Here is a 144179-nt window from a genome sequence, read left to right on the forward strand (position 1 = left end):
AACAAGCTGAGATTAGGAGCACACTCTTAAAGGGAGTGCTCCTAATCTCAGCTTGTTACCTGTATAAAAGACACCTGTCCACAGAAGCAATCAATCAATCAGATTCCAAACTCTCCACCATGGCCAAGACCAAAGAGCTCTCCAAAGGATGTCAGGGACACGATTGTAGACGTACACAAGGCTGGAATGGGCTACAAGACCATTGCCAAGCAGCTTGGTGAGAAGGCGACAACAGTTGGTGCGATTATTCGCAAATGGAAGAAACACAAAAGAACTGTCAATCTCCCTCGGCCTGGGGCTCCATGCAAGATCTCACCTCGTGGAGTTGCAATGATCATGAGAACGGTGAGGAATCAGCCCAGAACTACACGGGAGGATCTTGTCAATGATCTCAAGGCAGCTGGGACCATAGTCACCAAGAAAACAATTGGTAACACACTACGCCGTGAAGGACTGAAATCCTGCAGCGCCCGCAAGGTCCCCCTGCTCAAGAAAGCACATATACATGCCCGTCTGAAGTCTGCCAATGAACATCTGAATGATTCAGAGGACAACTGGGTGAAAGTGTTGTGGTCAGATGAGACCAAAATGGAGCTCTTTGGCATCAACTCAACTCGCCGTGTTTGGAGGAGGAGGAATGCTGCCTTTGACCCCAAGGACACCATCCCCACCGTCAAACATGGAGGTGGAAATATTATGCTTTGGGGGTGTTTTTCTGCTAAGGGGACAGGACAACTTCACCGCATCAAAGGGACGATGGACGGGGCCATGTACCGTCAAATCTTTGGTGAGAACCTCCTTCCCTCAGCCAGGGCATTGAAAATGGGTCGTGGATGGGTATTCCAGCATGACAATGACCCAAAACACACGGCCAAGGCAACAAAGGAGTGGCTCAAGAAGAAGCACATTAAGGTCCTGGAGTGGCCTAGCCAGTCTCCAGACCTTAATCCCATAGAAAATCTGTGGAGGGAGCTGAAGGTTCGAGTTGCCAAACGTCAGCCTCGAAACCTTAATGACTTGGAGAAGATCTGCAAAGAGGAGTGGGACAAAATCCCTCCTGAGATGTGTGCAAACCTGGTGGCCAACTACAAGAAACGTCTCACCTCTGTGATTGCCAACAAGGGTTTTGCCACCAAGTACTAAGTCATGTTTTGCAGAGGGGTCAAATACTTATTTCCCTCATTAAAATGCAAATCAATTGATAACATTTTTGACATGCGTTTTTCTGGATTGTTTTGTTGTTATTTTGTCTCTCACTGTTCAAATAAACCTACCATTAAAATTATAGACTGATGATTTCTTTGTCAGTGGGCAAACGTACAAAATCAGCAGGGGATCAAATACTTTTTCCCTCACTGTATAAACAACATACCTAGGGGCAGGGGGTCGAAGGAGATCCACTGGCAGCCAATAACGATTATGACGACGATGATGACGGTGATGACGATGACGACGACGATGATGATGACGATGATGATGACAATCATGACGACGATGACGACGATGATGATGACAATAACAACGATGATGACAATAACAACAATGAAGGCAATGATGACGACCATAACGACGATGATGACGATGCCGCTTGTTGTCCCGGTGCAGATCGTGCGCCAGCAGTCTGTCCCACCACCCGGCGCTGCCTCACCACATCAGCATCAAGGCCGAGCCGCAGTCCCCACCACCACCGCCGCCACCGCCACCACCGCCACCACCGCGGACCCTCTCCACTCCGGCCACGCAGAGCTCCTGCCGCTCCTCCCCGGTGGCGCCACCCCAGATGACGCCGGCTCACGCCGCCAGCCTGACCAGCCCCGGGCTGGGACTGGCGGTGTTTGGAGCGGCGCGCTCACCTCACGGTGGCGGCGGTGATTCGTGTGAAGAAGATCGGCAATACCAGCAGCACCACCAGCATCAACAGCACCAGCAGCAGCAGCACCAGCAGCACCAGCAGCATCAGCAGCAGCAGCACCAGCAGCAGCATGTCCACCACCAACAGCAGCAGCAGCAGCAGGACCTCCGGCACCCTCCGTTTGACGACTGTGATGCTACTGCGGCGAAACGGGTTCATCTGGACGCGTGGAACGTCTGATGGGATGACCGATGGCGTGGGGTGGGGGGATGGGTCGTGTTGTGGGCGACCCCACCGGGAAGCCTCCATGTAGACAGGACACTGTCTCTGACCACCACCCCCCGTTTTTCTCAAAAATCCACGGGGTGGAATTTTTTTCATTCTCATTTTCATTTTCGAGAGTTTGCAGATTTAGAGGCGGCTCAGAGGTCACGTGAGCACTGAGCTGGCGCCCGATTAGAGCGTGGGTTTGAAGTCCAGGATGTGGCCGCCCTGCGATTAAACCAAGTGTGGTCTCAGCCTGGTCCACCAGTGACTCGGGAAGGGACCCATAGACTGAATTAGAGACCCATAGACTCACATAGAGACGCACAGAATCACATAGAAACCAATAGACTCACATAGAAACCAATAGACTCACATAGAGACCCATAGACTCACATAGAGACCCATAGACTCACATAGAGACCCATAGACTACATGGAAACCCATACACTTACATAGAGACTCACAGAATCACATAGAGACCCATAGACTCACATAGAGACCCATAGACTCACGTAGAGACCAATATAATAACATAACATAGAGATAAATAGATTAACATAGAGACCCATAGACTCACATAAAGAACCATAGACTCACATAGAGACCGATGGACTCACACAGAGCCCAAGAGACTCACATAGAGACCCATAGACTCAGATATAGACCAATATGCTCACATAGAGATCCATAGATTCATATAGATACCAAATACATGTATATCCACATAGACTCACATAGATACCCGTAGACTCACATAGAGATGCATAGACTCACATAGAGACAGGTAGACTCACATAGAGACCCATGGACACACAAAGAAACCAATATACTCACATAGACGTGTAGACTTACAGAGACCCGTAGACTCAAATAGAGACCCCTAGACACACATAGAGACCAATAGACTCACACAGAGACCCATAGACTCACATAGAGACCCGTAGACTCACATAGAGAGCCATAGACTCACATAAATACCTTATAAACTCACATAGATGCATAGACTCAATAGAGACTTGTAAACTCACATAGATACCCCTAGACTCACATGGAGATGCATAGACTCACATAGAGACCAGTAGACTCGAATAGAGACCCATAGACACACAAAGAAACAAATACAGTATGCTCACATAGACGTGTAGACTTACAGAGACCCATATACTCAAATAGAGACCCATAGACTCACGTGGAGACCCGTAGACTCACACAGAGACCAATAGACTCACACAGAGACCCGTAGACTCACGCAGAGACTCGTAGATTCACACAGAGACCAATAGACTCACACAGAGACCCATAGACTCATGTGGAGACCCGTAGACTCACGCGGAGACCCGTAGACTCACGTGGAGTGTGGAGACCCATATACTGTACTCACGCAGACTGATTTGCAATTAAATCGGCTTCTCAAGTGGAGCGAGTTGATGTTTTCAGTCCGTTCCCTAATGACTGCACGCAAAACATAAAAACCCGATCACATTCAAATGTGTTTTTCAATTCCGCTTTCACTGCGGCACGATGGATGAGGGGTAAGAGAAAGGTCACTCGAAGGGACCTCGGGAGGCAGTAGCCCCCCCGACCCCAGTGGTGACATCTCCCGCCACAGGGTCACCTGCGTCTTTCAATCTCTGAGAGGTCCCGACGGTCACTCCGAGGGTACGCGCATTGTGTGTGTATGTGTGTCTGTGTATCTGTGTGTCTGTGTGTGTCTGTGTGTGTGTATGTGTATGTGTGTCTGTGTGTCTGTGTGTGTGTCTGTTATTGCAGTTCTCTGCCAGCGCATGGTGGTTCTATTCCAGGGTGGCATCGATTCTCTGAGAACATGCGTACAGTCTTGTTCTTCAATAGCGCGTTAGTACAGGGACTGCTTTACTTACGAACATTCGACTTACGAACTTTCAGCTGTTCGGACCGAGAGTCAACCACCGTGCAATAGATGGTGGTGGTGGTGGCATCTACATCGGCAGAACATGAAGAGGCAGTGGCATCTACATCTGCAGGAGATTATACAACTTTTAAAGCCATTCCCCATGTTTAGTGTACATGCCGTACACCACGTTTGAAATCGACAGGAGTACATTTGGACTTACGAACAAGTCGACTTACAAACAGACCTGTGGAACCTAACTCGTTCGTAAGTAGAGGAGTCCCTGTAGTTGTGTTCCCGAAGAACACTGCGTTATGGAAAAATCGCGTTATCATGAATAATGCACAGTCCGCGATAACACGTGAGATGCATACGCAGTCCAAACAAAGACTGAGGAACGTGGGGTAGCATCTAGAAGCATCCAGCAGCATCCCAGTGCCTCGTGTAATGCCACGCCGAGGCAGCCGTACAAACCGCTTATTCCTACTCGCACTGCGACGTAGTTCCGTTCACTCAATCACGTTATATCCAATACGCATCCTGCGCTACAGCAAAATATACTGTTACCTAACACATTCATCATCGCGTTATATCCAAATCGCGCTATTAAAACTATACGGCGTTATAGAACAGACTGTATGTTGAACTTCTTTTGCACCGTACATAGCCGACCGTGCTAATCGGATGTGCACTTTTGAGTCTACGGGCAGTGTTGAGTCTACGGGCAGTGTTGAGTCTATGACAATTGTTGAGTCAATGGGCAGTCTTCTTTGGTTCTTTCGGTAAAGTCACGTAGAATGAGAATAAAATAATAATTTGATCAAATAAAATAACACAATAATATTCTCACGACGTTTCGGCCACAACACAAGCGGCCTTCAATAAAGCGGCCTTCAATAAAGGCCGCTTGTGTTGTGGCCGAAACGTCGTGAGAATATTATTGTGTCGTTTTATTTTATCAATTTATTATTTTATTCTCATTCTACGTGACTTTACCGAAAGAACCAAAGAAGATTAATCCTTGCAGTCACGAAAGCTTTAAATCGAAATTCAATGGGCAGTGTTGAGTCTATTGGTAGTGTTGAGTCTATGGGCAGTGTTGAGTCTATGGGCAGTGTTTAGTCTATGGGCAGTGTTGAGTCTATGGCTAGTGTTGAGTCTACGGGTAGTGTTGAGTCTATGGGCAGTGTTAAGTCTATGAGCAGTGTTGAGTCTATGGGCAGAGCTGAGTCTATGGGTACTGTTAGTCTATGTGCAGTTTTGATTTAAAGCTTTCGTGATTGCAGGGATTCATATTCTTGATTCTTTCGGTAAAGTCATGTAGAAGGGAAACAATAAAATAATAATATTCTTTCCCTTCTACGTGACTTTACCGAAAGAACCAAGAATATCAATGTGCAGTGTTGAGAGTCCATGAGTTGTGTTTGTGTTGAGTCTATGGGTCGTGTTAGGTCTATGGTGCAATATTTCACCTACGTATGTTGAACTTATTTCGCATGTATGTAGCCAACGGTGCTCATTGGAGGTGTGTGTGTGGGGGGGGGGGGGGATAGAACAACAAACTAAACGCAAAAATCAGTTCTAAAGAAGTGAGTATCGGAAGGAAGAGCGTTCCAGACGGCCGCAGAAGTGCCTCTGAAAGCGCCGGGCGATGCGGTGATCCGTCTTCCTCCGACGGTTCGCCAAAAGCTCTCGCCAATGAGACTCCACACCTCGGTTCTTGACTTCTCACCGGGTCACGCGAAACCAACTTGCCACTCGAGATTGAGCGGCTACTTTGCTTCAGACAATCACTGAAAGAAACTAAGGCCATTCCAGTGTGTGCGTGTACGGTGTGTTGAACTTCTTTCGCACCCCCACCCACCACCGTATGTAGCCAAACCGTGCTAATCGGAGGTGCTGGGGAATTGGACATTTCAGTTTTCACTCTTTGAGAGTAACTCCTGCAGTCACGAACGCTCCAAATCAAGTTTAATTTCAGTTTTCAGTTTCATGTATTAGGTATAGCCCTGTGAGCCATGCGGCTCTTGACTCGGGTGCAACCTCAACAAACAACAACATTAAAAAGGAACATCTTAAAGTGACTACGCGCAACAGAAAAATCCAGGAAAAAACAGCAAAATCTTCCATAAAGAAACACCATATATCAACGCTGTGTGCAAAAATCCCAGTGGGATGCAAGTCAAACAATAACCACCATAGGACAATTTAGATTAAAGTTATCAGGCTAACTCTGTACTTCAACAAACAAACATGGCTAAACCAAACGTTTTCGAAATCACCAAAATAAAGCTATAAAAGCAATGTAATATTGATCATAGGAACTGTGATTCAAATTTAACAATAAACGATATCCACATAACATGTACGACCAAACTTTGCAGACATAGCTGGCTGCATGAGTCCCTCCATAACAGCAGGAGTATCAGTAGCAGTATCAAAAAAATTAAATGCACCTTTACAGATCAGCAGACTATAATCAAAACTCAAGATCATACTTTGCAGCGTTCATCCGGAGCGACATGAAAACTAAATGCAAAGAGCAGTTGTAAAGAAATGAGTTTGTCAATCTCGAGCAGTGGTTCTTAACCTGGGGTGCACCACGCACCCTTGGGGTGCAAGATGCCCTTTCAAGGGGGGTGCGAGACATGGGCAGATTTTTTTTAAGGTAAATCATCCAAACACAAATGAAGCACTGGCACGTGAGCACAGCTACTTTATATTCTTGGTTCTTTCGGTAAAGTCACGTAGAAGGGAAACAATAAAATAATAAAAAATATAAAACAATACAATTCTCACGACGTTTCGACTGCAACACAAGCAATCATCAGGTGTGAAAAAAGTGGCCGTTTTTTAAAATGTTCTTGCTGTGGTTTTCACACCTGATGATGATTGCTTGTGTTGCAGTCGAAACGTCGTGAGAATTTTATTGTTTTATATTTTGTTATTATTTTATTGTTTCCCTTCTACGTGACTTTACCGAAAGAACCAAAAATATGAATCCCTGCAGTCACGAAAGCTTTAAATCAAAATTTACAGCTCCTTTGTTTCATAAAACCCATGTGTTAACATTATACCTTTTTTATGATTGAGAATCAAAGGGGTGCAAGGTTGCAGTAAACGTTAAGAACAACTGATCTCGATGATGAAAGCAACTTGAAACTCCGGGTGAGCGATTACTTTATTTCAGACAATCTTTGAAAGTGGGCTTATCGTCATCATCATCATCACGTGGAAATGTATAGTGGCAGCCAAACACTCTGAAAGCGTGACGTCGATTCTGAATGTGGAGGGGGAAAATCCGGAGGAGCCGGAGAAAATCCACGCGACCACGGGGAGAGAGAGACACGCAAACTCCAAATATACAGCAGGCGTCAGGGTCGGGATCGAACCCAGGACCTCCTGTATACCAGGCGAGGTAGTTAACATCTCCTAGCCACCGTGATGATGATGATGAGAGAGAGAGAGAGACGCAAACTTCAAATTTACAGCAGCAGCAGGCGTCAGGGTCGGGATCGAACTCACGACCTTCTGTATACCAGGCGAGGTAGTTAACATCTCCTAGCCACCGTGATGATGAGAGAGAGACACGCAAACTCCAAATATACAGCAGCTGGCGTCAGGGTCGGGTTCGAACCGACGACCTCCTGCATACCAGGCGAGGTAGTTAACATCTCCTAGCCACCGTAGCGCCCCAATTAAGGCCAATCCCAGTGGTTACAGGAGAGGCGTCGCGGGTTAAGGTTTCAGGGTGAAGGTTTGCGCTCTTCACGGGCTGCCTTCAAACCCACCCATCCCCAGGTGCCCTTCTGCAGCCTGGCCTAGAGGGGTACCACCACCACCACCACCCCCTAGAGGGGTACCACCACCACCACCCCTAGAGGGGTACCACCACCACCACCACCCCCATGGCAGCCGTGGCTAGGGAGGGCTACCACGGTCGATGGTTAACCCCAGAGAGAGGGGACTGTGGAATTGATCGTCTCGGTTTGAGGCATCGCCGGTGGACCGAGTGGATGGCAATGGCTCTGGAGGGGGTGGTTGGGGAGGCCTTCATCGAGCAGTGGATAGATCATGCATGATGATGATGGCGATTTGGTATGGGGTAGTAGTGTAGCTAGGGTGGGGAGCACGGTGCAGCTGAGACGTTTTCAACTACAGTATAAAAATTACAACTTGTTTAAACTCCGGGTTTTAAGAATTGTATTATTTTAACGAACATGCTTTCATTAACTTTCCACGTTTTATTTTAATATAATTTAGAGCACTATTTTGGGGAGTTCCTCACCTCTACCGATTGCCAGCAAAAAAACAGCACTTTTTAAGTTTGCGAGTGGCATACGAACTCGTTTTAGGTGTTAGAGGAAACACTGTTGCCATGGAAACGCCAAAGCCTTACCTAGGCCTGAGGAGTGCAACAGGCCCCAACCACGCGTTGCAAGAGGCAAGTAGGGCAAACGTTGCTAATGTACAACGAATACGAGATATATTTGTGTACTTTATTTTCTCAGCATTTCTACTGCGTGTTTGTTTAATAACGTGTTCAAGGCACGTTTCGGGTTTATTGTCTACGATGTTTGATTTCGATTGGCATCACCATGGGCTCGGTGCTTTCTGCCACAGCGGTAAACCTATCGAGAGAGAAAACACGTAATAATGTCTTGTTATCGATACGCTAAAAGTGTTATTGTCGTCATAATTCGTTTTCGCGTCGGAGATATTTAAGGCACTGCTTGTCATTGATGCTCTTATTGTTGGAGGCGACTGTTCGCGTCAGCGACAGGGTACAATGCGGGGTTACACGGGACCCAACTTTAAGTCTTGTATTTGAAGTATAAACCGAAGCAGCTTCTGTTTGGCCGCATATAGGGCGCTAAATATGCACGACACCGGCTAGAGAAGAGATGGAGTGATGTGGTACAGGAGGACGTGGAGCTGAGTGGACTTGTCGATGACCGGTACCAGCGGTGTCAAGATCGGCCTCTGTGGAGGAGGCTCGTGAAGGACGCTACCGGGCAGCTGGAGGCAGTCGCCCTCCAACAACAATGGAGGGCGGAGGAGCGACGCTCACAACAACGAGCGGAGCACCGGGCGGCTAAAGCACAGCGAGTTGGCAAAGGAGGGGGTACAGCTGGTGGGCATCTACTCAGTCAGTCGACCCGTGGCACCTGCTGGGTCTGTCCCGAGACCTCCTCCTGCCAGCGAGCCACTTTCACGTGGCCCTAAAGTGCACCTAGCCTGGCACAAGCGCCGTGGGGACGTCGCCGCCACTTAGTGGCGAACGGCGGCTGTTGTTGTGGAGGTGGTGTTGGTTATTATTATTATTGTTGTGTGGGGGAGTGGTTAATGTAGCGGCTAACGCGCTATGAACCCAGCAACCCGAGTTCGATTCCGGTTCACGGCCCACCAACACCGGTGACAATTATCTGGACTGGTCCTGCGGCCTCCCCTTAGGTCGACTCAGCCTCAAATGAGTACCTGGTGCAGTGTGTAGTAAGCATCGCCTCTGTGGTTAGTATTGTTATGGGGCCTTATGGGTGATGAACTGTCTGCCCCCTCCCCCTCATCCCCCCCATCACCTCCATCCACGCCCACTCCCGCCCCTCTGATCCCTCCCACCCACTCCGCCCCCTCCACCCCCGCCCCTCTGATCCCTCCCACCCACTCCGCCCCCCCACCCCCTCCACCCCCGCCCCTCTGATCCCTCCCACCCACTCCGCCCCCTCCATCACCCCGCCCCCTCCCGCTCCCTCCATGCCCCCCAGCCCATCTCCCACCCCCACCCCCTTTATCCCCCCAACCTCCACTACCCCGCCCCACCCCCCCCCCAAGCCCCCACAATGCGGCCGTGATTCGGGGTCCCGGTGTTGTGGGCCTCTGTCGACAGTCGGAGGGGAGGGGAATGCGGACAGGAGCCCAAACCGAGCTAACTTTAGCACCGGCGGCGGTGTCGCAACAGAATTTCATCACAACCCGGATTATGCTGCGTGGCGCGTGCGGAGGGTGGGGGGGGGAGGGAGCGGTGGCGCTGTGGTTAGCGCGCTGCGCTACCTAGCCGAGGTGACCCGGTTCGATTCCCGCTCACAGCCCGTTGACGAATATCGTGGCTCGACTCGGCCACGTGTTATGGACGTCGCCGCTGGGGAGACAAAGGCGGCCGGGCGTGCTGCTGTCCACACGATAACCCCCTCGTGTACCACAGTGCCGGCCTTCATAGGCGCTGTGACTCGCCAGCAGCACTTGACCCAGGAACTTTCAGAAAGTGCCTCCCAAGTGTTGCCGCTACACCGCCACCGCTCCTCCTCCTCCCTGCCTCCCGTGATGTTTTGTTGCGAAAATTTGAGAAAAATAGTCCAGGGACTCCTCTACTTACGAACGAGCTAGGTTCCAGAGGCCTGTTCGTAAGTCGATTTGTTCGTAAGTCCAACTTTACTCCTGTCCATTCCAAACGTGTTGTACGGCGAGTACACTAAACACGGGGAAGGGCTTTAAAGGTTGTATCATCTCCTTTAGATGCCACTGGTTCTTCACGTTCTACAGATGTAGATACCACTGGTTCTTCACGTTCTGCAGATGTAGATGCCACTGGTTCTTCACGTTCTGTAGATGTAGATGCCATTGGTTCTTCACGTTCTGCAGATGTAGATGCCACTGGTTCTTCACGTTCTGCAGATGTAGATGCCACTTGTTCTCCACGTTCTGCAGATGTAGATGCCACTGGTTCCCACGTTCTGCAGATGTAGATGCCACTGGTTCTTCACGTTCTGCAGATGTAGATGCCACTGGTTCTTCACGTTCTGCAGATGTAGATGCCACTGGTTCTTCACGTTCTGCAGATGTAGATGCCACTGGTTCTTCACGTTCTGTAGATGTAGATGCCACTGGTTCTTCACGTTCTGCAGATGTAGATGCCACTGGTTCTTCACGTTCTGCAGATGTAGATGCCACTTGTTCTCCACGTTCTGCAGAATTTAGATGCCACTGGTTCTTCACGTTCTGCAGATGTAGATGCCACTGGTTCTTCACGTTCTGCAGATGTAGATGCCACTGGTTCTTCACGTTCTGCAGATGTAGATGCCACTGGTTCTTCACGTTCTGCAGATGTAGATGCCACTGGCTCTTCACGTTCTGCAGATGTAGATGCCGCTGGTTCTTCACGTTCTGCAGATGTAGATGCCGCTGGTTCTTCACGTTCTGCAGATGTAGATGCCACTTGTTCTCCACGTTCTGCAGGTGTAGATGCCACTGGTTCTCCACGTTCTGCAGATGTAGATGTCACTGGTTCTTCATGTTCTGTAGATGTAGATGCCACTGGTTCTTCACGTTCTGCAGATGTAGATGTCACTGGTTCTTCACGTTCTGTAGATGTAGATGCCACTGGTTCTTCACGTTCTGCAGATGTAGATGCCACTGGTTCTTCACGTTCTGCAGATGTAGATGCCACTGGTTCTTCACGTTCTGCAGATGTAGATGCCACTGGTTCTTCACGTTCTGCAGATGTAGATGCCACTGGTTCTTCACGTTCTGCAGATGTAGATGCCACTGGTTCTTCACGTTCTGCAGATGTAGATGCCACTGGTTCTTCACGTTCTGCAGGTGTAGATGCCACTGGTTCTTCACGTTCTGCAGATGTAGATGCCACTGGTTCTTCACGTTCTGCAGATGTAGATGCCACTGGTTCTTCACGTTCTGCAGATGTAGATGCCACTGGTTCTTCACGTTCTGCAGATGTAGATGCCACTGGTTCTTCATGTTCTGCAGATGTAGATGCCACTGGTTCTTCACGTTCTGCAGATGTAGATGCCACTGGTTCTTCACGTTCTGCAGATGTAGATGCCACTGGTTCTTCACGTTCTGCAGATGTAGATGCCACTGGTTCTTCACGTTCTGCAGATGTAGATGCCACTGGTTCTTCACGTTCTGCAGATGTAGATGCCACTGGTTCTTCATGTTCTGCAGATGTAGATGCCACTGGTTCTTCACGTTCTGCAGATGTAGATGCCACTGGTTCTTCACGTTCTGCAGATGTAGATGCCACTGGTTCTTCACGTTCTGCAGATGTAGATGCCGCTGGTTCTTCACGTTCTGCAGATGTAGATGCCACTGGTTCTTCACGTTCTGCAGATGTAGATGCCACTTGTTCTCCACGTTCTGCAGATGTAGATGCCACTGGTTCTCCACGTTCTGCAGATGTAGATGTCACTGGTTCTTCATGTTCTGTAGATGTAGATGCCACTGGTTCTTCACGTCCTGCAGATGTAGATGTCACTGGTTCTTCACGTTCTGTAGATGTAGATGCCACTGGTTCTTCACATTCTGCAGATGTAGATGCCACTGGTTCTTCACGTTCTGCAGATGTAGATGCCACTGGTTCTTCACGTTCTGCAGGTGTAGATGCCACTGGTTCTTCACGTTCTGCAGATGTAGATGCCACTGGTTTTTCACGTTCTGCAGATGTAGATGCCACTGGTTCTTCACGTTCTGTAGATGTAGATGTCACCACCGCCGTCCGAGCGGGTAACTGGACACACAGTCGGGTTTGTTCGCATCTCTGAAAGTTCGTAAGTCGAGTGTTCGTAAGCAGGGGAGTCCCCGAACAACCGTTGGCCCAGCTCCGGACTCGTTACGATACGGGGCAAATGGGCACAGTGAAGCCAATCGATGGGGTGGCTGCGCCCATCAAAGTACGCGTCGACATTCCCTCGCTTCTGGGTTCCTATTTCAACCGGTGTCAGTTTACCTCGGGGGTGCGGCTAAGCGGGGGGAGGTGGGGGGGGGGGAGATTTATCCGACTGGCTCGGTAGTGAGTTGGGTGGGTTCAGGCACAGGAGGAGGAGGGTGGTGCCAATGTCAGTAAAGGTGGTGGGTGGCCAAGGCCATCGCTAAACGAACGAGCATTTGTTTTATTTTATTGTGCCGGATGTAAGGCCACACTGAGCTACCGTGGGGCTGTTTCCTCGGAAGAGAGCTGCCCATCACAAATGATAACTCAGCTAAGCGGGGGCTAATACTCAGCGTCACGTGAAGAAGTATCGTAGCAGTCGAAGTACTCCGAATGGGTGATGTTGACTCGGAATGTGGAGGGAAAGAAACCCGGAGAACTCGGACGAAAAATCCACGCGACCACGGGGAGAGAGCGAGAATGGAACCCACGGTCTCATGTACACCCGGCGAGGTAGTTAACATCTCATAGCCACAGGGATTGGGGGTTGTGTGTTGCTATGTACAATAAATAAATATCCACATGCTGAGCCCACTTCATTGAGCTCTCATTTGATAGGCCAAGGTCGCTTCGGATAAAAATAGCAGTATAGCTTAGTGGGGCCTTAGCTGGTAAAATAAAAATAGTTTAGTTTGACAAGTGGGCGAGATGACTAGTGACTGGGGTGGGTGGTGACTACGTTACAAGTGGAGTGACTAGTGACTGGGGTGGGTAATGACTACGTTACAAGTGAAGTGACTAGTGACTGGGGTGGTGACTACAAGTGGAGTGACTAGTGACTGGGGTGGTGACTACAAGTGAAGTGATTAGTGACTGGGGTGGTGACTACAAGTGAAGTGTCTAGTGACTGGGGTGGTGACTACAAGTGAAGTGACTAGTGACTGGGGTGGTGACTACAAGTGAAGTGACTAGTGACTGGGGTGGTGACTACAAGTGAAGTTACTAGTGACTGGGGTGGTGACTACAAGTGGAGTGACTAGTGACTGGGGTGGTGACTACAAGTGATTAGTGATTAGTGACTGGGGTGGTAACTACAAGTGAAGTGACTAGTGACTGTGGTGGTGACTACAAGTGGAGTGTCTAGTGACTGTGGTGGTGACTACAAGCGGAGTGTCTAGTGACTGTGGTGGTGTCTACAAGTGGAGTGACAAGTGACTGGGGTGGTGACTACAAGTGAAGTCACTAGTGACTGGGGTGGTGACTACAAGTGGAGTAACTAGTGACTGGGGTGGTGACTACAAGTGAAGTGACTAGTGACTGGGGTGGTGACTACAAGTGAAGTGTCTAGTGACTGGGGTGGTGACTACAAGTGGAGTGACTAGTGACTGGGGTGGTGACTACAAGTGAAGTCACTAGTGACTGGGGTGGTAACTACAAGTGAAGTGACTAGTGACTGGGGTGGTGACTACAAGTGGAGTGACTAGTGACTGGGGTGGTGGAGTGACTAGTGACTGGGGTGGTGACTACAAGTGAAGTCACTAGTGACTGGGGTGGTGAAGTGACTAGTGACTGGGGTGGTGGAGTGACTAGTGACTGTGGTGGTGACTACAAGTGAAGTGACTAGTGACTTGGTGGTGACTACAAGTGGAGTGTCTAGTGACTGGGGTGGTGACTACAAGGGAGTGACTAGTGACTGGGGTGGTGACTACAAGTGGAGTGACTAGTGACTGGGGTGGTGACTACAAGTGAAGTGACTAGTGACTGGGGTGGTGACTACAAGTGAAGTGACTAGTGACTGGGGTGGTGACTACAAGTGGAGTGACTAGTGACTGGGGTGGTGAAGTCACTAGTGACTGGGGTGGGTGGTGACTACGTTACAAGTGGAGTCACTAGTGACTGGGGTGGTGACTACAAGTGGAGTGACTAATGACTGGGGTGGTGACTACAAGTGGAGTGACTAATGACTGGGGTGGTGGAGTGACTAGTGACTGGGGTGGTGACTACAAGTGGAGTGACTAGTGACTGTGGTGGTGACTACAAGTGGAGTGACTAGTGACTGGGGTGGTGACTACAAGTGGAGTGACTAGTGACCGGGGTGGTGACTACGTTACAAGTGAAGTGACTAGTGACTGGGGTGGTGACTACAAGTGAAGTGACTAGTGACCGGGGTGGTGAAGTCACTAGTGGAGTGACTAGTGACTGGGGTGGTGGAGTGACTAGTGACTGGGGTGGGTGGTGACTACAAGTGGAGTGACTAGTGACTTGGTGGTGACTACAAGTGAAGTGACTAGTGACTGGGGTGGTGGAGTGACTAGTGACTGGGGTGAGTGGTGACTACAAGTGGAGTGACTAGTGACTGGGGTGGTGACTACAAGTGAAGTGACTAGTGACTGGGGTGGGTGGTGACTACAAGTGGAGTGACTAGTGACTGGGGTGGGTGATGACTACAAGTGGAGTGACTAGTGACTGGGGTGGTGGAGTGACTAGTGACTGGGGTGGTGGAGTGACTAGTGACTGGGGTGGTGAAGTGACTAGTGACTGGGGTGGTGGAGTGACTGGTGACTAGGGTGGTGGAGTGACTAGTGACTGGGGTGGTGGAGTGACTAGTGACTGGGGTGGTGGAGTGACTAGTGACTGGGGTGGTGGAGTGACTAGTGACTGGGGTGGTGGAGTGACTAGTGACTGGGGTGGTGGAGTGACTAGTGACTGGGGTGGTGAAGTGACTAGTGACTGGGGTGGTGGAGTGACTAGTGACTGGGGTGGTGGAGTGACTAGTGACTGGGGTGGTGGAGTGACTAGTGACTGGGGTGGTGGAGTGACTAGTGACTGGGGTGGTGACTACAAGTGACTAGTGACTGGGGTGGTGGAGTGACTGTGGTGGTGGAGTGACTAGTGACTGGGGTGGTGACTACAAGTGACTAGTGACTGGGGTGGTGGAGTGACTAGTGACTGGGGTGGTGAAGTCACTAGTGACTGGGGTGGTGACTACAAGTGGAGTGACTAGTGACTGTGGTGGTGACTACAAGTGGAGTGACTAGTGACTGGGGTGGTGACTACAAGTGGAGTGACTAGTGACTGGGGTGGTGACTACAAGTGAAGTGACTAGTGACTGGGGTGGGTGGTGACTACAAGTGGAGTGACTAGTGACTGTGGTGGGTGATGACTACGTTACAAGTGAAGTGACTAGTGACTGTGGTGGTGACTACAAGTGAAGTGACTAGTGACTGGGGTGGTGACTACAAGTGGAGTGACTAGTGACTGGGGTGGTGACTACAAGTGGAGTTACTAGTGACCGGGGTGGTGACTACGTTACAAGTGAAGTGACTAGTGACTGGGGTGGTGAAGTCACTAGTGGAGTGACTAGTGACTGGGGTGGTGGAGTGACTAGTGACTGGGGTGGTGGAGTGACTAGTGACTGGGGTGGTGGAGTGACTAGTGACTGGGGTGGTGGAGTGACTAGTGACTGGGGTGGTGGAGTGACTAGTGACTGGGGTGGTGGAGTGACTAGTGACTGGGGAGGTGAAGTGACTAGTGACTGGGGTGGTGGAGTGACTAGTGACTGGGGTGGTGGAGTGACTAGTGACTGGGGTGGTGGAGTGACTAGTGACTCTGGGTGGTGGAGTGACTAGTGACTGGGGTGGTGGAGTGACTAGTGACTGGGGTGGTGGAGTGACTAGTGACTGGGGTGGTGGAGTGACTAGTGACTGGGGTGGTGGAGTGACTAGTGACTGGGGTGGTGGAATGACTAGTGACTGGGGTGGTGGAGTGACTAGTGACTGGGGTGGTGGAGTGACTAGTGACTGGGGTGGTGGAGTGACTAGTGACTGGGGTGGTGGAGTGACTAGTGACTGGGGTGGTGGAGTGACTAGTGACTGGGGTGGTGGAGTGACTAGTGACTGGGGTGGTGGAGTGACTAGTGACTGGGGTGGTGGAGTGACTAGTGACTGGGGTGGTGGAGTGACTAGTGACTGGGGTGGTGGAGTGACTAGTGACTGGGGTGGTGGAGTGACTAGTGACTGGGGTGGTGGAGTGACTAGTGACTGGGGTGGTGGAGTGACTAGTGACTGGGGTGGTGGAGTGACTAGTGACTGGGGTGGTGGAGTGACTAGTGACTGGGGTGGTGGAGTGACTAGTGACTGGGGTGGTGGAGTGACTAGTGACTGGGGTGGTGGAGTGACTAGTGACTGGGGTGGTGGAGTGACTAGTGACTGGGGTGAATGCTCAGAGCCTCTCACTCCGCCGCCGTTCTTCTCGTGCGTGATCCTGCGGTCCTCCCAACGCCGCGCTCATTGTCGCGGGCGGCTTTCACCCCGCAGCTCCCCGTCAGACTGCGGGCTCTGATTGATTATTATAATAATTATAATATTTATTAATTGTTATTATTATCGGTCGCCGCCGCCGTTAGCCGCGGTCCAGCATCGAACCCGGGGACTGCCGGGCTCGTTGTCGCGGTGGCGCTAACCGCAGCGCCACCGCTCCACACTCGTCCCTGCCTACGGTAAAGCATTCGGCACGGGGTAGCGGAACGCGTCACGAGCGTGTCGCGGTGTGTCGCACACCGCCCTGCTGACCTGGCCGCCTGAGTTCAACATCCCGGCCAGGGCGAGCGGAAGCCGCCCCGTGGGCTCCCCAACCCGGCGGCTCGGCCAGCCCGCGCTGACCAATCGTGGTGAAGTATGGTCAAAGAGACCGGCACGAGGAGGGGCAGCCCATCGAAAGTGGTGGCGGCTTCGAACGCCGCCACAACGACGCACCATCGAATTTATTCCAAACCCGAGTGGATCGCCCCTACGGCCATCTGATATGTTCTAAATTTAACTCTTGCTATCCGATTATCTTTGCACGCACGCGCCCACACACACACACCCATACACTGCGCCGCACAGACAGATTTATGACTCTGCTTTAAAGGTCAGTGTTGTGCGCGGAGTTTTATATATTTTTTTAAAATCCCGTAAAGTAACGCTTGCACAAGTGTCTGTCCGGTCAAGAGAGGCATGGGTTAGACACCGTGTGCGACTGAATGCATCTTGCAGACAGAGGCATGCCTTGACGGGGCCGAGTTCGTTGCATATACTAAAAACAAATGTACACGTGTGGGAAAGAGCTTCGTAGCTCATCGGATTCCACCGGTATGAATGAACATTCCGATGACGGTTCTGACCGTGGGAGCACGTTCTTTCCCGGACCGTCGCAGCGGTCGGCGGTGCGATCCCCGCAGCCGCCCTGGTTAATCGTGCGGTGCCTGCATTTTGAACCGTGATAACGCTCCCGAATGGAGCCTTCTTTGGGTTAGATCGCATCAATAAAAATGACAAAACGGCGTCCTCGAATTGTCAATGCTGTAAGTGGGTTTAACTCTGCAGACCCCATTGCTAATTGGCTGTGTCGGGTGGCTATCATTCCCCAAAAAGACTTTGCTTATGTGACCAGGACAGTGATATTTTGAAATTGACCGATTTTCAAATGAGAACACGTGGTGTGCATCTGTGTCATTCCTTCACGTAAAGTCCTGGTCACAAAAGCAAAAGGCAATTAGAAAATAGCACTCAGTACCCAGGAACAAAAATCGTGTTACATCGTGTTATTATTGACACCTGGAATTTTTACATTTCTGCGAGCTCCTCGCAGACGGGTCCGTGACACGCAGTCTGCCTGTGGTCCTGCTTGGCCCCAAGCCAGATGCAGATGTACTGTGAGGACAGCGTTATCAGTGGTCGCGGTTCTCTGGCTCGGAGGGAGCGAGCACGCGGAGTCGGCGATGAAACCACCCGTGTGGGATTGGAGAGGATACGGGGCAAGGCTGGGACGCCACTCAGACAGTGCCGGTTGGGAGTGAGTGAGCGACTGGGGCCATGGACAGGACCCGCCACGGCCCAGACACTCACAACTAAACTATAAACTAATCTAAAAATTAAATCTATAAACTAATCTAAAAACTAAACTATAAACTAATCTAAAAACTAAACTATAAACTAAAAAAACATTCCCCGCTAGCAACGCAACTTGGCCACGGGAGTCTCGTTCGTAACGCGACCCCCGTCTCCACCGGCGTTACCGCCAACCCCAGCGGTACGCACAGACGCACGGATACTATCTTACATCGACTATTTTTTTATTTTACAAGATAAGGCCCCCACTGGGCTCCGCAGTTCGCGTTCAGAAGTGATCTGGCTATCACAAATGACAGCTCAACGAAGTGGCTCATTATCATAATCATCACCATCATGTGGATATTTATTGCAGCCAATTAGTGTAATCGCGTGATGTTGATTCTTAATGTGGAGGGAAAAACTGCGACAACGGGGAGAGAGAGAGAGAGAGACACGCAAACTCCAAATATACAGCAGCAGCAGCAGGCGTCAGGGTCAGGATCGAACCCACGACCTCCTGCAGACCAGGCGAGGTAGTTAACATCTCCTAGCCACCGTGATGATGATGATGAGAGAGACACGCAAACTCCAAATATACAGCAGCAGCAGGCGTCAGGGTCAGGATCGAACCCACGACCTCCTGCAGACCAGGCGAGGTAGTTAACATCTCCTAGCCACCGTGATGATGATGATGATGAGAGAGACACGCAAACTCCAAATATACAGCAGCAGCAGGCGTCAGGGTCAGGATCGAACCCACGACCTCCTGCATACCAGGCGAGGTAGTTAACATCTCCTAGCCACCGTGATGATGATGATGAGAGAGACACGCAAACTCCAAATATACAGCAGCAGCAGGCGTCAGGGTCAGGATCGAACCCACGACCTCCTGCAGACCAGGCGAGGTAGTTAACATCTCATAGCCACCGTGGCGCGGTGTGATGACAGCCGGTGGTCGAGACTAAGAACGGAGCTGCGGCGGACGGAACGTGCCCCGAGATGAGTCCACCATGGAGACGGAGCAGTGAATCCAGCCGGCGTGCAGGAGACAGATCCAGAGATGGTTTTTTTTTCTCGCCTGGTATGCAGGAGCTCGTGGATTCGATCTCTACCGTGAAACCTGCTGGATATCTGGAGTTTGCGGTGTGTCGCGTGTGTCTCTCTCTCTCTCCCCGTAGTCACGTGGTTTTTTTCTCCAGGTCCTCCGGTTTTTCCCCTCCACATTTACAATCAACGTCACGGGTTTAGAAATGTTTGGCTGCTGCGCAATACACTTCCACGTGATGATGATGATGATAAGCAACACTTGGTTGAGCTATCATTTGTGATAGCCAGGTGGCTTCTGAAATACAGCCACAGAGCTCAGCGGGGCCTTATTATGTAAAATCTAAATAAAATATCGATACGTAAATATGACTACTGCTTCACAACACCATTTACTGATGGCTGACAGCTTTCGGAAAATCTTCATCCAGTAGTGGATAGATCCTGGTTGTTGCTGGATGTTGATGACGACGATGATGACGATGATGATGACGATTATGACGATCATAACGACGATGATGACGATTATGACGACGATTATGACGATGATGATGATGACGATGATGACGACGATGATGATGATTACGACGATGATGACGATGATGACGAAGATGATGGCGATGATGACGACGATGATGATGACGATGATGACGATGATGACGATGATGATGACGATGATGACGACGATCATGACGTTGATGACGACGATGATGATGACGATGATGACGATGATGATGACGATAATGACGACGATTATGACGATGATGATGACAATGATGACGACGATGATGACGACGATGATGATGACGATGATGACGATGACGATGATGACGACGATGATGATGACGATGATGACGACGATGATGACGATGATGATGACGCTGATGACGACGAAGATGATGACGATGATGACGACGATGATGACGACGAAGATGATGACGATGATGACGACGACGTTGGCGACAATGATGACGACGATGAAGACGATTAAGACGATGATCATAATGCAATCTGGCCACAGCTAGCGACTGATGATGTTTTCTCTTCCGCTGCACTGACTCGGAGTCGTCGGTCTGCCTGCCCGCTGCCCTGGTGGGTTTGGCAGTGACGTTGTAAAGGCGGAATCGATGGAGCTGGGAAGCGAGATTAATGAGCAGGAGAAGGACAAAGCCGGTTCGCGCTGGCCCGGGTTTAGTGACGAATTCGCTTCGGAGTGGAGCCCGTTCTTAAAACCAACATCGGTGCGACTGTGGGTCATCCAGAACACACCGTAACAACGCAATGCCCCGATCCACACATACGAAGAAGGAGACGTCACATCGATCATGATACTCCGCTGGCTGCTGACCCCGTTGATAATGTAGCTACTACGTCACTGGTAATGTAGCTACTACGTCACTGGTAATGTAGTTACTACGTCACTGATAATGTAGCTACTACGTCACTGATAATGTAGTTACTACGTCACTGATAATGTAGTTACTACGTCACTGATAATGTAGTGACTACACCACTGATAATGTAGTTACTACATCACTGATAATGTAGTTACTACACCACTGATAATGTAGTTACTACGTCACTGATAATGTAGTTACTACGTCACTGATAATGTAGTTACTACGCCACTGATAATGTAGTTACTACGCCACTGCTAATGTAGTTACTACGTCACTGATAATGTAGTTACTACGCCACTGATAATGTAGTTACTACGCCACTGATAATGTAGTTACTACGCCACTGATAATGATGTTACTACGTCACTGATAATGTAGTTACTACGCCACTGATAATGTAGTTACTACGCCACTGATAGTGTAGTTACTATGCCACTGATAATGTGCCTACTACGTCACTGATGATGTAGTCACTACGTCACTGACAATGTAGTTACTACACCACTGATAATGTAGTTACTACGTCACTGATGATGTAGTAACTACACCACTGATAATGTAGTTACTACGTCACTGAGAATGTAGTTACTACGCCACTGATAATGTAGTTACTACGCCACTGATAGTGTAGTTACTATGCCACTGATAATGTAGTCATGCCACTGATAGTGTAGTTACTATGCCACTGATAATGTAGTTACTACGCCACTGATAATGTAGTTACTACACCACTGATAATGTAGTTACTATGCCACTGATAATGTAGTTACTACACCACTGATAATGTGGTTACTACACCACTGAAAATGTAGTTACTACACCACTGATACTGTAGTTACTACACCACTAATAATGTAGTTACTACGCCACTGATAATGCAGTTACTACGTCACTGATAATGTAGTCACTACACCATTGATAATGTAGTCACTACGCCACTGATAATGTAGGTACTACGCCACTGATGATGTAGTTACTACGCCACTGATAATGTAGTTACTACACCACTGATAATGTAGTCACTGCACCACTGATAATGTAGTTACTACGCCACTGATAATGTAGTCACTGCACCACTGATATTGTAGTTAATACGCCACTGATAATGTAGTTACTACCCCACTGATAATGTCGTTACTACACCACTGATGATGTAGTCACTACGCCACTGATGATGTAGTTACTACACCACTGATAATGTAGTTACTACATGACTGATAATGTAGTCACTACACCACTGATAATGTAGTTACTACACCACTGATAATGTAGTTACTACACCACTGATAATGTGGTTACTACACCACTGAAAATGTAGTTACTACACTACTGATACTGTAGTTACTACACCACTGATAATGTAGTTACTACACCACTGATAGTGTAGTTACTACACCACTGATAATGTAGTTACTACACCACTGATACTGTAGTTACTACACCACTGATAATGTAGTCACTACACCACTGATAATGTAGTTACTACACCACTGATAATGTAGTTACTACACCACTGATAATGTAGTTACTACACCACTGATAATGTAGCTACTACACCACTGATAATGTAGTTACTAACACCACTGATAATGTAGTTACTACACCACTGATAGTGTAGTTACTACACCACTGATAATGTAGTTACTACACCACTGATAATGTAGTTACTACACCACTGATAATGTAGTTACTACACCACTGATAATGTAGTTACTACGTCACTGATAATGTAGTTACTACACCACTGATAGTGTAGTTACTACACCACTGATAATGTAGTTACTACACCACTGATACTGTAGTTACTACACCACTGATAATGTAGTCACTACACCACTGATAATGTAGTTACTACACCACTGATAATGTAGTTACTACGCCACTGATAATGCAGTTACTACGTCACTGATAATGTAGTCACTACACCACTGATAATGTAGTCACTACGCCACTGATAATGTAGGTACTACGCCACTGATGATGTAGTTACTACGCCACTGATAATGTAGTTACTACGCCACTGATAATGTAGTCACTGCACCATTGATAATGTAGTTACTACGCCACTGATAATGTAGTTACTGCGCCACTGATAATGTAGTTACTACACCACTGATAATGTAGTTACTGCCACTGATAACATCGTCATTACACCACTGATAATGTAGTCACTGCACCACTGATAATATAGTTACTACACCACTGATAGTGTAGTTACTACACCACTGATAATGTAGTTACTACACCACTGATACTGTAGTTACTACACCACTGATAATGTAGTCACTACACCACTGATAATGTAGTTACTACACCACTGATAATGTAGTTACTACACCACTGATAATGTAGTTACTACACCACTGATAATGTAGTTACTACACCACTGATAATGTAGTTACTACACCACTGATAATGTAGTTACTACACCACTGATAGTGTAATTACTACACCACTGATAGTGTAGTTACTACACCACTGATAATGTAGTTACTACACCACTGATAATGTAGTTACTACGCCACTGATAATGTAGTTACTACGCCACTGATAATGTAGTTACTACACCACTGATAATGCAGTCACTACGCCACTGATAATGTAGTTACTACACCACTAATAATATAGTTACTACACCACTGATAATGTAGTTACTACACCACTGATATTGTAGTTAATACACCACTGATAATGTAGTTACTACGTCACTGATAATGTATTTACTACACCACTTATAATGTAGTTACTACGCCACTGATAATGTAGTTACTACACCACTGATAATGTAGTTACTACACCACTGATATTGTAGTTAATACGCCACTGATAATGTAGTTACTACCCCACTGATAATGTCGTTACTACACCACTGATGATGTAGTCACTACGCCACTGATGATGTAGTTACTACACCACTGATAATGTAGTTACTACATGACTGATAATGTAGTCACTACACCACTGATAATGTAGTTACTACACCACTGATAATGTAGTTACTACACCACTGATAATGTGGTTACTACACCACTGAAAATGTAGTTACTACACCACTGATACTGTAGTTACTACACCACTGATAATGTAGTTACTACACCACTGATAGTGTAGTTACTACACCACTGATAATGTAGTTACTACACCACTGATACTGTAGTTACTACACCACTGATAATGTAGTCACTACACCACTGATAATGTAGTTACTACACCACTGATAATGTAGTTACTACACCACTGATAATATAGCTACTACACCACTGATAATGTAGTTACTAACACCACTGATAATGTAGTTACTACACCACTGATAGTGTAGTTACTACACCACTGATAATGTAGTTACTACACCACTGATAATGTAGTTACTACACCACTGATAATGTAGTTACTACACCACTGATAATGTAGTTACTACGTCACTGATAATGTAGTTACTACACCACTGATAGTGTAGTTACTACACCACTGATAATGTAGTTACTACACCACTGATACTGTAGTTACTACACCACTGATAATGTAGTCACTACACCACTGATAATGTAGTTACTACACCACTGATAATGTAGTTACTACACCACTGATAATGTAGTTACTACACCACTGATAATGTAGCTACTACACCACTGATAATGTAGTTACTAACACCACTGATAATGTAGTTCCTACACCACTGATAGTGTAGTTACCACACCACTGATAATGTAGTTACTACACCACTGATAATGTAGTTACTACACCACTGATAATGTAGTTACTACACCACTGATAATGTAGTTACTACGTCACTGATAATGTAGTTACTACACCACTGATAATGTAGTTACTACACCACTGATAATGTAGTTACTACACCACTGATAATGTAGTTACTACACCACTGATAATTTAGCTACTACACCACTGATAATGTAGTTACTACGTCACTGATGATGTAGTTACTACCTCACTGATGATGTAGTTACTACACCACTGATAATGTAGTTACTACGTCACTGATAATGTAGTTACTACGTCACTGATGATGTAGTTACTACGTCACTGATGATGTAGTTGCTACGTCACTGATGATGTAGTTACTACGTCACTGATGATGTAGTTACTACGTCACTGATGATGTAGTTACTTGCAGCCATTTAAATCGAGCTGTCACGTCACGTGGGCGATTGTGCCCGATTGATTTGCTTCATCGGCCAATCCAGTGTAGGAGGAGCAGGATTACTGTTGAGAAGCCCACGCGGTGATTGGTTGTGCATCGAACTAGGACCCTGAGGGGCCATCCATTTAGTACCTACGCATGGAGGGGGGTTAACCCAAATGTGTACGCTTGTGTATGGGGGGTCTACTGAGAATGTACATACGCTTAGGAAACGGGGGTGGGGGGGGGGGGTGAAGCCTCGATAATAATTTGTCTACGTTGGCCTTAAAATGAGCCACAGCTCAGTTTCTTCAGCTGTCAGACAGCAAGTACTGCCGGGAGAGGTGGGACTGTGGGAGAGGTGTCACTTGCGTGCCACCGTACCCCTGACTGCAGCTATCACGCAGCTCAGCAAAATGAGTGGCCAAGGTACGCAACTTAATGCTTTAATGCAGCCTGCGGTGGACTGTCTGTTTGCTTAAACACGTTAATATTATTCATCCTTGATCGTTTCTGCTTGGATTAAATATTGGTCGTTCTATAGGATTGGGGGAGGGGGTTGGGGGTGCGTCAGGTGTACGTACGCAGGTCGGGGGGGGGGGGTGTAAAAAGTACGCCTGCGTACAGATAGGGGGGGAGGGGTCAACTTTTGATAGATTTTTGCATATGTACCCAATGGATCGCCTCTTATCCAACAGAGAGGAAGTGTATTTTGCCTGTGTAATGAGAGCCCGCCATCTAGGGGACGACGAGAGGTATCTGCATAAGCCACCACTGGGTAACTAATACCCAATGGGAAGTGTGGGATCCATCTGGGCCAAAGGTGACGGGCGGAGCTAGAGAGTACGTGCGAGAACGGTCGAGAAGGTTCTACGAGGGGGCGTGTCCGGAGGCGGAGCAAGAGAGTACGTGCGAGAATGGTCGAGAAGGTTCTACGAGGGGGCGTGTCCGGAGGCGGAGCTAGAGAGTACATGCGAGAACAGTCGAGAAGGTTCTATGAGGGGGCGTGTCCGGAGGCGGAGCTAGAGAGTACGTGCGAGAACAGTCGAGAAGGTTCTACGAGGGGGCGTGTCCGGAGGCGGAGCTAGAGAGTATGTGCGAGAACAGTCGAGAAGGTTCTACGAGGGGGCGTGTCCGGAGGCGGAGCTAGAGAGTACGTGCGAGAACAGTCGAGAAGGTTCTACGAGGGGGCGTGTCCGGAGGTGGAGCTAGAGAGTATGTGCGGGAACAGTCGAGAAGGTTCTACGAGGGGGCGTGTCCGGAGGCGGAGCTTGCTCCGCCCAGAAGAATATAAGGGGAGGCAGTGAGAGGACGCTTGGTCGGTGTGGGAAGCCTGGAGTCCGGACTGAGTCATCGCCACCCTCTACTCACCACCAGCCACGTTGCGGTCCTTCCAGCGAAGCCGTCTCTCCTCCCTGCACGCCGTCAGCCAGCGGTGGACAGGGAACGAGAGGGAGAGATGCGCGGCGACGGTGGAGCAGAGAGGGCGCGCGTCACGGCAGAGGGAGAGAGTGGAGCGGAGCTGTGCAGTCATCTAATAAAGAAAGACGCCAGTCAACAGTTGTCGTGGAAGTGCTTTATTACACCTGTAAAACGCCTGGCAGTTCACCGGGATTGGTTCAGACAAGCCTGACTCTCTGCTACTGCTAATTAGGCAATGAAAATGTCGAAACCGGCCTTGAGTTTGTGTTTAAATCACGCACTCCCAAGAAGCAAGGCTGTGCGGCTGATGGGATGAGTGCAAAGTGCTTGCCTATGTTTTTTTATGCGGAGGGACGGATACGCTATATTTGTATTCTTCTTTCTTACGGCTGCTGGTGTAGACGCAGAGCAACAACTGAAATTTCCCATTCGGGTGGTCAAGCCACATACAACCGCGTCAGGAGCCAGCGGAGTAGTGTATCATCATCATCGCTGTGATGATGTCGCCTTCTTCGTATTTGTGGATCGGGGCATCGCGTTGTAACACGTCGTGTGCGGTCTTATTCTGGATGACCCACAGTCGCACCACCACTAATGGAGAGTTTTTAATTGTCCATTTGTGACATCATCAGGTGTCCGCGTCTACTGCTGCCATGGGTTTTGCGGCAGGATGCAATTTTTTGGTGGACCAGGAGGAGCTTCGCGGATGGTCAAACACAGGGATCTTCTTGCGTTGGGTCTTTCACGTGTGAATATATATTTATTTCGTGGAGATCATTGACTCCGGTTCAGCCCGACCTGTACGGAGCTATAAAAACCCCAATCAACATCTTCGTCAACAACACCGCACGTGCCCTTGAAAATAATAAATATACAATCGGCGACATTTCGGGCAATCGCTGTTCCTCATGGCGCGTGGTTAGAGGGGCCAGAGAGAGAGAGAGAGAGGGTGGATAATGTCTCTTTAACCCTCCAGAAAACTTCCCGACGTTTCTCACCGCCCCCCCTCCCCCCAACCCACGGGCTGGGAGCTTCTTCAGGAACTGAATATCCCGTCGAGTAAAATTGCAAATCGGACTGTGGCGACCTCATACCTATCAACCCATACGGTTTAGCCGTATTCTTGTAGAGGGAAATTGAGTTTTCAGGTCCATACGGCGTACAGCCGTTTCAATACGGGTAAAAAAAAATAGTCTATTTGTTTGTATTTCTCCCTTATGATGGGACTTTGTAGGATGAACGTTGAGATTTATGAGGGAACGGGGTGAACAATAAGGTCTGAATTGGTCTGTAATAAAGTAGGAGGCACTGATAAGGGGTTGACTGCTATGCGACTTGCACTCCAGCTCCAAAATCTACGCAGAATATCCATCGCTCGGTCGCTTCCATGTGGCTAGGTGGGAACTTCTTGACCTGGTCTCAAAAAAGGTCCCATTTTGGAGCTGTTCACCCCTAGCTATAAATGGCCTGATGGTGGCATTGTCTTTGTACTGTTCGCCTTTCGGCGTTCTGTGGTCTGACACTGGTGGTGAGACTAGGCCACAAAGAAGGCTGCTGCTGTCTCTGGTGTAGGCCAATCAGCCTCAAAGACAATGCCCACGTGTTATGAGAGCATGTTTTGTTTGCATGTTCACCACAAGTACGTGTGGTTAATGCAGTAAACTTGACTCTTTGCAAAATGTTTCTATTTGGTGTTTGAACATCTTAACACCTCCAGTTTAATTTCCAGAAAGGGTAAACACACCTATTCTTAATCTTTCATACTTTGATACTGGCAAAAAAGGTCCCATTTCACGTTGCATTGCATTGTTTGCACGAGTTGTGCCACATAAGTGTAGAGGAGTAGTGGGCATCAGCAGGAAAGAACTGGATTACGTCATTGGGTGACGCCATGTTACCGAGAGGGGAGGGGTACATAAGGGGGACCCCGGGCCGAGGAGCGGGGTCGTTGTGGGGAGTCTCGAGGGAACGAGAGACACGCCGCTTGGCACCGGGACCCTAGGCCAAGGGAAGAGTAGGATTAGTGGGGAGCTTAGGTCAGGATAGGCCGAGGAGTTAAGCGGGTACTGGGACGGTCCACGGGAAGGACCTAGTGTAGAAGTGTCTACCTCGCGCGTGATCTGGTGATACTTTACGGGAGAAGTAGTGCTTAATAAACTGGCAATAGCCCTTGCAGAGAATCTCGTTACCGTGTGAGTTTACACCACAACATAAGTTACGTTTAATTGATTGCTCCTTCTCCAGCACCCCGTCTCAAGTGCGCCGATCCTCGTTCGCTCGCTCAATCTCGGCGTCCACGACTCAACATCCGTACAGGGCACCGGGGAATACCGGGGCACCGCCGTCTCGTAGTCACCACACGGTGCGTCGTCGCGGCTTTTCGAAATATTGAGCGTCCCTTGTTGTTGTTTAACAACAAAAATGTCTCTTCTTGTTATTTCGATTGCCGACCCCCCCCTCGTCCTTGACGAAGCAAGATCCTGAAAAAGATGCCGGCGCGCACTGTGAAACGTCGCACAGCTTGCCGAACGACAACAACAACAACGACAACAACAACAACGTTCGTGGGAGAGATGCGTACAGCTGCTGCTGTAACATCACCACCACCGCAACAACGCACTCTGTGGTCCTGTGCTCCTGGTATGCAGGAGGTTGTGGGTTCGATCCCGACCCCTGACGCCTGCTGTTTATTTGGAGTTTGCGTCTCTCTCTCTCTCTCATCATCATCACGGCGGCTGGGAGATGTTAACTCCCTCGCCTGGTATGCAAAAGATCGTGGATTCGATCCCGACCCCTGACGCCTACAGTATATTGGTAGTTTGCGGTGTCTCTCTCTCTCTGCCCGTGGTAATTGCGTGAATTTTTTTTGCCGGGAACCTCCGACTATTCCCTCCACATTTAGAGTCAACAATCACGCGAGTATTTTGCTGCTCCTATAAATGTGTAGTGACTGGAAATGTCACTGTGTGGTGCCGGGCCTGCGACTTCACGGAGGGATGTCTACTGTTGTGTGTACACAATAGTAGACACGGGGTGGAGTACCAGCCCTAGCGGGGGCTTGGGTGAGCGCTGGTTCAGCGCGGTGGCACCACGCACAGCGTGCGGTGAGGGCTCCCGTTGAGAGAGCGAGAGAGCGTCAGCCAGCCGGGGTTACGTTGGGGACACGATACTCTGGCTGACCTGGGGACACGTGACCGGATGATACTGGAGGGGGGCCACCGGTGGAGGGGGCCAATAGGTGGTCACATGGTCCGGGAAGAACTCTCGAGAGCCTTCGGGCAAGGGCGAGGGAGATCGAGGTGGGCGGGGCGAGAGGCGGAGCCTGCTCCAGCCCGGGCCCGCTATAAGGGGGGGGGGGGCCGGGAGGGGCTTGGGGTTCTTACTGTTGGAGAGGCGGGAGATCCACGTCAAGCTTGAAGAAGCCTCCAGCCACGCGGTCCGGGACCAAGCTTGTGGTCCGGACCGGGATAGTGGAACCGTGTCTCGTTCTGCCGTAGCGTGGTTAGTTGGGTGGTCACCACCTGAGAGTGTATTGTGTTAATAGCCTGGAGTGTGTTGTGTTAATAGCCTGGAGTATGTTGTGTTAATAGCCTGGAGTGTGTTGTGTTAATAGCCTGGAGTGTGTTGTGTTAATAGCCTGGAGTGTGTTGTGTTAATAGCCTGGAGTGTGTTGTGTTAATAGCCTGGAGTGTGTTGTGTTAGTAGCCTGAGGTATGTTGTGTTAATAGCCTGGAGTGTGTTGTGTTAATAGCCTCGAGTATGTTGTGTTAATAGCCTGGAGTGTGTTGTGTTAATAGCCTCGAGTGTGTTGTGTTAATAGCCCTGGAGTATGTTGTGTTAATAACCTGGAGTATGTTGTGTTAATAGCCTGGAGTACGTTGTGTTAATAGCCTGGAGTACGTTGTGTTAATAGCCTAGAGTACGTTGTGTTAATAGCCTGGAGTACGTTGTGTTAATATCCCTGGAGTATGTTGTGTTAATAGCCCTGGAGTATGTTGTGTTAATATCCCTGGAGTGTGTTGTGTTAATAGCTTGGAGTGTGTTGTGTTAATAGCCTGGAGTGTGTTGTGTCAATAGCCTGGAGTATGTTGTGTTAATAGCCTGGAGTATGTTGTGTTAATAGCCTGGAGTATGTTGTGTTAATAGCCTGGAGTATGTTGTGTTAATAGCCTGGAGTATGTTGTGTTAATAGCCTGAAGTATGTTGTGTTAATAGCCTGGAGTATGTTGTGTTAATAGCCTGGAGTATGTTGTGTTAGTAGCCTGGAGTGTGTTGTGTTAATAGCCTGGAGTATGTTGTGTTAGTAGCCTGGAGTATGTCGTGTTAATAGCCTGGAGTGTGTTGTGTTAATAGCCTGGATTATGTTGTGTTAATAGCCTGGAGTGTGTTGTGTTAATAGCCTGGAGTGTGTTGTGTTAATAGCCCTGGAGTATATTGTGTTAATAGCCTGGAGTGTGTTGTGTTAATAGCCTGGAGTGTGTTGTGTTAATAGCCCTGGAGTGTGTTGTGTTAATAGCCTGGAGTATATTGTGTTAATAGCCTGGAGTGTGTTGTGTTAATAGCCCTGGAGTGTGTTGTATTAATAGCCTGGAGTATGTTGTGTTAATAGCCTGGAGTGTGTTGTGTTAATAGCCTGGAGTGTGTTGTGAGACAGAATAACAACAACAAAATCCAGAAAAACGCATCGCAAAATGTTATAAATTGATTTGCATTTTAATGAGGGAAATAAGTATTTGACCCCTCTGCAAAACATGACTTAGTACTTTGTGGCAAAACCCTTGTTGGAAATCACAGAGGTCAGACGTTTCTTGTAGTTGGCCACCAGGTTTGCACACATCTCAGGAGGGATTTTGTCCCACTCCTCTTTGCAGATCTTCTCCAAGTCATTAAGGTTTCAAGGCTGACGTTTGGCAACTCGAACCTTCAGCTCCCTCCACAGATTTTCCATGGGATTAAGGTCTGGAGACTGGCTAGGCCACTCCAGGACCTTAATGTGCTTCTTCTTGAGCCACTCCTTTGTTGCCTTGGCCGTGTGTTTTGGGTCATTGTCATGCTGGAATACCCATCCACGACCCATTTTCAATGCCCTGGCTGAGGGAAGGAGGTTCTCACCCAAGATTTGACGGTACATGGCCCCGTCCATCGTCCCTTTGATGCGGTGAAGTTGTCCTGTCCCCTTAGCAGAAAAACACCCCCAAAGCATAATGTTTCCCCCTCCATGTTCGACGGTGGGGATGGTGTTCTTGGGGTCATAGGCAGCATTCCTCCTCCTCCAAACACGGCGAGTTGAGTTCATGCCAAAGAGCTCCATTTTGGTCTCATCTGACCACAACACTTTCACCCAGTTGTCCTCTGAATCATTCAGATGTTCACTGGCAAACTTCAGACGGGCATGTATATGTGCTTTCTTGAGCAGGGGGACCTTGCAGGCGCTGTAGGATTTCAGTCCTTCACGGCGTAGTGTGTTACCAATTGTTTTCTTGGTGACTATGGTCCCAGCTGCCTTGAGATCATTGACAAGATCCTCCCGTGTAGTTCTGGGCTGATTCCTCACCGTTCTCATGATCATTGCAACTCCACGAGGTGAGATCTTGCATGGAGCTCCAGGCCGAGGGAGATTGACAGTTCTTTTGTGTTTCTTCCATTTGCGAATAATCGCACCAACTGTTGTCACCTTCTCACCAAGCTGCTTGGCAATGGTCTTGTAGCCAATTCCAGCCTTGCGTAGGTCTACAATCTTGCCCCTGACATCCTTGGAGAGCTCTTTGGTCTTGGCCATGGTGGAAAGTTTGGAATCTGATTGATTGATTGCTTCTGTGGACAGGTGTCTTTTATACAGGTAACAAGCTGAGATTAGGAGCACTCCCTTTAAGAGTGTGCTCCTAAACTCAGCTTGTTTCCTGTATAAAAGGCACCTGCAGGGAGCCAGAAATCTTTCTGATTGAGAGGGGGTCAAATACTTATTTCCCTCATTAAAAGGCAAATCAATTTATAACATTTTTGACATGCGTTTTTCTGGATTTTGTTGTTATTCTGTCTCTCACTGTTCAAATAAACCTACCATTAAAATTATAGACTCATCATTTCTTTGCCAGTGGGCAAACGTACAAAATCAGCAGGGGATCAAATACTTTTTCCCTCACTGTACATCGCAGCTCAGTGGGGTTTTATCTGGTAAAAATGGAATGTTTAGTTTTAGTTGAGTATTTCTCGGGTCCTGCACTAATGGTTGATGATTTACTGAAGAAGGATGATGATGGTGGTGGTGGTGGTTTTGATGATGGGAGGGCGTGTGATGGAATTTGTCCCTTTAGGAGTTGGCGTGGCGATGTTTTGTGAAGTCACGGGGTTATTATTTTATTTGTCAATCTGAGGTGGCAGGAGGATCCAGTTGAAAGTCTGAACAGGTAATGCAATTTTTATGAGCACGCGGTTCGTGACGCAAATGCATCTGTGAAAAAAAGAGCTTCATAGCTCATCGGATTCCTCCATTCTAAATCAAGATGCTGCCGTGCTTCAATGGTAAGCCCACTGCTCTGTTTGTCTCTATGGGTCTCTATGTGAGTCTACGTGACTATGTGAGTATGCGTGTCTTTATGCATGAGTCTATGGGTCTCTGTGAGTCGATGGGTCTCTATGTGAGTCTATGGGTCTATGTGTGAGTTTATGGGTCTATGTGTGAGTCTATGGGTCTCTGTGTGAGTCTATGTGTCTATGTGAGTATGCGTGTCTTTATGCATGAGTCTATGGGTCTCTGTGAGTCGATGGGTCTCTATGTGAGTCTATGGGTCTATGTGTGAGTCTATGGGTCTATGTGTGAGTCTATGGGTCTCTATGTGAGTCTATGTGTCTATGTGAGTATGCGTGTCTTTATGCATGAGTCTATGGGTCTCTGTGAGTCGATGGGTCTCTATGTGAGTCTATGGGTCTCTGTGTGAGTCTATGGGTCTATGTGTGAGTCTATGGGTCTATGTGTGAGTCTATGAGTCTCTGTGTGAGCCTATGGGTCTCTGTGTGAGTCCTTGGGTCTCTGTGTGAGTCTATTGGTTTCTGTGTGAATCTATGGGTCTCTGTGTGAGTCTATGGGTCTATGTGTAAGTCTATGGGTCTATGTGTGAGTCTATGGGTCTCTGTGTGAGTCTATGGGTCTATGTGTAAGTCTATGGGTCTATGTGTGAGTCTATGGGTCTCTATATGAGTCTATGGGTCTCTGTGTGAGTCTATGGGTCTATGTGTGAGTCTATGGGTCTATGTGTGAGTCTATGGGTCTATGTGTGAGTCTATGGGTCTATGTGTGAGTCTATGGGTCTATGTGTGAGTCTATGAGTCTATGTGTGAGTCTGTGGGTCTTTATGTGAGTCTATGGGTCTATGTGTGAGTCTATGGGTCTATGTGTGAGTCTATGGGTCTATGTGTGAGTCTATGGGTCTATGTATGAGTTTATGGGTCTCTGTGTGAGTATATGGGTCTCTATGTGAGTCTATGGGTCTCTGTGTAAGTCTATGGGTCTATGTGTGAGTCTATGGGTCTCTGTGTGAGTCTATTGGTTTCTGTGTGAATCTATGGGTCTCTGTGTGAGTCTATGGGTCTATGTGTAAGTCTATGGGTCTATGTGTGAGTCTATGGGTCTCTGTGTGAGTCTATGGGTCTATGTGTAAGTCTATGGGTCTATGTGTGAGTCTATGGGTCTCTATGTGAGTCTATGGGTCTCTGTGTGAGTCTATGGGTCTATGTGTGAGTCTATGGGTCTATGTGTGAGTCTATGGGTCTATGTGTGAGTCTATGGGTCTATGTGTGAGTTTATGAGTCTATGTGTGAGTCTGTGGGTCTTTATGTGAGTCTATGGGTCTATGTGTGAGTCTATGGGTCTATGTGTGAGTCTATGGGTCTATGTGTGAGTCTATGGGTCTATGTATGAGTCTATGGGTCTCTGTGTGAGTATATGGGTCTCTATGTGAGTCTATGGGTCTCTGTGTAAGTCTATGGGTCTATGTGTGAGTCTATGGGTCTCTGTGTGAGTCTATGGGTCTCTGTGTGAGTCTATGGGTCAATGTGTGAGTCTATGGGTCTCTATGTGAGTCTATGGGTCTCTGTGTAAGTCTATGGGTCTCTATGTGAGTCTATGGGTCTCTGTGTGAGTCGATGGGTCTCTGTGTGAGTCTATGGGTCTATGTGTGAGTCTATGGGTCTATGTGTGAGTCTATGGGTCTATGTGTGAGTCTATGGGTCTCTGTGTGAGTCTATGGGTCTCTGTGTGAGTCTATGGGTCTATGTGTGAGTCTATGGATCTCTGTGTGAGTCTATGGGTCTCTATGTGAGCCTATGGGTCTCTGTGTGAGTCTATGAGTCTCTGTGTGAGTCTATGAGTCTCTGTGTGAGTCTATGAGACCCCGGGGTGTAATCGCTGTGGTTGGGGCTGGAACCTAGATGGCTCACCCAAGGCTCTCAGTGGTGGCAGATCCGCGTCTCTGACCTCCGAGTCATCAACAGCACGGGAAATGAGAAGTTGTGGGCCAAGTCACCGGAGTGGCCATGGCCTCGCCATCGCGCCGGCCGCTTTCCTGGTAAGCCATCTGGCTTCCATGAGAGATTCGTTCATGAGGCTATCCACATATACAACACAGAGACAATTTCAACCGAGAAGATGGATTCTATCTTAGCAATCATTGGAAAGATTTGATAAATCATTTCAGTTCTTGATTGATTGTTCACGCTTACAGTGGCTTTCAGACAGCATACATTATAAAAAATTTCGTCTCCCCCCTCCTCTTTAAAAAAAAATAGATGGACTAGTCCTGGGCAAACTGCCAATCGCTGCGCGTGACGCCAACGTTTTTTTTATAAATAAATAAATGTGCCGTTTTACAAATAAATTTATGCAAACCGACACACCTGATGATGACCGTTTGAGTTATGGTCGAAACGTCGTGAGAATTTTTTATTGTTTTATATATATTTTGTTATTTTGTTGTTTCTCTTCAACGTGACTTTACCGAAAAAACTAAGAATATAAGATCAAAATAGTTGAGTTGTGTTTGTAGATTTTTTTCAAGTTCTTTGTTTATCTTTCCAATACTTTTCACTCCTATCCTGAGTGGTGGGCGTGGTTCCTGAGAGGCAGGCGTGGCTCATGAGAGATGGGCGTGGCTGCTGAGTGGTGGGCGTGGCTCATGAGAGGTGGGCGTGGCTCATGAGAGGTGGGCATGGCTCATGAGTGGTGGGCGTGGCTCATGAGAGGTGGGCATGGCTCATGAGAAGTGAGCGTGGCTCCTGAGAGGCGAGCGTGGCTCCTGAGAGGTGGGCGTGACTCGTGGGCGTGGCTCATGGGCAGCAGGCGTGGCTCTTGCGCGGTGGGCGTGGCTCCGTGTGGGTGTGGATGGGGGCGGTAGCGGGGCGTGGTGACGTCAGGACCGGCGTGTCTATAAGAGGCAGCGGGGCGGGCCGTGGCCGTGTGTCAGCAGCGGCGCGGCTCTCACTGCTCACGGCTCCGCCTCTTCCTCTCCATCGCCATCATCAGTAGCAGCGGCGTCGTCATCCTCCTGCTCCTTCCTCGTCCTCGTCGTCGGTCACCTTCGGTGAGGGAGGGGTCGTGGTGGTGGTGGTGGTTTGGTGGCGGTGGTCTCTCGCGTGCACACACAGATAAAGGTCCCCCGTATAGCCTTGAACAGACCTGGGGCAAGTGCTGTTAGCGAGCATCTATGTGGGCTCTATACATACACACGGTGCACACACAGATAAAGGTCCCCCGTATAGCCTTAACAGACTTGGCAAGTGCTGTTAGCGAGCATCTAAATGGGCTCTATACATACACACGGTGCACACACAGATAAAGGTCCCCCGTATAGCCTTAACAGACTTGGCAAGTGCTGTTAGCGAGCATCTAAATGGGCTCTATACATACACACGGTGCACACACACAGATAAAGGTCCCCCGTATAACCTTGAACAGACCTAGGGGCAAGTGCTGTTAGCGAGCATCTATGTGGGCTCTATACATATACACACGATGCACACACACAGATAAAGGTCCCCCGTATAGCCTTGAACAGACTTGGGGCAAGTGCTGTTAGCGAGCATCTATATGGGCTCTATACATATACACACGGTGCACACACACAGATAAAGGTCCCCGGGTATAGCCTTGATCAGATTTGGGGCAAGTGCTGTTAGCGAAGAGCACCTGAGCCCGGCCTCCATGGCACGGGATGGGTGGCCAGCACCACGCCCGGCCGCCTTTGTCTCCCTTGTGGCGATGTTTACTGCAGCACTGGTTCTATGTGCGGGAATCGAACTCGGGTTACCGGGTTCGTAGCTCAGCGCGCTAACCGCTGCACCACCGCTCCCCCCCCATGTCAAACGCTCGCCTGCACACCAAAGACAAAGGTCCCCCAGCGTAGCCTGAACGGACTGTTGGGGCAAGTGCTGTCGGCGAGCACCACCTATGCACCCACACACACACACTGTACAACAACCGCCGTCACCACGGCGCGCGTGCCAGGCTAGGTGCACCGGGTCGGGCATATTCGGTCACGTTCGCAGTCGCTTGCGCAATACACAAAGACAAAGACCCCCCCCCCCCTCTCTCTCTCCGTGTAGCCCACAGAGGCTGTTGGGGCAAGTGCTCTTAGCGAGCCTCACCTGGAGGTCGCGTTGACGGCTGAGTCGACCTAGAGGAGAGAGGCGGCGGGGAGGGGTTCCCCAATGATTGTTGGCCGTGGGCGGGAGTCGAACTCGGGTGGCCGGGACCATTTGGCCCAGGATCGGTGGCGGTCTTCTGTGTACGGCGGTCTTGAGAGAGTTGGGTGGGGGTGGGGGGGGGGGAAATTCCACGTTCCTGTGGCGGGTACAAGAAATCCTTCGCGCGTTGCTCCAGTCAGTGAGCTCACGCTCCCACACCGACTGCTGCTGGCGTGACCACCACCATCGCCATCAACCATGCCCAGTCCACTGCTGGATGGTGGCCAGCTTAACGAGAGCAAATTGCCCCAGCTGACGTGCCAGCAACGTTGACGCAACGTTGGCGCTCGCCCCGCTGTGGAGGCGGTGATTTGGGTGCCATTAAACATTTACAGGCGTGAGATGGGTCGCGTAGTTTGTGTGTGTGCGTCTGTGTGTGTGTCTCTGTCTCTGTGTGTGTCTCTGTGTGTGTGTCTGTGTCTCTGTCTGTGTGTCTGTGTCTCTGTCTGTGTGTGTCTCTGTGTGTGTGTCTGTGTGTGTGTCTCTGTCTCTATGTGTGTGTCTGTGTGTGTGTGTCTCTGTGTGTGTGTGTCTCTGTCTCTGTGTGTGTGTCTGTGTGTGTCTCTGTCTCTGTGTGTGTAGCGGTTTGCGCTACACTGCGCTACGAACGCCGGTGACGATTATCTGAACTGGTGGGCCTCCCTTAGATCGGCTCGGCCTGAAATGAGTACCTGGTGCGGTGTGTTAAAACACCGCCACTAGGGAGACAAAGGCGGTCGGGCGTAGTGCTGGCCACCCACCCCTCGTGTGCCGTTCCAGCCTTCATAGGCGCTCGCTAACAGCACTTGCCCCTACAGTCTGTTAGGGCTACACTGGGGGAGTCTTTGTGTGTGTGTAAACAGTGACTGTGTGTGGAGTGTGTGTGGGTGTGTATAGGTGTGTGTGGGTGGGTGTATAGATGTGTGTGTGTATAGGTGTGTGTGTGTATAGGTGTGTGTGTGTGGGTGAGTGTGTATAGGTCTGTCTGTGTGTGGGTGTGTTGTATAGGTCTGTGTATGGGGGTGTTGTATAGGTCTGTCTGTGTGTGGGAGTGTATAGGTCTGTGTGTGTATGGGTGTGGTATATAGGTCTGTGTGTATGGGTGTGTTGTATAGGTCTGTCTGTGTATGGGTGTGTTGTATAGGTCTGTGTGTATGGGTGTGTTGTATAGGTCTGTGTGTATGGGTGTGTTGTATAGGTCTGTGTGTATGGGTGTGTTGTATAGGTCTGTCTGTGTATGGGTGTGTTGTATAGGTCTGTCTGTGTATGGGTGTGTTGTATAGGTCTGTCTGTGTATGGGTGTGTTGTATAGGTCTGTGTGTATGGGTGTGTTGTATAGGTCTGTGTGTATGGGTGTGTTGTATAGGGTCTGTGTGTATGGGTGTGTTGTATAGGGTCTGTCTGTATGGGTGTGTTGTATAGGGTCTGTCTGTATGGGTGTGTTGTATAGGATCTGTCTGTATGGGTGTGTTGTATAGGGTCTGTCTGTGTGTATGGGTGTGTTGCATAGGGTCTGTCTGTGTGTATGGGTGTGTTGTATAGGTCTGTCTGTGTGTATGGGTGTGTTGTATAGGTCTGTCTGTGTATGGGTGTGTTGTATAGGTCTGTCTGTGTATGGGTGTGTTGTATAGGGTCGGTCTGTGTGTATGGGTGTGTTGTATAGGGTCGGTCTGTGTGTATGGGTGTGTTGTATAGGGTCTGTCTGTGTGTGGGTGTGTTGTATCGGTCTGCCTGTGTATGGGTGTGTTGTATAGGTCTGTCTGTGTATGGTTGTGTTGTATAGGTCTGTCTGTGGGTGTGTACGTGTGTGTATGGGTCTGTCTGTGTGTGGGTGTGTTGTATAGGTGTGTGTGTGGGTGTGTTGTATAGGTCTGCGTGTGTATGGGTGTGTTGTATAGGTCTGCGTGTGTATGGGTGTGTTGTATAGGTCTGCCTGTGTATGGGTGTGTTGTATAGGTCTGCCTGTGTATGGGTGTGTTGTATAGGTCTGCCTGTGTATGGGTGTGTTGTATAGGTCTGCCTGTGTATGGGTGTGTTGTATAGGTCTGCCTGTGTATGGGTGTGTTGTATAGGTCTGCCTGTGTATGGGTGTGTTGTATAGGTCAGTCTGTGTGTGAGTGTGTTGTATAGGTCTGTGTGTGGGTGTGTTGTATAGATCTGTCTGTGTATGGGTGTGTTGTATAGGTCTGTCTGTGTGTGGGTGTGTTGTATAGGTCAGTCTGTGTATGGGTGTGTTGTATAGGTTTGGCTGTGTGTGGGAGTGTATAGGTCTGTCTGTGTGTGGGTGTGTTGTATAGGCCTGTCTGTGTATGGGTGTGTTGTATAGATCTGTGTGGGTGTTGACGTGTATATAGGGCAGTCTGTGTCTGTGTCCACGTGTGTGTGTGTGTGCGAGCGACACGAGTTCGATTCCCGCTCGAGGCCAACATTGATGACGGAACATCTGACCTGGTCCTGCCTCAAATGACACTTTGTGCGGTGTGTGGTAAAAACATCGCCACTAGGAAGACAAAGGCGGCCGGGCGTGGTGCTGGCCACCCACCCCCCGTGCACTGTCGGCCATCGTAGATGCTACTCGCTAACAGCGCTTGCCCCAACAGTCTGTTAAGGCTATACGGGGGATCTTTGTCTTCGTTGGTGTGTGTATAGGTATGTGTGTGTAGGTCATTGTGTGTGTTTAGGTGTGTGTTTAGGTCAGTGTGTCTATGTGTGTGTAGGTCGGTGTGTGTGTGTCTAGGTCGGGGTGTGTGTGTGTAGGTCAATGTGTCTATGTGTTTGTGTGTAGGTTGGTGTGTGTGTAGGTCAGGGAGACAAAATCGACTTCTTATTTACAGGACGCATCGCCCTCGGGGGCCGTGTGCCTCTCCAGCCTTAATAGTGGCTCGTAACCAACACTTGCCCCAACAGCCCGTGTAGGCTATACGGGGGATCTTTATATGTGTGTGTGTAGTTCCCGGCCTTCATAGGTGCTGCTGCTACTCGCTAACAGCACTTGCCTCTACAGCCTGTTAAAGGCTACACGGGGGACCTTAGTCTTGTGTGTGTGTGTAGCGTTATATATTCTTTGGGTAAAGCCACATAGAATAGTAAAAATAATAAATAATAAAAATGATAATATCACGACGTTTCGATCGAAACGCATTAGCAATCGTCATCACCTACCGAAATACCCAAAGAATATGAATTCCTGCAGTCACGAAAGCCTTAAGCCAAGATGTATCGTGATAATATACCCTGGCTACTGGGCATCTGGAGGTAGCCGCCCTCCAGCAACAGCGGAGGAGCGACGCTCACAACAACGAGCGGAGCACCGGGCGGATAAAATAAAGCAATTTGGCACGGTGGCTTGCGCAGCTGTTGGCGCATCTGCCGGTCATCTCAGTCGGTCATCTCAGTCGGTCATCCCCACGGCACCACCTGGGTCTGCAGCCCCGTGACTCCGCGCCAGCAGCGAGCCTTCACGCTCTGGCCTCAACGTGCACCTAGCCTGGCACAAGCGCTGTGGTGACCGCCACTTCGTGGCGAATGGCGGCTGTTGTGTGTGGGTGTCTACGTGTATGTAAGTGCGTTTGGTCAAGGTGGGAGGAGCGGTGGCGCAGCGGTTAGCGTGCTGCGCTACAAATCCGGCGACCCCCAAGGTTCGATTCCCGCTCACGGCCCAACGCCAGTGACCATTGTCTGAACCGATCCTGTGCCTGCTCCCCTAGGTCGACTCGGCCTCAAATGAGCACCTGGTGTGGTGTGTAGTAAACATCGCCACTGGGGAGACAAAGGCGGTTGCGAGTGGTGCTTGCCACCCACCCCGTCGTATACCGTGCCAGCCTTTTAATAGGAGCTCGCTAACAGCACTTGCCCCAACAGTCTGTTGAGGCTACACGGGGGATCTTTGTCCGTATTTGTAGGTCGGTGCGTGTCCGTGTATACGTGTGGGTCAGTGTGTTTACAGGCTGCATCACCCTTGCCCTAACAGTTTGCTCAGGATATAGTGTGGGATCTTTGTGTGTGTGTGTAGGTACGTGTGTATGTATACAATGTATACAATGTATGTGTACAATGACCGTACGTGCAGTGTACACGTGTTTTGTAGGATATAGGGTGTGTGTGTGTGTGTAGGTCGAGTCTGTGGTACGTGTGTATGTATACAAGTTGTATGTATACAAGTTTGGTAGGATATAGGGGGGATCTTTGTGTGTGTGTAGGTCGAGTCTGTGGTACGTGTGTATGTATACAATGACCGTACGTGCAGTGTGCGTGTGTTTGGCAGGATATAGGGGGGATCTTTGTGTGTGTGTGTAGGTCGAGTCTGTGGTACGTGTGTATGTGTACAATGACCGTACGTGCAGTGTGCGCGTGTTTTGTAGGCGAGAGAGACGAAGCGTCTACGATGTTCACCTCGCTTTATTTACGGGGGGGGGCGATCATCCCCCGCTCCGTGCGTGCCCCCGGCCTTAATAGGCGCTCGCAAACAACCCGCGTTCTCTGCAAGTCTCAACTCCATCGCATTCCACGCCGCCTCGCATGCTGCTGCTGCTAAACCACGTGGCCTCTCCTGCCCCTTGAAACCAGAATTTCTCGTTCCCTGGATTCGTGAGAAACTGGGCACACTACCACTAGTCACCCTGCACACACTACCACTAGTCACCCTGCACATACACTACCACTAGTCACCCTGCACATACACTACCACTAGTCACCCTGCACATACACTACCACTAGTCATCCTGCACACACTACCACTAGTCACCCTGCACACACTACCACTAGTCACCCTGCACACACACTACCACTAGTCACCCTGCACACACTACCACTAGTCACCCTGCACATACACTACCACTAGTCACCCTGCACACACACTACCACTAGTCACCCTGCACACACTACAACTAGTCACCCTGCACACACTACCACTAGTCACCCTGCACGCACTACCACTAGTCACCCTGCACATACACTACCACTAGTCACCCTGCACACACACTACCACTAGTCACCCTGCACACACACTACCACTAGTCACCCTGCACACACACTACCACTAGTCACCCTGCACACACTACCACTAGTCACCCTGCACACACTACCACTAGTCACCCTGCACACACTACCACTAGTCACCCTGCACGCACTACCACTAGTCACCCTGCACACACTACCACTAGTCACCCTGCACACACTACCACTAGTCACCCTGCACACACACTACCACTAGTCACCCTGCACACACACTACCACTAGTCACCCTGCACACACTACCACTAGTCACCCTGCACACACTACCACTAGTCACCCTGCACACACTACCACTAGTCACCCTGCACACACACTGCCACTAGTCACCCTGAACACACTACCACTAGTCACCCTGCACACACTACCACTAGTCACCCTGCACATACACTACCACTAGTCACCCTGCACACACTACCACTAGTCACCCTGCACGCACTACCACTAGTCACCCTGCACGCACTACCACTAGTCACCCTGCACACACACTACCACTAGTCACCCTGCACGCACTACCACTAGTCACCCTGCACACGCACTACCACTAGTCACCCTGCACACGCACTACCACTAGTCACCCTGCACACGCACTACCACTAGTCACCCTGCACACACTACCACTAGTCACCCTGCACGCACTACCACTAGTCACCCGCACACACACTACCACTAGTCACCCTGCACACACACTACCACTAGTCACCCTGCACACACACTACCACTAGTCACCCTGCACACACACTACCACTAGTCACCCTGCACGCACTACCACTAGTCACCCTGCACGCACTACCACTAGTCACCCTGCACACACTACCACTAGTCACCCTGCACACACTACCACTAGTCACCCTACACACGCACTACCACTAGTCACCCTGCACACACACTACCACTAGTCACCGTGTGTGTGTGTCAATGAGTGTGGGTCTTTGTGTGTCTGTCAGTGGGGAGCGGTCGTGTAGGGGGCGAGTTGCCAGGGGGGTGAGTGATTGTGACGCGTAACCACAATGGAAATATTTGTCGGTGTAAATAAAAAAAATTGGTAGCATTTTAGTGAATAAACGCGCGCATCTTTCTAATCCAGCGGTGGATTGATCGTGGCTGATGATGATGATGGTGGTACGGAGCTGCACACACACAAGGTCACTAGTAGAGCCTGTAACACGCTGGGGCAAGTGCTGTTAGCGAGCATCTAATGAAGGCCGGAACAGCACACGAGGGGGTGGGTGGCCAGGACCACGCCCGGCCGCCTTTGTCTCCCTAGTGGCGACGTTTACTACACAACCGCTGCATCAGCTACTCGTTTGAGTCCGAGTCGAACTAGCCCGTGCTCACAAAACAACAACAACAACAACAACAACCGCCATTCGCCACTAAGTCGCGGTGAAGTCACCACGACGCTTGTGCCAGGCCATGTGCACCTTTAGACCAATTGAAGTGTCGAACGCCCGCTGGCAGGAGGTCACGGGGCAGACCCAGGTGCCACGGATCGACTGACTAAGATGACTGAGATGGCTGGCTGATGCACCACCTGTGTTCACACACACACAGCCATACACACAGCCACACACACACAACAACCACCATTCACCACTAAGTGGCGGTGACGTCACCACGACGCTTGTGCCAGGCTATGTGTACCCTGAGGCCACGTGAAGTGTCGAACGCCCGCTGGCAGGAGGTCACGGGGCAGACCCAAGTGCCACGGGTCGACTGACTGAGATTACTGGCTGATGCACCACCTGTGCCCCCTACTGTGCCAACCTGCTGTGCTTTAGCCACCCGGCGCTCTGCTCGTTGTCGTGAGCGTCGCTCCTTCGCCCTCCGTTGTTGTTGGAGGGCGACTGCCTCCAACTGCCCAGTAGCAGCGTCCTTCACGAGCCTCCTCCACAGAGGCCGATCTTGACGCCGCTGGTACCAGTCATCAGCAAGTCCACTCAGCTCCACGTCCTCCTGTACCACATCACTCCATCTCTTCTCTAGCCCGTGCCGTGCCCGTTTAGCCCCCTGTTTCGGCATGCGGTGGCTGGGCATGCGGGCTACATGACCCAGCCATCGCAGCCTTGCCCGCCGGAGGAGCTCACCGATGGGACTTTGCCCAGATCTTTCAAGGATTTGTGAGCTCCTCACACAATCCAGTCTGGTTAAACCCAGGATGGATCGTAGGCAGGCCAGCCTAAATGTATCTAACCGGCGAAGATGTTCAATTAGGGGGGTCCACCTTTTCGCAAGCGTAGAGAAGGGAGGGAATGACTGTGGCCGAGAAGACCTGAAGCTTAGTGCGGAACGATAGACCAGGTAGCTTCCACACAGCGTTACGCAACTGATGAAAAGATATTGCCGCTCGATTGATTCAGAGTGAGACCTCTGCTGTTAAACTGGAGCCGGTCATAAGCACACTGCCCAGGTATGGGTAACTCTCCACTCTTTCCACAACTGCCCCATCACCGATTGGGAGTTGTGGGGGTGGAGTGTCCGATGGTACAGCCACACACACACAGCCACACACACACACGGACACACACACACCCTAGCCCACACTCCTGCACGCGCCGCACGTACGCGGTGTTGATCACAGAGCGAGCCCCCCCCCTTCCTTGCCCCCCCCCCCCCCCAATCGTGAGCTGCTGTAACAGCGCCGGGTAATTATAGCAGAGCGAGCGGCGCGGAGGGGCACGCTCGCACACCCTCGACCGGCACGCGGCCGTCTCGTCTCGCTCTGACCTTTTGCCAAGGGTGTATTTTTGAGATGGCACGCCGCGGAGATGGCTATACACGGCACGTGTGGTGTGCCTGTGGTTCATGTGCCTGTGGTTCATGTGCCTGTGGTTCATGTGCCTGTGGTTCATGTGCCTGTGGTTCATGTGCCTGTGGTTCATGTGCCTGTGGTTCATGTGCCTGTGGTCCATGTGCCTGTGGCTCATGTGCCTGTGGCTCATGTGCCTGTGGCTCATGTGCCTGTGGCTCATGTGCCTGTGGCTCATGTGCCTGTGGCTCATGTGCCTGTGGCTCATGTGCCTGTGGCTCATGTGCCTGTGGCTCATGTGCCTGTGGCTCATGTGCCTGTGGCTCATGTGCCTGTGGCTCATGTGCCTGTGGCTCATGTGCCTGTGGCTCATGTGCCTGTGGCTCATGTGCCTGTGGCTCATGTGCCTGTGGCTCATGTGCCTGTGGCTCATGTGCCTGTGGCTCATGTGCCTGTGGCTCATGTGCCTGTGGCTCATGTGCCTGTGGCTCATGTGCCTGTGGCTCATGTGCCTGTGGCTCATGTGCCTGTGGCTCATGTGCCTGTGGCTCATGTGCCTGTGGCTCATGTGCCTGTGGCTCATGTGCCTGTGGCTCATGTGCCTGTGGCTCATGTGCCTGTGGCTCATGTGCCTGTGGCTCATGTGCCTGTGGCTCATGTGCCTGTGGCTCATGTGCCTGTGGCTCATGTGCCTGTGGCTCATGTGCCTGTGGCTCATGTGCCTGTGGCTCATGTGCCTGTGGCTCATGTGCCTGTGGCTCATGTGCCTGTGGCTCATGTGCCTGTGGCTCATGTGCCTGTCTACCCGCACAAACAGTTGGTGCATCCATCGGTCATCCTTCAGTTCTTTCTTTTAGAATTGATTTTTTAGTTTTTTAAAAGTTTTTGTTGTTCTTCCCCCACCCCAGCCTCTTTGATTAGCGCAGTTGGCTACATACGGTGCTAAAGAAGTTCAACATATACACTGCCCGTAGACTCAACTCTGCACGTAGACTCAACTCTGCACGTAGACTCAACTCTGCACGTAGACTCAACTCTGCACGTAGACTCCACGCTGCCCGTAGACTCCACGCTCCACGTAGACTCCACGCCGCACGTAGACTCCACGCTGCCCGTAGACTCAACTCAGCATGTAGACTCCCCGCCGCCCGTAGACTCCACGCTGCCCGTAGACTCCACACTCCACGTAGACTCCACACCGCACGTAGACTCCACGCTGCCTGTAGACTCCACACTCCTCCAGACTGCCCGTAGACTCAACTCTGTACGTAGACTCCACGCCGCTCGTAGACTCCACGTAGACTCCACGCTGCCCGTAGACTCCACGCCGCTCATAGACTCCACGCCGCACGTAGACTCCCCGCCGCCCGTAGACTCCACGCCGCCCGTAGACTCCCCGCCGCCCGTAGACTCCACGCCGCCCGTAGACTCCACGTAGACTCCACACCGCACGTAGACTCCACGCCGCCCGTAGACTCCACGTAGACTCCACGCCGCACGTAGACTCCACACCTCTCCGCTTGCCAGCCGCGAGCCTTCCTCGCACGTCACGCAGTCGACCCGCGGTGCACCGAGCCTGGCACTTCCGTTAACCCGGGGGTGGGCAAACCTGCGGCTCCAGACGCCACGGGCCACCGCCCTTTGGCTGCCCCCTTTTTGCGGGCAGCCGTTTAAAACAACAACACAGAAATATTACATTTAACGCAAAGATCACAATCAGTTGATGAAACATGACGGTGAATGTGGGGTCACTCTGGAACAGCCAAGACATTCCACAGTGACTCCCATTCACCGTCATATTTGATTAATTGATTGTCATCTTTGCGTTAGAATTAAGATTTGAGTGTTGTTGTTGCCCATCCACCCACCTCGTGTGCCGTGCCCGGCCTTCGTAGGTGCTGCTGCTCGCTAACAGCACTTGCCCCAACAGTTAAGGCTATATGGGGATCTTTGGCTTTGTGTGTGTGTGTCAATGACTTTGTGTGTGTGTCAATAACTTTGTGTGTGTCAATTTGTGTGTGTGTCAATGACTCTGTGTGTGTCAAACTGTATTCATTAAAAATTAACTAAGGTGGGGGGGGGGGGAACGACTAAAGAGACAGCTGTTTGTTCCATCGCCTATTTTATTTAGGTCAGAATGTCGGTCTGCTGTAAACCTGTTGCTGTGTCTCTGCAGGGGTATTGTCTGTTGCTGTGTCTCTGTAGGGGTATTGTCTGTTGCTGTGTCTCTGTAGGGGTATTGTCTGTTGCTGTGTCTCTAGGGGTATTGTCTGCTGTCTCTGTAGGGGTATTGTCTGTTGCTGTGTCTCTGTAGGTGTATTGTCTCTTGCTGTGTCTCTGTAGGGGTATTGCCTGTTGCTGTGTCTCTGTCGGGGTATTGTCTGTTGCTGTGTCTCTGTAGGGGTATTGGCTGTTGCTGTGTCTCTGTAGGGTTATTGTCTGTTGCTCTGTCTCTGTAGGGGTATTGCCTGTTGCTCTGTCTCTAGGGTTATTGCCCGTTGCTGTGTCTCTGTAGGGGTATTGTCTGCTGCTGTGTCTCTGTAGGGGTATTGCCTGTTGCTGTGTCTGTAGGGGTATTGGCTGTTGCTGTGTCTCTGTAGGGGTATTGTCTGTTGCTGCTGTGTCTCTGTAGGGGTATTGTCTGTTGCTGTGTCTCTGTAGGGGTATTGCGTGTTGCTGTGTCTCTGTAGGGGTATTGTCTGTTGCTGTGTCTCTGTCGGGGTATTGCCTGCTGCTGTGTCTCTGTAGGGGTATTGTCTGTTGCTGTGTCTCTGTAGGGGTATTGTCTGCTGCTCTGTCTCTGTAGGGGTATTGTCTGCTGCTGTGTCTCTGTAGTGGTATTGTCTGTTGCTGTGTCTCTGTAGGGGTATTGTCTGTTGCTGTGTCTCTGTAGGGGTATTGTCTGTTGCTGTGTCTCTGTAGGGGTATTGCCTGCTGTTGCTGTGTCTCTGTAGGGGTATTGTCTGTTGCTGTGTCTCTGTAGGGGCATTGTCTGTTGCTCTGTCTCTGTAGGGTTATTGCCTGTTGCTGTGTCTCTGTAGGGGTGTTGTCTGTTGCTCTGTCTCTGTAGGGGTATTGCCTGTTGCTCTGTCTCTGTAGGGTTATTGCCCGTTGCTGTGTCTCTGTAGGGGTATTGTCTGCTGCTGTGTCTCTGTAGGGGTATTGCCTGTTGCTGTGTCTGTAGGGGTATTGTCTGTTGCTCTGTCTCTGTAGGGGTATTGTCTGCTGCTGTGTCTCTGTAGGGGTATTGTCTGTTGCTGTGTCTCTGTAGGGGTATTGCCTGTTGCTGTGTCTCTGTAGGGGTATTGTCTGTTGCTGTGTCTCTGTAGGGGTATTGCCTGTTGCTGTATCTCTGTAGGGGTATTGTCTGCTGCTGTGTCTCTGTAGGGGTATTGCCTGTTGCTGTGTCTGTAGGGGTATTGTCTGTTGCTGTGTCTCTGTAGAGGTATTGCCTGTTGCTGTGTCTCTGTAGGGGTATTGTCTGTTGCTGTGTCTCTGTAGGGGTATTGTCTGTTGCTGTGTCTCTGTAGGGGTATCGCCTGTTGCTGTGTCTCTGTAGGGGTATTGCCTGCTGCTGTGTCTCTGTAGGGGTATTGTCTGTTGCTGTGTCTCTGTAGGGGTATTGTCTGTTGCTGTGTCTCTGTAGGGGTATTGCCTGTTGCTGTGTCTCTGTAGGGGTATTGTCTGTTGCTGTGTCTCTGTAGGGGTATTGTCTGTTGTCTCTGTAGGGGTATTGCCTGTTGCTGTATCTCTGTAGGGGTATTGTCTGCTGCTGTGTCTCTGTAGGGGTATTGCCTGTTGCTGTGTCTGTAGGGGTATTGTCTGTTGCTGTGTCTCTGTAGAGGTATTGCCTGTTGCTGTGTCTCTGTAGGGGTATTGTCTGTTGCTGTGTCTCTGTAGGGGTATTGTCTGTTGCTGTGTCTCTGTAGGGGTATCGCCTGTTGCTGTGTCTCTGTAGGGGTATTGCCTGCTGCTGTGTCTCTGTAGGGGTATTGTCTGTTGCTGTGTCTCTGTAGGGGTATTGTCTGTTGCTGTGTCTCTGTAGGGGTATCGCCTGTTGCTGTGTCTCTGTAGGGGTATCGCCTGTTGCTGCTGTCTCTGTAGGGGTATTGTCTGCTGCTGTGTCTCTGTAGAGGTATTGTCTGTTGCTGTGTCTCTGTAGGGGTATTGTCTGTTGCTGTGTCTCTGTCCGGGGTATTGTCTGTTGCTGTGTCTCTGTAGGGGTATTGCCTGTTGCTGTGTCTCAGTAGGGGTATTGTCTGTTGCTGTGTCTCTAGGGGTATTGTCTGCTGTCTCAGTAGGGGTATTGTCTGTTGCTGTGTCTCTGTAGGGGTATTGCCTGCTGCTGTGTCTCTGTAGGGGTATTGACTGCTACTGTGTCTCTGTAGGGGTATTGCCTGCTACTATGTCTCTGTAGGGGTATTGTCTGTTGCTGTGTCTCTGTAGGGGCATTGCCTGGGTATTGCCTGTTGCTGTGTCTGTAGGGGTATTGTTTGTTGCTGTGTCTCTGTAGGGGTATTGTCTGTTGCTGTGTCTCTGTAGGGGTATTGTCTGTTGCTCTGTCTCTGTAGGCGTATTGCCTGTTGCTGTGTCTCTGTAGGGGTATTGTCTGTTGCTCTGTCTCTGTAGGGGTATTGCCTGTTGCTGTGTCTCTGGAGGGGTATTGCCTGATGCTGTGTCTCTGTAGAGGTATTGCCTGCTGCTGTGTCTCTGTAGGGGTATTGCCTGTTGCTGTGTCTCTGTAGGGGTATTGCCTGCTGCTGTGTCTCTGTAGGGGTATTGCCTGTTGCTGTGTCTCTGTAGGGGTATTGTCTGTTGCTGTGGCTCTGTAGGGGTATTGTCTGTTGCTGTGTCTCTGTAGGGGTATTGCCTGTTGCTGTGTCTCTGTAGGGGTATTGTCTGTTGCTGTGTCTCTGTAGGGGTATTGTCTGTTGCTGTGTCTCTGTAGGGGTATTGTCTGCTGCCGTGTCTCCTCCTCCTCCTTGGTAGAAAGATTGCCGACCACGGGATTAAACCTACACCACCAGGGTCCGTCCCCCCGTCACCTCCCACCTGCTGCTATAAGCGGGTTATCCTTGTCTTGTGCATCGTGCGTGCGGATGTGTGGTGGGGAGCGTTGGCGCAGTACTTGACACGCGACTACACCCTACAAATATGGCAGCCCGGGTTCAACTCCAGCCCATGAAAGTCTCTTCACGACGACGACGAATCTTGTCGCATCTTGACCAACACCATCTCCTCGACCCCCCTCCCCCCCCCCAGCTGAGACATCATGACCACCCAGCAGCCGCACGCGCACGGTCACGGCCACGGCCACGGCCACCACCACCACCACCACGAGGCCGACAGCTTCCTGCGCCACATGTGCCACCTGGACATCGACTCGGAGCCGCTGGTGGCCCGCAACACCGGCATCGTCTGCACCATCGGTGGGTCCGCACCCCCCCCTCCTCCCCCACGTCGCTCGACCCGGCCCGGTGCCGCCCGATCGGACCGGCGCCCTCCCGTCCCTCCGCCTGTCGATCGTCCACCCTTGACGGTCGCCGACTCGACCGCTGCGACGCCTCCTCATTGGCACTGCCGTCTGACCCGCCCTGTCCCGGAGCCCCGCCCTGTCCCGGAGCCCCGCCCTGTCTCGGAGCCCCGCCCCTGTCTCGGAGCCCCGCCCTGTCTCGGAGCCCCGCCCTGTATCGGAGCCCCGCCCTGTATCGGAGCCCCGCCCTGTATCGGAGCCCCGCCCTGTCTCGGAGCCCCGCCCTGTCTCGGAGCCCCGCCCTGTCTCGGAGCCCCGCCCTGTCTCGGAGCCCCGCCCTGTCCCGGAGCCCCGCCCTGTCCCAGAGCCCCGCCCTGTCCCAGAGCCCCGCCCTGTCCCGGAGCCCCGCCCTGTCCCAGAGCCCCGCCCTGTCGCGGAGCCCCGCCCTGTCCCGGAGCCCCGCCCTGTCCCGGAGCCCCGCCCTGTCTCGGAGCCCCGCCCTGTCCCGGAACCCCGCCCTGTCCCGGAGCCCCGCCACGGCCTCGCCGCGGCTCCCACCGGACGTAAACGGCGTCTCGTGTGCGGCGGCGCTCTGGCGCGGGGGGCCGTGCATCCAGAACCCCCAACCCCTCCCCCACCCCCACCTCCCCCCCCAACCTCCCCCCGCGAGAACGAACGCAGCGCGCTCGCGAGCCCGTGGGGGCAAGCGACGCTTTGGTCGACGAGTTTCCGTTTATTTCCTTCTTTCTTTCCTCCCGCTAGCAACGCGACTCTGACCACGGGGAGTTACCTCCAACCGACCGACGGAGACTATTTTACCACGACTGGGTGTTTTTTTTATTTTACCACTGAACTGCTGTGTGTAGAGCTCTGTCTGCTGATTTCAGACAAGCTACCTGGCTGTCACAAATCCGAGGTGAAATCATCGTCACGTGGACATTCATAGCGGCAGCGGAACTTTGACCCACGGGAGTCTAAGACTATTTTTTTTTTTATCGTCCCACCATCGTCCGACCATTGTCCCACCACCGTCTCACTAACCCCCGTGCTACCCCCAGGGCCGGCGTCCCGCTCCGTGGAGAAACTCAAGGAGATGATCAAGGGCGGCATGAACATCGCCCGCATGAACTTCTCCCACGGCACCCACGAGGTAACGCCCCCCCCCCCCCGCCCCCGCCCGTCTCTCCGTTTTGCCTTCCGCGCCCGGCGATCGTTTGGCTTCGTCTTTACCCCCCCTGCCAGTGTAGGACCGCAGAGCTGGGGCGACCGTCGGGGATCGTGGTGCTCGCACCCCAACCCCCAACAATCTTCCACGGGGTTCAAGCTAAGCCTGGTTCTGCTGATGAGGCACCGCATGTCGAAACCTGACGAGACGCCTAGCGCGGGCGAGATCTGCGCTGCGAAGCTGCGTGGGAGGAGGGGGGGGCGCTTTTAGATCGCCGGCTCCGTACGTGACCCGCAAGTCGATTCGCCTGGACGCCCGTGGGGGGTGGTGGGGGTGGTGGGGGTGGTGGGGGTGGGAAGGGGAGGGGATGGATTTCTTGAACGGGGGTGGGGGGTTGGTTGGGGTTTGGTTTGGCACGGGAGGGGGGTCCAAATGCAGGGTCTGCGTGGCACCGTGCCGCCACCCTTGCGTTGGCACGGGGCCCGCACTCCCCCCGCCCTCCTCCACCCCCACCATCGTCTCCGGCCACCCCTCCCGCTGCATTCCTGCCCGTTTAACGAGGGCGGCGTTGGGTGCCGGTGCAGGCGAGGAGTCCTCGAGCCTCCTGCAGGCTGACGTGGCCACGGTGGGCGGTGCGTGCAAGGCTGCGGCGTGGATACCGTGCAGGAGAACCATTGGATGCTACGCGCGGGGGGGGGGCTACGTCGCGAGCAGAGGAGCCGCCGGTTGGCGGCGGCGGCGGCGGCTCGTCGACTGGGGGGGGGGGGTGACGGCACAGTGGTCGGCGCCCCGCTACGCCGTGAGAACCGTTGTGCTTCTCCCGGCGTTTTTAGGGCGAACATCGGTGGCGAGGTGACATCTGAATCGGTCCTGGGGGCACCAGCAGTGGATTGATGATGGTTCGTAACGATGGGACGCGCGTTGCTATGGTAGCAAGAATAATCCGTGCCGCGTGGGTGATTGCGGTGATGATCTTCCGTCTCCTTCCATATTCAACTATTTTATTTTATATTACCAGGAAAGGTCCCACTGGGCCATGTGGTTATTTTTTCAGAAGCGACCTGGCTATTGCAAATGATAACCCGACGAAGTGGAGCTCGTCATCATCATCGTCATCATCATCGTCATCATCGTCATCATCGTCGTCATCATTGTGTAGGGAAAACCCGGAGGACACGCAAACTCCAAATGTACAGCAGGCATCCGGGTCGGGATCGACCCCACAACCTCCTCCTGAATACCAGGCGGGGGACCTCCTGAATACCAGGCAGGGGAGATGACATCAATATCAGCTACATCATCTAAACGTGTGATGTCCATTCTAAATATGGAGAGAGAAACGAGAGAACCCGGGAGAAATCCGCACGACCACGTGAAGAGTGAGAGAGAGAGAGAGACACGCCAACTGCAAATACACAGCAGCAGGCGTCCAAGGCGGGGATCGTACCCACGACCTCCTGTAGACCAGGCGAGGTTGTTAACATCTCCTAGCCACCGTGGCCGCCACCAGGTGGGGCCGCGCCGGCGGGACGTTTGTCCGGCACCCCGTCGCGCCGCGTCCGCGTGGCTGTGGGAGGAACCGGAGAGCCCGGAGGGAATCCACGCAGGACCTCTTGACGTCGCCCCTGCCGTGTGCGCGGGGTGGTGCGGAATCGCAGCCCGATTGTGTAAATAGTACAGTTCCAGTAGAGTCGTGGAAGATGCAGTGGGTGACGGTGTGCGGTGATGGCGAGCCACCGCGAGCGGTGGTGGCGAGCCACCGCGAGCGGTGGTGGAGAGCCACCGCGAGCGGTGGTGGAGAGCCACCGCGAGCGGTGGTGGAGAGCCACCGCGAGCGGTGGTGGAGAGCCACCGCGAGCGGTGGTGGAGAGCCACCGCGAGCGGTGGTGGAGAGCCACCGCGAGCGGTGGTGGCGGGCCACCGCGAGCGGTGGTGGAGAGCCACCGCGAGCGGTGGTGGGCGACGGTGATGGAGACTCTGAGCGATGGTGCCGTGCCGCCTGACGTGGGCTGACCTTTCCGATTGCCGAACCCGACCGCACGGAATGGCCGCGCCGTGCCACTCTGTTATTTTCGGCGGCCTTGGGTGAATGGCAAATGGCGCCGTCCGAGGTGACGCGAGGTGCTGACTTGGGGGGAGTGGGAGGGGATGGGAGAGGGGGTGGGGGGGCTGGCCTAGCCCATTGTCGGCGAGCGGTTCACGATGAGCGATCGATCGTTACGCCCGCCGAGACGCGGCTGCCACGGTAGCGGCGTTGTCGTCGTCACGGTGAGCGGCGGTGCCGTAGCAGCGTTGCCGGACTCGCGATCCAGAAGGGTCCCGGTTTGACTCCATCTCCCGGCCAACGTGGCGGCTGACACGATGGGGGGCTAGGTTCCTAAATCCACCCCTGACACCACCCAGCACGGCCACAGCGAGTCCTACTATTGGCAGGTTGTGCGTGTGGTGGGGGGTAAAGTGTGGGTAATTGCCGCCTCCTTTAAAGGTGTTCTGGCCTTGCACCTCCGATTTTTAGCACGGTTGGCTACGTATGGTGCGAAAGAAGTTCTACAAACATACTTACTGTCCATAGACTCGGCACTGCCCATAGACTAAACACTGCCCATAGACTCAGCACTGCCCATAGACTCAACACTGTCCATAGACTCAACACTACCCATAGACTCAACACTGTCCATAGACTCGGCACTGCCCATAGACTCAGCACTGCCCATAGACTCAACACTGTCCATAGACTCAACACTACCCATAGACTCAACACTGTCCATAGACTCGGCACTGCCCATAGACTCAGCACTGCCCATAGACTCAACACTGTCCATAGACTCAACACTACCCATAGACTCAACACTGCCCATAGACTCGGCACTGCCCATAGACTCGGCACTGCCCATAGACTCGGCACTGCCCATAGACTCAACACTACCCATAGACTCAACACTACCCATAGACTCAACACTGCACCATAGACTCAACACTGCACCATAGACTCAACACTGCCCATAGACTCAACACTGCCCATAGACTCAACACTGCACAATAGACTCAACACTGCACCATAGACTCAACACTGCACCATAGACTCAACACTGCCCATAGACTCAACACTACCCATAGACTCAACACTGCACCATAGACTCAACACTGCCCATAGACTCAACACTGCCCATAGACTCAACACTGCACCATAGACTCGGCACTGCACCTGAGATTATCACGGTTGGCTATGCACGGTGTGCGAAGAGCAGTCCGCCGAATGCCGCTAGAGCGGCCTCTAGCGGAGGCTTTACCCCCCTTTTCCCGCCAGCGGTGATGCGAGCCGGCAGTTGCAGGGCTGCTACTCGGCTCAAAGACGCAGAACCAAACAAATTTCAGCCCCAACCGGGGAGCTTCCGCCAACTGCTGCGTCGGCCACGGTGGCTCCCGCTGTGATTTGGACGTTTAAATTGTTCGGACGCCTGAAGGTCATGGGGGGGGGCGGTGGAGGTGGTGGGGGGAGGAGTGGGGGTGATCCCTGGGGGTAGTGGAGTTGAGGGGGTGGTGTTGTGGTGGTGGTGGTAGTGTGGTGGTGGTGCTAGGGTGGTGGTGGTAGTGAGGTGGTGGAGTGGTGTTGGGTTGGTGGTAGTGTGGTGGTGTTAGGGTGGTGGTGGTAGTGTTGTGGTGTAGTGGCGTTGGGTTGGTGGGGTGGTAGTGTGGTGGTGTGGTAGTGTGGTGGTGTTAGCGTGGTGGTGGTAGTGAGGTGGTGGTGGTAGTGTGGTGGTGGAGTGGTGTTGGATTGGGTGGGTGGTAGTGTGATGGGGTGGTAGTATGGTGGTGGTAGTGAGGTGGTGGTGGTGGTGGTGGTAGTGAGGTGGTGGAGTGGTGTTGGGTTGGTGGGGTGTTAGGGTGGTGGTGGTAGTGAGGTGGTGGTGGTGGAGTGGTGTTTGATTGGGTGGGTGGTAGTGTGGTGGTGGTGGTAGTGAGGTGGTGGTGGTGGTGGTGGAGTGGTGTTGGATTGGGTGGGTGGGTAGGCGGGGGGGAGACCCAGGGGCTCCCGGTTGCCCGGTTTGCCCCGTTGCCCGCCCCGGAATGCAAGGGGCTCGGGTGTCGGGATGCCGATTTTAGCCGCGTTGGCCGCACGTCCGTCGCCCCCCCCCCTCCCTGCGACCTTCAAGGAGTCTGCTGCTGCTGCTGCAGACTCCTTGAAGGTCGCGGGGAGGTCGCGGGCGGCTCCAGAGAGTCACCGCGGTGACGACGATGACGACGCTCGTACGATCGGCCCCTCCTCCTCCCCCTCCTCCCCCTCCTCCTCCCGCTCCTCGTTGTCACCGCCCCGCGGTTGGAGCGCATTCGCCGCTGTGTTGCAGGGGTTCAAATGCGGCGGCCGCCCCGGTTAATGCCGCCGTTGTGCACGAACCGTCGCAAGTGCCGTCCGCTTAATTTTTTGCGATAAAATGTTTGCTTGTTTTTAAATGTTTAAAAAACAAAAAAGCTCCCGGTGTTGACGTCGTAAGCAAAGAGTCCCGGCCTCTGCGGCCCCCCGGCGCGTGGCGGTGGTGCCGCGTTTGTCACTTTTCCAAATGACGCTGAAAATTCCTCCCTTTCTGGAATCGCACGGCAGCACGACACCACCCCCGCTTGGCCACCATCCCCCAGGGGGTGTGCGAGATGCCCCCCCCCCCCCCAGGTTAAGGAAAACCACCGCTCTTGACAAATCGTCCCGAGATTCGCCATTGGAACGGAATTGGAGGATTGCTGCTGCCCTGTGCAATCCCAGCCGAGGGTGACGTTTTTCAAATGTGGCCGAGCATTGTAACCGAGACGCGGGCGCACGATGCCCCGCTCTTGCAGAAGATCCGGAATCCGAATCTTCATCTCGGCTGGCAGGAATCCGATGAGCTATGAAGCTCTTTGTTTTTTTTTATTTATTTCCCACCGATGTCCACGGGAATCTTTAACGTCCCCCCCGTGAGCAAAAGCGGTCGGCGCGTAGTAGTCGTGGCAGTCGTAGTAATAGTATTGCAGTTATACGCACCACCACCGTGGTATTAACCAGGGCGGCCGCTGGAATTCGAACCACGAATCTCTACGACCAAGCAGTGGCGTTGTGCTCTGGAGCCGCCCGTGACCTCCGGGTGACCTTGCAGCGAGCAGGGGGAGGGCGGTGGGACAGTCCCCGTGACTGTGGGCGTGTTGCCGGCCTTGCTGGGCGCTACTCCTCCGCGGCACTTTCCGCAACGGTCTGTTGAGGCCACACGGGGGAACTTTGTCTGTGTGTTTGCAGTACCACGCGGAGACGATCAAGAACGTGCGCACGGCCACGGAGAGCTTGGCAAAGGACCCCTACAACTACCTCCCCGTGGGCATCGCGCTCGACACCAAGGGTCCTGAGATCCGCACCGGGCTCATTAAGGGGGTAAGGGCCCCCCTCAATTCTGCACCTCTCCCCGAGGCCCCCCCACCCTGCACCCCCCCTCCATGAGCTCCCCCCCCCGCCCAGAGGCCCCCCACCCTGCACCACCACTAATGCCGACTCGATTCCTCGCAACTCCTGCTGTTTTATTGCCGGAAAAGGTAACAAAAACAAAAAACCAGACCTCTCATTACTTTTCCATACTTAGACTCCATCGGTGTGTAACGTACGGGGCGGCCGCGTGGCGGGCGAGAGAGCCGACCCCTTTCTGCCTTTTGTCCACGGCGGCGGGCGTGCAGAGCGGCACGGCGGAGGTGGAGCTGAAGAAGGGCGGCACGCTCAAGGTGACGCTGGACGACGCCTTCATGGACAAGTGCGACGAGCACACCCTGTGGGTGGACTACAAGAACCTGCTCAAGGTGATCGAGGTCGGCAACAAGGTGTACGTGGACGACGGCCTCATCTCGCTCTGCGTCAAGGAGAAGGGTGAGCGGGTGGCGGTGGTGTCGCTCGGTCGCTCGCTCGGTCGGTCCGCTGCCGATGCCTGTCGCGTCGCCATCGTCATCACCACCGTCATCGCCACCGTCATCACCACCGTCATTATCACCAACGTCATCACCATCGTCATCACCACCGCCATTATCACCAACGTCATTATCACCAACGTCATCGTCGTCATCACCACCGTCATCACCACCGTCATCACCACCGTCATTATCACCACCGTCATTATCACCACCGTCATTATCACCACCGTCATCACCACCGTCATTATCACCAACGTCATCACCACCGTCATCACCAACGTCATCGCCGTCATCGCCACGGACATCATCACCAACATCGTCATCATCACCACCGTCATCACCACTGTCATCACCACTGTCATCACCACCGTCATTACCGTCATCGTCGTCATCACCACTGTCATCGCCACTGTCATTATCACCAACGTCATCGCCACCGACATCATCACCAACGTCATCGCCACTGTCATTATCGCCACCGTCATCACTACCGTCATTATCACCAACGTCATCGCCGTCATCGCTACCGACATCATCACCAACGTCATCGTCATCGCCACCGTCATCGCCATCGTCATCACCACCGTCATTATCACCACCGTCATTATCACCACCGTCATTATCACCACCGTCATTATCACCGTCATCACCACCGTCATCACCAACGTCATCGCCACCGTCATCGCCACCGTCATCGCCACCGTCATCGCCACCGTCATCGCCACCGTCATCGCCACCGTCATCGCCACCGTCATTATCACCGTCATCACCAACGTCATCGCCAACGTCATCGCCACCGTCATCGCCACCGTCATCGCCACCGTCATCGCCACCGTCATCGCCACCGTCATCGCCACCGTCATCATCACCGTCATCGCCACCGTCATTATCACCGTCGTCGTCGTCATCACCACCCTCGTCATCCTATGTTTTCGCTTAATACACTTTTAGTTAAGTGAGTAAATGATTCTTAAAATGTATTTATATTATTTGTATGCCAAGTGTCTGCTGCTGCTGCTGTGTCCTGCACAGCGCTTTGATATATCCTTGGTGACGAGCTGCTAAATCCAGGTAGTCCTCTACTTACAATTGGAGGTGCGTTACAACGACCCCATCGTAAGTCACAAATATCATAAGTCGAAGATGACCTTAGCCTACCCAGGAGTCTTTAAGAATGGTGATAATTTAGCAAATCACAGCAATTTACAGTACCGTACTGTATAAACTACGTACTGTATGTATTTATTAATTACAATACTGTATTGCAGAGTAAAAAAAAACGTATCGTAACGTATCATATTGTACTGTACTCACCAAGGTTCGTACCTCGTACGCCGCTGCGTTTGCCTGCCGCGCAAAATTTAAAATACTTTACAATTTTGTCGTATCGCCATCGTAAGATCTAAATATCGTAAGTCGGGGACCGTCGTAAGTCGGGGACTATCTGTACATGGAATTATTATTATTATCATCGCCACCATCATCACCACTGTCTTCATCGTCGTGGTCTCTCTCCACTGCTGGATGAAGGCCTACGCAGGCCTTCATCATCATCATGAGTCGTGGTCTATCCACCTGTGGACGAAGGCCTTGCCTACCTAGGCCACCGCCACCATGAGCCACTGCCCGGTGAAAGTTTACCGGCTCTCTCCCCATCTCCGACGTCAACGGCAGCCCGGGTCTCTCGCGCGGCGACACCTCGTCCATCCGGTCTGCGTTCGTTGGGCCGCGCGACGACGTTCGACGTTTCGCGCCACTCCCCCCCCCTCCCCCCAGGGAAGGACTTCATGATCACCGAGGTGGAGAACGGCGGCACGCTGGGCAGCAAGAAGGGCGTGAACCTGCCCGGCGTGGCGGTGGACCTGCCGGCCATCTCGGAGAAGGACATCGGCGACCTGAAGTTCGGCGTGGAGCAGGGCGTGGACATGGTGTTCGCCTCCTTCATCCGCAAGGCGGCCGACGTGCACGCGGTGCGCGCCGTGCTGGGCGACAAGGGCAAGCACATCCTCATCATCAGCAAGATCGAGAACCACGAGGGCGTGCGCAGGTGAGGCCGCGGGGTGGACGGGCGGCGGGGGTGGTGGGGGTGGATGGATGGCAGGGCTGGTGAGCGGGGTGAGCGGGTGACTGTGTGGCGAGCGGGGTGAACGGGTGACAGGATGAGGGGCTGGTGAGCGGGGGTGACGGGCTGGTGAGCGGGGTGAGTGGGTGACTGTGTGGCGAGCGGGGTGAACGGGTGACAGGATGAGGGGGTGGTGAGCGGGGTGACGGGTTGGCGAGCGGGGTGAACGGGTGACAGGATGATGGGCTGGTGAGCGGGGGTGACGGGTTGGCGAGCGGGGTGAACGGGTGACAGGATGAGGGGGTGGTGAGCGGGGTGACGGGTTGGCGAGCGGGCGGTGAGCGGGGTGAATGCGTGAGTGGGGTGGTGAGTGGGTGTGCAGGTTAGGATGCACGGGGGTGGTGAGCTCTAAAGATGGTGATGTGATAAAGATCGTGAGTTGTTGTGCTGAAGCGTGGCCAACGTGTGAGCGCTCGTGCCGATGGAAATGAAAAGGGGAGAGGCGGCGGTTCGAGTTTGTTGTGTCCCACGGGGTGAGAACGCTTCTAAGAGACCGGCGTGGGAGAGTTTCCTTCGCAGGAGTGAGCCGGCTCGTCTCCACAGCGACCAAAGGCCAAACGGATGACGTTCAGAAGCACGGCGACGAAGCGGAATGTTTAAAATCGTCGAGAAAGCGGCCGCACCGTCGAACGAGAAGTGGGGAAAATATTGGATGGAGATAAATCGACGTTAGGAAACGATAATTCCTCTGGGGCGCGTGTCGGCCCGACCGCAACGTGATTGCAACGTGTACGTGTGTGTACATTGAACTTCTTTCGCACCGTACGTAGCCAACCGTACGTAGCCAACCGTACGTAGCCAACCGTACGTAGCTAACCGTGCGTAGCCAACCGTGCTAATCGGAGGTGCGGCGGGCGGGGGGCGGGTGGGGGGCAAGGACAACAAACTAAACGCAACAACGAGCGGCAGTTCTAAAGAAATGAGTTTGTCAATCTGGACGATGATTGCCATCGCTCCCAGTGGTTTCCTGATATGTCGGAAGGAAGAGCGTTCCAGACGGTCACAAAAACGCCCGTGGGTCACGTGGATTTTTCTCCGGGTCCTCCGGTATTTCCGTCGTAATTTTTCGAATCGACGTCACGCGTGCAGAGTATTTGGCCGCTGTAAAATGTCCACGTGACGACGATGACGACGATAACCCCGCTTCGTTTGAGCTATCCTTCGTGATGGTGGCCAGGTCGCTTCTGAAAAAGAACCGTTCAGCTCGGTGGGGGCTTTAACGGGCAAACAAAAAGAGGCTCGCTTCGAGTTTAGTTGGAGTGATGGTGCGTGCATGCGGTGTCGGTGATTCTCTTCGACGAGGTTCGACGAGGTGCTGGAGGCGAGCGACGGCATCATGGTGGCGCGCGGCGACCTGGGCATCGAGATCCCCACGGAGAAGGTCTTCATCGCGCAGAAGATGATGATCGGGCGCTGCAACCGCATCGGCAAACCGATCATCTGTGCCACCCAGGTGCCGCCTCATCCCTCCCCGCCCGCTCACTTGTCCACTCATTCGCTCATTTGCTCGCTCAATTGCTCGTTAACTTGCCCACTCGGTTGCTCGTTTTCTTGCCCCCCCTCCACCCTCCCTATCCAAGTACCCAGCAAATTCGTAACGCATGCGTGCCGTGCTGTCCGTGTGCTTGCCGTGCTGTCCGTGTGCGTGCCGTGCTGTCCGTGTGCGTGCGTAGATGCTGGAGAGCATGATCAAGAAGCCTCGGCCTACGCGCGCGGAGAGCAGCGACGTGGCCAACGCGGTGCTGGACGGCGCCGACTGCATCATGCTGAGCGGGGAGACGGCCAAGGGAGACTACCCCCTGGAGGCCGTGCGCACCCAGCACGCGGTAGGTGGGGCGTGGGTGGAGAGGGGTGGGTGGGGCATGGGTGGGTGTGGGCGGGGTGGGTGGGGCATGGATGGGTGTGGGCGGGTGAGGATGGGCTTGGGTTTGGTGGGTGGGTGTATCACTGGTAGATCGGCAAGCTTGTAAGAGCGAATGTGTGAGCACGCAAGTGGGTGCGTGCGTCTCTGCATGGGGGTGGGTAGGTTGGAGGCCAGTTGTGTGAGTGGTTGAGTAGTGTGGCGGTTGAGTGGGCGAGTGAGTGAAGCGGGGTGACTAAGATGCCACTCGGACATCGGAGCTCGCAGCACACCGATCGCTCGCTCGGACAGCCACACGAGCAACCAAATCATCTCATTGAACCGATTTTCTCCCGGTCGTCTTCCCCCCACGATTAACCCGGCTGCTTCTGTTGTGGCCGGTGGTTGGCGGTGGGTGGTGGTGGTTGGCGGTGGTGGTGGTTGGCGGGCTCCCCTGGGGCAGATTGCCCGCGAGGCGGAGGCCTGCATGTACCACCGCCAGGTGTTTGACGACCTGCGTCACGCCACGCACGCCACTCACGACCCCACCGAGACGGTCGCTATTGGCGCAGTCGAGGCCTCCTTCAAGAGCACCGCTTCGGCCATTGTGGTCCTCACCACCAGCGGAAGGTAGCGCCCCCCCCTCGCCCCCAACGGCGGGGCTGCATGGTGCTGCTGGTGCAGTTGTTTGGGGAGAGGGAGCGGGGGTGGGGGTTGCCGACGATGCACGGGGGGGTGTGTGAGATGCCACGGGGGGGTGTGTTATTTTTGCACGTTGCTTTGCGTCGTTTGTGGCTTGATTTTGTGTTTTTTTTTGTTGGCGCTGCGAGCATGTGCCTGCAGCTGCCTGGAGAGGAAGTGATGTCACCACAAAGTGACTCCACAGGAAGTGACGTCACTCGCTGTGACGTCACTCGCTGTGAAGCGACACGACGTCGCGCGGTCGGACGCGTGCCCGGGATTACGGGCGACAGCGTTTGTTGTTGTTGTTTTTTTTCCTGCGTTAAAACAAATTCAAGTCGTCAACTGAATTCGGACGGGAAAAGAAAAATGTCGCGAGCATCTCCTCTGCCCAAAGGAGTGTGTGGTCCGTTGCTGGCAATTCGACATTGCCATGGAATGTGGCAGTGTTCTCAATATTATACTCACATCAACACCACCACCACCGCTGTCTCCACCCATCCATCACCACCACCACCACGAATATCATTATCATCATCACCACCACCACCACCACCACCACGAATATCACCATAATCATCACCACCACCACCACCACAATCGGCAAACCACCTCCCCCCACCACCGCCGCCTCCTCCCCCCCCAACCCCGCGCCCCCCCCCCCCCCGCGCGGCCCCCCATAGATTGCGCGGGAGGCGGAGGCGGTGATGTTCCACAGCCAGCTGTTTGAGGAGATCCGCCGCCTGTCGCCGGAGACTCGCGACCCCTCGGAGGCCACGGCCGTGGGCGCCGTCGAGGCCTCCTTCAAGTGCCGCGCCAGTGCCATCGTAGCCATTTCCAATTCGGGAAGGTAAAAGCGATCAAACCTGTTAAACTATCTTTTTATTTTACCGACCCTGAGCGGCTATAATCGATATGTAGCTCTTTTTCACAAGCGACCTGGCTATCACAAATGATGGCTCAGCGAAGTGGCCCGTCGTCATTATCGTGTAGCGGCAGCCAAATGGCTCTAAAACACGTGACGTCGAATCTCAATGCGGAGGGGGTAAAAACGGGAGGGGCCTGGATTAAAATTCCACGCGACCACGGGGAGAGGGAGAGAGACGCAGCAGGCGTTGTCAGGGCCCGGCCCGGCCTCGTCCGGCGGTCTGTGGCTGTCGGGGCGGCAAGCGGGAGGGATCGGACCGTTGCGGAGGTCTGGTGCCGGCGTTTCTGTGCCGAATCTCTGCTAACCGCAGTGCCGAGCGAGGTTTTCGATAATGGTCCCCGGTGCTGGCTGAGAGGCGCTGTCCGGGGACAGTTAAGACGATCAGCTGATCCAGGGGTGGAAGGGTCGTTGCCAGAAACGTCAGCCATTATGTATATAATTATAGGTATATGTATTCCTTATATGGCAGGGCTATTGACGAATGCCGAGGCTTTGTGACCGGCATACGTGGGGAGTGCTTGGATGGTTTACGCACAGCCGCCGCTTATTTCTCACGACGTAGACGCGTAATCGTCGCCTTCCTGCGGTCTTCTCAACTCTGAATTCCTCCCTACACTTCTTCTGCCAACGCATCTTCAGTAATTCTCCATCCTCCATCTTGCGCGTTTTAACGGTGGAATCGGCTCGACAACTCTCAGTACGTACGTACGTCCGTCCGTGTGTGTGTGTGTGTGTCTCGTCTGTGTGTCTCTGTGTGTGTGCACCTGGCCTGGCACAGGCGCCTTGGTGGCGTCGCGGTCACTTAGTGGCAGGTGTTGGTATTGGAGCGGCGGTGCAGCGGTTAGCGCGCTGTGCTTACGGACCTGGCCGCCCGAGTTCAATTCCTGCTCACGGCCACCGACACCATTGACGATTATCTAAACCGCTCGTGGGCCTCCCCTAGGTCCACTCTGCCTCAGTTGAGTACCCGGTGCGGTGTGTCAACATCGCCACTCTGGAAACAGAGATCTTTGTGTAAACATCACCACTGTGGAAACAGACAGGCGGCCGGGCGTGGTTCTGGCCACCCACCCCCCTCAACGTGCCGTGCCGAGCCTTCATAGATGCTGCTCGTGGACAGCACTTGCCCCAACAGTCTGTGAACGCTATACTGGGGATCTTTGTCCTTGGTGTCTCTATCTGCGTGGTGTGTGAGAGACATCGCCTGCATCCCCCTGACTCTCCAGTCGCTCCGCTCTGCCGCTGACCTCGCTGTCGCTTAACTGGCTGCATGCAGCTCGCGGGTGATTGGTCGATAAACCCCCTAACACTTTGCCTGCGTTTTCTGAAAACTCGCAACAGCGTCTCGGATCATCATCACCAGCACCGCCATCATCATCACCAGCACCGCCATCATCATCACCAGCACCGCCATCATCATCACCAGCACCGCTATAATCACCACCATCAGCACCAGCACCGCCATCATCATCAGCACCACGACCATCATCATCACCATCACCTGCACCACCACCATCATCATCACCTGCACCACCATCATCACCTGCACCACCACCACCATCATCACCAGCATCATCACCAGAATCATCACCAGCACCACCATCATCACCAGCACCACCATCATCACCAGCACCACCATCATCACCAGCACCACCATCATCACCAGCACCACCATCATCACCAGCACCACCATCATCACCAGCACCACCATCATCACCAGCACCACCATCATCATCACCAGCACCACCATCATCACCAGCACCACCATCATCATCATCATCACCACCAGCACCACCACCACCAGCACCACCACCATCACCACTAACGCGCCGCTCTGCTAACCCCTCCCGCGTGCAGGTCTGCGTACCTCATCTCTAAGTACCGTCCCCGCTGCCCCATCCTGGCGGTGACGCGCACGCCGCAGACGGCGCGCCAGGCGCACCTCTACCGCGGGGTCTTCCCGCTGCTCTACACCTTCCCTGCCAAGGAGCCCTGGGCCGATGACGTCGACGCCCGCGTCAACTTCGCCATCACCATCGGTACCACGCCACCCTGCTACGCCACCACCACCACCACGCCACCACCACCACGCCACCACCACCACGCCACCACCACCACCACCACACCGCCACCACCACCGCCACCACCACGCCACCACCACCACCATGCTGCCACCACCACGCCACCACCACCACGCCACCACCACCACGCCACCACCACCACCGCCACCACCACGCCGCCGCCACCACCACGCCGCCACCACCACCGCCACCACCACGCCACCACCGCCACCACCACGCCACCACCACGCCACCACCACGCCACCACCCTGCCACGACATCGCACCACCACCCCACACTGCCACCACCACTACCCCCCCTGCCCCCCCTCCCCCCCCCCCAAAGGAAACGTATAAAACATAAAGTTGATCCCTGTGTGATCCTCGCTCAGTCCCTGGTTGTTTCCCATTTCTTTCCCGATCGATCTCCCGTTGATCCCCCGTTGATCCCCCATTGATCCCCCATTGATCCCCGTTTTTTCGCCCCCCACGCTGCAGGCAAGAACCGCAAGTTCATCCACAAGGGCGGAGTGGTGATCATCGTGACCGGCTGGCGCCCCGGCTCCGGCTTCACCAACACGATGCGCGTCACCGTCGCCGAGTGAGGGCCCCCAGTGCGGTGGGGGGGGGGGGGGGTCCCGGGGGGCCGCCCCCCACCAACGCTCGCCCCCCACCAACGCTCGCCCCCCACCAACGCTCGCCCCCCCACCAACGCTCGCCCCCCACCAACGCTCGCCCCCCCACCAACGCTCGCCCCCCCACCAACGCTCGCCACGCTCTCCTCCTCCCTCGTAGTCGTCGCCCATCCAATTTTCCCTCCTTTGCAGTCCCCGTGCCCCGGTGCATCGCCTGCGCACGGCCCACGCCACCGCCCGTGTCACCGCCGTCGCCACGGTCACCAGATCTCGGCATCCGGACGGCGGGCGACTGCCAGAATCGAAATAATGAGAGGCCCACGTGGTTGTTAACGAGCAGGCGAAGGGGGCCCGCTGAGCAATGGGAGGGAGTGCGGTTGGGTTGCTTTGCCGTGTGCGCGAGTTGGGGGGGGGGGGGGGTGGCCGGGGGGCCGACCTGGAGATGTGGAACCGCGTGCCCGTCGCGGTGGCTGTGTGTGGTAGTGTGGTAGAGGAGTTGACCGCGTTTCTAACCACGCTTGCACCGAAACGAAAATTATTCAAATGTAACGAAAGAACCTGGGGGGGGGTGGGGGGGACGTCCAATAAAAGGTGTGCAATACAACCCGAAAGCCACCGTGCTTGGTTATTCGCGACGGGGAGACGCCAGGGGTCCGCCACGCTGCGACATCGTTGAGCGGCGACGGCCCGAGGCCTTCATCCAGCGGCCCTCCGGCCGGCCGGCGAACAAAGAACGGGTCGCCGCGTCGCGCGGCCGTCTGGAACGCTCTTCCCTTACCAATTTCTATTGTTAGGAAGCCACTGGAGCGCCGTTCACGTTCGTGCGTTTCTAGATCGTCTAGACACGTTGATTTCAACACGGAAACGAGTCGCCAGGTACGTCGACCATAACCATCAACCACGCCAACTCCGGTCCATCCCCGCATGCGGCTTCTAGCTGGGCTCTCGGACAAAGACGGGCGGTCGTCGCATCGCGCGGCACATTCGGATGCGCTTCTGCGGCCGTCTGGAACGCTCTTGCTTCCGATATTAGGAAGCCACTGGGAGCTGTAGCTTCCTAATATCGTCGTCTTGATTGACAAACTAATTTCTTCAGGACTGCTTTTTGTGTTTAGTTTCTTTCCCCCCCCCCCACCACCGATTGGCACGGTTGGCTACGCACAGTGCAGAAGAAGTTAAACAATACACACTGCCCATGGACTCAACACCGCACCTCCGATTAGCACGGCTGGCTACGTACGGTGCGAACGAAGTTCAACATAAAGGACGTCCCGTCCGGCGATTACTCCGAGCCACTTCTAACTATTTTTATTTCGCCAGGTAAGGCCCACTGAGCTATGTAGCTCTTTTTCCACAGCGACCCGGCCATAGACGATAGCTCAACCAAGTTCGGCTTATGAGGTGGAAATGTGTAGCAGCAGCCAACTACTCTAAACGAGTGGCGTTGATTCTACACGTGGAGGGGAATCAACACGAGGACCCGGTTGAACAATCCGAGCGACCACGGAGAGAGGGAGACACGCAAACTCCAAATATACAGCAGCTGTCATGGTCGGGATCGAACCCACAACCTCCTGCATACCAGGCGAGGTAGTTGACGTCTGAACCTGCCCCGACCCGCGGGGGGAAGGCAGCCAGCAGCCACGCGGAGAGGACCCAGGGCTACCAACAATTCGCCCAAGTTCTGCAGTTCTCTATGCAGGGTTGGGGTTCGTGCAGGTGTGAACGGGTGTTTACACGTGTGGGAGGCTCCCGACGCGTGCGAGGGGGCAACGCTCGATCCCGTACTGACGGAACAGGAAGAGTCGGGGGGGGGGGGGGGGGGGTACGGCTGCACCTCGCGACGCCCACGGGAAGCGAGATGAAACAGATGTAGATTAGTCCACACTTTGCTATACCGCCGGGGAGTTTGGCACCATCTGTGCGTGACCCACCAACCCTCGCTGTTGCCTCCACGATGCTGGATGACAGGCAGCCACGGGCAGCGTATCCATCACCACCACCATCGCTGCTTGGCTAAACACCGCTGTGAACAGACACGGACAAAGATGCCCCGTACAGCCTCAGACTGTAGGGGCAAGTGCTGTTAGCGAGCAGCACCTATGAAGGCCGGCACGGCACACGAGGGGGTGGGTGGCCAACACCACGCCCGACCGCCTTTGTCTCCCCAGTGGCGATGTTACTGACACACCGCCACCAGGTACTCATTTGAGGCCGAGTCGACCTGTGAATAGAATTCACAAATCTTGACTTGAAGCTTTCGTGACTGCAGGAATTCATATTCTTTGGGTCTTTCGGTAAAGTCACGAAGATATAACAATAAAATAATAAAAAATAAAAATAAAGTGAAGCACCTGATGACGATTGCTTGTGTTGCGATCGAAACGTCGCGATATTATATTCACTTTTTTTTATCTACGTGACTTTACCAAAATACCGAAAGACTAGAATACACACACACACATGAACGTCCGTGGAACGTCCACAAGGTGGCGAGGTTAAGTTACGTAATAAACTAAATTTTAGTGATGCTGCTGCTGCACCATTGCCTGTGATGGTGCACAGACAACTAATTTCTTAAGAACTGCGCTTCGTCTTTAGTTTGATTACTCGGCTGTCCTTCCCCCCGCACCTCCAATTAGCACTGTTGGATACGTACGGTGCGAAAGAACTTCAACATGCAACAAGTCAACAGCTTTGTCAACATGAGGAGGGAGGATAAGCCATCGCGTGAACTCCCGTTGTGATCCTCGCAGCGGCTTCTCGCTGGCCATCGAACAAAGACGGTGGTGGTCACTGCGTCGTCCGGCGCTTTCAGATGCGCTTCTGCGGCCGTCTGGAACGCTCTTCCCTTCCAATATTGAGAAGCTGCCGGAGCTATGCACTTTAAAATCATCGTCGTCTACATTGAAAAATGATTTTCTGCTTTGGGGCCGTCCATAAATGACGTCACGCGATTTTTGACCCCCCCCCCTCGTCACACGCCGTCACAAAAATTCAGACCCCCCCCCCCTCAAATATGACGTCACAAAGCTCTGCCCCGCCCAAAATAAAACATGCTTCAAATCGCTTTAAACTATTGTCATTGTAGTGCGTATTTAATGTGGCGCTCCACTCTGTTGTTGTAGGAGAAAACATTTATTCAAAGGCGTTGGAAAGCTGAAATTTTGCATAAAATTCACTTGAAAATATTCAACGTCGAACTAAAACTGCAGATGTTAAGAAAATTATATTGAAATTCTCTTATAATTATAAAATATTTAAAGTAATTATAACTATAAAAAATACATGAAGCTGTGTAGTAGAAGGAAGAACAATGGAGAGTACAATTATAACAATCATATATTCTGATTTAAAGCTTTCGTGACTGCAGTAATTCATATTCTTAGTTTTTTCGGTAAAGTCACGTTGAAGAGAAACAACAAAATAACAAAATATATAAAACAATAAAAAAATTCTCACGACGTTTCGACCGTGACTTTACCGAAAAAACTAAGAATAATCATATATTCATTCCACAGAATAAAAAGCCCTGGTCGAATCATGAGCATCAAAATGTTTAATAACGATAATTTAAAAAGATGTTCAAAATGTACGCTTCTACATTCTCCCATGGAGAAGCAAAATGCTCCTTCATGGAATAAATAAAAGGTGACAGTTAATATAAATAATCAAATAGTAAATAATGAAAATTAATCAAAATTAGTGTTATAACAATTCTATATTTAAAGTTGCACATTTTGATGTGACGTCACATTTCTCAAACCCCCCCGCCCTCGTCACAAATGTCTGACCACCCCCCTCGCCCCCCCCCCCCGGGGCGTGACGTCATTTATGGACGGCCCCTTTGTGTGGTGAGTTTGTCCTTCCCCTATTAGTGCGCTTTGGCGACATACGGTGCGAAAGAAGTTCAACATACACACATAAACACCGTGTGTGTGCATAGAATAGACGACGTTTTGGGCAATGTCCCTTTGTCAGCCATTTGTGCTATGAAGAAGCACCAGTTGTATAGCCACATTAATACATTGATACCCATAGAGATATATACCCATAGAGATACATAGTGACCCATAGAGATACATAGTGACCCATAGAGATAGTGACCCATAGAGATAGATAGTGACCCATAGAGATACATAGTGACCAATAGAGATAGATACCCATAGAGATAGATAGATACCTATAGAGATGCATAGATACCCATAGAGATAGTGACCCATAGAGATACATAGTGATCCATAGTGATACATAGTGACCCATAGAGATACATAGATACCCAGATAGATACCCAGAGAGATATATACCCATAGAGATACATAGTGACCCATAGAGATACATAGATACCCATAGAGATAGTGAGCCATAGAGATAGATAGTGATCCATAGAGATACATAGTGACCCATAGAGATAGATAGTGACCCATAGAGATACATAATGACCCATTGAGATATATACCCAGAGATACATAGATACCCATAGAGATACATAGTGACCCATAGAGATACATAGTGACCCATAGAGATAGATAGTGACCCATAGAGATAGTGACCCATAGAGATACATAATGACCCATAGAGACACATAGATACCCATAGCGATAGTGACCCATAGAGATACATAGTGACCCATAGAGATGCATAGTGACCAATAGAGATATATAGTGACCCATAGAGATAGATAGTGACCCATAGAGATACATAGTGACCCATAGAGATACATTGTGACCCACAGAGACACATAGTGACCCATAGAGATATATAGATACCCATAGAGATACATAGATACCCATAGAGATACATAGATACCCATAGAGATATATAGTGACCCATAGAGATAGATAGTGACCCATAGAGATGCATAGTGACCCATAGAGACATAGATACCCATAGAGATATATAGAGATACATAGTGACCCATAGAGACAAATATAGATACCCATTGAGATACATAGTGACCCATAGAGATAAATACATAGTGACCCATAGAGATATATAGTGACCCATAGAGATACATAGTGACCCATAGAGACACATAGTGACCCATAGAGATAGATAGTGACCCATAGAGATAGATAGTGACCCATAGAGATAGATAGTGACCCATAGAGATACATAGTGACCCATAGAGATACATAGTTCCATAGAGATAGATAGTGAGCCATAGAGACACATAGTGACCCATAGAGATAGTGACCCATAGAGATAGTGAGCCATAGAGATACATAGTGACCCATAGAGATACAGTCACCCATAGAGATACATAGTGACCCATAGAGATACATAGTCACCCATAGAGATACATAGTGACCCATAGAGATAGATAATGACCCCTAGAGATAGATAACGACCCATAGAGATACATAGTGACCCATAGAGACAGATACCCATAGAGATACATAATGACCCATAGAGATACATAGTGACCCATAGAGATACATAGTGACCCATAGAGACGCATAGTGACCCATAGAGACGCATACATCGACACCCATAGAGATACATTGTGACCCATAGAGATACATAGTGACCCATAGAGATAGATAATGACCCCTAGAGATAGATAACGACCCATAGAGATACATAGTGACCCATAGAGACAGATACCCATAGAGATACATAATGACCCATAGAGATACATAGTGACCCATAGAGATACATAGATACCCATAGAGAGAGATAGTGAGCCGTAGAGATACATAGTGACCCATAGAGATAGTGACGCATAGTGATAGACAGTGACCCATAGAGATACATAGTGACCCATAGAGACGCATACATCGATACCCATAGAGATACATTGTGACCCATAGAGATACATAGATACCCATAGAGATAGATAGTGACCCATAGATAGATAGTGGCCCATAGAGATACATAGTGACCCATAGAGATACATAGATATCCATAGAGATAGCTAGTGACCCATAGAGATACACAGTGACCCATAGAGATAGTGACCCATAGAGATACATAGTGACCCATAGAGATAGTGACCCATAGAGATAGATAGTGATCCATAGAGATATATAGTGACCCATAGAGATACATAGTGACCCATAGAGATAGTGACCCATAGAGATACAGTGACCCATAGAGATACATAGTGACCCATAGAGATACATAGTTACCCATAGAGATAGTGACCCATAGAGATACATAGTGACCCATAGAGATACATAGATACCCATAGAGATAGATAGTGACCCATAGAGATACATAATGACCCATTGAGATATATACCCAGAGATACATAGATACCCATAGAGATACATAGTGACCCATAGAGATACATAGTGACCCATAGAGATAGTGAGCCATAGAGATACATAGTGACCCATAGAGATACATAGTCACCCATAGAGATACATAGTGACCCATAGAGATACAGTCACCCATAGAGATACATAGTGACCCATAGAGATATATACCCATAGAGATACATAGTGACCCATAGAGACGCATAGTGACCCATAGAGACGCATACATCGATACCCATAGAGATACATTGTGACCCATAGAGATACATAGTGACCCATAGAGATAGATAATGACCCCTAGAGATAGATAACGACCCATAGAGATACATAGTGACCCATAGAGACAGATACCCATAGAGATACATAATGACCCATAGAGATACATAGTGACCCATAGAGAGAGATAGTGAGCCGTAGAGATACATAGTGACCCATAGAGATAGTGACGCATAGTGATAGACAGTGACCCATAGAGATACATAGTGACCCATAGAGACGCATACATCGATACCCATAGAGATACATTGTGACCCATAGAGATACATAGATACCCATAGAGATAGATAGTGACCCATAGATAGATAGTGGCCCATAGAGATACATAGTGACCCATAGAGATACATAGATATCCATAGAGATAGCTAGTGACCCATAGAGATACATAGTGACCCATAGAGATAGTGACCCATAGAGATACATAGTGACCCATAGAGATAGTGACCCATAGAGATAGATAGTGATCCATAGAGATATATAGTGACCCATAGAGATACATAGTGACCCATAGAGATAGTGACCCATAGAGATACAGTGACCCATAGAGATACATAGTGACCCATAGAGATACATAGTGACCCATAGAGATAGTGACCCATAGAGATACATAGTGACCCATAGAGATACATAGATACCCATAGAGATAGATAGTGACCCATAGAGATACATAATGACCCATTGAGATATATACCCAGAGATACATAGATACCCATAGAGATACATAGTGACCCATAGAGATACATAGTGACCCATAGAGATAGATAGTGACCCATAGAGATAGTGACCCATAGAGATACATAGTGACCCATAGAGACACATAGATACCCATAGAGATAGTGACCCATAGAGATACATAGTGGCCCATAGAGATGCATAGTGACCCATAGAGATATATAGTGACCTATAGAGATAGATAGTGACCCATAGAGATACATAGTGACCGATAGAGATACATTGTGACCCATAGAGACACATAGTGACCCATAGAGATATATAGATACCCATAGAGATAGATAGATACCCATAGAGATACACAGATACCCATAGAGATATATAGTGACCCATAGAGATAGATAGTGACCCATAGAGATACATAGTGACCCATAGAGACATAGATACCCATAGAGATATATAGTGACCCATAGAGATACATAGTGACCCATAGAGACAAACATAGATACCCACTGAGATACATATTGACCCATAGAGATAAATACATAGTGACCCATAGAGATATATAGTGACCCATAGAGATACATAGTGACCCATAGAGACACATAGTGACCCATAGAGATGCATGAATAGATACCCATAGAGACACAGAGTGACCCATAGAGATAAATACGTAGTGACCCATAGAGACACATAGGACCCATAGAGATAGATAGTGACCCATAGAGATAGATAGTGAGCCATAGAGATACATAGTGACCCATAGAGACACATAGTGACCCATAGAGATACATAGTGACCCATAGAGATACATAGTGACTCATAGAGATAGTGACCCATAGAGATAGTGACCCATAGAGATACATAGTGACCCATAGAGATACATAGTGACCCATAGAGATACATAGTGACCCATAGAGATATAAAGTGACCCATAGAGATAGTGACCCATAGAGATACAGTGACCCATAGAGATACATAGTGACCCATAGAGATACATAGTGACCCATAGAGACAGATACCCATAGAGATACATAGTGACCCATAGAGATACATAGTGACCCATAGAGATACATAGTGACCCATAGAGATGCATAGTGACCCATAGAGACAGATACCCATAGAGATACATAGTGACCCATAGAGACAAACATACATCAATAAATGTGTCGTTAAAGCCGCCAACATTTACAATTATAAATATTGTGGCCTTGCTCTCCAACACACCGGTGTTGCTGTACTAGTTCCGAGTTGGCAACGTTCTGTTGACGTGACAAACCTTACGAATTGTCTGCGTCGGGTGGTGGCGGGTTTAACGACACAACATTTATATATTTACGCGATCTCACCCCCCAACAAAGCCCTCTTTTGTGGTTGATGTTGATCGCTAAAGGCTCCTTGAGTGCGTTGGTGCACGGTGCTTTTTCAGGAATATTTTGCTGTTTTTCCCATGGATTTTCTGTTTGCACAGTCACACATTGTCACTTTAAGATGTTTTTCTTGTTCGTGTTTTAGTTTTTTTGTTTGTTGTGGTTGCACCCGATTCAAGAGCCGAATGGCTCACAGGGCTATACCAAAAATAAATAAACTGAAAACTGCCTTGCATTGCTCTACCGCATTTGGTAGATGTCTTCCAAACCAAAATATCGTAGACTCACCTTCCAGAAGCAGAAGCCATGACTCATCTTCTACCGTGTTCGGAAGATATCTTCCGAACTTCCAAATAAAATTCAGATATATCTTCTAGAAGAAAATCAAACATGGCTCATCATCTACCGTGCTCGGCAGAGGTATTCCTAACTACAAAAAAACTTAGATACATCTTCCGGAAGATATAAGCGATGACGGTAGAAGTACCGTGCTCGGAAGATTTAGTCAAACTTCTGAATAAAACGCAGATACATCTTCCAGAAGACATCGATGACTCATTATTTATACCGTAATCGGAAGATTCCTTTCGAACATCTAAAAAAATGCTTTAGTTACAAATGTACAAAAATATTCTGATTAGCTGGAGACGGCTGAAAGAAAATTCTTTGTTACTTTTTAGTGCACTTTAAAATAAAACCGTTGTCTTTTAGAAATACATTTTTAAGGAGTTTATTTTCTATTTTTTTGTCTTTATTTTAATAAAGAATTTATTACAAGGAATATTTTTTTATACTTTTTTAAAAATACTTATAGAATAATTAAAAAAAACACAGATATATCTTCCAGAAGACGGAAGCGATGACTTCATCGTCTACCGTGCTCTGAAGATTTCTTCTGAACCTATAAACAAAAACAGGCAGCCTCAATCTCCGGTGGGCGGTAGCGAATGAGGCGTTGATGTAATTTAACATAATTTATGCGGATCACGTGACACCGCGCGGACCAATGGGGTGCGAGAAGGAGCCGCTTTAATCTGCACTTCGCCCTTGAAGGCGGTGTAGGCGGTGATTCTCGGGGCGTCTCTCGGCGGCCGCGCTCTCTCGCCTCGACGATGGCGTTCCCCCTCGTCGCGCTCGTCGTCGCCCTGGCAGCGTTGTCGTCCTCCTCCATGGCGGCTCAGCCCGGTAAGAGGGGAGGGAGGTAAGGGGAGGGCGACGGAGGGCAGATGTCACAGCCGGGGCGCTGTTACATTTGGTAGCGCGGATAAGCGACCCCAGCGGTCTTCGTCGCGCCCCGTTGGTCGGTCGCGCGTCACGTGAGGCGTTCTCGGCCAATGGCGTTCGGTGTTGGACTCTCCGTCGTTTATTCGTGCTGAGAATTGTAAACCCGCGGCGCATTTGCCCGATAATTATTTTAACTGAGGCGTTTTTATTCCTTCAATTTTTTTTTTAAAATGTTTTTAGATTTAAAAAAAAACTCGTGAAAAAGATAACAGTAGCGACGGCGTGGTCTGGTTACGCTGTTGGTGAGATTGGCGGCTTGTCATCTTGAGCGCGAGAGAGGAAAAAATGTAAATGTTGCGAGCGATCAGGCGATGCGCCCTGCATGCTTAACGATGTCACCGCCGAGGAGTGCAAGCCGCCAACCTTGCTCAATCCACTGCTGCATGGAGGCTTCTCTCCTGAAAGCCTCCGCACCTCCACGTACCCGACACACCACGCTCCACGATATTGACAATCCTCCCCAGCGCCGTTTCGCGCAAGATCTCATTTCCACGCTCAAGCCGCGTGTTCCGTATATTGCGGTTTTTCTGGGCGTCTTGTATGTGATAAGTGTGTGTGTGTACACAAGTGTGTGTGTGTGTGTCTGTGTGTACACAAGTGTGTGTGTGTGTTTGTGTGTACACAAGTGTGTGTGTGTCTGTGTGTACACAAGTGTGTGTGTGTGTCTGTGTGTACACAAGTGTGTGTGTGTGTCTGTGTGTACACAAGTGTGTGTGTGTCTGTGTGTACACAAGTGTGTGTGTGTCTGTGTGTACACAAGTGTGTGTGTGTCTGTGTGTACACAAGTGTGTGTGTGTGTCTGTGTGTACACAAGTGTGTGTGTGTGTCTGTGTGTACACAAGTGTGTGTGTGTCTGTGTGTACACAAGTGTGTGTGTGTCTGTGTGTACACAAGTGTGTGTGTGTCTGTGTGTACACAAGTGTGTGTGTGTCTGTGTGTACACAAGTGTGTGTGTCTGTGTGTACACAAGTGTGTGTGTGTCTGTGTGTACACAAGTGTGTGTGTGTCTGTGTGTACACAAGTGTGTTAGTGTCTGTGTGTACACAAGTACACGTGTGTGTGTGTCTGTGCGTTCACAAGTACACGTGTGTGTGTCTGTGCGTTCACAAGTACACGTGTGTGTGTGTGTGTCTGTGCGTTCACAAGTACACGTGTGTGTGTGTGTGTCTGTGCGTTCACAAGTACACGTGTGTGTGTCTGTGCGTTCACAAGTACACGTGTGTGTGTGTCTGTGCGTACACAAGTACACGTGTGTGTGTGTGTGTGTCTGTGCGTACACAAGTACACGTGTGTGTGTGTGTGTCTGTGCGTACACAAGTACACGTGTGTGTGTGTGTCTGTGCGTACACAAGTACACGTGTGTGTGTGTGTGTCTGTGCGTACACAAGTACACGTGTGTGTGTGTCTGTGCGTACACAAGTACACGTTTGTGTGTGTGTCTGTGCGTACACAAGTACACGTGTGTGTGTGTGTGTCTGTGCGTACACAAGTACACGTGTGTGTGTGTCTGTGCGTACACAAGTACACGTGTGTGTGTGTGTCTGTGCGTACACAAGTACACGTGTGTGTGTCTGTGCGTACACAAGTACACGTGTGTGTGTCTGTGCGTACACAAGTACACGTGTGTGTGTCTGTGCGTACACAAGTACACGTGTGTGTGTCTGTGCGTACACAAGTACACGTGTGTGTGTGTCTGTGCGTACACAAGTACACGTGTGTGTGTCTGTGCGTACACAAGTACACGTGTGTGTGTCTGTGCGTGCACAAGTGTCTGTGTGTCTGTGCGTGCGTGTCTGTGCGTGCACAAGTGTGTGTGTGTGTCTGTGCGTGCACAAGTGTCTGTGTGTGTGTCTGTGCGTGCACAAGTGTCTGTGTGTGTGTCTGTGCGTGCACAAGTGTCTGTGTGTGTGTCTGTGCGTGCGCGCGTGCGCGCGCTGGTGTGTGTAGTGGGGAGCGGTGGGGTAGTGGTTAGCGCGCTGCGCAACAAACCCGGCTAACCGAGTTCGATTCCCGCTCATGGCCAACACCATTGACGATTATCTGAACCGGTCCTGAGCCTCCTCTTGGTCGACTCCGCCTCAAAAGAGTACCTGGTTCGATGTCTGAACATCGCCGTTAGGGAGACAAAGTCGGTCGGACGTGGTGCTGGCCACCCACCCCTCTCGTGTGCCGTACCGGCCTTCATAGGTGCTCGCTAACAGCACTTGCCCCTACAGTCTGTTAAGGCTATACGGGGGACATTTTTTTGGTGGGTGAAAGATTTTTAGCTCATCGGATTCCTCCAGTATACATAAATACGAGTCTGATATTTTCCTGCTCTGCATTTAGAATCAACATCACGCGTTTTTAGAGTATTTGCCTGCTGCTATACGATGATGATGATGAGCCCACTTCGTTGAGCTGTCGTTTGTGATGGCCAGATCGCTTCTAAAAAAGAGCTAAATAGCAGCTCCGTGGAGCCTTACCTGGTCGCATTAAAATAGTTTAGTCAGAATCAACGTGCGTTCATATTAATTGGCTGCTATAAATTCCCACACTGTGATGATGATGATAAGCCCACTTCGTTGAGCTATCATTTGTGAAGACCAGGTCGCTTCTGAATAAGAGTTATGTATAGCTCAGTGGGACCCTTACCTGGTATGAAATAAAAATGTAAAATGTTTAGTTTAGGAGGGGATCCATCGCTTTGGCAGTTCGCTCCGTTGCTATTCTCGACCATCGCCGGTCCATCATCGTCCCCTCTGGTCGTGTGAAGGATGCCTCGTCATGCCCAAGGCACCGACTGATATTTCTTAATAATCCGAATGTTGTCGGTAACATTACCGTGTGTTTCTCTAATTGGTGTTGGTCCTCCCAGTGACGTTCTAAGCACGTGTGTGTGTCTCACTTTTTCTATCAGTTTTACGGAGCACCGTGAAGTAATTAAGATTCTATGTACGTGCGTGTTGAAATTCTTTCGCACCGTACGTAGCCAACCGTGCTCATCGAAGTTGTGGGAGGTAGATTACCGCTCGCGGCCCGACATCAGTGACCGATTGTCGTCCGATGTGTGTGCGTATTTACGTCTTCTCACAATAGCTTAACGGTGAATTATTATCGGTGTGAATCCACAAAGACAAAGATCCCCCCCGCATAGCCTGAACAGATTGTTGGGGCAAGTGCTGTTACTAAGCAGCAGCTATCAAGGCCGGCACGGCACACGAGGGGGGAGGGTGGCCAACACAACTCCTGGCCGCCTTTGTCTCCCCCAGCGGTGATGTTTATTACACGCCACACAGGTGTGAATCCACACACACAACATTAAAACGTGCTGTTTTGCCATTTCGATCGGTTCAAATTAGTACCACGTTGTGAAAAATGTAACATCGCGGCTGCCAATGCACTGACTGACCCCCACCCCCGTCATAGAAAAGGAATATCTTAGGCATGTAAAAAATAGGTGCCCCCCCCCCCCCACGTTCATATGATGTGGAAGCAACTTTAACCTTAGGTTGGGTGCCTCTTGCTACATTTACTCTGCGTCTGTGTCTCTCTGCATTTCTCTTCACATCTCACCATGAGTGTCTCGGTGTCTGTCTCTCTTCGTCTCTCTGTCCCTCGGCCGTGGAATTTTTTTCATTGACAGCCAGAGACTGAACTCTGTTTGCTCGATGTCGAGTGACTGTTTTTTGTTTTGTAATTTTGAGCCGCGTTTGCGCGTTCTGAGACCGCGATGAAGGAAGCGATTGGCCACTGCAACGCTAACCAGAGACCAAAGACAAGGATCCCCCGTATAGCCCTAATAGGCTGGAGGGGCAAGTGCTGTTAACGAGCAGAACCTATGAAGGCCGGCACGGCACACGAGGGGGTGAGTGGCTACCACCACGCCTGACCGCCTTCGTCTTCCGAGTTCCGATGTTTACACACCACACCACGTACTCATTTTTGAGACTGAGTTGGCCGAGAGGAGTCCCAGGACCAGTTCAGATAATCGTCACTGGTGGTGTTGGCCGTGAGCGGGAATTGAACTCGGGGTCGCTGGGTTCGTAGCGCAGTGCGCTAACCTCTAGACTTACCGCTCCCCACTGACCAGAGACCACCATTCTGTCTATCAACAACACATCACGTCTCATTCACCTCGACGAACCCTCTCGTGGTGGTGATGTGGGTAGTGCCTTTAATCCAGTGGCAGCAGATCTATTCCAGTGACTCTGGTCCTCACAGTGGAATGCAGCGCTTTCCCACGTGCTCTGTTTGCGAGAGTGAGGTTAATCCCAAGACCCTCAAAATAATACTCGGTTCTTAGACCTGCAATTAGAGCTAAATTAGGCGCGGGACCAAATTTTTCGAGATGTTTTAAGCAGAATCTGATCGGTGTGTCTCCCCTTGACTATATCGAAGCAGTGCGAGTGTCGTCGGTGTAGAGTGCAACGTCAACAAAATTGGCAACAGCGTTTCAATAAAATCACGTGAGTTATGGGCGTGAGCAAGTGTTTGCCGGTGTGGGGAGCACCCTTTATAGCTGCTACTTGCTAACAGCACTTGCCCCAACAGTCTGTTGAGGCTATATAGGTAGAAATTAGCACGCTGTGCTACGAACCTGACGACCCAAGTTCCATTCCCACTCACGGTCGTCACCAGTGACGATTATCTGAAACGGGCCTGGGCCTCCCCTAAGTCGACTCGGCCTCAAAATGTGTACGTAATGCGGTGTGTAAACATTGCCACTGCGGAGACAAAGACGGCCGTGCGTGGTACTGGCTACCCCACCCCTCCTCGTGTGCCATGCCGGCCTTCATAGGTGCTCTCTAACAGAACTTGTCCCATCATTCTGTGAAGTCTACACGGTTGGGGGGGGGGTTCTTTGTGTGTGCATCTTTATAAAGTATCTTCACATCGGCCTTCGCCGCCTGTAACAGGAAGCACAAAGGTTTGCGTTTCTTCTCGAACACGAGCAGTTGCGATGAATCGAGACCTGGCCCCCTGGTCTCCGATGTCACTGTGGCCCCTGCCTCCACCAGCGTGCGCAGCTTGCCACGGTCTTGCCTCATGCGGGCTGTGCGCGTTGTGAAATGCCTGTTCACGCACGGGCGCAGATGGCGGAGCCGCAGGCCCGAACTGAGCAGCTGTGAAAAAAAATCTTTATAGCTCATCGGATTCCTCGAGTAAAAATAAATGTTCTGATTCTGATATTCCCCTCCAAGTTTGGAGTCAACATCACGCGTTTAGAGATATTTGACGGCCGCTGTAAATTTCCGCATGATGAAGAGCCGCCACTTGGTTGCGCTATCATTTTTGGTGGCACAGGTCACTTCTGAACACGAGTTATGTAGCAGCTCAGTGGGGCCTCTTACCTGGTAAAATAAAACAAATATTTGTTTTCCTCGAGGCCAAATAGTGGCCGCACTGAGCACATTGGATTAGAGTGAGCCCAGAGAGACGACGCAGAGAGACATGACACCAAGGGAATGTGACTGGGGAACATTGAGACGGAAACAGTTGGACGTAGGGAGAGAGGCGCAGGGAGAGGTGTCGATCGCTCTGGCTTTGTCCGCCGCCACCACAGGGTGACCGAATGAGAGATCAAGGCAGAGACGGATGAGAAGCATTCGGATAACGGAAGTCTGACATGGAAACGCAGGGAGATAGAGGCAAGCAGAGATATAAGGTCCCATGTATAGATATTATAGTCTTTTCAGGTCGGTGCTGTTAGCGAGCACCTATTAAGGCCGGCACAGCACACGAGGTGGTCGTGTGACCACCGTTTGTTGCTAGAGTGCTGGTGTCTACACACTACCAGGTAATAATTTCAGGCTGAGTCGACCTAGGGGAGGTAAAGTACTGGTTCGCATTTTACTTGCAATTTACGTTAGCCGTGACAAGGTTCGTAATGCAGGGTGCTAGAATGATACTGCCATTCCCCCACAGACAACAGACAAAGATCCTCCGTGTAGCCTTAAGAGACTGTAACAGCAAATGCTGTTAGCGAGCAGCTCCTATGGAAGCCATTACGGCACACGAGGGGGTTGGTGGCCAGCACCACGCCTGGCTGCTTTTGTCTCCCTGGTGGCAGTATTTACACACCACACCAGGTACTCATTTGATGCTGTGTCGACCTAGGGGAGACCCAGAACCGGTTTGGATATTCGTCACCGGTATTGACCGTGAGCGAGAATCGAACTCTGGTTTCCGGGTTTGTAGCGCAGCGCACTAGTCGCTACACCCCGGCAATCTAACTCGGTTCTTAGCACAGTGAACTCGCTACACTACCAACCCACAGACGCACTCGGAGGGACAGACACCGAGAATTGGAGAGAGACGGACATTAAGACGGTAATTATCATGCATGGAGAGAAAGACCGAGACACACACACTCGGGCGAGTCTAGTTTCTGTGGATGTCGATGTACAGCTGTCTGGGCAATCCAGGGCTGGATGAGGGCCTACACACGCTACGTTGGACTTGGCGGTTATTTGACCACAGATTCTATCCTTGCGCATGGGGGCAGCAATGTGTGTTCAGGAGCCCCCAATGTTACTGCTGAGGGCTGCTGGCCCACGACGAGAGGCCTTCTCCGGGCTTCCAGGCGAAATGGACGTCGTTAATTTTGACAGCGAATCGCCGTGTGCCAAGTCGGTGCCGGTTTTGTCGGGGGGTTTGGGGGGGGGGGCTTGAAAAACTGCATGAAAATCCATTCATTGGCTCATGAGGGTAATCGTACAATGGACTGTGCATTTTTTTCACCAATCTTCATTGGTCTAATGGGCCCGTCTGTATCATGCGGTTTCAATTATAAACGGTTTAAAGGATTTGCGTGAGCACTTTTTTGGGCCCAAAAAAAAATGTACTCGCACACATCTCGATGGAACGTAACACCCCCCCCCCCCATTCATAGACTTTCATCACAATTTTAGTAAGGCAGCGTGAAAGTGACTTTCGTACCGAGTCTTAATTGTAACTCTGCAATGTAAATGGGGAAAGTTATAATTTGTCGTCTTAATTCCTTAATAATAAATCGGGGGAAGACATTTTAACAAATTGGGTCACTAGTTTTTTTGACTCGATAATTCCCTGCCTTTTTGGTTACTCGTGGGGTGCGTTTTGCCCCAAAACCGAAATGTCTTTCTGAAAACCCCACACTAATGCGGGTGAGCAGGTCGTGAGAATTCCCAAACATTCTTTCAATCCACTGCTGGATGAATGCCCCCCCCCCTCCATCCCTGCCGCGCACACGTCATCGTCGGTCACTTGACTATACTTCGCCAAGCTGGTCCGGGTAGATTAATGAAGTGAGGGGGACCCCAGCACCTGTTAAAATATCGCTGGGCACTGGTTTTCGGTCATGGCTAGCCTGGAGAACTGAATTGAGTTCAGAAGAACACACAAACACAACCTCGTGCAAGAAGATCCCTGTGTTTGACCATCCGCGAAGCTGCTCCTGGTCCACCCTAAATCGCATCCCGCCGCACAAGCCATGGCAGCAGTAGATGCGGACACCTGATGATGTCACAAATGGGAAATTAAAAACTCTCCATTAGTGGTGGTGCGACTGTGGGTCATCCAGAACAAGACCGTACACAACGTGTTACAACGCGATGCCCCGATCCACAAATACGAAGAAGGCGACATCATCACAGCGATGATGATGATGATGATACACTACTCCACTGGCTCCTGACGCGGTTGTCTGTGGCTATTGGGAAATGCTAGTCGTTGCTCTGCATCTACACCAGCAGCCAAACAACAATAAGAAGATGGCCAGCAATCCAATTCAAGTCACTGGGTTTCTTAGCCATGGTGCACGAACTTGCCGTGGCACCGTTCTTCCCCCAAGTTTATTGTTCACCGTTATTTTACCGTCCGAGGAGCCCACTGAGACTACGGTCTCTTTACAGTCATGGCCTGGGCCCATAATGGGATGAAACTAAGCACATTCCTTTTATATATATGGGGGGGACTAGCCTAACCATCTCGCCCACACACCCCCCCTCCCCGAAAGACTAAACCAAGATAAATTTTAATTCATATCGCCTTGTTAAATACAGTAGAACCCTCTAAACGACCACCCCTTTTACAACTAATCGCTTAACGACAGGCCTCCATGGAGCCCAATGTGTAGTATATAGTAGTTTAGAGTAGTGTAGTACATTGCAGTGTAGAGTAGTGCAGTGCCTCCATAGAGCCCAATGTGTTCGCTTACCAACCGTTCCCCTGTTAACGACAGGCTTTTGTAGCTACAATAAATATTAATTAATGCATTGATTAACCGTGCTTCCTTTAATATTATGCGTTTATAATATTGTTAGTATCTTTCATGTATTAATATCCATTATATAAATATTATGAAGTACGTTTTTTTGGGTGGATAACTTTCGATCCTATCGGAATGAATTATACCTTTACTGTGTATTTCCTATACTTGCTTAACCACCGGTTTCGTGGAACAAATTACCGTCATTCAAAGGAGTTTTACTGTACTTCACACTTCATATGACAGGCAAACCAAATGTATTTTTCCCGCAATCTGCCACCTTTCCCGGCGGACTGTGAAGCCCCCTCCGCTGGTGTAATGTCATCGCTTTCCCCTTGTGTTGGATGACTTTTGCCGGGGTGCGATACGGACAAAAAAATTATCCTCTCGCTTAACGCCCGCAAATGGGCCGTCGCTTGGCAACGGCGGAGGATTCATCAGCTCGCTCTCCCGCGTAGGCGACGAAGATGAGAGAGAGGAAGGGAGAGAGAGAGCGAGGGAGAGGGCGAGAGTCCCCTTGCATCAACGCCGCCTACGTAAATCATTCACGGGTCTGTTGGAGCAATAATACTGATCAAGGTCAAAGCAATATGCCACTCAAACGGCTCCCACTATTTACTAAACATTTTTGTTATTTATTTTACAGGTAAGGCCGGCCCACCTGAGGCTATATAGCTCTCTTTTTTTTAGAAGCGACCTGGCCGTCACAAATGATAGCTCAACGAAGCGTGGAAATTTATAGTAGCAGCCAAATCATCTTTAAACGCATTGATTCTAGATTTTGGAGGGGAAAACCGGAGGACTCGGAGGAAAAAAAATCCACACGACCACGGGGAGAGACGCTCAAGCTCCAAATATGCAACAGGCGTCAGGGTTGGGATTGAACCCGCAACTTCCTGTAGCCAACATCCCGCCACTGCGGTGCCCAAAATGAACATTGAAGAAGCATACTCTTTGGTTCTATTCGGTAAAGTCACGTAGGTAAAAAATAAAACAACAAAAATCACGACGTTTCGGCCACAACACAAGCGGCCTTCATCAGGTGAAGGGACCAGACTGTCTCGAGGACAGCGCTGGAGTGAAACACAGCCAAGCTTAGACTGCTACCTTTAAGCTGTGTGAGAGTAATTAAGGTGCCTTGACAAAGGAATTAGCACCTTAATTACTCTCACACAGCTTAAAGGTCACGGTCTGAGCTTGGCTGTATTTCACTCCTCGAGACAGTCTCGTCCCTTCACCTGATGAAGGCCGCTTGTGTTGTGGCCGAAACGTCGTGATTTTTGTTTTATTTTTTACCTACGTGACTTTACCGAATAGAACCAAAGAGTATGGATCCTTGCAGTCACGAAAGCTTCAAATCTAGAATTGAAGAAGCATTGCTCAGATAATTTTTACAGTCCTGAACCAGTGGTAGAAATTCCACTTTTTTTTTTTTTACATGTGGTGGTGGTGGTGGTGATGGTGAATCTATCCCCTGGACAACAACGGTTGACATCCCCACAGTGGTGCTCGTTTTAATGACTCCATAGGGATGATGGGCTGAGGTCAACCTCCAATCCGGGGTGTGAACCTCGCAACCTTCCGATTGCAAGACTTCCTTACTCCACCGCCGAGGCACCCGGCCAGGTTTAGTTTACGATTATATTAATTCGGTGAATCGGTATTCGCATCATTCTTGTATAGCTCTCAAGGGATATCAAGGAGGCCCGGCTTCGCAGATGGATATGGTCTGCCAGTAGTGGACAATGTTGCAATGTGGTCTTACCTATTTAGGTAATTAGTGGTTCATTTTCTAATTGATCATATTTAGTACTTGACACCTGCACACACGGGGCCCAGTCTTTTTCTTTCTAATACACACCGACGACGGTATTAACCAGGGTGGCGGCCACGGGGGGGGCATCGAACCGCGAACTTCTGCAACTAACTGCAAACAGGCGCCACCACCACCCGTCAGCGTTTCCACCCGTACGTGCTTCGGTGTCGTGCGTGCGTGTAAATGCTCGTGTTGATTTTTGCGGCACCAGTTACCATTTACATAATCTATCCCCCTCCCCCCGGATTTCCAAAAGCTCCCCCACTCCATTCCATCCTCACCCCCGCGCCCCTACCCTACCCACCTTTGGCCGCCTCCCCACACATCCTCGCCGGCTGAGCGAGTTGCCTACGTGTGCTTACACACGCCTGCACGCTCGCTCGCGCTAAGTGCCAGAAGCGGTGACGTGCATTGTACCGATTCGTCCAGTCCCTTGGCCTTTTTGTCATCCGTAGCGCATGAGCCCTAAGGGGGGTGTGGGGGGGTTGCTATCTCTGGAGGTGGTGGAAAACCTCACCGTGCAAATTTAGTTTTTTTTAACACTGAAGAAACGATTCTCTTTACAAAACGCTGCGTGATGACGCTACGCTGTGGTGAGGCCGGCTGCACAATGCCAAGTGTCCTCGTGATCAACGGCTCGGGCGATAATGATGACGGCACATTCACCTTCATATTCTTAGATGAGCGGGCAACCGGACAGGGCGAATCCAGCAAAGGATTGACGATGGCGAAGAAATCTGTATAAGGCTGCTTTATGAGGAATGTGAGAGATCCTCCAGAATCCTTTTCTTTTCCAAGGTGTTGTTTCCCTATTATTATATCTTGACGAGTCTCCAAACTGGCACCCGTATAACCGCTGTTGGAACACACAAAGCGGTTCAAAGCAGTTTTTTTTTTACCTTGAATTTTGTAAGTATGTATGTTGAACCTCTTTCGCATCGTACGTAGCCAACCGTGCAATTCGCGAGATGCAATCACTGAGATTCCCTTACTCCTCCCCATTTCGGTCTCCCTGAAGGCCGAAGTTGACAATTCCGTTATGATGCTGCTTATTTATATCCCCAGCAGCGCACCGTCAGTGTTGGCGCTTCCATTTACACCACACACACACACGCCCCTTGTGTTTTCCCTACTGGGAACAGAAATCAATGTAATTGTGTTGTTCTGCCACACATTGGAATGTCACTTTTACAATCGTCTCGATCACATCCATTTGTTGCGTTCGTCCGTGGTGATGGCGGCAGCAGTGGCGGTGCGGATATAATTTCCTACTCTTGGCGTAACGGGTCAGCCCGCCAGTTTGGATGTCATGTGCCGCCGATGTCAGCCGTGCTCTGGAATTGAACGCAGATGGGGTCTGGGTTTCCACGGGGCAGCGCGCTCGCCCGCCGAGACTCTGTTCCGGATGTGGGGTGTATGAGAGTGCATCGCCCAGCAGTTGATTGACACCGGCTGTGACCGACACTGGAACTCTTGTCTTAATGCACTATAATACGATATTAATAACGATAGTGGATTACTGTCACAGTGGTGTAATGGGTTGCACGCTGGTTCGATTCAATTTCATCCCTCCGCTCCTCCTCCTAGCCTCTGTCCACCTAGCAGCGTCAACGGGTTCACCAAAGTCGAGCGCCAGGTCACCATGGGTTATTCTCATCTCTTCCAAGATGTCCGACCAGTATATAAGAGTAGGCCCAAGTACTACCCTTAGTGATTGGGCCCTCCTAGAGCTCTTGTCTTGCGGTGCGAGCAAGCAATTGCGGGGCTGCACCTTTACCGTTTTAGTTTACCGTTTGGTGGCTAGGGGATGTTAACTACCTCGCCGGGTATACGGGAGGTCGTGGGTTCGATCCCGGCCCCTGCTGTACATTTGGATTTTGCGTGTCTCTCTCTCTCTCCCTGTGGTCGTGTGGATGTTCCTCCGGGTCCTCCGGGTTTTTCCTTCCACATTTAGAATCAGCATCACACATTTTAGAGTTATTGTCTGCTATAAATTTCCACGCTATGATAAGCCCACTTCGTTGAGCTATCATTTGTGATAACCAGGTCACTTCTGAAAAAAAGAGCTCTTTTATTTAGCTCGGTGGGCCCTTACCTGGTAAAATAAAATGAAAATAGCTTAGTTTAGTCTGTCACGTTTTTATTTAACGACGCCTTACGGCACGACCCCAACAATCGCATTGGAGAGGGCGGCACGGCGCACAACCGCGAGCAAACCATTGCCAGTGGGTGGTGGTTCCGCTCCTGGTGTTGTGCCGCTTGCGGTATTCGCTTGTAATGCCACCACCTTAACACGTAGCAGGAGGCTTTCGCGACCAATATTATCCACAGCAAGAGGCTTTTATGGGGTTAGATAGCGTAAATATAAACGTGTCGTTACACCCTGCCCCCCAACTAATAACCCAACCAATAATAGATATCCCACTGTAATTTATATGAATCCATTAATCCCCCCCCCACCCCCCTCTGGTCTTCGCACCTGATTGGCTCACAAGTGACGACATCGCATTTATACCCCGCTCTATTTCAGACCGAAACAGGAGGAGGATTTCTCCACAGCCCTCTGGCTGTAGCCTCATGATGCTGGTTATAATTACCGGCGAAATGTCACGGTACTCGAACTGTAAATGTAGTGGATTTAACTCTCCAACGCACAACCAGTTAGTACTGAACTAGTAACGAATCGGCACGTTTTGTGTTTCCTTGACGAACCTTGCTAATTGGCTGTGTTGGGTGGTGGCGGGTTTAACAACACATTTATATTTACAAGATCTAAGCCCCGAAAATTACCTCGTGTTGATAATCTCACCGTTTGTTGCATACGGGGACGTGGGGTGAGCCGAGGGTCATTCATATTCTGTGCACGCTTCTCTGCGGCCAGCCCTGGGTAAACGATTTAGTACAAAAAACGAATGGGAGAGAGAGGGAGAGCGCGATTCAATAAATTGTTCAGAGAATCAATAAAGTATGGCCCTTATTGCGTGCACACACGAAAAAAAACAAAGACAAAGATCCCCCGTGTAGCCTGAACAGACTATTGGAGCAAGTGCTGTTAGCGAGCACCTAATGAAGGCCAGAATGGCACACGAGGGGGTGGGGTGGCCAGCACCACGCCCGACCGCCTTTGTCTCCCCGGTGGCGACGTTTACACCGCACCAGGTACTCATTTGAGTCAACCTATGGGACACCCAGGACCGGTTCGGATAATCCTCACTTGTGTTGGCCGTGAGTGGGAATCGAGCTCTGGTCGCTGGGTTCGTAGCACCTCGTGCTAACCGCTACACTACCTCGTGTGCACACACACAGACTACCCACCCCCTTATAGGCTGAAGAGATTATTGGGGACAAGTGCTGTTTGTGAGCGTCTAAGGCCGGCCTTACACAAATGGGGTGGGTAGCAGATGTTTACACATCACAGCAGGTGCTCCTTTTGAAGTCCCCCCCCTCCTGAGGCCCCATGACCTCGGTCAGATGTTCATTGCCCGATTTTTGGTTGCAAGCGGGAATCGAACCCGGTTCATGGCACAGCACGCTAACCACCGCACCACCACTTCCCGTATTACATTTCTTGTTGTCCTTCCTCTGATTACAACGGTTTGGCTACATACGGTGTGAAAGAAGTTCAACAAACACAAGCTGCCCATAGCCTAACACTACCAATAGACTCAACACTGCCCATAGACTCAACACTGCCCATAGACTAACACTACCAATAGACTAACACTACGCATAGACTCAACACTACCCATAAACTCAACACTACCCATAGACTCAACACTACCCATAGACTCAACACTACCCATAGACTCAACACTACCCATAGACTCAACACTACCCATAGACTCAACACAACCCATAGACTAACACTGCCCATAGACTAACACTACCCATAGACTCAACACTACCCATAGACTCAACACTACCCATAGACTCAACACTACCCATAGACTCAACACTACCCATATACTCAACACAACTTATAGACTAACACTACCAATAGACTCAACACTGCCCATAGACTAACACTACCGATAGATTCAACACTGCGCATAGACTCAACACTACCCATATACTCAACACTGCCCATAGACTCAACACTGCACCTCCAATTCACACTTTTGGCTATGTACGGTGCGAAAGGAGTCTAACACGTATACGCACACGCGCATCGCGTAAGTCTAAAATCCGGAGTGTTTTCTTTTTCCTCCGTGTGCAGTTGGACTGAACCTTGAGATGGGATTCATAAATCAGGTTGCAAAATGAAACGAAGAAAAATCGTGCATGTGAATGCACTCTGGAATGGATTTGCAACGTACGTTTGTCCTCGGACGCGTTTAATTTGGCCAAAGTAACATTCTGTTCCAAGCCGCACAACGAGATGTCAATACCTTTGGCAACTGCAATTGTTTAGTTTAGGGGGCCCCTCTAAAGGATATGTTGTCTACACTTCCATGCCGGTAAAATGCCTTGGAAGAGGTGGGCATACCCACACATGTTTGTTTGTATGTATAGTGACTCTCGGACAACTCTAGCCATAGAGGTTTTATTTTATTATCTATGGCGCTTCGCGCAGGTAACTCAACTTGGACGGGGATAACTCACAGATCACCTGTGCCAGGGATAACGCACGGGGATGGCACGCAGTTAGCGATGGCCTGAAGACGGGTGACGGCGTGAAGACGGCGGTGTGAAGACGACAGTCGACCCCGATCCCACGGCAGCCCCGACCCTTGCCTCTCGCCTCCTTTTATTCCCGACGTGGCCCTCGCCCTGCCCCCCCGGCCACACGCCCCCTTTCTCAAACCTTTTACCCCATTCCCAAACTTCCCAGTTGGTTCTCCTTCTGCGATTACCCCTCGTGACCACTGGGCCAAGCACTGTCCCTGCACCCGCATTGTCTCTATCCCCGCACTGTCCCTATCCCCGCACTGTCCCTACATATGTATGTATGTTGAACTTCTCTTTCACGCCGGAAGGACCACAAACGAAAGACAACAAAACAGTTGTAAAAAAATAAGATTCTTAATCTAGACAATGATTTAAAGGTGCATAACTTCCTTGGAAGTGCATCTAAAAGCGCCACTCGACGCGGTGACCACCGTCTTTATTCGATAGCCAGCCAAAAGCTGCTGCAAGCGAGGATGACCGCAGTTTGCGTGATGTTTTATCCTCCTCTCTACTGGTTGGACACAGACGGTTGGAGGTGGGTAGGGGGGGATTTGTAGTGCGGGGGTGGCGGGGGGTAAGAAACTTGCTCCATTGCTTCAACTGACAGTCCTCTGGATTGCAAGTCTGGCGAGGAGCGTCGTTGAGCCCCGGGTTTAGCCAGCAGCTGTGTCGCCGACTGCGGTGTGCGAGGATCTTCTGCGTGCGTGCGTGTGTGACCTCTCGTCTTCACGCACGCACACACACACACACACACGCGCGCGCCGCGCACACACATTGGAAAAAAAACCAAAACACAATGGCGGCACCCAGTCGGTTTCTCCAAGTCGCCCATGTCGGAGACGAAGTTCACCGGCGACTCGGCCGAGCTGTTCTGCGAGGTGGTGGGCTCGCCGGTGCCGGAGCTGCAGTGGTGGTTCGCCGAGACCAACCACATGGACGCCTTCCGGCAGCTGTGGGAGGGCGCGCGCCGGCGTCGCGTCTCCGTCACCACGGCCTACGGCTCAAACGGCGCCAGCGCCCTGCGCATCGCGGCGCTCGCGCCCGAGGACTCGGGCGTGTACGAGTGCCGCGCCAGCAACGCCCCGCAGCGCAACGACTTTCGCCGCAACCCGGCCATGAGCTGGATCCGAGCGCAGGCAACGATCCGGGTCGTCCCGCGTGAGTGCCCCCCCCCCCCCACCCCACCCCGCCGCCTCGCTCGCGCTTTTGCCGGCGCCGAAGGGGAGCGCCGGCGGCGCTTTGGTCGACGGCGTCGCCGCTCGCAAGACGACCCGGCGGGGCTCGAGACGGTGTCGGCACGTGGAACCGGTTTGCGAGCTGTGCTGGTGTCCAGAAGGCTGCTGCGATGCACCAGGGTGGGCGATAATGCGATAACAAAACTAAGTAAATGAACACCCAGGGCTCTCGTCACCGGCGATTGTTGCTTCGGTGACGGTTGTTGCTGCAACAACAAAAGACATTCCCCCCCCCCCCCGCCAACTTAATAACCAACTGCCATAATCGGATTGCTTGCAGAGGTCACGTGACTAACGGGGGTTTGTATTCTCAATAGACCAGCCATTGTGCATCCAATAGACGTTTCAGCAAGCTAATTTTTTATTGGATTTTAAGGAAGTCTTCTCGTTCTCTGCCATTTACCACAGCATTTTGCGATTTGCCTGCTAAGTTGCCCGTATAGTTGTTCGTCGTAAAATACATTGCCGGTGATGATTGCCGGCAACAATTGTCCCGAACTGTAATCTTAGTGTATGCACGTACGCTAGACTTTTTTCGCACTGCCCGTACATAGCCAACCGCGCCAAATCTGAGGTGCGGCGTTAGGCTGGGGGGGGGACAATAAAACTAAACACAAAGAACCACGGCTCTTTCGTGACCGCCAAAATTGACGATTTGCCGCCTCGGTTCATCCATTTTCTCAGTAAATCGCAGGCGACTTTTGCGGTGTGTTCTTGAGCGTAATTTGACTGTTGCTATAAATTTCCACGTTGATGAGCTATTGTTTATGATGGGTAGGACACTTCTTATGAAGAGCTACGTAGACTCAGTTGGGTGGGCCTTACCCGGTAAGATAAAAAAAAGCCAACGTAGTTTAATTTTACTTCGGTTGGCGGAACCGTCGGCGTGGTGCCGGCTCTGGGGCTTGCGAGCGCGCCCCCTCATTCGCTATTATTGACCAGGGGACGCAGTTTTTTGCAGTTCGCCGTTTTTTTAAAGGTCGCGCCTTGACGTCTTAACGTTTTGTGGAAATTCCTGCCGCGGGAAGGTTGTTTCCCCACGCAATTTTATTTAATTAATTTCCTTATTATTATCATCACCATTTTTTATTATTATTTTATCGCCCACTTCCACCTTTGCTTTGAGTATTTTTCTTTTTTAAGTAGCACAGCTCCCGAATCTCTTCCACTGCACACCTCCCCCCTCTCTCCACGGTGGTCATCCTGCGACGCGTAGCCGTCGGCCTCCCCAGCAAGTTTCTCCCTCACCGTGGTCCTCGTCCTCCTCGTCCTCCTCCTCAGCAAGATGATGATCCTCCCCTTGGAAAACCGACGTTTCTCCTCCTCCTCCTCCTCCCGTCGGCGCCAACCGTGTCCCCTCCGGGCCGCTCCTGCCGGAAAATGATCTCCCAATGAACCCTCAACGATTGCTTTTTACTCGCTTAAGTCCAAGCCCCCTTTCTCTCTGCTGCTGTCGTCTTCCCGTTCGCTCGCTCAGTCCGTTTGTCCAAGCCCCATCCGCCCCGTCCGTCCCTGTGTTTGTTGTTTGGTGGTTGTTGGTTTAAGCCAAGGGTTCTTCAATGGAAGGGGGCCTCATGGGGTCGGCGGACATCTGGCCCATGAAGGTTGTCTTTGTTGTGACTCACGCAGAGCTGTATAGTTCACCTGGACAGATGGGGGAGATGCGGGGTTAGCGAGAGAGGTAAGTTGCGGATGTTGTATGCATGTATGTTGAACTTCTTTCTGCGCCGTACTTAGCCATCGGTGCTAATCGGAGGTGAAGTGTTAAGTCTATGGGCATTGTTAGTATATGGGCAGTATGTACTGTGTGTTGAAGTTTATGCACCGTACGTAGCCAACCATGCTAATTGGTGGTGCCGGTGGGGGGGAGGGGCAGGGGGAGGGATGACAAACTAAACTCAAAAAGCACTTCTAAAGAAACGAGTTTTGGGTTTAGATTTTAATTAAAAAAAAATGTAGGCAGGAGATGAAGATGCATTCATCAAAAATGTGATAAGTGAGCGAGAGAGAGCTACGAAAAGAGCAGAAGACCGGAAAGGGCTGGAAAAGACCTCCACCGACGAGTGGCGACACGTATGCTGTGACGTTGCAGTGGCACAGTGTGACGACACGACGTTTCTGCAGTCTGTTCTCCTAATAACGCGAATTGGCTTCATGTGAACACGATCGAGTGACCAGAACCACGTCCGCGCGAGTAGGAATGAGCGGTTGTCGTAACTGCCGCCTCCGGCGTAGCATCGCAACAAGGTGTTAGGATGCTGCTGGATGCTCCTAGACGCTATCCCACGCGCCTCGGTCTTTGTTCGGCCCTGCCTTAAGCATCTCGCGTGTTATCGCAGACCGTGCTTTACCCCCCCCCCCCCATATTATGTCGTTTTTTTAATAATAATTGATTGTTCGTCAGGAACGCCACGACTACTTCTCCTGTCTTGTAGGAGAACAGACTGAATTTCGATTTAAAGCTTTCGTGACTGCAATGATTCATCTTCTTTGGTTCTTTCGGTAAAGTCACGTAGAATGATAATAAAATAATAAATTGATAAAATAAAATAACACAATAATATTCTCACGACGTTTCGGCCACAACACAAGCGGCCTTCATCAGGTGAAGGGGGCGAGACTGTCTGGTAGGACAGCGCTGGAGTGAAAGAGCCACGTTCAGATACGGCCTTTAAGCTGTGTGAGAGGAACAAAGCGCCTTGACAAAGGAATTAGCATATAATTTAGCATTGAAATGGCTGAATGATTAGCTTGTGACTGGTCACAGAAATAGAACAGACTGCTCTGAAGTGTCGCGGCTCCACGTTCCGTGTCATTGCGACGGCACCGCGCCAGCTTTACGGGTTGACCCCCACCGTATGCAATCGAGTTGAAGAGCCCAGGATTAGGCTAATCTTTTATTTTTTTATCAACATAACTTTTGTGCTTATTAGTTTGAACTATCCGGTACCCTCCATCCTTTCCCTTTGTTACGTGTCAAGTTGTAGTTTTAGTCTTTTTCATTTATGATTTGAGGTTTTACCAACTGCTGATGGAAGAACCCCAACTGTGTGTGTTTTACGTCGTTTTGTGAGCAGTCCGTCCGGCTAGCGCACCCAAGTGATGAGCAGCTAAACAAAAGTGCAAAGTCAAAACGTCGAAAGTGCGAACCGATTTTTTTTAATTAAAAAAACCTATACGTGAAGATCTGCCTTGAAAGCTGGAGTACATCCATGAAGAATTACCCACTGTGTCAATTCACTGCTCGATGAAGGCCCCACCAGACCTTGTGGGTTGTGGGTGGGGTTTTTTGACCGTACGATGAGTTGGCGATGACGAGGAGCATGGGACTTGGGAGCTTTGCAGTATAGTACAACAGTTTTTTTCTGCGCTACCCACTGCTGCTAGCCCCCCACATCTTTACCCTGAGGACAAAAAATATTTTATATTTGCAAATCGTTATTCACATACCAACAGGAATGTAATCCTAATCGTAATCAGCAGCATCATCATGATCATCGTTGCCTTTATCGTTCGGCCTGAGGATAGTTGGGACTTAGCGTGAGAAGAGGGCACGCACCCCCGCCGTTCCACATGACAGCTCCAATGAAATCCAGTGCAGAAAACTGCACGGGCGCTCGACAAAAACTGGTTTGCGCGGTGAACATTGCTCGCACCTGCCCCACTCCCTGATGCAGTTGGGCGTTCTTCATCGTAGTAGTCTTCGGTCTCAGTCTGGTCCGTGACCCCACAGGTGGGCTATTTAGTCGAGTCTCGGTCGGTGAGGTTTCATGGATTCCATTGTAAATTTAGTCAGACTCCCGAGTGGTGCCACACCGTGGCTAGATGTTAACTACCTCGCCTGGTGGACAGGAGGCAGTGGGATTCGAACCCGACCCTCGCGCCTGCTGTATATGTGGAGTTTGTGGTGTCTGTCACTCTGCCCCCGTGGATCGCGTGGATTTTTGATGCGGGTCCTCCGGTTTTTCCCCTCCACATTGAGAATCGGCATCACACCTAGGGCATCTGGCCGCAATACATTCCCCAGTGATAACCGCTGCTGGGTTTCGCCTTGTGGAGGGTTACGTCCAATATCCCCTTTTGTCCACTTGCCCTTTCTGAGCTTTGCCAGCACGGTAACGGGTTGTTTTCCCACTGGCACTTTTATACCTGTCCTGTTACGCCAGCCGTGCCTCTCTCTGGCCCTGGGGGGGAGGGCGGCTAGTGACGTTGCACAACGCGTGATGTCACGTTAAACGACGCCATCCACGTGCGTCTTGATATCACGAATTGCGCGCGTAATGTGGGGATCGCGCGTTTGAAGCAACCAAACTCGTACCCTTCCCGGACCAGCGCCACGTTGGTTCGGCACATGGCCAGCACGGCTCGGATTGTGTGCCAGTGGCAAAAAGAGGTTAAAAAAAAAAACATTACTACTGCGAGCTTAACATGAGTCGGTACCTCTCCCCCACCCCCGCCCGACCACCGCCCCCCCCCCCTCCACAAACGACAGATTACGATATCAAAACGTCGCCCGACATCACCCTGTCCAACAAAACGACGGAGGAGAGGCTGCAGTGCAACCTCACGCTGCCCCAGCCGTTTTCGGCGCACGAGATCAATTGCTACTGGGAGCAAGACGGAGAGAAGATCGCCGGGACGGAGCAAATGGTGGAGATCACCGCCTCACGCATCGTCACCTTGGACTATACGTGAGTCAAAGCTAAAGCTTAAATCTATTTCAACTGTTTTTTTTATTTCCTTCACCATGTGAGGCCTCAACTGAGCTATATATATTTTTACAGTTGATCATCGATGATCCGACGCGCGATTATCCGCCTTTCAACATTATTTGGTGGTCCCCGGGCCGATCCGGCGAAACCGAAGGCTCTAACCAACCGGTCCGGCGATCGGCACCATGGGAGTGACAACAAAAGTGGCTTTGCTCGATTTCGGTGTTCATAGATTATATACGGTGCATTATACGTGACATGGAACAACTTAAACAATTCACATACTGCATGTGTGTGTATATATATACACCCACATTTTCACATGACTAATAAGTAGAGGAATAAAAACAAAATATACAGTGGGATCCGGCGAAAAGTGCGTGTAAATCAGCGTTCACGGAGCGCCGGTCTGAAGGCTGTATCAGTCCGGCTATTTTCGAAACATGTTGAAACAAGACGTACGTTGTATGTATATCACCCCATGCAGAGTCTTCGAGAATGGAGTGGTAAGTACGGTACAGTAAATACAGTAACTTTTTATGATTTAATCTTTATTCCAAATAGCAAACAGATGTGCAACACAAAAAAGAAACATACACACGACACCTACAAACAATTCTTATACAAGAATGTGCAAAAATAAGCTATTTTAAATTAATCATGATGAGTGATTATCCAGCGTTTTTTTTTAAATACAGCGAACCCCTTTCCCCCCCGAAGCCGCCAGATAATCTATGATCTCCTGTAAAACTATTTTTCAGAAGTGACCTGGCCACAAATGATAGCTCAACGTTGGGGCTTTTCACGTGGAAATTTACAGCAGCAGCCAAATTCGCAACTCACGTTTATTTATAAATGCGGAAGGAAAAATCGGAGGACCTAGAGAAAAATCCACATGACCACGGGGAGAGACGCACACAAACTCTAAATGTGCAGCAGGCGTTGGTCTCGATTGAGCCCACGACCTCCTGTATGCCAGGCGAGGTAGTTAACTTTGTCTTTGTGCGAGAGAGACGGGGGGAGCCAGTGGCAAAGTGATTTGCGCACTGCTCGATGAGCCAGGTGGCCCAAGTTCCATTCCCGCTCGCGACCAGTAACCGTGGCGAAATATTTAAACCCGTCCTGGGCAAACCCCTAGGTCAACTCGGCCTTTGACGGGTACCTGGTCCGGTATGTAAAACATCAGCACTGGGGATACAAAGGCATGCAGGCGTGGTGTTAGCCAGCCACCCCCTCGTGTGCCGTGCCGGCCTTCATAGGTGCTCGCGAACAGCACTTGCCCCGACAGTCTTAATGGGGGATCTTTGTCTTTGATGTGTAGTCCTCGCTGTGACCCAAATCCATGGATGCTGGCTGTCTGATGCACTGCTCGTTAATTATTAACAGTCATCACCTGGGGGGAAGTGTTTTGGCCTCAAAACGACTCTCCTCTCCAATCTCTTGTCCCTGTGAAGAGGAGTCGGAGACTGGTTAGGCACTTCTTTATTTCTCCAACGCACAGCCACACTCGTTCCAAAAGCAACCCCAAACACGCGTCTCGCAGCCCCTTTTAACCCCTTCATCTCCGCCCTCGTTCCCAATACACATCCACGTCTAGCACGCCTGGTCTGGGTGACGTCAGTGCCCTCTAACCCTTGACCCCCGTCTAGTGTATTCCCGTGCGTGTGATTGGTGCGTGTGTTATACTGAGAGCGGAGATTTCATGTCTGTGTGGTGCGTGTGCGTGAGGGCGGCTGGCAGATCCCTTACACCGCTCGTTAATTATTAACAGTCATCACCTGGGGGAAAGTTTTTTGGCCTCAAAACGACTCTCCTCACCAATCTCATATCCCTGGAATGTTTTAATGAAACTAATAATTCAAACTTATATTTTGCATTGCACACGTGGATTACAGAACTTGGTTTTAAAAGCATGGTCGTTGTTTAGAAATGGAAGTTGGCCTGGGCCACTTACGTTTCAAGAATAAGGCCCATTGAGCTATACTGCTCTGTTTCCGAAGAGACCTGGCCACAGATGATAGCTCAACGAAGTGGCTTATCACCACAGGGAGAACATGCAAAATCCAAAGAATACAGCCGGCGTCAGGGTCGGGATCGAACCCGTGACTTTCTGCATACCAGGCAAGAGAGATAACGTCACCTAGCCACCGTGTGAAAGGAAATTGGAGACAACCCACCACGCTAACTAAACGCTTCTGAGGACAAACGCACAATGTAAGCGTTACAGAATCCACGCTCTACGCACGAATCTTCTCCCGCTCATCGCTGTGTCAGACCCCCGTGCCCTTGGGAACGCCCTTGACATTATTAAGTCGACCTCCAGCGATCCATGCGACTACGGGGAAAGAGAGACGCACAAACTCCAAATATACAGCGGGGCGTTCGGGTCTGGGGCGACCCCACGACCTCATGCATACTATGCGAGGGAGATAACATCTCCTAGCCACCGTCTGGGAGGAAATCAGAAACGACCCATCACGCTAACCAAACACTTCTGAGGACAAATGCGTTGGAAGCGTTCCAGAATCCATGCAGTACGTGTGAATATTTTTTTCGCGCTTCATTTCCCGGTCATCGCTAATCTCTTCCCCCCCCCCCGTGCCCTTGGGAACGACCTTGACGACGCAAAATGGCGTACCATTTCCTCCGGGCAGGAGGATCCGTAAATCTGCCACGCACAAGCGATGTCGCTTCCCACACTGGCACTCGCTGGGCTGGTGGCAAGGAGGGCGTGCGGCCGATTTGAACAAGCTGGGTGCTTTTTTGTTGTTGTTGTCGCCGCAAATTGCCCGCGGAAAATTGGGGGAAGAATCGCGACAATGGCGAAATCGATGTTGCCAATGCGTTTTTTGTGGGGGTTTGTTGGGGATTGAGCGCACGCACGTCTGTGTGTGTGTGTGGAGCGGTAGTCCGGCGGTTAGCGCACTGTGCTACGAACCCACCCACCCGAGTTAGATTCCTGCTCACGGCCCAACAGCAGTGACGTTTATATTAACCGGTCCTGGGCCTCCCCTAGGTCGACTCGGCCTGTACCTATTGCGGTGGGGTAAAAATCGCCACCTGGGGTGGCAAAGGCAGCCGGGCGTGGTGCTGGCCACCCACACTCCCCTCGCGTGCCGTGCCGCCCTTCGTAGGTGCGTCTCACTCGGAGCACTTGGCCCCAGCAGGCTGTTGAGGCTATACGGGGGATCTTTGTCTTTTGGGGGGCGGAGATGAGAGTGGGGGGTACGGTCGCATTATGACAATTTAATTCGTGAATTTAAAAAATAATTCCCTACCATTTCTCAATCTGTCAATCCGCCAATGATATGAATGGGTTCCCGCTTCGATCGTTTAATTATTTTTTTTGGCCATACATCACCACCCTGGTCAGTGCGTGTTTTGTGATGTTAGCCTTGGCTCGCCCAGGTTCATATCTTACTACTATTTTTATTTTACCAGGTAAGGCCCCACTCAGCTGCTATATAGCTCTTTTTCAAAAGCATCCTGGCTATCGATGATAGCTCAACGAAGTGGCTTGTCATCATGTGGAAATATATATATATAGCAGCAGCCACTATGCTGTCAACACGTGACGTTGATTTAAAATGTGGGGGGGACCCACAGAGAGAGAGAGACGGTAACTCCAAATATACAGCAGGCGTCAGGGTCCGGATCAAACCTTCGACCTCCTATATACCAGGCGAGGTAGTTGACAACACCACGCCACCGTGGCGCCCCAATAGCACAGCGTGCAATCGTTGAGTGACTTTATCTGGTTATTTGGCCCTTGCCAGAATGTTTTAGCTGGGTGTGCCGTGCGTGCGTGTGCCGTGCTGTGCGAGCCGTGCCATGCGATCCTCGTGCCCGTTAGTGATGCACAGTTTGCCGCACACCCTGCTGTGGGAGTTGTAGCGATCAGCGTCCGACTGGACTTTCTTAAATCTGCCCCCTCCCCATCGCTATCCGCCCCGGAGTGAAAGAAGAAGAGATGGGCAGAATGCCCTCCCTCTCTCCTCCAGCTCCTCCGAGAGAGCTCACTTCAGTGGTGGGGTTCCTCCAATGATGTCGCCGGCACTGTGGCTTGAGCAGCCGATTGCAGAGTTGCACCTTTGCATTTGTCTACCTCCCATCTTCCACACCTCCAATTTAGCGCGGTTGGCTACGTATGGTGCTAAAGAAGTTCAACATACATGTTGGGTGTGCCATACCGTCGTCGTTTGAGATGCTCAGAAGCAGCAGCTGTTCAAGTGGTGGTTTGTGACACACCGCCCCCGCTGCCTCTCCCATCTGGCTATCGAACTGGGGTCATTGGCTTGATGGTCCATTGTGGTCGCCACTGGTGAGCCAGCCACTACCCTCCTCCCCTGCCACGTCATTTACCAACAAAGTAACGCGGGATCAAAGGTTGTTCGATTTTCAATGCTTGGCTCGACTTTGGCTCTCCGCGTGTTTGTGAGTTCAACATAGAAGCTCCTTTGTGGGAGAGATCACCAGCAGCACTCCTTTGTTTGGCAGCTCTTTTATTTGGGGGGGGGGAAAAGACCGAGTCGATTGGTAATGCGCACCGCGGCAACAATTAGCGTGGTGGACGCTAGCGGGTTGAATCATTGCCCAACTTGTGATGGAACGATTTGAAGGTCAACTTCCTGCCGAGGACGGGTTCTAAACCCGGGGGTCTCCCAGTTTAATTGTTTTAATACTTTTGCGAATGTAGCGGCCTCTAGTCGCTTCAGGCATTACGTATACACGTTGAACTTCTATCACACCGTACATCGCCAACAGTGCTATTCGGAGGTGCGGGGGGAAGGACAACAAAACTAATGACAAAAAGCAGTTGTAAAGAAATTAGTTTGTCAATCTAGGGGTAGAGGAAGCCGGCTTCGCTGATGAAAATCAACTGCCACATCCCGCCCCCCACCCCCTGGTCGGCGTTCGCCCCCCATGCCACCCACAGCAACCAAGCTCTTGTGTCGTCCCTCCCTCCCTCTCCTTTGCAGGATCACCAAACCCAAGGCCGAGCACTCGGGCGTCTACGTCTGCGTCTTCCAAACCTCGCCCCCTGCCAAGGGCAACATCACCGTGAAATGTATGTGTGGCGTGGTGGGGCCGGCATGACGGGCGCGAGACCGGGCGGGCGGGCGGGCGGGCGGCACGGTGGTGGGGCTGGCGGCACGGTGGTGGGGCTGGCGGCACGGTGGTGGGGCTGGCAGCACGCCGGAAAACAATCGCGCAGCAAGAGGGGGGACCGGGTTCGATTCCCGACCTCGGGCGCCTTTTTCTGCGTGGCGATTGCGTGTGCGTGTGTGCGTGCGTGTGCGCTCGTGTTTCCTCCTGGGTTATCTAGTTTCTTCCCATAGCTAATGATAAACCATTGCATTGTAACTGGTGTGTGTGTGTGCGTGCGTGGTGGCCATATATGCATGTACACGTGCATAGCGGAGAGCGCTAGTGTAGCGGTTAGCGCGCTGCGCTTTGAACGCGGCGACCCGGAGTTCGATTCCCGCTCACGGCCAACATCAGTGACGATTATCTGAACCGGTCATAGGCCTCCCCTAGGTCGACTCGACCTCAATTGAGTACCTGATACAATGTATAAAAATATTGGCAACAGGGAGACAAAAGCGGCCGGGCGTGGTGTTGGCCACCCACCCCTTCATGTGCCGTTCTAGCCTTAATAGGCGCTCGCTAACAGCACTTCCCCCAACAGTCTGTTGAAGGCTATGGGGGATCTTTGTTTTCGTGTGTTTGAATGCTCATGTGTTTGCATGTATGTTGACCTTTTTTCACACCGTACGTAGCCAACCGTGCTTATTGGAGGTGCAAGGGAAGGACAACAAACTAAACACAAAACGCAGTTAAAAAGAAATGCGTTTTCAATCTAGGTGATTTAAAACTTCACCGCTCCAGTAAGTTTCCTAATATTCATTCTCTGGTTCTTTCGGTAAAATCGCGTAGGTGGGGAAAATAATAAAAAAATAAAATAAATGTAATCATTGGAAAGATGTTATTAACCAAGTAAAATTTTTAACTGTTCATAGTTTCCATCTTGTTTACCGGGTACTAGTCTAGTCTATTTTACCGAGTTAATTGCATCCTCAGCGTTTAGCAGTACGGCTATTTTGCTGTGGACACAATCATCTATCTTGGCAGCAATCGTGTCGCTTCTCCGCTCTCGGCGTCCCTGCAGAGATCGACCTTCCTCTCCCCATTCGCCCCCTCCCATTCCCCCCCCCCACCCCTCTCTGAGTTATTTAACCGCCCCTAACTCTGGCTTCTCTCCCTCTTGAGTAAAAAATATCTCTTGCTGTGGTTGTGTCACACCTGATGATGATTGCTTGTGTTGCAATCAAAACGTCGTGATTTAGTTTATTTTTTTATTTTTTCCCACCAACGTGACTTTACCGAAAGAACCAGAGAATATGGATCCTTGCAGTCACGAAAACCTCAAATCTAGAAGCTTCCTAACGTCGCGAGAAAAAGTGTTCCAGACGGCCGCAGAAGCGCATCCGAAAGCACCGCGCGATGCGGTGACCCGTCTTTGTCCGAAGGTTAGCCAGAAGGTGCCGCCGCCGCTGCTGCTGCGAGAATGACTGGATTGTGCGTGTGTGCGTGCTGCGTGTGCAGCTTGGCCAGACATCACGACCCACAAGAAGTCCGAGAACCATGGAGAAGGCGACGCCGCTGAGCTGGTGTGCAAGTGCAACGGCTACCCGGACGTCGACTGGACCTGGAGTTACAAGCCCAGAGACAATGATGTCAGTGCGCGTCCCCTCCTAACAGCAGCCAAATACTCAACACACTCGCTTAACCACTCGCTCGCTTATTCACTCACGCACGCAAATGGGCGAGTGAGTGAATCGGATGCCCCGGTGGTGAGATGTTATCTCCCTCACCTCATATACATGAGGTCGTGGGTTTAACCCCGACCCTGACGCCTGCTGTATGTATATTTTGAGTTGGCGTGTCTCTCCCCGTGGTTGCGTGGATTTTTCTCCGGGTGATCCGGTTTTTCACTCATTTAGAATGCATTTAGAGTATATGGCTGCTCTAAATTTCCCGATGGTAGGCCACTTTCGTTGAGCTAGCATTTGTGATAGCCAGGTCGCTTGTTAAAAAAGAGCTGTATAGCAGGTCAGTGGGGCCTTACACCTGATAAAATAAAAATAGTTTTTAGTTTATGACCTCATTCACTTTTTTCCACTGGGGCCTCTTCCCTCTACCGTTTCCCAGGATGCTTCGCTTAATTTCCGCACGGCGCCCATAAATCAGTGACGACTAAGAGTACATATATATTTATATACAGAGACTCCTCTACTTACGAACATTCAGAGATACGAACAAACCTGTCCGTATGTCCAGTTGCCTGCTCTGACCGAGAGTCGTAAGGTCAACCGCTGCGCAATCGATGGCGGTGGTGACATCTGCAGGAGATTTAACAACATTTAAAGCCACTATTCCCCGTGTTCAGTGTACATGCCGTACAACGTGTTTGCGAATCGACAGGAGTAAAGTTGGACTTAAGAACAGATTGACTTACGAACAGACCTGGAACCTAACTTGTTCATAACCAGAGGCGTTCCCGTGTATGTATTGATTTTGTACTCTCTCCTCTGCTCGCTCGCCAACGTGGGTGACACCCGCCAGGACGTGGTGGTGGTGGCTAACGGCTCGCGCGACGGGCGGCTCGCCATCGCCAGCACCGGCAACCAGACGGTGCTGTCGCTGCACGGCCTGGTGGTGGACACGGACGGCGGGGAGTACACGTGCCAGGCCACCAACAGCGAGGGCACTGCCACGCACACCATGCTGCTGCGTGTGCGCAGCCGCCTCGCCGCCCTGTGGCCCTTCCTGGGCATCGTGGCGGAGGTGGTCATCCTCATCGCCATCATCTTCATCTACGAGAAGCGCAAGAAGCCTGACGACGTGCCCGACGGTACGCAGGCGTTGCGCACGTGCCTCCGCAACGCTTAACAGCGCCACGTGCAGGCCTCCGGGAGGAAACCGCCTTGCGCTCAAGCATTTTGTGTTGGTTTTTTTCGTTACCGTGTGGAGGGTGGCATCCTGCCGCTTGGTTAGCCTGCCCCCCACCTCACCCCCCCACCCCACCCCCCCCCCCCCGGACACCTAAAAAAGCGGCTGTAGGGGTTTGAGGGATTAGCATTGGGTGGTATATTAGGGGTTCCGTGAGCAGTTGGGGATGCCCGATGAAGTGTAGAGAGATTGTGGCGAAGAAGTGGTGTCGTGAATTTCTACGGCCTCCGGTGTTCTTACCTTTTTGTTTTAGGTGTCAGTGGCGCATCTGTAAACAGTGGCCATTTGTTTAGCTATAGACACTCCCTAAGTAGCCACTCCCCTCGGCCGCACCTGGCATGCGTTAGCCTGTCGCCTGGCACGGTGGGGAGGATAGAGAGGTGTGAAAGACATGTGTTTTTTTTAAATGAGCGGTTTTATGTTTAATGGAAATGTTATTGTACCCAGCAAAAGGCTGGTGTGCTTTCTCACACACAACAAACAAAGACAAAGATCCCCCGTGTAGCCTGTAATAGACTGTTGGGGAAAGTGCTGTTAGCGAGCACCTATGAAGGCCGGAATGGCACACGAGAGGGTGGGTGGCCAGCACCACGCCGGCCAACAGCAGTCGCTCTAGAGGCATGACTGTTGTTTAGGTAGCTGGGATCTCATTCTAAACTAAACTATAAGCGTAAAATATTTTTCATTTACCGGATAAGGCCCCACTGAGCTATACAGCTCTTTTTCAGAAGCATCTGGCCATCACAAATGATAGCTCAACGAAGTGGCTTGTCATCATCACCACGTGGAAATGTATAGCAGCCAAACACTCTAAACGCGTGATTTGGATTCTAAATGTGGAGGGAAAACCAGGGCAACCCGGAGAAAAAGCCATGTGACCACGGGGAGAACTTGCAAACTCCAAATCTACAACAGGTGTCGGGGTCGTGATCGAACCCACAAACTCGGGTATACCAGACGAGTTGGTTACATCTCGCCACCGTGTTCTCCCTGTGGGTAGAAGTCGGCGTTGGTGACGGGGGGGGGGGGGGAGGGGCGTCGTGGATGCGGAGGGGGGAGCAGGGAGGGGGAGGCGCCCAAATTGAATTAATTTGCGGTTCAGCACAGGGCCCCGGAAATAAACGATTAAACGTTGGGAAACAACGATGCCATCTTCATCGCCGCCGCCGCCACTCGCTCCTCTTGTCAAGGATTTCCGGTATTTCGCTGGCATTCCCACTTGCGCCAATGTCACGGCGTATTTGTAAAGAGAAAAAGAGAGCAGAACCTCTTCAGCAGAGCAAAGGCCCAGGATGCTGAGTGGCCAGCAACAAACGGCACTCTTTGAAGGAGTAATAGGTCAACAGGCATAATAGGTTTCTTGAATCGAGCAAGGTTGTTATGAGAGTTTAGAGGGAGTGGGGCTTGGGGGGAGAGACGATCATGGGAGCTGAATTCCAGAGTGGGGCAGTGTGATGGAAGAAGTGAGGTGGTGACCTGCACTGGTAGAGAGTAGGTGGATGAGGTGGTGGGTCTGCGAGTAGGTGAGTGAGGCGACGGGTGCGTGTGGAGGTGCGAGGTGAGGTGGTGGGCGGGTGAGTTTTTGTGATGTGCAGGATGGTGGTAGTGTGGTGGTAGATGAGACCGTCTGGTAGAGACAGTCCTCAACACGGGCGGTGGAGGAATCGGCGAGCCAAGTTTCACGGGAACCGTCAGCGTGGTCGTAGCGATGGGAGAGTTTGGTGGCTTCTCTGATTTCCTCCCCGAGCTAAAAACACGCATCGTCGTTGGCGTTGAGTAAACGAGACGTTAATTTATGACGAGGTGAGAGCCTCTTGTGTTAAATTTGGGTACGTCAAATGCAAATGTAATTTGCTCTTGTGTTGCAAGGGACAATGTCTGGTTAAGTGAGCCAGGTAACGTTGACGTAAAAATATCTGAGAGAATGCTTTGCAGGCGAGGTGTCAACCAGCGTGTCGAGCTAGAAGGTGGGAAAACAATTACTCAACTTTTAGTTTTTATTTTTCCAAGTAAGGCCCACTGAGCTCTGTAGCTCTTGTTTCAGAAGCGACCTGGCTATCACAAATGATAGGTCAACGAAGTGGCTTATCGCGTGGACATTTATAGCAGCCACATGCTCTAAACACGTGATATTGATTCTAAATGTGGAAGGAAAAACCCGGAGGACCCGGAGAAACATCCACACGACCACAGGGAGAGAGAGAGAGAGAGACACGCAAAATCCAAATGTACAGCAGGCGTCAGGATCGGGATCGAACCCACAACCTCCTCCATACTTAACGAGGTAGTTAACATCCCCTAGCCACCGTGGAAGCGACGAGTGAGTGCTCAAATGTCACGGGCTGATTATCGGTAATTGGTGCGCGCGTGGGGAAGTTCCGCCAGGCGTTGGCGTCTGCGACCCGCGGGTGAAGTTGCTGCTAACTCTGCGCACAGGCGAGAACCGTGCAACATTATACAACTCTTGAACGTTGTGACTTGCGTGGATTTTTATTTGTGGAGAAGAGAGAAAAAAAATTCTTCCAAAAATGAAATTTTAACGCTGCTCAAAAGTGCCCGTAGATATAATAATATTAATATTTTTTTATGCCATTGCCTTGGGATTTTTGTTAACGAAACTCCCCTTTTCTTCCTTCCCCTCAATTGCCTCTTGTCTTATATCTGGTGGTAAGTGCGACTATTACAAACGCATGCCGGTTTGTGATGTGGTGGTTAAAGTCTGGAGTGTCCAAAGTTATTATGTTTTCCTCTCGTTTTTTTTTTGGTTCTCTATCTTTTGTCGTTTGTCTTCCGTTTGTATCGTGCCGTGAGAGTCCCATTCAGTTCAACGGCATTTTTTATTATTATTATTTAACTTTTAAAAGGTTTCTTATCCCACCCCCAAACTCCATGACCATCACCTCCGGTTATCCCCGCACTCGCCAACCGGTGCCTTTTCGCCTCTTTCGTTTGGCTGTCGACGAACTTGCGCGTCCCCGACGCCGCGGGGATTTCCGCATTGTCGCTGATAGGGGTGGCTTAAACAATGCGAGCCGCTGACGCCCGGTTTCTCCCGAGCGGCGCGTTTTCGCCCTGGGTAAATTCCGGCGGCGTCGCGGGGGATGCGGGAGGGGGCGACCGACTTCGGCAACGACAAAAAAACCGCGACAAATTGCGGCGGAGGATATTTTTGGGGGTTTGGTTCTCGGTTCCTCGCGCAGCCTTCCCGTTTCGCTTGGACTCGAGCCGACAATGTTGATAGTCATGCGCTTGAGCCCGTTCCCCCCCGCACCCCCCCCCCACTGGTGTACACATAAACATTCTGACACTCTCACCTGTCCCTCAGTGTTCTCTGTACCTGTCCAGGTTTGTGTGGTGTGTGCGTGTCTCACCACCGCCCGCCGTCCCCCCCCCCCACCACCCCCCAAATGCCTTACACGTGACATCGTCCCGCCGGCGAAGCAGAAATTGACGCCCGTTTGGAATTGTTGGAGTCGCCGAGACGGAGCCAGTCGATTCACCGACGTTGTCGTCGGGAAGCATTCAGCTTTTGGTTCTTAAAGCGCCGCTATAATTGCGGGTTTCACGACAAACCAAAATTAGGTTTAAAAAAAGCACGCGCGAGCACGCGCGAGAACGCGTGAGCACGCACGTGCAGACCCGTTCCTCGTTTTTTTTGGGTCAGCTTGAGTTCCAGTTCCAGGGCGATAAGTCGATTCTGCTTGCGCACGGCGAGGTCTGTGCACCGCGTGCGTGCGCGCGTACGCACGCCTTGTGCGTGTGCGTGTACACACACCTTGTGTGTGTGCGTGTACACACACCTTGTGTGTGTGCGTGTACACACACCTTGTGTGTGTGCGTGTACACACACCTTGTGTGTGTGCGTGTACACACACCTTGTGCGTGTGCGTGTACACACACCTTGTGCGTGTGCGTGTACGCACGCCTTGTGCGTGTACGTGTACGCACGCCTTGTGCGTGTGTGCGTGTACGCACGCCTTGTGTGTGTGCGCGTACGCACGCCTTGTGTGTGTGTACGCACACCTTGTGCATGTGCGTATACGCACGCCTTGCGTGTGTGTGGGCCCGGCGCCCAGTGCTGTGAGAGTTCTTTGTTTTTGTTTCCGCGCGACGCCGCCGGTTGTGTTTTTGTTCCTCACTCGCGCCGCGTCGCTTTTGTTTGACCGCACAAAGTTTACGAAACGCAGGAAGGTGGCCGGGTTGGATCGGAAGGTCGGAGGACCTCGAGCAGGAAGCGTTTTGAGGGTCATGGGTCCCTATCTGGGTTACAGCCACCGACCAAGATTTACACTGGGTTGTCTCAAATGTTAGCGAGGTTGATTGGTCTCACAGCCGGTCCCCCAATGACTGAACAACAACAAAAACAGCAAAATAACCCAACACTTTCAATTGGGTTCTGCACTTAATTGAACAAAATTCCGGCTCTGATAATCAGAGTACGGGTTTGACTGTTGTGCGGCAAAGGTTACTCCGGTACGGCAGAGCGGGAGGGAAAGTGCTTCCCTACTAGAAGGAGTCTCAGAGGTAGCTCTGTGATCTCCGCTTCCGTGGGTTTCCCAGCGGTACCGCGCTGCTCTGCGAGGGGTACAGCGCGGGCGCGCTTCGTCTCTTGCGACGATTCGGACGCCGACAATACAATCGGGGATGCAATCTTTTTGGGGAAAATTAAACAATTAAGGCAAAGCAAGCGAAACGGCTGCGTTTGTGAATTGTTAACCACTGCTGAAGTGAGTCGGTGTGTGTGTGTGTTTGCGCCGTGTTATCTATTCTGTGTGTCGGCGTGTGTGTGCACAGATGGCGTGTTGCGCGTTGCTTATGGCTGTGCGTGCGCGTCCGCGCGTGTGCTAGCACGCGTGCGTGTGTCTGTGTTTAATATCATGCCGTGCTTTCCTGCGGTCTCTCCCCCTGCGCCAACACAGAGCGAGGCCCCCAACCTGAACCTCCGCCACTGAACCCAAATAAGCCGCCGAGATTGCCGCCACACAAACAACATCACACGGGGGTCGATTATGCTTAAAATTTACTGTGACGTTGTTTCGTTGAAATCGCCCATGATGGCTACACTGTTCTTGTAATTAATTGGTGACGACCCGATTTTTTTAAAATGAACCCCCTCCCACCCCCCCCCCCCGGGTATTATGCAAGCGAGGACTTTACGTTGCAAGAATTCTGATCGTCCCGCTAAACTGAAATATTTTAGCAACGGGCATCCACGAAGGACGAATTGCGATGGCACCTCTGTCATCGATTATTATTAAAATTATCCATCGTTGAACCCCGGAATGTCGGTACGTGAAACAAAAAATAAAACGTTGTTACGCTGAGATGCGGCTGCGTTTTAGAAGCCATGTAAATTCAAATGTTGCATCGCAGCAACGCGAGAGATGGGGCTTGATGAGATCATCCAAGCAGTGCCTTCTGATGATGATGATGAATCCCAAAGTCTATTGTACAGATTAGCTAAGAACAGTTGAGCCAAGCTCTTTAAATTTCAAGAACTCGTTCAGCTCAATCAAATTTTAATTAAACAGTCACAGGGCACAATTACAATCCGCAGCATCTCGAAGTCACCGCGTGTGAGGTCGCCACCGATCGCCATGAAAGACGCCGCTCGGCATCTGCCACTTTTTAAAATAAATAAATAAATAGATCTGTAATTTGCCGGCTTTCTTCCCGACCTGCCTTGCTACCCTACTCCCATCCTTTGCATTCTGTTCTACGTGGCCACGGGAACGCACACACGCACACACGCACACACGCACACACCTTTTCGATTTCACCTCCGAGTTATTCGTCTCCGGTATAAATCCCGAGGGTCTCCCATACCCCCTGGTATCCAACTCAATCCCACCGACTTGCCCCCCGTGAGGCTGCCCGCCGTGACGCATCGCGCGCACGTATTAACCGGTGCCGCCCTCGGGTTCCGCTGTGTTACCCAGCGGCCTTTGCCAAAACGAGCAAAATTTGGCGGCAAAATCCATTTCTGGCCCGGTGACCTTTCCATCGTTTCCCCCCCCCCTCCCACTAATCGTGTGGATGTGACGATTGAACTGTCGTACCACGCGCGATGTCCCGACGGGTCCGCTGGGCGAGCCGCTGCGCATGCCGCTGGTGCGATGCTGCTGCCGCTGCTTCTTCGGGAAGTTTTACTTTCCGAAGAATCGGGCTTCCACCCTTGCCCCCCTTTCCGGCACGCACGGCGAAAACCTCGGGGAGTCGTGCCGGAAAGCACCGCGTGGGAGGCACGACTGCGTCGTTCGCGCGCCCCGCGCCTCGTGTGATTCTTGTCAGTGTTTCGAGAGGTCGTCGTGGCACGCGGTGCCGTTACGCACGCACGGGTTGGTTGGAACTGCGCCCAAGTTTGTGCCCTAACTCTTTTTCTTCTTCTCTTTCCTCCTCCTCCTCCTCTCTCCTACGGTGACATTTGCCCACGCGCTCGCCTTGTCAACAGATGACGACCCAGCTCCCCTGTGAGTATTCCCTCCGGTCGCACTTCCCGGTTTTGGGGGGTCACGTGGCGGAGTGGGGGGCGGCGGGGGGGGTCTGTGTTTTAACCATACTTTGCCACACGAACTAAACTTTTTTGTTTTGCCACGTAAGGCCTCAACTGAGCTCCGTAGCTCTGTTTCAGGAGCGACCCTGGCGATCACAAATGAACGATAGCCCAACGAAGTGGGATCATCATCCAACCATGTGAACATTTATATCGGCGGCCAAATATTCTCAATGTTGAGGGGAAAAACTGGAGGATCCGGAGAAAAAATCCACGCAAGCACGGGGAGAGAGACCTCAAACTCCAAATATGCAGGGGGCGTCGGGGACGGGATCGAACCCACGAACTCCTGTATATCAGGCGAGGTAGTTAACATCTTCTAGCCTCCCCAGTAGCAGTTGGATGAATGATGGTGGTAGCAAGGCCCGGGACCGTTTTTTCGATATTTCTCGCCACTGACGTTAGCCGTGGCCGGATATTCGAACTCGGTTCGTAATCGGGTTCCCCGAGAGCGAGTTCAATACGTAGGCTTTCGCGACCAATATCATCCTTAATACCAATGTCACCCATAATACCAATATCATCCATAATACCAATATCATCCAAGGGTGCATATCGCGAACTGACGCTGTCGAGCGGTAAGAACCACTTCGGGCCAAGCCATTCGAACCCGGCGGGCCGCCCTGGTGAATATTGTGCGTGGCGTGTTAATCGTACCCGCCACGCGCCAGAGGACGTTGTAGATCCCCCGCGACGTCGTTGCTGAAAGAGGGGGGGGGAGGGTTCCGCTCGTGTTGTGCCGGCGTCACGGTACCGCATTTGACAAATTTTGCTCGGTTGGGATCGCGCAACGCGCACACGCGAGGCAACATGGGCGCCTCTCGTGTAGCTAGCGCAGTCGCTTGTCGTGGTCTTTGAAAAGCAGCGGCGCCACGTTCATGAGAACGAGAGCGCCAATATGTCTGGCGCGAAAGAAGTTCAACATACGTGTTTCTGCTATAGACGCAGCGTATTGTTTTCGTGACGCGAATTGGATAGATGACGGGATGTCGAATGTTGGTTAACACGGGATGCGAATTTGATATAACGCGATCGAGCGACCTGAACTGCGTCGCGCGATTAGGAACGAGTGGATGTCGCGGCTGCCTCTGCATAACATGTGCACAAGGCATTTGGATGCTGCTGGATGCTTCTAGATGCTAGCCACGCGCCCTCAGTCTTTGCTCGGCCTGCGTACGCATCTCGCGCATTATCGTGGACTGTGCTCTTTACGCACCTCCCACCGCGTTATAGGAGAAACAGGCTGTACTCGATGTACAATATAGTAACCGCAGCTAATATTCTTAGTTCTTTCGGTAAAGTCACGTTGAAGGGAAACAATAAAATAATAAAATATATAAAAACCAATAAAAATTATTGTTTCCCTTCGACGTGACTTTACCGAAAGAACTAAGAATATGAATTACTGCATGTCACGAAAGCTTTAAATCAAAATTTAACCGCAGCTAAGTTGAACCTCGTCGCACACACACACACACACACGTGCGTGCCACTCCTGCTTTGTGTCCCTTTTGTCTTGGCAGGAAGAGCAACTCCACCAACAATCACAAGGAGAAGGTTCGTCAGCGCAATACTAATTAACTTAGTATACGGAGGTAAGGCTGCGTGCGAGGTGGGTTGGTCTGTGTGAGATTGTGAGATTGTGAGTGCGAACATGAGCCCTGTGTGTGCGTGTGTTTGGGGAGCGGTCGTGTAGCAGTTACCACGCTGCTCTTCAAACCCGGCGAACTGAGGTTCGATTCCCGCTCACGGCCAACAACGGGGACGATTATCTTAATCGGTCCTGGGCCTCCACTAGGTTGACTCAGCCTCATATGAGTGCCTGGTGTATAAAACATGACCACTGGGGAGACAAAGGCGGCCGGGCGTGCTGTTGGCCACCCACTCCCTCGTGAGCTGTGCCAGCCTTCATAGGTGCTCGCGAACAGCACTTGCCCCAACAGTCTATTAAGGCTACCCGGGGGATCTTTGTCTTTGGTACTAGGGAGCAGTAGTCCAAGCGGTCAGCGTGCCGAGCCCGGCGACCCGAGTTCGATTCCTGCTCGCGGCCAACATCGGTGACGATTATCTGAACCCCTGCTGGGCCTCCTTCAGGTCGAATCAGCCTCGTCATGAGTGTACCTGTTGTGCGGCGTGTAAACATCGCCGCTTGGGTGACAAAGGTGGCCGGGCGTAGTGCTTGGCCCCACCCACCACCTCGCGTGCCGTGCCGGCCTTCATTGGTGCTCCATGCTAGGAGCACTTGCCTCAACAGTCTGTTCCAGGCTACATGGGGGATCTTTGTCTTTGTGTAAGCGGTAGCGCAGCGTTTTGTGCGCCGCGTTACGAACCCGGTGATGCAATTTCGATTCCCACTCGCCACCAATAGTAACAGTGCGTGAGTGACGAATATCTGAACCCGGTCCTGGGCCTCGCCTTGTTTTGACTCGGCCGCAAACCAAATACGCGGTGCATTTAGGTGCATGGTAGACATCAGCGCTGGGGACGCAAAGGGGTCGGGGTGTGGTGCTGGCCACCCACCCCCTCCTCCCCCCTTGCAAGCTGGGACACGCTTGCAAATGAGACATTGCGTCCGAAGGGATTACCTCGGCGGCCGCACCGCAACCGTTCTCCCACACGAATTAAAACGCCAAAATGTCCGACCGTCGGACATTTATTGTTTGTTGTCATAACCGCAGCTCGCTCTAGCTTGCTGCGGTTATGACCGCGGCCGCCGCACGCGCCGAGGCGGCCGCTAACCGTAGCCGGTATCCTGTGTCGCCGATGTGCGGTGATCGCGAGCGGGTTTTTCCATGCGATCGCTTCACGCGGACGGGGTGGGGCCCCCTGGATGCGATCGACTTTCATCCCGCGCCCGCCCGCCCGCTCGGGGTTCATAGCGTTGCCGAGGTGGCTTAACGTCTCCCGCGTTTGTGTTTACGTTTGAGCGACGGTTTATTTTTCTATCCTCTTGTCAAGCCGTGTGCCAGACGCGTGCCTCCCTCCTCCCCCCCCCACTGCTAAGCGGGTCTTGCGATTTGAATCATCCCGCCCACCCACCCACCCCCCCCGGCGGTTAGTATCAACAACACTCGCCAGGAGCGTTCCAACAAAAAAATAAGCGACTCTTTCAAAGCTTTTAAATGCACGAGTTTTATTTTGTCCCCCCTTTCCCTGTTGGGGTGCAATGGTTTAACGCTGCCACCTGGCACGCCAGTGGTCAACAATGAAGCGGGTATTCTTACGTCTCCTCGGCCCCACTCCCGCCACACACCCAGCGATGTCATACGGGTTCACCACAATGTGGCTGTGATTGGCAGGTTGCGTGGGGCGAAGTGTGGGTGGCTCGTCTCCACACCTCCGATTTAGCGCCATTGGCTATGTACGGTGCGAAGGAAGTTCAATACACATGCATAATGCCCATAGACGAACACTGCCCATAGACGAACACTGCCCATAGACTCAACACTGCCCAGAGACTCAACACTGACCAAATACTAACAGGATCCATAGACTCAACACTGCCCATAGACTAACATTGCCCATAGTCCCATCACTGCCAGTACACTCAACACTGCACCTCCGATTAGCATGGCTGGCTACGTACGGTGCGAAAGAAGTTCATCACACGCACACATAACGAGAAGTCTGACCTGCGCGGAAGACTAGGCCAAGTACCCCTCTAGAAGAGGGCCTCAGGAGCTACTATTGAGTTGGGGAAAACTCCCTTCCGCCGGCGGCGATGCCGCCAAGCAGTTGCAGGGCAGCACCTTCACACGGTTTACAAGTTGCCAGGCACGACGCTAGCTGCGGTGACCCTGTAAGCAACTTGCGATCTGCCTCACAATGAAACGGCTCGCATTGTCCGCCATCGCCCCAACATAAACACGCGTTGGGGGGGAGGGCGGTCCGTCCCTCCGTGCTTCTAGCCCTGACGTGAGTGAATCGCTGAGGAACTGTATCATCGGTGAACCCCGTGTATGTTGTACGTACGTGCGTTGAGCTTCTTCCGCACCGTGCGTAGCTAACCGTGCTGATGGGAGGTGCTCCACTCGGGATCCTGTCGGGTGCGGCAGTGAGAGGTGTGAACGAACTCGGGTGCTCCATCCCTTAGATGTTACCGCAGCAGGATTCCAAGCTTCGTCCGAATCTGTGCTTGGTATAGAAAGAGAACGCCAGTCCTGTTGGTTGGAGCTATGTGTGCCTGTGAGTCTGTCCCCAATGTTTATTCCGATTTCCTCTGTTATTTTTCCTCTCTCCCGCCGCCACCCCTCCCTCCCCCCAGGTTTAGCGTTGCCGCTTCCTCCTTGGCCCGGCTTGTGCAGCCGCTTCTGTCCTGCTCAAAGCTGCATCGGCAACCACCACCACAACAACACCACCACCACCAACCCTCTGCTTTCGAAGATGCACGCGAGGGCACGCACACGCACACACAATTCTATATTGAACGAACGTATGTGTAGGTGTGATAATAATGTAATCGTTCTAATTTTGAGTATTACGTGTAATTTTTATTTTCCTTTTCCAAACGCCTTGTTTCCTCCTATCCCTCTTTGCGCGCGTTCGTGCGGGCTTAGCTTGTTTTAGCTCACTGGCGCAATAACTTAACACCGTGATCCCACCGGGGGCGATAGTTTTTACGGCAATCGTTGGCCGGCAAGGAATCAACAATGGGCAACCGTGGGCAACCATGGGCAATAATGGCAAATTGGGAAGGGCAGCAGAATTCGTTTGGTGATTGTTAACCGCTCGGTCAGGACAAGATCACAACGGCAACGCGACTAAGGACGTTAACGGCACTCCCGCACACTCCAACGCAGTCTCCCCTCTCCGCCAGATCCTGCGGCAGCGGCTGCTGCTGCTGCACGGCCGAGACGCGCGGCAGCCTCCAGGCTCACTCGCCCATCCCGCCATCTGGCCTTAGGCTCGCATAGAGATCCTGCAGATTCCTATCGCAGACTATAGACTCGCACACAGGAAGACCCACGCACACACAAACTCGTCAGTCTGCCCTGACAGTCTCACTCGCGCATCCGACCGTCTGGCCTTTGTCTCCTGTACGATTCGCATACGCTGCCAACAGAGACCCATAGACTCGCTTTGAGACCCATAGATCTGCCCCTACTGGTATCCCCATCATCTGACCTTCGGTCTTTTCTTCCCCCTCGGTCGCCAGATCCCCGTGCAGACCACCTCCAAAGTCTGTCCCAGAAATCGGCCCTTGCCTTTCCCGCACACAGACACACACACTTCCCACCCAGCGTAACAGATTGATCAATGCAATGCACTGTTACCACGTGTGAGCCGTGCTCACTGCACGACGGGCTTTCTCTCTCATCAAGCCCTATCCTCTCTAAGGGAGAGGATAGGGCTTGATGTCATCGGTTGGGCCGTTCGCGTCACCTCTGCCCGCGCCACGACTGAAAGTTGCCATCCCCAGTCGTGCTCGCGAGGGGGCGCTGCAATGGGATCCGTTCAACATTTTTTGGGCCAATGGAGCATTATTAAGATACTTTTTAAGGCACACGAGTTTTGTTAATTTTTTTTCCCATCGCAATCGGCGACTGCGGAAACAGCTTTTTTGCCGGCAAACTATTTGCCCTTCGATTTCCTTCGGTACACCCCCCCCCCCCAACGCACCCTTCGGCCTTTACGTTGCGAGGCGCGATCGCCAACACCGCAAGCGCCGACGTCCTCTCTCGGCCTTGTCCAGACCACCAGCCCCTGAGCCGAACCTTCCGGCCGCATCGTCGTTGAGACCGCCAACCCGCCCCCAACGGGCTCGTCGACACAGGGCGGCAGTCGCGAATGCCCTCTGCTGCTGCTGCTGCCGCCCCCCCCTCCCACACCATCCGGGCTTGTCTTGGCGGTCGTTGGGTCTCGTGCGCGATGCGTGCATCAAACAAAATAACTCGCGAGGCACTGGCGTTACCGCAGCGAGGGCGGCTCACGGGAATCCTGTCGCAGAAGGTCACACGTTTGGCGCGACGGTCCTACGCCGACTGCACAAAGAAGGGGAAGGTCTTGTACACAGTCGGCTTTAGAGCCTGGTGATCTGGGCAAGGCTGGGGGGGGGGCGTTGAACGCGGTGGTCACGTGACGCACCCTCCCTACGGGCGCAGCAGCAGCGCACCTCTGCGCGTTGCAACTCGCCGCCTGCCGTTTGTGACGAGGAGGTACGGTCTCACCGTTGGCCAGGGGGAAGAGGCTCTGCGAGTTCACGTGACCGCTGCCGCGCCCCCCCCCACCCCACCTCGTGGCGTGAGTGCGTGCGGTTTTTACAAAATGGCAAAGTCGACGTTCCAGGTTGTCGCGCGCGCATGTCCGTGTCGTCGTCATGGGGGTGTGCCATTTCTCTCCTGCCGTCCCGCGAATTGCTGAATTACTCGCTCGCTCTCCGTAGAAGAAGCTTGTCCTTTTGTTGATGCATGACTGTGATCTTCCACCCGTGTGATTTAACAAAGTTATAACGTTGCATGCCTTCTTCCTTCCCCCAACCCCCCCAACCCCCTGGCCCACCATCGCAAAGAGAATGCGAAGATAATTTTAACGATGGGTTGGATTCCAAAGGGCGGAGAGATTTTTCTTTTATTTTTTTTTACCCTCCGGGTGTGGATTTGGCAGGACGGCCGCCGCGGGTTAAATATTCTTTCATCCGCGGCGGCTACAGTGGCCAGGTGTTTACTACCTCGCCTGGTATGCAGGACGTCGTGGGTTCGATCCCGACCTGGATGCTGTATATTTAGAGTTTGCGTGCGTCTCTCTCTCTCTCCCCGTGGTCGCGTGGAATTTTCTCGGGTTGCTCCGGTTTTTTCCCCTCCACATTTAGATTCGACATCACGCCCTTAGAGTATTTGGCTACTGCTTTTAAATTTCCACACGACGATGATAAGACCACTTCGTTGAGCTATCATTTGTGATAGCCAGATCGCTTCTAAGAGCTGTGTATAACAGTTCAGTGGGGCCTTATCTGGCAAAATAAAATAAAAAAAATAAAAAATTTAGTTTGTTTTTCTGCTCCAGACGCGTTCACCACGCACCCCTCACTGAGCGGGAATCTTCATGAGTTGAGAAAAATTAAAACAAAATAAAAAAAAACTCCGCGCTAAAACAAACCGCAGTCGGATTACCAGCGGCCGGGGTGAAAAAAATATAATTTCGCTGTTTAAAAAAAAAATCGTGGCTGTCGTTAATCGTGGTGTTAAGTACTTGCAAATTCTCAATTTGCTGACGATTGTAAATCGGTAGCGCGCTACTTCTATATATCGTAGCTCACCCCGTCCGCTGGGGATTAATTTTTTTTGGGGGGGGGGGGGAGAGGAGGAGAGTTTATAATTAACAATGAAACATCACTGCATGTTTTTTTTTTTGTGCACGCTCACGTGCCGTGTGTCGTTACGCTGTTGCGTGCGTGTGCGCGCGCACTCATTTAACGCGGCCGCTTACTCGATGAAAGGGGGTGGGGGTTAATTTTTGTTGCAGTTTTCATTTCGTGGAATCTTTGTCCGTCGCGGCGACGCGGCCACGCGACCGTTCACCATCGCGGACGAGCGCGCGTCTAACGGGGGGGGGGGGGGACCCCCCCCCTCCACGTTCCGTGTAAATAATCTCGCATCCTTGGAGTTTCCTCTCATTTCTGATGTGGCACGTGCACCCACGCACCCGCTCACGCACGCACTCCCGTCACTCCATTAACGGCCGTGTCACCGATTGTATTTCTCCCCCCCCCCCCCCCCCCCCCCCGTTCAGAAAATAAAAGACTGGATTCTGTTGTTTCGCCCGGCGCTCCGGTTTACCCCACCACCACCACCACCCCCCTTTCGCATTCATGGAGTTAGCAGTGCAAATCGCAACGTGGTAGGGCCCGCAGAGCTTGGGCAATCGCTGGGTCGGAGCCCAAGTTCTGGACCCGCTTATCTTGTTGCTTCTCCGCCCGTGTGCCCCCTGAAGTCTTCGTGCAGTGCGGCCACCTCGTTGCGGATTTCCCGACGTCCTCCCGTGCCGCGGCCGCTAGCAGCCGCGGCGCTCTTTGTACAGAATTCGTGTCGTCGTTTTTACCCCAACCCCCCCCCCCCCCCCCCCCACCATGGTTGTGATCGCGCTGCCAGCTGCTGTCGCGTTTTCACGCGGGGGGGGGGGGGTGGGGGGCAAAATCCGTTCGGGACATCTCGCAGAGCAGTGGCACGAGCGTCGCTTGTTGTTGCGATGGAGAACGGGGCCCGCGGAAGCGAGCGGATGTCCCAGAGCTACCCTCTTGAGATCCCCTATTCAAGTTGCCGCTGGCCACACACACACACGCAGCAGAGGGCAGCGCTTGCCGCATCTGTTCAGTAATATTTGAGAGGAATGTCAAACTCATGGGTTTTAAAAATTCTCCTGCGCCGGAATTTGTCCACTTTAAAGTGCAGAGCCAACTTTTGTTAGCCGGTCCGCCCTGGCCCCGTCTCCTCGCGCGAATCATCACCCGGGGCGACGCGTTGTTGAAATATGGACAAACATTTTTTGTTTAATATATATAAAAGTTCAGAGACGATAAGTAAATAACTCTGCGTTGTTGTGCTGCCCTCCGGATGAAGTGGGACGACTCCCACAAGAGATGAAAACCAGAGATTTGTGAAACGGCAACAACGCTCGATTTACAAGTGTCCCTTCGAGGGTGTTAGGGTCGCCGGCCCCCGGGATCTCCCCTGCCTGCGACCCTGTCCGCGAAGTACCGACGCTCCCAGACTCTCCACTAGTGTGGGAGCTGCCGCCGCCGCACTCCTCCCCTGGCGGGGAAAGGTCGTCGCGCTCCTGTTCCCCCCCTGTGCCGTCCCCCCCCGAGTCCGGGTCTCCTGCCGGTGGGGCATCCCACTCGACCCCCCTGGGACCCGCTAGCGCTTCGCCGGCACCCAAACGCGACGCTCCCCGCCCGCGCAGTCCCACGCACCAATCACACGTGGGTAACAGGGGGTCAAAGGTCGGAGGGTAAGCGACGTCGTTCGTGCTCACTCCGACGCTTGGGGGGATTGGTTTAAACGGGTTTAAAGGGCTATGCGATGGGCATGCGTGCGAGACGGGTATCCGCTCGCAACGCAGGAGTCCGCAGCCGACGGTTCGTAGCGCACACAATCCACGCGGCGCCGCTCCACACACGCGGCGACCACCGAGAACAGCAAGCGAACCCACGCTTCCACTCTCTTTCCACACCCTCGCAAAAACCACCACACCAGTCTGTTATGTAACGACCACCGCGACAGCAAGCGCACCCACGCTTCCGCAATAACCACACCAGTCTGTTATGTAACGACCACCGCGACAGCAAGCGCACCCACGCGTCCACAAAAACCACACCAGTCCGTTATGTAACCGCCGACGATTTATTCCACCGCGTCGGCGAGCCCTTATTTAACCGAGTCAGTCGGGATCAGCGGGGCAGGACCGATCTATCTCTCGATAGTCGGCACTACACTCTACCTGTCCTCCCCTTTACCCTCTCCTGTTTTGCTCTTAAGCTAAGTCCCAACTCCCTCTCTCTCTCTTACTCACGGTTCGTCGTCACTGCCGTCTGGTCCTCGCGGCGCGTCGATACGTCCCACGGACGTTCGCGCGGCTGGACTCGGGAGTTGACGGACCTGGGGTCGACTCGAGTAGCCAGAGAACCTTTTTCCTTCGCCCTGACCCGCTTTATTCTTTCTACATCAAAGGGGCTACCTGGTGCCGACTCGCGGGCCAATCAGCTCGCTGGGATCACCCGCCAATCGGTAGGCCCATCTGTATCCCAGCATCCCCCGGGCCGTTGCTTTCAGCGACGTCCGCATCTAAATTTACCTGCTCAGCGACCCTCCAGCCAGAGGGCGACCCTGCTTTCCCGCCGCTCGTGGCTCTGCCCTCCTACCTGCCTGCTGACCCGTGTGTGTTGTGTGTGCTGTCTACCCGCGGTGGCTCGGCAGCCCCGTCGTGACCATGTAATTACAACCAAAGTCACGGCGCCGCGGTGGGTGTTAGCGTCGGGGGAGACCGTCCAATTCCCTGGCTGCAGGAAACCGTGAAGATTATCCCTTTACGAGGGCTTCTGGGTGAAAACCTGTCGGCCAGGGTGTCTCCCCACGCGCTCTAATGGTGGGGGGGAGTGCGTGCGTGTGTGTTCCGGTGGGGGGGGGGGTGGGGAGGTGGTGGGGTGGAGCAATGTCGGCCTCGCCGCTCGGAGCGGCGAGATCGCAGGTGGGCCACCCGCCGATCGGCTCCGTGGCGGCGGCATCACATAGCCCCCCGAGGTGCCAGTCCCCGTCCCGGGTTGACTGGAGCACCTCGCCTGGGCCGCGCCCACGAGGTAGCGCTGCGGGGTCCGGGGGATCCGCCCGGATCTCGTGGCTGGCCTCGGGGGAGGTGGCTCCGTCCTCGGGGTTTCCTGCAGCGGTCTCCTTCTCCACTCCAGTGGCTCCTCCGATCCCTCGGCACCTGGGGGCTGGGGGACAAACTCCGCGGCAGCGGGGTTTAAGGGGCGGCGTCCCCGCCGTCCTCTGGCGGGGCCGGGACGCCTCGGGGCTGGGGGCACGGCGGGGCCCATGTAGTGCGCGAGGCCCCCGAGCACGGGTGGCGCAGGGGCACCGGGATTTCGCGGTACTCGGGCAGCGAGGTTCTCCCCCGCCGGGGCTGCCCTCCATGGTTTTAAGCGGCGGACGTTAACCACCGTTTCTCGGCCCCTCTCTCCACCCTGGATTAGTACCGTCCAGGGAGAGATCTGCCGTACCACGGTCCAGGGTCCCCGCCAGTAGGTGGTCAGCTTCCCCACCTGTCCGGCCCCGACGCGAGGGGTGTGTAGCCACACCTTGGTACCTGTCAAGAAAAGGGGGGGCTCCACGCGGGGTCGGGTGCTCTGTTCCTGTCGCCGATGCGCGGCCTCCCCTTGCGGGTAGGCCCGGTCCCGGACCCCTCGTAGGGTCTCCATCAGATGTTCCACGGGGCGACTTCCTTCCTCCGTTTGGGGTGGAGGAATGCCGAACAGCAAGTCTGCGGGTAGACGAGACTCACGACCAAACATCATTAGGAACGGGGTTTGGCCCGTCGATGTGTGCACCGTGGTGGCGTAGGCGAACAGGGCGTAGGGGAGGTGTTCGTCCCAATCCCGTTGGTTTGAGGCCGCCATACGCTTGAGCTTTCCGGCCAGAGTCTGATTCATACGTTCAACCATACCGTTCGCCTGGGGGTGGTACGCCGTGGTTCGGTCTTTCTGGATCCCGAACTCCCGGCACAGCGCCTGAAACAACTCGGCCTCGAACTCGCTACCCTGGTCGGTAAGGACTCGCTCCGGGATCCCGTGCTTAAGTACATAGTGCTCCACGAACGCCCGGGCTACTACCAGGGCCGTTTTATCGGGGATGGCCACCGCCACGGGGTAGCGGGTGAAGTATTCCACCGCTACGAGGATATAGCGGTTGCCCCGGTGGGATCGTGGGAATGGCCCCTGGAGATCGATGCCGACCAGCTGGTTAGTCCGACTGACGCGGAACGGCCTTAGGGGTACTTGGTATCGTGCCGGTTTCGGCCCGCACTGCTGACAAGCGCGGCAGCCCTGTACCCAGGCGGCCACATCTTGCGTCAATTTGGGCCAGAGATACTGGCGACGCAGAGTCTCCCGAGTGCGCCGTTCCCCGTCATGGCCCCCGAGCGGGTGGTCGTGTACCAGCCGTAGCAGCTGGGGTCGCACCTGGGCGGGAACACAGATGCACCCCGGCTGGCCGGCCTCGGTTAACTCCCGTACCACCCCGTTCTGCACACACAACCGGGCATACAAACCGCTCCAGGGCCCTGGTAGGGTGCTTTTCCCCTCCCGCAGGGCCGCTTCCACCGCCGCCAGATCCGGATCCCGCTGCTGGGTCTGCCTCAGCTGCTCGTCGCTCAGGCCCGGGAAGGCGCAGCCGACGTCCTCCTGGATCCGTCCGATCGGGGCGGGGTGGTCCACTGGGTCCCGAGTCGTGGGCCCTGCGCTCGCCGGGCGGCCGACTGGGTCCGCGCCTCCACCTGTGGGGGTCTCTGTGGCGCATACTGCACTCTCTCTCGCCGGGGGGGGGTTAGGTTCAGCGGGTTCCCGGGGGTCCGTTGCCTGTCGGCAACGTCCCCCCGTGAAGCACGGGCAGGCCTCCTCCGCCCTCGTCTCGGCACACACCGCGGGTCGCCGTGATAATGCGTCCGCGTTTGCATGCGTCCGCCCCGCCCGGTATTCGATCTGCAGGTTGTACTCCTGCAGCTGCGCCAGCCATCGGGCCATCTGCCCCCGCGGTTCCTTGAAGGTGAGGAGGAACTGCAGAGTATAATGGTCCGTGCGCACTCGACATTTCCTGCCGTATAAATACGGCCGAAACTGTTTACACGCGAAGATCACAGCGTACAATTCCTGACGGGTCACACAGTAGTTCAGCTCGGCCCCGCTCAGGGTCCGGCTGGCGTACGCAATCACCCGTTCCACCCCTTCCTGCACCTGCGACAACACCGCACCCAGCCCGCTGCTGCAGGCGTCGGTGTCCAAAATAAAGTCGGTGGTAAAATCGGGGAAAGCCAGTGTGGGGGTGTGTGTGAGGTGGTCTTTGAGGGTGGTGAAGGCCGTCTGGCAGGCCTCCGTCCACTGATAGGGGTTCTTGGGGGAAGTGAGTTGGGTGAGGGGGCGTGCAATCTCGCTGAATCCCTTTACAAATCGACGGTAATAGGTGGCGAGCCCCAAGAATGACCTTATCTCCGACAGGTTTCTTGGCTGTGGCCAATCCACTACGGCGCGTACCTTGTCCGGATCGGTGCGCACCCCCGCCTCGCTGACGCGATGTCCGAGGTACCCCACCTCGCGCTGGGCGATGTAACACTTACGCGGCTTGAGCTTGAGATGAGCCGCTCGCAGTCGCTGGAACACCTCCCGTAACCTGGACCAGTGCTCAGACAGAGATCTACTGAACACGATCACATCATCCAGGTAAATCAGGCATTGCTCCCACTGCAAGCCCCGCATCACCAACTCCATCAGCCGCTGGAACGTCGCGGGCGCGTTGGTGAGCCCGAACGGGAGTACTCGAAACTCGAATAGCCCCATCGGGGTGGTGAATGCGGTTTTTGGCCGATCCTCCTCCGTCATCTCCACCTGCCAGTACCCGGACGCGAGATCGAGGGTGGAAAAATACCGCGCTCCGGCGAGGCTGTCAAAGGTGTCGTCGATGCGCGGTATGGGGAAGGCGTCGCCGAGGGTGACTGCGTTTAGTTTGCGGTAATCGACGCAAAACCGGGTTGACCCGTCCTTTTTTGTTACTAGCACCACCGGGGCAGACCAGGGGCTTGCCGAGGGCTGAATTATGTTATCGCGGAGCATGTCCCTGACCGCCTCTTTGATCTGGGCGCGTTCGGGTGCGCCCACGCGGTACGCGGGGAGTTTTATGGGTCGGGCGGCCCCGGTGTCGATTTGGTGCTTAACGAGATCTGTGCGACCCACGTCTGAATCGTGTTCGCTGAACACGTCGGCGTACTCCCGCAGTAACCCGCGTAGCTGATCGGCCTCTCCCTTGGGTAAATCTGCCCAAGGTACGTGTACCGCGTCAAGAAGGGGGACGACCTCGGCGTGGGGAGTCGGGCCGACTCGCCAGGCCAGGTCTTGTTGGTCCTCGGGGCGACCGGGGTCCTCCGCCCAGAGTGCGAATACCGAGTCGCTGGAGTGGCGCGCGTGTAGGGGGTGCACGGTGGCTACTGTGGTGCGCCGTCGTAGTATTGCTGGGGTGCCGTGGGGGTTAAACACACGCATGAACAATCGGCCCCCATCGGCGTTTACCAACGTGGCTGACCCCACAACCCCGTATCGTTTTGCCAACTCCGGGTGAGGAGTTAGCATTACCTCCCCCGATGGTCGGTGCGCGGGGTCGGTGGAGGGTGTCGCCACAGGTACCAGCATCTCGGCGAGCGGCCCGATGGTGACGGCCGTCGTCAGGGTAGCGGCCACAGGTGTGAAGCGGGGGCGATTCGGCTCCCGTCCCAGGAATGGAATCCGTTCCCCGCTGCCTTCCACGGTGGCGCACCGCTGTCGGGGCTGCACGTTGAGCCCCAGCTTTTCCAGGAGGTCGGTACCTGCGATACACTCGTGGCACAGCACACTCGAGACGTAGAACTCCTGAGTGCACACCTGGTTTCCGAGACGGACCTCGAGGGAGATCCTTCCCAGCAACCCCATCCCGGCTCCGCTCGCCGTGTGCAGCGCGCAATCCGGGGCCGGCAGGCGGCTCACGTCAACCCCGAGCACGCTGCAGTGCGCGGCGCTCACGAGTGAGGCCACGGCCCCCGTGTCCAGTAGGATCCGGGTGCGCTGCCCGTTCACCTGTCCTTCCACCAGTGACGTGGCCCCCGTGATTCCTGCCACCAGCTCCCGTAGCCAGTCGCCCGTCCTCACCGCGTCCTTGGGTGTTGTGGCCGTGACCTGTGTGGGTGTCACTTGCTTACCATTATTATTATCGTCGTTTTGTTTCGGGACCTCGGTGATTGCACCCCTAGGTGGTCCACTCTCTAGGGGGCGTTGGCGTTTAACCCTTCGGTATATCTAGCGCGGGCGATCTGTGGGCAGTCTCTCATGAGATGCCCCTGACGGCCGCACATATAACACGCCCGGGGGGGGGTGGCGGCTCCATAGTGGGCACCCTGCCCGCTCCCTCTCCCCCCCGTGCGCCGCTGCCCAGACTCTGCTTCTAGTCGGGCTACCCTCCCAGCTAGCCCTCCCAACTCGGTCTGAATCGTCTCTACCGTAGTCTGCAGCGTAGTCACATGTGCCCGTACTTGGGTTACGTTGTTGTCCACTTGGGTTACTTTGTTGTCGATCCCCCCGATGCCCGCCTGTATCCCCGCTACCCATCCCGGGGTGGTCTCGCGGGATACCGGAGGCCCCCTTTCCCGACCCCCTACCATCCTGGTGAGCTCCTGTTCCTCCTCTTCTTCCTCGGTGGACAGACTTGCGATGGTGCGCTCCCGTCCCAGTCCTCGGAGCTGTGCGCGTTCGCTAGAAATTCTTTCACATTTGCGCGCGCGCTCGACAAGGGCATCAAAGGAGAGGCGCGTACAGTTCACGTCTGGCTGCCACCACGCCGTGCGCATTAAGTATCGCTGGATTTTCTCTGTGGCCAGCTCCTCAATCGCTTCCGTGGTGTGCCTCGGGCGTGCGATCTTTGTTAGCTCACGCACATCCTCGGCATAATCGCGCAGGTCCTCGCCGGGTTGGCGACGGCGTGCCTCTAAGGCCGCTTTTGCCTCCTCCTCATCGCGCGTACCGAAGCGCAGATCAAGTCGGCGCATCAGCTCCTCTAGCTGTGTCTGCGCGCTTGCGGGTAGGGCTTCCACAAAATCGGCTGCCCGCCCATCCAGATTCATATTAAGTTGACGTAGCGTCTGCGCGTCCGTCCACCCATTAATTTCCTTAGCCCCTAGGACGTTGCGGGCAAATGCTCTCCACGAAGGTGTACCCCGGCCAGTGAATATATGCCTTATTTTCGCGTGGGGTAACGCGGGGGTTCGTACCGCTTCTGACACCATATTGTTAGGGTCGCCGGCCCCCGGGATCTCCCCTGCCTGCGACCCTGTCCGCGAAGTACCGACGCTCCCAGACTCTCCACTAGTGTGGGAGCTGCCGCCGCCGCACTCCTCCCCTGGCGGGGAAAGGTCGTCGCGCTCCTGTTCCCCCCCCTGTGCCGTCCCCCCCCGAGTCCGGGTCTCCTGCCGGTGGGGCATCCCACTCGACCCCCCTGGGACCCGCTAGCGCTTCGCCGGCACCCAAACGCGACGCTCCCCGCCCGCGCAGTCCCACGCACCAATCACACGCGGGTAACAGGGGGTCAAAGGTCGGAGGGTAAGCGACGTCGTTCGTGCTCACTCCGACGCTTGGGGGGATTGGTTTAAACGGGTTTAAAGGGCTATGCGATGGGCATGCGTGCGAGACGGGTATCCGCTCGCAACGCAGGAGTCCGCAGCCGACGGTTCGTAGCGCACACAATCCACGCGGCGCCGCTCCACACACGCGGCGACCACCGAGAACAGCAAGCGAACCCACGCTTCCACTCTCTTTCCACACCCTCGCAAAAACCACCACACCAGTCTGTTATGTAACGACCACCGCGACAGCAAGCGCACCCACGCTTCCGCAATAACCACACCAGTCTGTTATGTAACGACCACCGCGACAGCAAGCGCACCCACGCTTCCACAAAAACCACACCAGTCCGTTATGTAACCGCCGACGATTTATTCCACCGCGTCGGCGAGCCCTTATTTAACCGAGTCAGTCGGGATCAGCGGGGCAGGACCGATCTATCTCTCGATAGTCGGCACTACACTCTACCTGTCCTCCCCTTTACCCTCTCCTGTTTTGCTCTTAAGCTAAGTCCCAACTCCCTCTCTCTCTCTTACTCACGGTTCGTCGTCACTGCCGTCTGGTCCTCGCGGCGCGTCGATACGTCCCACGGACGTTCGCGCGGCTGGACTCGGGAGTTGACGGACCTGGGGTCGACTCGAGTAGCCAGAGAACCTTTTTCCTTCGCCCTGACCCGCTTTATTCTTTCTACATCAAAGGGGCTACCTGGTGCCGACTCGCGGGCCAATCAGCTCGCTGGGATCACCCGCCAATCGGTAGGCCCATCTGTATCCCAGCATCCCCCGGGCCGTTGCTTTCAGCGACGTCCGCATCTAAATTTACCTGCTCAGCGACCCTCCAGCCAGAGGGCGACCCTGCTTTCCCGCCGCTCGTGGCTCTGCCCTCCTACCTGCCTGCTGACCCGTGTGTGTTGTGTGTGCTGTCTACCCGCGGTGGCTCGGCAGCCCCGTCGTGACCATGTAATTACAACCAAAGTCACGGCGCCGCGGTGGGTGTTAGCGTCGGGGGAGACCGTCCAATTCCCTGGCTGCAGGAAACCGTGAAGATTATCCCTTTACGAGGGCTTCTGGGTGAAAACCTGTCGGCCAGGGTGTCTCCCCACGCGCTCTAATGGTGGGGGGGAGTGCGTGCGTGTGTGTTCCGGTGGGGGGGTGGGGAGGTGGTGGGGTGGAGCAATGTCGGCCTCGCCGCTCGGAGCGGCGAGATCGCAGGTGGGCCACCCGCCGATCGGCTCCGTGGCGGCGGCATCACAAGGGCTCCCTGCGTGCCTCCAATCGTGACCAGACGTGCACCGACATCAACCCTGCACGCGTCACAAACGCCTTGGCACGGAGTCCGGCCCCCAAATGTGAATTGCGGTCGCGCCCTGTACCCTGAATAGTCTACACACACTTGGGCATGGCCTATCTATCATCATCATTGCCTTAATTTATTATCGAAATTTTTTTTTTAAACGCGACAGTCTCTCCGTAGCAATTATAGCAACAGGTTAGCAGAGTGATGATGACCGTTTGCGTTATGGTCGAAACGTCGTGAGAATTTTTATTGTTTTATATTTATTTTATTGTTTCCCTTCAACGTGACTTTACCGAAAGTGCTAAGAATATGAATTACTGCAGTCACGAAAGCTTTAAATCAAAAGGTAGCAGAGTGCTTAATTGTATGTTCGATTCGCCGCAGGTAAGCTCACCGACAACACTTCTGTTAATGTAGGGTTGTTTGTGCAGCCAGTGCATTACGGACCGAGGAGAGACCATCGCATCTCCTGTACTGGAGGACCCGGTTTTAATCACGACAATGGATTCAAACCCAGGTGTTCAGGGGCTGTGGGGTGTCGTTACGAACTGTCCACTGCCGACCGAAGGCTTCCCCCTCATCGCCATATCTCTCTGTCTCTCTCCGCGGTCTATGGGAGAAGAACGAACGCGTCTCGCGATTTCGACAACAACAAAAAACTCGGCCCCTATTTGTGTCAACTTCCGCGCCAGGAGATTGACTCGAAGCGGGCGACCTCACGAGTGGCGACCTCCGATCGGCTGCCTCACACCACCACCACCGTGCCAGCTTCCCCGGTCTATGCTGTTTTGGTCTAGATTTGACGTTTTCGTGACTTCAGGGATCCATACTCTGGGTCCTTCGGTGAAGTCACGTGGGTATAAAAAATATATAAAATAAATTGAATCACGACGTTTCGATTGCATCACAAGCAATCATCATCATCAGGTGTGAGAACTACAGCAAGAAATGTTTTTAGCTGAAGTGTGAGAGATATCGTGGTATAAGAGATTATATAATAGAGGGGGAGCGTTGCGTGCATGCTGCTGGACGGGGGGGGGAGTGGGCGGGGCTAGAAGGGGGATAAGTAGGCGGGGCTAGAAGGGGGATGAGTGGGCGGGGCTAGAAGGGGAAGTGGGCGGGGCTAGAAGGGGGGTGGTGCCAAAAAGCGTGGCTCTGCTGGACTTGCAATGCCCTGGAGTCTCCAAACGAAGTTGCATCTTTACTCTTTGGTCCTTTAGGTAAAGTCACGTAGGTAAAAAAAAAAATCATAACGACGTTTCGGAGGCAACACAAGCTTCCTTCATCAGGTGTAAAAAAGGCACAGCAAAATAACTGTAGAGAGAGCTATTTGTGATGATAGACTGTTATATAGGGTAAGAGGAGGGGGAGGAGCCAGGGAGGACGGGCGCAGCATGGGGGGGGGGGGGGTTGTGGGAGGAGCCAGGAAGGTGGAGCTCCTGCTCGAGAACATCGGAGCCACGGATGGGGGGGAGGGACGCGGGGCGGGGGAGAGTAGCGGTCGAGGTTTTACATGTAACATGGTTAATGACATCTTTCCAATGATTGCTCAATTTGAATCCATCTTCGCGGTTGAAGTTATGTCTATGGTTGTATATCTGGATGGCCTCATGGACAAACCCTTGGTGGTATCCAGATGTCTTTCAGAGCACCTTGGTCTCGGAAAAGATAACATAATGAGAGCCCACAGCGTTGTAACAATGGTCAGCAACGGCAGAAGAATTCGTCCTGCCGCGTTTCAAATCTGCCTTGTGCTCGCGGACACGGTCAGAAACATGACGTTTCGTTTCGCCAATGTAACAATCACCACAGATGCAACTTAAATTTTTATTTAAAGCTTTCGTGACTGCAGTAATTCATATTCTTAGCTCTTTCGGTAAAGTCACGTTGAAGGGAAGCAATAAAATAATAATATATATAAAACAATAAAAATTCTCACGACGTTTCGACCAAAACACAAACGGTCGTCATCAGGTGTGTCGGTTTGCATAAATTTATTTATTTTTAAACGGTGTATTTATTTATAAAAACGTAAGCGCTACGCGCAGCGATTTGGCAGTTTATTTAGAAGGACTAGTCCATCTATGTTCTGAAAAGAGGAGGGGGGAGACGAAAAATTAATGTATGCTGTCTGAAAGCCACTGTAAGCGTGAACAATCAATTAAGACCTGAAATGGTTTATCAAATCTTTCCAATGATTGCTAAGCCAGAATCCATCTTCTCGGTTGAAATTGTCTCTGTGCTTGTATATGTGGATAGCCTCATGAACGAATCTCTCATGGTAGCCATCTGGCTTACAAAGAACCTCTGTCTTGGAAAAGTCAATGTCATGTGAGCCTACTGAATTATAACAATGATCTGCCACGGCCGAGGTGTTGGTCCTACCGTGTTTAAGGTCTGCTTTGTGTTCACGAATGCGGTCCGAGACATGGCGTTTGGTTTCTCCAATGTAACTACTACCACAGAGGCAACTTAGTTTGTAGACACCAGGGTACTGTATGTCCGGAATCACATCTTTTACAGACGGAACCAAATCACGGATTTTATGTAATGTGTTGAAACGGACCTGGATCTTGTGTTTATTCAAGATTTTGGAGATCTTTTTTGTGATCCCCGCAATGTAGGGTAAAGTGATGGTTTTGAAAGGCTCCTCAAGAGGGTCCTTCTTCATGGTTTGAGTGATAGCTTTGTGGATTGTATAGTCGGAGTAACCATTAGCCTTAAGAGCTTGGTGTACGTGCTTGAGTTCACTGCCTATGTGTTCCTGGTCGGATATGCATTGGGCTCTATGAAACAGAGTCTTAATGAGAGAGTTCTTCTGTGATGGATGGTGGTGGGAATCCCGTTTCAGATAAGCATCCGTATGGGTAGCTTTCCTGTAGACAGAGTGGCTCATTGAACCATCAGGTCTCTTTTTAATTAGGACATCCAAAAAAGGTAGTTTGCCATCTTCCATGGAAGTCAAGATCACTTAACTACCTTGCCTGGTATACAGGAGGTCGTGTGTTCCATCCCGACCCTGACGCCTGCTGTACATTAGAAGTTTGCGGCGTCTCTCTCATCATCATCATCATCACAGTGGCTAGGAGATGTTAACTACCTTGCCTGGTATACAGGAGGGCTTGTGTTCCATCCCGACCCCGACGCCTGCTGTACATTAGAAGTCTGCGTCTCTCATCATCATCATCATCACGGTGCCTAGGAGATGTTAACTACCTCGCCTGGTATACAGGGGGGCGTCTCTCTTCCCGTGGTCGCGTGGCTGTTTCTCCGTGTTCCCCGGTTTTTCCCTCTGCATTTAGAATCAACATCACCACGCGTTCAAGAGTAGTTGGCTGCCACTAAGTTTCCACACGATGATGAGCCACTGCGTTGAGCTATCATTCGTGGCCAGGTTGCTTCTGATAAAGAGCTACATAGCTCAGTGGGGGGTGGGGGGGGGGCCTTACCTGGTGAAATAAAAAATAGAATTTAAATAATATTCTCACGACGTTTCGGCCACAACACAAGCGGCCTTCATCAGGTGAAGGCCGCTTGTGTTGTGGCCGAAACGTCGTGTGAATATTGTGTTATTTTATTTTATCAATTTATTATTTTATTCTCATTCTACGTGACTTTACCGAAAGAACCAAAGAAGATGAATCCTTGCAGTCACGAAAGCTTTAAATCGAGAGTTTAAATAGTTGTCAATTTTTATTTGAAGCTTTCGTGACTGCAGGAATCCATACTCTTTGGTTCTTTCGGTAAAGTCACGTAGGTAGAAAAAATAAGAATAGATCAATGATCTATTTTTTATTAACAAAAAATTCTACCTACGTGACTTTACCGAAAGAGTCAAAATAAAAATCGATCAGTGATCTGTTTTTATTATTTCTACCTACGTGACTTTACCGAAAGTACCAATAATAATAACAGATCAGTGATCTGAAAATCGATCAGTGATCTGTTTTTATTATTTCTACCTACGTGACTTTACCGAAATAACCAATAATAATAAAAATCGATCAGTGATCTGTTTTTATTATTTCTACCTACGTGACTTTACCGATAGAACCTAAGAGTATAAATGGTTGTCGGTTTTCAATGCCACGTGTCCAGCCTGCGTGTGTTCTCTGATCCGGCCTGGTGGTGGCAGTGGTGGCTACGTTGGTGCTGCACGTGGCTGCCTCCAGTCCAGCACTGTGGAGGCAGCAGCAGCAGCAGCGAGGGTTGGTGAATCACACAAAGATGGTTCAAAACCTCCCTCCCCGTCGGCGGCGAGGAAGAGCAGAGCCGTCCCGAGGGTGAATCGGGGCGACAGCCCGAGGCCCCACGCTTTGGACGGCCCATAGCAGGACCCGCACTCTGACTCGTCGGCAGAAGGCAGTACAGCAAGGAGACTAATCGCCATCTGTGTATTCCATGTCTTATGGGGGATTGAGTGTTGCTCCCTCGCGCGAGGCGCGGGGTTTTTCTCCGGGTGCTCCGGTTGCCCTCCTCCAACCACACGCGAATGAATGACGCGGCTTCGTCATGAAGCGGAGGAGCTGAAAACATCTTACAAATATCGTACAAAAAACATCTTACAAATATCTTACAAAAAACATCTTACAAATATCTTACAAAAACATCTTACAAATATCTTGCAAATATCTTACAAAAACATCTTACAAATATCTTACGAAAAACATCTTACACATATCTTACAAAAAACATCTTACAAAAAAATCTTACAAATATCTTACAAAAAAACATCTTACAAATATCTTACCAAAAACATCTTACAAATATATTTTAAAACATCTTACAAGTATCTTACAAAAACATCTTACAAATATCTTACAAAAAACATCTTACAAATATCTTACAAAAACATCTTACACATACCTTACAAAAACATCTTACACATATCTTACCAAAAACATCTTACAAATATCTTACAAAAACATCTTACAAATATCTTACAAAAAATCTTACAAATATCTTACAAAAACATCTTACAAATATCTTACAAAAACATCTTACAAATATCTTACAAAAAATCTTACAAATATCTTACCAAAAACATCTTACAAATATCTTACAAAAAACATCTTACAAATATCTTACAAAATTCTTACAAATATCTTACAAAAAACATCTTACAAATATCTTACAAAAAACATCTTACAAATATCTTACAAAATTCTTACAAATATCTTACAAAAATATCTTACAAATATCTTACAAAAAACATCTTACAAATATCTTACAAAGACATCTTACAAATATCTTACAAAAACATCTTACACATATCTTACAAAAACATCTTACAAATATCTTACAAAAAACATCTTACAAATATCTTACAAAAACATCTTACACATATCTTACAAAACATCTTACAAATATCTTACAAAAAACATCTTACAAATATCTTACAAAAACATCTTACAAATATCTTACAAAACATCTTACAAATGTCTTACAAAAAACATCTTACAAATATCTTACACATATCTTACAAATATCTTACAAAAAAACATCTTACACATATCTTACACATATCTTACAAAAAACATCTTACAAATATCTTACCAAAAACATCTTACAAATATATTTTAAAACATCTTACAAGTATCTTACAAAAACATCTTACAAATATCTTACAAAAAACATCTTACAAATATCTTACAAAAACATCTTACACATACCTTACAAAAACATCTTACACATATCTTACCAAAAACATCTTACAAATATCTTACAAAAACATCTTACAAATATCTTACAAAAAATCTTACAAATATCTTACAAAAACATCTTACAAATATCTTACAAAAACATCTTACAAATATCTTACAAAAAATCTTACAAATATCTTACCAAAAACATCTTACAAATATCTTACAAAAAACATCTTACAAATATCTTACAAAATTCTTACAAATATCTTACAAAAAACATCTTACAAATATCTTACAAAAAACATCTTACAAATATCTTACAAAATTCTTACAAATATCTTACAAAAATATCTTACAAATATCTTACAAAAACATCTTACAAATATCTTACAAAGACATCTTACAAATATCTTACAAAAACATCTTACACATATCTTACAAAAACATCTTACAAATATCTTACAAAAAACATCTTACAAATATCTTACAAAACATCTTACAAATATCTTACAAAAAACATCTTACAAATATCTTACAAAAACATCTTACAAATATCTTAGAAAAACATCTTACAAATATCTTACAAAAACATCTTACAAATATCTTACAAAAAACATCTTACACATATCTTACACATATCTTACAAAAAACATCTTACACATATCTTACAAAAAAACATCTTACAAATGAACAACCCCCAGGTGCTTGGCAGCAGAGGCAGCAACCTCCTGAAGAAGAGCCATGGGACTCCGTGCGGCTCTCCTGGAGAGCTGAGTAAATGATACAATGATTATGAATCGTGATAATTATTAATATCTATCACGTCTTCCACACTTGCCTCTCAGCTTACGGGACGGTGCAAAGACAAAGATCCCCCATATAGCCTTAACAGACTGTCGGGGCAAGTGCTGTGAGCGGGCGGCACCGATGAAGGCCGGCACGGCACACGAGGGAGCGGGTGGCCAGCACCACGCCCGGCCGCCTTTGTCTCCCCAGTGGTGAGAATTACCGCACCAGGTACTCGTTTGAGACTGAGTCGCCCTAGGCGAGGCTCAGGACCGGTTCAGATATCACTTGTCCCCCCCCCCGTGTAGCCTCGGACTCTTGAGGCAAGAGCTGTTAGCGAGTGGCAGCACCAATGAAGGCCGGAACGGCACACGACGAGGGGGTGGGTGGCCAACACCACGCCCGGCCGCCTTTGTCTCTCCAGTGGCGATGTTTACACACCGCACCAGGTACTCGTTTGAGGCCGAGTCGACCTAGATGAGACCCAGGACCGGTTCAGATAATCGCCACTGCTGTTGACAGCCGCCACCACCACTGTCATCATCTCAACTCGTAGGAAGAGGCTTTCGCGACCAATATTAACCACAAGAGGTCTTTTTGGGGGGGATAGATCGCGTAAATATATACATGTCAGTTTAACACGTAGGCTTTTCCCGACCAATATTATTCATAATAAAGGTTTTTGGGTTAGATCGCGTTTATTTATAAATGTGTCGTAACCCTCCACCACCCGACACGGCCAATCAGCAAAAAAAGTGTCACGTTGACAAAGACAAATAATTCACTACTTTAGCCCACCGGTGTGTTGAAGAGTGAATCCACATTTACAGTTTGAGTACGACGTTTCGCTGGTAAATACATCCAGCATCATCGGGCAATTCGCCTGGCGAATTGGATTAACTCTTCAACACACCGGTGGGCTAAAGTAGTGAATTATTTGTCTTTGTCAACGTGACACTTTTTTTGCTGATTGGCCGTGTCGGGTGGTGGAGGGTTACGACACATTTATAAATAAACGCGATCTAACCCAAAAACCTTTATTATGAATATATACATGTGTCGGTAAACCCACCACCACCCGACACGGCAATTCGTGTGGTGGCCAATTCGTTATTCGTGCAGCACTAACGGGGTGTGTGTTGGAGGCTGCAGACACTACACCATTCACAATTGCACACCGGCACCAGCTTCCTCAGTTGCTATTCAATTGTTTTGTTTTACCAGCTGATTGTAAATGTTGTGGGTTTAACTCTCCAGCGCACAACCGGTTAGGTGCCGAACTTGTCAGGAATTCGCCACGTTTTGTTGACGTGACGAACGCCTTACTGATTGGCTGTGTGTCGCGTGGTGGCGGCGGGTTTAACGGCACACTTTTGACATTTACGCGATCTAACCCCAAAACAAACCACCTCTGATTGTGGGCTCACCATCATCGCCATGTACATGTCACTAAGATGAGATTGAGATCAAAGCTCAGGAGCCCTCCTGCCGTCTAGCGGGGTCTTGGAGTGCCGTGGATTCTCTCTTCCCGCTTCCCCTCTCATCGGCTTCAAACCTCGTGGCCACGATCGGGTTGCTATCCATTTATTATTTTAAACAATAATTATGTTTATTTTATTTGACCAGGCAAGGTCCACCACACCGAAATGCATGGCTCTTTTTTCCATCGCCTATCCCCAGGCATCTTTATCGCGAGAACGAGAAATCAACACTTTGCTCAATAACACACACACACACTCAATAACACACAATAACACACACACACACTCAATAACACACAATAACACACACACACTCAATAACACACAATAACACACACACTCAATAACACACACTCAATAACACACACACTCAATAACACACACACACTCAATAACACCCACACACTCAATAACACACAATAACACACACACACTCAATAACACACACACACACACAATAACACACACACTCAATAACACAAACACACTCAATAACACACACACACACTCAATAACACACACACTCAATAACACACACACACTCAATAACACACACACACACAATAACACACACACTCAATAACACACACACACACTCAATAACACACACACTCAATAGCACACACACACTCAATAACACACACATACTCAATAACACACACACACACTCAATAACACACAATAACACACACTAAATAACACACACACTTAATAACACACACACTTAATAACACACACACACATACTCAATAACACACACACATACTCAATAACACACACACACACTCTCAATAACACATACAAAGATCCCCCATATAGCCTTAACAGACTGTTGGGGCAAGTGCTGTCAGCGAGCACCTATGAAGGCCAGAACGGTACACGAGGGGGTGGGTGGCCAGCACCACGCCCGACCGCCTTTGTCTCCATAGTCGCGATGTTTACACACCGCACCAGGTACTCATTTGAGGCTGAGTCGACCTAGGGGAGGCCCAGGACCGGTTCAGATAATCGTGACTGGTGTTGGCCGTGAGCGGGAATCGAACCCGTGTCGCCAGGTTCATAGCGCAGCGTAGCGCTAACCGCTACACTATCGCTCCCCACTATAATAACACATACATACTCAATAACACACACACACACTCAATAACACACAATAACACACACACACTCAATAACACACAATAACACACTCACACTTAATAACAAACACACTCAATAACACACACACTCAATAACACATACACACTCAATAACACACACACACACTCAATAACACACACACTCAATAACACACACACTCTCAATAACACACACACTCAATAACACACACACATACTCAATAGCACACACACACACTCAATAACACACACACTAACACACACAATAACACACACACACACTCTCAATAACACACAATAACACACACACTCAATAACACACACTCTCAATAACACACACGCTCAATAACACACACATACTCAATAACACACACACACTTTCAATAACACACACACTCAATAACACACACAATAACACACACAATAACACACACAATAACACACACAATAACACACACAATAACACACACAATAACACACACAATAACACACGCAATAACACACACACGCAATAACACACACACTCAATAACGCACACACTCAATAACACACACACTCAATAACACACACACTCAATAACACACACTCTCAATAACACTCACACTCTCAATAACACATACACTCTCAATAACACATACACACTCAATAACACATACACACTCAATAACACACACACTCAATAACACACACACTCAATAACACACACACTCTCAATAACACACACACTCTCAATAACACACACACTCTCAATAACACACACACTCTCAATAACACACACACTCTCAATAACACACACACACAATAACACACAATAACACACTAACAAAGATAAAGATCCCCCATAGACTGTAGGGGCAAGTGCTGTTAGCGAGCACCTATGAAGGCCGGAACGGTACACGAGGGGGGGGGGGGTGGCCAGCACCACGCCCGACCGCCTTTGTCTCCCTAGTGGCAATGTTTACACACCGCACCAGGTACTCATTTGAGGCTGAGTCGACCTAAGGGAGGCCCGGGACCGGTTCAGATAATCGTCACTGGTGTTGGCCGTGAGCGGGAATCGAACCCGGGTCGCCAGGTTCATAGCGCAGCGCGCTAACCGCTACACTATCGCTCCCCACTAATAACACACACTCAATAACACACACACTCAATAACACACAATAACACACACATACACAATAACACGCACACAATAACACACACACTCAATAACACACATACACACTCAATAACACACACACACTCTCAATAACACACACACTCAATAACACAATACCACCCACACACATACTCAATAACACACACTCAATAACACGCAATAACACCCACACATATACTCAATAACACACACACACTCAATAACACACAATAACACAAACACACTAAATAACACACACACAACAACAACAACAACCGCCATTCGCCACTAAGTGGCGGTGACATCACCACGGCGCTTGTGCCAGGCTATGTGCACCCTGAGGCCACGTGAAGTGTCGAACGCCCGCGGGCAGGAGGTCACGGGGCAGACCCAAGTGCCACGGGTCGACTGACTAAGATGACTGGCTGATGCACCACCTGTGCCCCTTACTGTGCCAATCTGCTGTGCTTTAGCCACCCGGCGCTCCGCTCGTTGTTGTGAGCGTCGCTCCTCCGCCCTCCGTTATTGTTGGAGGGCGACTGCCTCCAACTGCCCAGCAGCGTCCTTCACGAGCCTCCTCCACAGAGGCCGATCTTGACACCGCTGGTACCAGTCATCGGCAAGTCCACTCAGCTCCACGTCCTCCTGTACCACATCACTCCATCTCTTCTCTAGCCCGTGCCGCGCCCGTTTAGCCCCCTCGATCCGGCCGAACAAAAGCTGTTTCGGCATGCGGTGGCTGGGCATGCGGGCTACATGACCCAGCCAACGCAGCCTTGCCTGCCGGAGGAGCTCACCGATGGGACCTTGCCCTGCTCTTTCAAGGATTTGTGAGCTCCTCACACAATCCAGCCTGGTTAAACCCAGGATGGATCGTAGGCAGGCCAGCCTAAATGTTTATAACCGGCGAAGATGTTCCATTAGGGGGGTCCACGTTTCGCAAGCGTAGAGAAGGGAGGGAATGACCGTGGCCGAGAAGACCTGAAGCTTAGTGCGGAGCGACAGACCAGGGTAGCTTCCACACAGCGTTACGCAACCGATGAAAATATATTGCCGCTCGACTGATTCGGAGTGAGACCTCTGCTGTTAAACTGGAGCCGGTCATAAGCACACTGCCCAGGTATGGAAAACTTTCCACTCTCTCCACAACTGCCCCATCACCGATTGGGAGTTGTGGGGGTGGAGTGTCCGATGGTACAAAATACCCAGGCAGGTGCTTAGTTTTGGTGGGGCTGATGGTAAGGCCCCATCTCTTAGTGGCACGCTCCAGTCTCAGCAGCAGCGTCTCCAACTCCTCCTCTGAATGAGCAGCTATTACTAAATCATCGGCATACATAACGTGGTTGAGCAATAGGGAGCCATCACTTGACCGCACCCGGGCATCGATCAGCCTCCCATTATATCTGTACCAAATGGAGATTCCCCCGGTACAGCTATTGAAGGCTTCACGAACTACGTGGTCAAGATATTTGTTAAATAATGTGGGAGCCAGAGGACATCCCTGTCGCACCCCAAGGTGTACAGGGAATGGCTCTGACTCCCGGCCACGTAGTTTTACCCAGGCCCGCTCACCATCATGAAGGTCCTTAATGATCGTGAGCAGAGGGTCAGGGACTCCAAAAGCACGAAGAACAACCCAGAGCCCAGGCCTACTGATGGTATCATAGGCCTTGACCAGGTCAATAAAGCAGAGATGTAGGTCTTGTTGGAATTCCCTACACCTCTGCTGTAGTAGACGGACAGAAAATACGGCATCTGTGCAGGACCGCCCTTTCCTGAAACCGCATTGGGGCTCCGCAAGCCTCTTCTCAGCGTGCCTGGCGAGGCGATGTTGAATAATCCTTGCCAGGACCTTACCCGGCACACTGAGGAGTGAAATGCCCCTGTAGTTGTTACAGTATGTGCGGTCCCCCTTCTTAAAGAGGAGGACCACCAGGGCATCCTTCCAATCCTGCGGAACGCGTCCAGTGGTCCAGACTGTTGTTATGATGTCATATAGGGCAGTCTGTGCACAAACGCCACCCTCCCTCAGCATTTCGCTTGGGAGATCATCTCTGCCCGCTGCCTTTCCTGGTCTCAGACTCCGGATCGCCTTCAGTACTTCCTCAACAGATGGCACCTCAGCCAGCCACTCACAGGGGGTGACTTCATCCAATATTTGAGGCACCGCAGCCTCAGCAGGGTCATCCTCACTTTGTGCCACGATGTTTTCCTGGCTGAGGGATTTCCCCTCCCCCAGGACTTCACAGAAATGCTCAGCAAATCTGCAAACCTGTTCCTGGGGGGCGGAGATTGGATCACCGTTTTTTCCCCTAATGATGGTAATAGGTGTGGCACTGCAGGTTACTTTTTTTGATGGAGTTAAATAGTGATTTGTGATCGCGGGCCATTGAGGCAGACTCCATCTCCTCAGCAACCCGCGACCACCACCCATCCTTGCAGCGCCTCACGGCTCTCCGAACCTCCGAGCGAAGGCTTGCGATAAGCCTCCTCATTCTCTGACGTGGGATGCTGTAGCCGATGAGAGTGGGCCTGTCGCTTTTTCTCAGCCAGCCTGAACACTTCCTCTGTCAGCCAGGGTCTCTGGGGAGGTCTGGACCGTGTACCCAAAGCAGCAATTGCAGTTACTTGAGCCACAGTCCTAAACTTCGCCCATTTCTCCTCGACATCTGGAGGAGTGGGGGACGATGCCAACCCCAGCCGCAAGCGATGATTACATTCTCATTTTTTTGGGGTCTTTCGGCAAAGTCACGTAGATAGGTTCAAAGAAAATTACCAAAAACTACGTTTCGATCGCTTGTGTTGTGATCAAAACGTAGTTTTTTGGTGATTTTATTTGAACCTATCTACGTGACTTTACCGAAAGATCCAAAGATTATTAATTCCTGCAGTGACAAAAGCTTTAAGTCAAGATTAAATTCTCGCATGCAACTTTCATCAGCTAGCTGAGACCATGCCACTATGGGTTTGAATGGGGTCCTGGGTGTACACCCACCACCGGAGTGGAAGAATGGCAGGCGCATCTTACAGATGAAAAGTCGATGGTCAGTGGGCAGATCAGCTCCACGGTAGGTCCTGGTGTCAAGGACACGGGCCCTCACCCACTGTTCCGTCACTATGTAGTCCAGCAGATGTTCTTGCTTGGACCCGGCATGCATCCATGATGTGTGGATGCGCCGATGCCGGAACATCGTGTTGGTAATTACAAGCCCATGGGCTGCACAAAATCTAGCAGTCTCCTACCGTTGTTATTGAGCTGATCTGGCCCATGCCTTCCAATCATTCCAGGCCAGGTGCCAGCATCGTGACCAACTCGGGCGTTGAAGTCGCCCAACAGGATGACTCTATCCCGAGGGGCCACTTTAGCCAGCACCTGTGACAGGAGGTCATAGAAGCCATCTGACTCATTGGCCTTGCCTGCATCCCTCCCCGGATGTTTGTCTTCAGTGGGAGCATACGTAACAACGACCAACACTCCTCACCTTCGGTTGATGGGAAGGTGAGCCCAAAGTAGTTTGAGGCTTACCACTTCCCATACCTCACCGCCACGTCCCCACGCCCCCTTCATTATTTTGTTCAGAAGAAGAGTCACTCCCTGTTATTTGGTAGTCTCCTGCCCCGAGTAGAGGACTGTCCACCCCTCATGTTGGCAGGAGCCAGAGCCGGTCCACCGGACATCCTGAATACCACAGAGATCCAGGCGGTACTGGTCCATCTCCCGACAGAGGAGTGGCAGCTTTTCCTCTGCAGTGAGCGTTCGAACATTCCACGTGGCCATCCGTAGTGGTTTTTTGTTGTTTCTGGAGGAGCCCCGAGGGTAAAGATTCAATCTCCTGGCTCTGCCAAATGTGGTTTGGCCGGGAGACATCATAGACGCCTGTCCCCCCAGGGGCCTCCGGCACAAGCTTATTAAACAGGTCCCTGCAGGGTGGGCTGGTAGAAGTTCGCAAATGAGATAATGTGACTTCCAAATGTTGGGTGCAATAAGACATATCAAGTCTCTACGCTGTCTATTGCTGATTTTACACCCAACAGCACGATATTTCACTTCGTTAAAGTATTGAAAGGGGACGGACGGACGGACACATTAATCTATTGCAGGCTGGTACACTCAGTTTACAACTTCGTTCCTAGCAGTATCAGATATTTTATACATGGTTTTGTGGTAATTAAGTGAAGGTGGAGGGGTTACCAGCCCCTCGCACCCGTCCAGAGCCCCCATTTGGCCGCTGTGGTGGTTACAAACGCCATGAGGGGAATGGGCAATCTACATTGGCCCTCCCGCCCACGGTACTGCTCACCACAGCGTTGCCGTCCGGCACCACGAGGAGGTAGGAGGTTGTATTTGCGCGACAATAACACACACTCAATAACACAAAACACTCGATAACACACGCTCAATAACACATACACTCAATGAGAGGTGCTCGCTAACAGAACTTGCCCCAAGTCTGTTCAGGCGAAACGGGGTGTCTTTGTCTTTATAGTGTGGGGAGCGGTGGCGCAGTGGTAAGCGCACTCGCGCTACGAACCCACCGAGCCGAGTTCGATTCCCGCTCACGGCCAACACCGGTGACGATTATCTGAGCCGGTCGTGGGCCTTCCCCTAGGTAGACATCTCCACTCGGGAGATAAAGGCGGCCGGGCGTGGTACTGGCCAATCACCCGTTCGGACCTGCGAAAAACGGTACTCGCTAACAGCACTTGCCCCCAGCGGTCTCTTAAGGGGGTCTTGGTGTGCGTCTTTAGCCGGGTGGATGGGGGCTAAACGGGGCGCGGCATGGGCTAGAGAAGAGGTGGAGTGACGTGGTACAGTAGGCACGGGCTAGAGAAGTGATGGAGTGGTGTGGTACAGGAGGCACGGGGCTAGAGAAGAGATGGAGTGATGTGGTACAGGAGGCACGGGCTAGAGAAGATATGGAGTGATGTGGTACAGGAGGCACGGGCTAGAGAAGAGATGGAGTGATGGGTGAGTGGGTGGGTGGCACGGGCTAGAGAAGAGATGGAGTGACGTGGTACAGGAGGCACGGGCTAGAGAAGAGATGGAGTGACGTGGTACAGGAGGCACGGGCTAGAGAAGAGATGGAGTGACGTGGTACAGGAGGCACGGGCTAGAGAAGAGATGGAGTGACGTGGTACAGGAGGCACGGGGCTAGAGAAGAGATGGAGTGACGTGGTACAGGAGGCACGGGCTAGAGAAGAGATGGAGTGACGTGGTACAGGAGGCACGGGCTAGAGAAGAGATGGAGTAACGTGGTACAGGAGGCACGGGCTAGAGAAGAGATGGAGTGATGTGGTACAGGAGGCACGCGCTAGAGAAGTGATGGAGTGATGTGGTACAGGAGGCACGGGCTAGAGAAGAGATGGAGTGATGTGGTACAGGAGGCACGGGCTAGAGAAGAGATGGAGTGATGTGATACAGGAAGCACGGGGCTAGAGAAGAGATGGAGTGATGTGGTACATGAGGCACGGGGCTAGAGAAGAGATGGAGTGACGTGGTACAGGAGGCACGGGCTAGAGAAGAGATGGAGTGACGTGGTACAGGAGGCACGGGCTAGAGAAGAGATAAAGTGATGTGGTACAGGTGGCACGGGCTACAGAAGAGATGGAGTGATGTGGTACAGGAGGCACGGGCTCGAGAAGAGATGGAGTGACGTGGTACAGGAGGCACGGGCTAGAGAAGAGATGGAGTGATGTTGTACAGGAGGCACGGGCTAGAGAAGAGATGGAGTGATGTGGTACAGGAGGCACGGGCTAGAGAAGAGATGGAGTGACGTGGTACAGGAGGCACGCGCTAGAGAAGAGATGGAGTGATGTGATACAGGAGGCACGGAGCTAGAGAAGAGATGGAGTGATGTGGTACAGGAGGCACGGGCCTGAAAAGAGATGGAGTGATGTGGTACAGGAGGCACGGGGCTAGAGACGAGATGGAGTGATGTGGTACAGGAGGCACGGGG

At 51.6% G+C, this 144179-nt stretch overlaps 4 protein-coding genes across 5 annotated transcripts in view; all 4 read left to right on the top strand.

Annotated features, from left to right (window-relative positions):
• Window positions 1-4619, top strand: part of LOC142905682 (uncharacterized) — an 86456-nt gene extending 81837 nt beyond the window's left edge. Inside the window, exon 9 of the mRNA XM_076052591.1 lies at window positions 1606-4619. Coding sequence (XP_075908706.1) covers window positions 1606-2092 — 487 coding nt within the window. The 3' untranslated portion in view covers window positions 2093-4619. The remainder of the gene's footprint in view (window positions 1-1605) is intronic.
• A 31333-nt stretch (window positions 4620-35952) lies between these two features.
• On the top strand, window positions 35953-68904 carry LOC116954878 (pyruvate kinase PKM-like). Of its 2 annotated transcripts, none has more exons than XM_032975682.2 (11): window positions 35953-36106; window positions 50269-50435; window positions 51538-51629; window positions 56908-57039; window positions 57336-57522; window positions 59340-59610; window positions 60988-61138; window positions 61359-61511; window positions 61989-62155; window positions 64992-65173; window positions 65692-68904. In XM_032975682.2, the coding sequence occupies exons 2-11, from the start codon at window positions 50279-50281 to the stop codon at window positions 65796-65798; spliced, it is 1599 nt and encodes a 532-aa protein (XP_032831573.1). In that variant the 5' UTR covers window positions 35953-36106; window positions 50269-50278; the 3' UTR covers window positions 65799-68904. The 2 variants fall into 2 exon arrangements, with proteins under 2 accessions (XP_032831573.1, XP_032831572.1); XM_032975681.2 differs by lacking the exon at window positions 61989-62155 and adding an exon at window positions 62890-63056.
• A 6487-nt stretch (window positions 68905-75391) lies between these two features.
• LOC116955040 (neuroplastin-like) lies at window positions 75392-118633 on the top strand. Its single transcript, XM_032975984.2, has 8 exons — window positions 75392-75591; window positions 96132-96330; window positions 101331-101419; window positions 102958-103088; window positions 103978-104266; window positions 110816-110834; window positions 112441-112512; window positions 115182-118633. The coding sequence occupies exons 1-7, from the start codon at window positions 75519-75521 to the stop codon at window positions 112496-112498; spliced, it is 858 nt and encodes a 285-aa protein (XP_032831875.1). The 5' UTR covers window positions 75392-75518; the 3' UTR covers window positions 112499-112512; window positions 115182-118633.
• On the top strand, window positions 91000-91857 carry LOC142905687 (neuroplastin-like). Its single transcript, XM_076052616.1, has one exon. The coding sequence runs from the start codon at window positions 91235-91237 to the stop codon at window positions 91793-91795; it is 561 nt and encodes a 186-aa protein (XP_075908731.1). The 5' UTR covers window positions 91000-91234; the 3' UTR covers window positions 91796-91857.
• Window positions 118634-144179: the final 25546 nt, after the last annotated feature.

Source organism: Petromyzon marinus, chromosome 57 (assembly GCF_048934315.1).
Source record: "Petromyzon marinus isolate PM22_M1 ecotype Great Lakes invasive population chromosome 57, UKy_Petmar_22M1.pri1.0, whole genome shotgun sequence".
NCBI lineage: Eukaryota > Metazoa > Chordata > Hyperoartia > Petromyzontiformes > Petromyzontidae > Petromyzon > Petromyzon marinus.

What these genes read in the sequence shown, in the direction of transcription:
- LOC116954878 (XM_032975682.2), top strand. Translation starts at nt 50,279, where the DNA reads ATGACCACCCAGCAGCCGCACGCGCACGGTCACGGCCACGGCCACGGC. An exon ending in GCTCTGCGTCAAGGAGAAGG is followed by an intron (nt 57,523 to 59,339) that starts GTGAGCGGGTGG and finishes CCCTCCCCCCAG; the next exon opens with GGAAGGACTTCATGATCACC. An exon ending in CGATCATCTGTGCCACCCAG is followed by an intron (nt 61,139 to 61,358) that starts GTGCCGCCTCAT and finishes GTGCGTGCGTAG; the next exon opens with ATGCTGGAGAGCATGATCAA.
- LOC142905687 (XM_076052616.1), top strand. Translation starts at nt 91,235, where the DNA reads ATGTCGGAGACGAAGTTCACCGGCGACTCGGCCGAGCTGTTCTGCGAG.
- LOC116955040 (XM_032975984.2), top strand. Translation starts at nt 75,519, where the DNA reads ATGGCGTTCCCCCTCGTCGCGCTCGTCGTCGCCCTGGCAGCGTTGTCG. An exon ending in ATCGTCACCTTGGACTATAC is followed by an intron (nt 96,331 to 101,330) that starts GTGAGTCAAAGC and finishes TCTCCTTTGCAG; the next exon opens with GATCACCAAACCCAAGGCCG. An exon ending in ACAAGCCCAGAGACAATGAT is followed by an intron (nt 103,089 to 103,977) that starts GTCAGTGCGCGT and finishes GACACCCGCCAG; the next exon opens with GACGTGGTGGTGGTGGCTAA.